We start from the raw sequence: 144179 nt of genomic DNA on the forward strand, positions 1-144179 counted from the left end.
CAGGGAGAATGACATTGCATGTTGTTGTGCCATAATACAAGTACATCCCTTTTATAGGGTACGTCCGAGTTCTTAATTTTACATTACTATATAATTTCAGGCTGGCTCAATAAAATAGATATTGATATTGATCTGAATTTCCTCTATTTGCATTGAATCTGGTAATGAATTGCAAGTTTTCATAAATTGGCTGCTGCATGTTAGGACATAAGGTAAGGAACTATGGGAACATGCCCTTTCACCCCTTCAGCTCCAATTGTGGGTTTTAACCACTTGGATGCCGGGGTCAACCTTGACCCCGGCAACCGAGGGATTCCGCCATGCTACATGTCCCCCCTGATTTTGCTGCAGGGGGTGCTGATATGAATTCTCTGCAGCCTAATGTCTGGCCAATGACCCCTGGTGATAGAAGATGCACCCGCTGTGTACATGACGATCCTGTCCAGAAGTGAGGAAGTCATCCTCTGCATCTGGATGGCTTGGTTTTCTCATAGGGGTATGCTACTGAGGATATGTTTGAAAGTGGTGACCTCCTGGATACCAAGACATTGGTCCAAAATACTGTACTCTCTAGGAGACCCTCATCAAATAGAACGGCCATAGACACCAAGTTCGTACAGGGAAATAGCTGAGTTCACATCTATGTTGGCATCGCCATAGGACACTCTACCTAAAATCGGCATAAAGAAAAGTCCTACAAGAAGGGCGGAAACCCAGCAGAACTCGTTATAGTCTATGGGGTCCATGGGTAACCGCTTTTTAAGCAGAGAGCCTCTCCAACCTAAATGATAGAAACCCCAATGCTAGTGTTTAGGACACACCTTCAGAATTTTAAGAGAATCATGTATTCATGGGGTACCTACTCTTTCTCTATACGTCTTATAGGCCTTACCCATATTATAAGGATGTTCCACCCTTCCCTGACTTTCTCCTTGGATTTTCCCAGAGGTTCAGAAGCCTTAATACTATATTTTTCAAAAATGGCTGCCCAATGCCCACCAACATGGATGGGCATATTGTTCTTCGTAACCAGACATCACCATTATTCTATTCATCAATCTGATTCCCCGAGATATATCACATTATGAAATAACCACACAAATCTTACAAAAAGTTTTAAAAAATTTGTTATGTACGTCATTGAAAAGTACAAAATTTAATCACATTTTCTCAAAATTCCATTAGTAAAACAGGATACAAATCTAAGAGTACCAGACTCTAGTCGTATTTCAAGAGACATATAACAGTCTGTGAGGTTGTAGAGTATTCAGAGTTCAGATTTGGAGTGGAACCTACATGGTGTAAGAGTCGTTTGATATTTTGTAGGTCCATATTATAGGAACTGATGACACCAGGAGATTGGGGGTCCAGCGCTTATTATCCTAGTGTGACCATATATCCCATGTGTTACTCTGGCCATGTTGGGGTGTGTGGAACACTACTCTTTCATGCCCTGGCCATTATTTTATATGATCACTCTCCCTCATAGGTACGTTCTCTTCCGTTATGATTTGTGCTGCCTTTTGGTCAGATCACATTTGGGCATTTGCCACGGTAAGTACCTAGCCATCCAAGACAGAAATTGGCCATACATTTTGGAAAGCGGCCAGTCGAATGCTTGTTTGGCCAACAGCTATGTCTTTCAATGCACCTCAGTTTGGTGGACCTACATGTGTTTGACACCTATGTTAGGGTGTCAACAGTGACATGGCCATGCTGAGTGTCATGACACTGGACGTGCTCATGGACGTGTTTATGGAAAAATCTTTCGATGGTTGGAAGTTCCAACCACTAGCTAATGTTCCACCATATCAGAAATCTTCATAAGCCTTCATTATGCTGAATTTATTGCCAGGCAAATCCAATTTACTGTAGGAGGACCAAGTTGTGATTATTGGAGTGTCCATTGAACCCATTGTGATGGCCCATCAGACTTTGTGAATGTTGGATAAGTACAGGGTACAACTTAGAAGGTCCACCAAGTATGGCCAGTCCATGAAGACTGAACTTAAGGCAAGGAACTCTGGTGGCAACTTTTTTGAGGTCACTAATATTCCTGTATGGATGGTAGGGGTATGTTCCTATGATATGTTCCTTCAAGTTTTGCAAATAGGACTACTCTACGATACCATGAAGGTATGACCCAGGACATACAACATTTTAAAGACACGACTGACCGTTCAATAAACGAAATACAAAAAAGTTATCATTCCAGACGACATAAGAAAAGAAACATGTTTGTGCACAAGGGTCACATGAGTAAACTCTTCACAGGGCTCGTACTGGAAGGGCTGCCAGATGGGTGGTGGCTCCAATGTCTGGTCCATCTACATCCAGTACAGGTCACATGAGGGGGTAGCTGGCGAGGTTGGCAATACCACAGGCATTTCCTCTATCTCTGGCCATTAAGATGTAGCCTTTGTCACCCCAGTCTTCTCCCCAACTGTAAAGAAGAACACACATAGTAGAGATACATATAATGGAGATAACATTAGATCTATAGCAGAGAAACCTTCCCTTCTGCTTATGTCTTCTACAACATGTCCCACCAAGCTCTCCTACACCAACGGCTTCTTTACCTGTTCTTTACAATCCAGTATTTGGCTTTCTTTTGCACACCATACCCAACAGCGAGGACCGCGTGGTTTATATCTTGGGCATCACAATTTGCATCATAGTATACACCTGGATGGGAGAACAGAACATAATAATGGTGGAAACAAATCCATTTTATGGACCCAAATAAAGTCAGTTCCATCCTACTCTATAGGTATCACTACCCAAATATAATATCATTCTTATCAGTACAAGGTATAGAAAGCAGAGGAGGAAAGAAACCTTGTCTCCAGAGATACCTATAGGTGGCACTAGAGACAATATTCTTCTTTCTGGAGGAGAGCTAATTTGCATACCCTTATCCCATGGAGCATTGCCCTATGGAATCCCTAAAGCTAGATCCCCACATCAATACGATCTGTGAGATTCAAAGAGATCACATACCTTTACTGTAAAACTGGAAAGTAGACAGGGTGGCATCGATGCCTACTGACACAGGGCCGACAGTGCCCACTGCCCTCTTTAGTGCCTTCTCGCTTCCTTGCTTCACTTCCTTGTAACTCTTACATTTGGCTGCTCTACCAGCGGTGGTATAGTTACAGTTCTGATCCTATGAGGTAGAAGGTGCAAAGCTCAAACATAATAATGTTACAATGTGTAAAAGCGAGGGTCAGCGCAGTGTGTAGTTAAACTTGTAGTTGGCATTTACTGCCTACCATCCATTCTCCCTTAGACATACATATCATGTTCATTTTGACATAACTTCAGCTGTGTTGGCCTTAGAGAGCTAGAAATTGGACAGAGTCCTGCGAGCCTTGACAGTGTCATTTACTATGTTTTATAGAATGATTTCTAGGGCTCCTGAAAGCTCCATACACTATGTTTTATAGAAAGAGTCGTTGGAGCCCTGATAGTGTCCTACACTATGTTTTATAGATAGGTTCCTAGGTGCCCTGACAGTGTCATACAATATGTTTTATGGATAGGTTCCTAGGAGCCCTGACAGTATTCTACACTATGTTTTATAGATAGAGTCATTGGAGCCAAGACAGTGTCATACACTATGTTTTATAGATAGGTTCCTAGGAGCCCTAAGAGTATTATACACTATGTTTTATAGATAGGTTCCTAGGGGCCCTTACAGTGTTATACACTATGTTTTATAGATAGGTTCCTAGGAGTCCTGACAGTGTTCTACACTATGTTTTATAGATAGGTTCCTAGGAGCCCTGACAGTGTTCTACACTATGTTTTATAGATAGGTTCCTAGGAGCCCTGACAGTGTCATACACTATGTTTTATAGATAGGTTCCTAGGAGTCCTGACAGTGTTCTACACTATGTTTTATAGATAGGTTCCTAGGAGCCCTGACAGTGTTCTACACTATGTTTTATAGATAGGTTCCTAGGAGCCCTGACAGTGTCATACACTATGTTTTATAGATAGGTTCCTAGGAGCCCTGACAGTGTTCTACACTATGTTTTATAGATAGGTTCCTAGGAGCCCTGACAGTGTTCTACACTATATATTATAGATAGGTTCCTAGGAGCCCTGACAGTATTCTACACTATGTTTTATAGATAGGTTCCTAGGAGCCCTGACAGTGTTCTACACTATGTTTTATAGATAGGTTCCTAGGAGCCCTGACAGTATTCTACACTATGTTTTATAGATAGGTTCCGAGGAGCCCTGACAGTGTTCTACACTATGTTTTATAGATAGGTTCCTAGGAGCCCTGACAGTATTCTACACTATGTTTTATAGATAGGTTCCTAGGAGCCCTGACAGTATTCTACACTATGTTTTATAGATAGGTTCCTAGGAGCCCTGACAGTGTTATACACTATGTTTTATAGATAGGTTCCTAGGAGCCCTGACAGTGTTCTACACTATGTTTTATAGATAGGTTCCTAGGAGCCCTGACAGTGTTCTACACTATGTTTTATAGATAGGTTCCTAGGAGCCCTAAGAGTATTATACACTATGTTTTATAGATAGGTTCCTAGGAGCCCTGACAGTGTCATGCAGTAGGTTTTTAGTCAATTTAAGCTCTGGTTTGTACTGAACTTATTCCGCCAAAAACAAATCAAGCATGGAGGTGAGAAGGTACAACAATATGTTGAATCTCTAACAGTACCACAGCTAACCACTTGAGGGGCAAGCAAGCACTTCTGTCCTATCTCCTTCCTTGTAGGATCGGTATAGGGGACATGCTCACATCCCTATAATATAAGAGACAACTTTGGTTGGGCTGATTTTATTGTATGCTCAGCCTTGGCCGGCCTTGTGGATGAATAAACAGAACTCCACAAAGAAACATGTCAAAATCTAGTGAAAGGCTTTTCTTGGGACAATCTAAGTGCTAGTTCACACGGGGGCAAAGAGGTGGATTTTTACAGCGGATTTTGCCTCAAAATCCGCCTCATTACAATAGTGGTCTGTGTAGACTGCTAGCTTTTTTTTTCTGCTAGCAGTTTTTCGCTGCTAGCAGAAAAAAAGAAGCGACATGACCATTCTTCAGGCGTTTTCCGCCTGAAGAAAGCAATAGAAGTGAATGGGAGTCAAACAACGCGCGTTTTTTTTCCACACGTGGAAAAAAACTTGACGCGTTTTTTGTGGCCCATTCCCTTTACGGGAGGGGAAAACCGCCTGGTGTTTTTTGAAGCGTTTTTTACAAAAAAACGCTCCAAAAAAAGCTTCCTAATTAGGAAGCGTTTTTTTGGAGGACCAAATAAGCCACACGTAATTTACGTGTGAACTAGCCCTTAGACCCCATTCACAAGTGAAGGATCTGAGTATAAGCCTCAGATTTCTGCTGTTGTAGCAAAATATGTGTCAGATATGCAAATCTGACAAGTGTGAACTTGACCTCAATTACCCCAGGGTAATATTAGATACTGCAAGTAATCCAAACATGGGAATTCTAATGTAATATGTAATATAGTGAAGACAGCGGTGAAGTGGGAAATACAGGGGAAGTGAGAATAGTGATCAGCAGAAAGACGTGGAACGAGTCATGTGAGAGAACAAAAAAACAACACTTAAAGGGGTTGTACAGGATCATAAAACATGGCTGCTTTCCTCCAAAAACAGTGACACATCTGTCCCCATACTCAGTGTGGTATAGAGGGTCAGACCTTTTCACTTCTATTGAACTGAAATTAGAAACCGTACTAATGTAATCTGCTTACAATATGACTTTTACATACGTTATATCTATTAGCTCTCTTTTATTTATTTCCCCTTCTTATAAAGCATCAACATATTCCACAGTGCTTTACAGACATTGTCATATCTACTATATAAATTAGCCATACAGTGGTGCTGAAAAGCTAGACCCTTTAAGCATATAGATTTGTCTTCAGTGGTCTTGAAAAGCTGATTGACACCCTTATGATTGCTTAAATTTGATACCTCCCCCCTCCCCCCCCCAAAAAAAAAAACCAAATACAAGGGTGAATAATCTGTAGAGACATGTTAGAGCATCCGCCGTACTTACCGTCCCAACATAGGGATAGGCTGCCTCGGAGTCTATGCCTTTATTTTCGACCACATACTCAAAGGCGTTGGTCATGTATCCTCCGCCACATCCATCATTCTTTTTGACGCAATCTACAAGGTTCTGGGGACTGAGGACTACCAGTTTTTTAGTCTTTCTCTTGAGTTGTCCCTCCAAAGCCCCCACGGAGCTAAATGCCCAACATGAGCCACAGGACCCCTGAAGTGGAAGCAAAAAAAATCGTGAATTATATATATTACCATAGAATGCGAAATATTGTATTAAAGGGGTTTTCCACAGAGAGATCTGACTTCCAGCACCACTGCCAATCACCTGATCATCTCTGTACTGTTAGTAGGACTTGTGCTTGGTACTGCAGCTCAGTCCCAAAAAGGAGATACAGGAAGCTGCAGTACCAAACGTAGCCACAAATGTAAGTACGGCGCTGTTTTTGGTAAACTATGCAATCAATCGGCTGATCACCATGAGTAGAAGTAGTCGGACCCCCACCAATCTCATACTGATGGACTTATCCTAACCATAGATCATGAGTTCAGCAGTTCCTGAAGACACCTTTAATGTAAATCAGACTTTTTTTGGTCATACCTGGTTCCTCACTGGTGTGACATAACCTTTTTTCCTATAGTCAATAGAGTCCGGGAGAGCGTCCAACCATTCTCCACCTTCATCATCATCAGTGAAGTTTCTGACTCTGTTTTGAGCTGGAACTTTGAGACCTGTCATTGTTCTTGCGACTTCTTCACTTGTCTTAAAGAGAACGAAATGCAAAATTAATGGGACTGGTTTTATTTTTAGGCGTCCAAAGACCCATTCTTTGTATTCAGTAGAAAGGTAATAGAAGAAATGGGAGAAAGAGCAGGGACTGTGCCTTGATCTGGAGACTGTAGGCAAGTAGGAAAACCAGTTTCCGAGCTACGTAAGTCCAAAAGCCATACATGCCATACCTTCTACCGTACACCATGGCGTCTACGATATCTTATAAACAAGCAATCTCAATATCCTAAACTAAGGGTTCCAGGTGTCCCTTATAGATACATCTCTTCTCAAGAGCATTGGAAGGGATCCCATAAAGGGTAAGGACCCCAATAAGGGCATTAAAGTCCTGCCCTAGGTCCTGGACTGGAGGAACGCTCACTTTTTTGGGATGGAACAAACCAAATTTGCCATGTTTCTTTTTGAAAATTTGTGACGTTCTCAGAACGTTCAGGAGAGCTGGAAAATATGTATGGCCGGGCCATCTGAATGGACTTGCCACCACACTGCTCCTTGGAAATTTTGATACCAACTTACCAATGTCCAAATCCACTAAGAGCCAGTAGATCCAAGAGCCATACAGAGCCTTTGGTGTACACCAGACCTTTAGAATTTATACCTGATCCATTCGTTGCTGATGGCCTTTCGATAAGGAAGTGCCATGAGATCTCCACCTAAGCTCCAATCATGGTAAGAACTTACCATATCTCCTAAGTGGTTCATAGCCAGCGTATAGGTGTGTAGGCCCTGAGAATACTCTATGTTGTGGTTGAGGATTAAGTTGTAGTTCTTCTCCCATATCATGCGTCTCATCACCTCATCAAACTGTAAACGAGAGTAGGATCCAAAAGTAAGCAAACACCCCAAAATCACCATAATTGAGGACATAATAATGGACATTAGGACGAAAACTTGTTGTATTCTTAGGGTGAGTGCATTGGAGGAACCATTATGAGCCATAGAATGATGGATAACTCGGCAGAACCCAACGGGCACCATTATAAGTCAATAGGGTCCATTAAGTGCCATTGGTGTCCAATGTTTGATGGACGTAGTACTGCATTATGGTTATAAACAAAAAACATAATAATACCACCATATTGCGACATAGCAGGGGCTTTCTCAGTGGAGCCAGGAGAAGATAGATGTTACCCCTCCGCCCTATTTTGGTGAAGATTTTTATAGTGTCGTAGCGACTGGAGCAGGAGGAGTCATTGGAGGCATGGCTTGAGAATAAGGGATCCATTATGGTGGAGGGGTACTGATTCATCTCCACTCACTTCGTGGTATTGGCTTTTGGAGACTGGTTTGGTCAACCAGCTTGGTTTTGGAATTCCTGAAGTCAGGGTGCCCAAGATGGAATTAGGTCTCCAATGGTGGTGTCCCTGGGTCAGATGGATTATGGCTATGGGGGTAAATAATCGGAGGCCTTCAGAGGTTTTATGGGACCCCTCCTTTCTGTCATGTTAAATTCAAGCTCACGTTATTTAAATGGTTATTTATTGGAAGCTGCGGAATTTGCAGAATGTTTTTGTGAAGTTAATAAATGGCCGCAGTGGCCTTTCCTCCAATGCTGGCGGTGGTGTCATTATTAAGGTTGGAAGGTCAGGTGTTTATGGCCATATGTAGATACCTTCTAGTTATGTGCCTAGGATTTCTGTTTGCAGAGTGCCCTTATAAATAAAGGCCCTAGGCAACTGCCCAGTTTGGTATGCCCTAAAACCAAACTTGCCCCATGAAAGCTCCGCCCTCTTGTTGTGTTCATAATGGCCTTAGATTATCCATAACACACTGTTACCTTTCCATTGTATTGCTTCTGATAGGTTCTCTTCCATTGCTCCCATTCCGAGTCCAGCGTGTCATCCCAGTACTGGCCAGCGCTCACCAGAGGAAGGGCCAAGAGCACAAGATGGAGGATCATTATACTGCAGGAAGACAAGAGTTACATGTAGGGGGTGTACAGAGTTAGGGATCTGAAAGAATAGACTGTACACCTTGTATTACAATCCTGAAGGACAACTGGTGAGAGGTGATGAAACAGAATGAGGACAGAAGATTAGAAGAGCAGAAGACTGAGCAGATATCATGGGGCTTAAAGGGGGTCTGTCACCTCCCAAACCAATAATAGTGATGTGTGGGAGATGTTAATAGGATGGTAAACATACTTCTGTGGCCACAAACTGGTGAAGCAATACAGAGATAATCATCTGTTAAAGGATAATTCCAAATCAGCTGCAAGTGCACCGGGGGTGGAGCCTGAATTATCATATTTGCTTACTGACAGCTGCAAGTGCTCTGGTTCTACTCTGGAATCACTACACATTGTTTTAGCTGTGATTGACATGTCTTGCCTGTCGGCATCATATTCTGTTTGTAGGTATATCTGGCCCACAAATCCTGCCCCCAGTGCACTTGCAGTCTGATTACAATATCCTTAAAAAGAAGATTACCTCTGTATCGGTATTTTTATGCTCCATCTGAAAACCCGTAAACTGCACTATTATTGGTTTAGATCACATTTTGGAATTGATAGTCCCCCTTTAAGATACTTATGCACATTCAATAGCTGTCACAGGGGGGACTTGTCAGGTTCAGTATACTTTTATGGAGGCCTTCCAGGACCACCCATAGGCATTGTCCTGTACACACAGCAGGAGTGGTGGTACACCTAAAGACCATAATAGGGACCCATAGGTGTACTGTCGGCCATTTTATAGGTATTATCCTGTACACATAGCAGGAGTGGTAGCAGACAGAGTCCCTAAAGGCCACAATAAGGACTCATAGGTTTATTGTCGGCATATTAAGGACTGAATATAGCAAAAATCAATCTTCTCACAAAATCTACGAGGCACACAGAGGTCCAGCCCCTTTATAGGAACTCTATTATGTCTACATGTAAAATAGAGACCTAATATGGCCAAGTGCAAGAACTCTTAAAGGGGATAGCCAGAATTTTTTTTTATTTATAGGCCATATATATCTGATAGGGGCGGCAGCCCCTGCATAGATCAGCTGTGGTCACGTCCAGCACCTGTACTATATATATGGAAGGCAGTTGATTCCACGACCATATAGTGGCCAGGCACCATCACTGCAGCTCCCACTGACTTCAACACAGACCTGCAATACCGGTACCCGGCCACTATACCGGGGACTGAGCTAACTGCTCCAGGATCTGTTCTTTGTATAGTACGGGTGTCGGAAGCAACCCTGAAAAGCTGATCTTGCAGAAACAACTGCGGGACTTCCCTAAGGATAGGCTGTAAGCAAAAAACATCCTGGACAATCTATTTATGGGTCCATACACACAGTCATACAATGGGTCCTTTTTGTATGGAGATATAATAGGATTCCCATAGAGGTTCCTGTATCTCCATATATACAGTAGCCACCGTTGCCTTTACAGCAGCACACAGAGGTTGTGCACACATCTGCTTTGTTCATAGTAAGCCTTCTAGAGTAATATCTTCCCTTCCTCTGCCGCCATATCTTTCTCCACCGTAAAATAACCTCCACCTTACAAGGGATTGAACTGCGTCTTACCTCCCGGAAGATGTCCTTCAGTTTAGGTTAATCTCCCTGGACACCTTCTTGGTTGGCACAGAGAAACCAAAGTGATCTATAATCCCTGCCCTGGTAGTCGCCCGTTCTGAGAACCTCGCAAGGAAGTTTTTTAAGATCCAGAGACCTTTGCTCTTCAGTTGTAGAGAGACGTGAGCGCCTTGCCAGAGGTTCTGCATGAATCAGCGGTCACGAGGAGCGAAGTTGGGGGCTGTCCACAGCTGGTTATACTTATACATCACACACACGCACAAAAAAATCGCCTCTAAATTCCTAAAAGCAGGAACAGGCCTCAGATGATCTGCTGTCCTGGCTTAGCCGGAACGCAAGGACAAAGGAATAACTATTGCTACTTAGTTTAGTTTATCTGTTTCTGGAAAAGCTGGGCACCAATCCAGATGGCTGCACATGTGCTTACTTGTGCGCAACTACAGGCTGCCCAACTACCCATCCACATGCACTTAGGTGACCATTTTCCAGTGCCCACTACATTGATGATCCCCCTCTTCACCTAGCTAAAGGAAGAAGATGCCAGCCATTTTGACAAAGCCAATGGACAAGTCTCATAACAGTCATAGTCATAAGGGTTGCCCATATCGGTGTGCGACCTAGGCTGTCACATCAGCTGAGCTACTTGTAACCACTATGGATTGTATACCACCACTATGAGATTAATATGTGTATATGATACTATACTACTGTATACAGTACATGTACACTATATGTATAGAGGTATTATATCACCATAGTTGTGATGCATTACATTATGTGGCACTGCACACTATATCTTTCTGTGTATGGAGTTATCATCAGTGTTAACATTATTAGGGCTACTGTATGGAAGTGTTATTTGGACAATCTGTGGTACTATTATTTGGGAACCATATCAATAGATAGTATAGAGTAACTTCACCAGCAGAATAGTGAGCGCAGCTCTGGAGTATAATACAGGATATAACTCAGGATCAGTACAGGATAAGTAATGTAATGTATGTACACAGTGACTGTACCAGCAGAATAGTGAGTGCAGCTCTGGAGTATAATACAGGATGTAACTCAGGATCAGTACAGGATAAGTAATGTAATGTATGTACACAGTGACTGTACCAGCAGAATAGTGAGCGCAGCTCTGGAGTATAATACAGGATAAGTAATGTAATGTATGTACACAGTGACTGTACCAGCAGAATAGTGAGCGCAGCTCTGGAGTATAATACAGGATAAGTAATGTAATGTATGTGCACAGTGACTGTACCAGCAGAATAGTGAGCGCAGCTCTGGAGTATAATACAGGATAAGTAATGTAATGTATGTGCACAGTGACTGTACCAGCAGAATAGTGAGCGCAGCTCTGGAGTATAATACAGGATAAGTAATGTAATGTATGTGCACAGTGACTGTACCAGCAGAATAGTGAGTGCAGCTCTGGAGTATAATACAGGATGTAACTCAGGATCAGTACAGCATAAGTAATGTAATGTATGTACACAGTGACTGTACCAGCAGAATAGTGAGTGCAGCTCTGGAGTATAATACAGGATGTAACTCAGGATCAGTACAGCATAAGTAATGTAATGTATGTACACAGTGACTGTACCAGCAGAATAGTGAGTGCAGCTCTGGAGTACAATACAGGATAAGTAATGTAATGTATGTACACAGTGACTGTACCAGCAGAATAGTGAGTGCAGCTCTGGAGTATAATACAGGATGTAACTCAGGATCAGTAAAGTATGTAAACCTATCTACTATTAATTGTACTAGTTAAAGGAGTTTGGCTACGTTTATAAAGCATCTCAGACATCTTCGGGTTTCCTTTCTACTCCATTAACCGTAGAGATGCCAGACTATAATTTGTGTTACTTGTGCATTATACTGTACTGTAAATCTTACCTGGAAACACCTCACAATCTCTGAATACATAATTGTGTAGAATAACCCAAACCGTATAGAAGTGACTTTTTCCTATTCTTGCATAAACCTCCCCCTGTGTACTGTCCTGTAAAAGACTTCTACTACTGGCTGATCTCTCTGGTGCCCAGGACACTGTTACATCTGTGTAGCCCAGGCTGGGATATACAAATTGTACTCTGTGCAATGGAAAATTATTAGACCCATAAAAGGAACAAATCTGCTGGTGTAGTAAGAGGACATACTGTATATAGTTTCGGGATTGGACTTTACACACATATAACTGCGCCTGAGGTAGTCAGATGTCTTATACATACAGGAAAGATATAACAATAAGACAAAGGTTGTAGCTCAAGCCCTGAGCGCAGACGATAGAGTCAGTACCTGGATCGTGAGAATGGCTTCCTCCTCTGCTCTTCTTCTAACAGCGACTGCGTCCTGTAGCGCAGTGTATACAGAGCCCTGTGGGCTGATCCCTTCCAGGAAGTTCAGTCGGGGGAATTCTGAGCAGCTAGAGCGACAAGTTATTACAGTAACACTGATCAGGAGGAGACATGTAATAAACCTGGTGGAGGGCATGAAAATTCCATCAAAACCGTAAGAAGCGGAAGAACCCTTATGTAGCCCCTCATAGACGGTCCCTCATCTCAAGATATGTGTGACGTGTGGATGATATATACACCAAACAGCTATAACCTTAAGAAAGGAGGTGAATAACATGGGTCATTTTCTGCCAATGGCGCCCATAGGGGTGGGATATATTAGGCGTCAAGTGAACGATTACATCTTGACGTCAACTTGGTGGAAGCAGAAAAATTGCCAAGTGTAAGGAACTAAGTGACCTTGACGAGGGCCAAAGTGTGATGACGAAGATTGGGTTAGAGTGTCTCCAGAAAGGCCAGTCCCAGTATCTACCAAAAATGGTCCAGAGAAGGACAACCGGTGAACCTGTAAAGGGTCATGGGTGGCCAATGCATATTGATGCACGTGGAGAAGACTAGTCTCAAGAACTACTATAGCTAAAAAATTTACTGTTGACTATGATAGAAAGGTGTCAGTACAAACATGGCATGGAAGCTTATAGTTTATGGGAATGTGTAGCTGTAGGTAGTTTCAGAGTTCCCATGCTGACCCCAAAGCATCTACGATGGGCACATAGGCAGGAGAATTGGATCGTGAAGCACTGGAAGGATTTGGTGCCTTGCCACACTGTAGAAATTGTTCAGGAATGGTTTGAGGGACGTAGCAAAGAGATCAAGATGGTGACATTCCCTCCCAAAGCCCCAGATCTCAATCCCATTGAGCATTTGTGAAATGTGCTGGAAAAACACGCCACATCCATAGAGGCCTACAGACCAACTGAAGTCAATGTCACCAAGGTCCTTCAGATACCACGGGACACTTTCAGACATCTTATAAGGTCCCCATCATCAGAGCTATACAATGTAGGTAGTCTTAATGTTAGGACTGACGGGTGAATTTTGGTAATATTTGGGCTTTGTTTGTTAGGTTGGCCATATTAAATTGGCAACTGCTTGGTTCATTGTATAGAGTCCCATTTTCTTGTCATTAATGACATTTATGGGTCAATGGGAAATATTTCTACTGGTGGATCACCCATGGGCCCTTGAGCATTGACGTAAAGGTGACCATACATACTAGACAAATGTCGATGGACTGGTCAACCATCTAATGTTCATGAGGGTTTTAGATTCTCTTAAAACAGCAACATTTTGGGAAAAAATGATTAGGCATATTTAACGTACCTGATGTTTTGGTTTCTGCCAAAGTAGTCCAGTGGCAACTTATTTCTGTCTCCCATTCACAATGCAGGTACACTTGGCTGAGTCAAATGTGCAAGTGGAAGTGGAAGTCAGGAGGAATAGCTGTTGGCCAAATATGGTCACCTTAAAGGGAGTCTATCACCAGAACCAGCATATCAACCTAGCCCTGCAGATAGATGGGGTAGGATCTGTGTTTAATCCCTTGTGTATTGGCACCTCCATTGCTGAGATATTCCTGTTTTTCCCAATATGCAAGTGAGCTCTTTGGAGCAATGAGGGTGTCGTCATCGTTCCAAAGAGGTAAGCGGCAACATGTGTGGATCTAGGTTGATATGCCTGTTTCTCATGACAGACTCCCTTCAAAGGCGCATTTCTTCAGTCCACACCTGTTGTAGACAATAGCTAAAAGCAAATCCTGTACGATCTCAATTTTCATTAATGTGCCCCAGTGTTCTGAATCATAGGGAATAATATGACTTTTACCAACTATCCTGAATTTTCTGTAAGGATCGCAGCAAATTCATGGGATTAAGCAAAACCCTACACTAACCAAAAAGGGTGGGTTTTGTTCAAATCACTCCCCTACCTGCTATTCCAGCCTGGTTTGTTGTGGCTGGCCTTAGACATCCCTATTCCATGGGCGTGCAGCAAAATGAGGTGTAGCATTCTGCTAGGTATGAGTACAAGTACCTAGGCTTAGGAGCAGTACGGCTTAGAGTTGGCCTTTCTTTGCTTTCATGGGGACGTTCTTTTTGGTCATATTTCAGATCCACAAACACAGAACACTCAAGTTATCATTTCCTCTTTCTATGCAAATAAAGTTTATTCTCGGTTGCCCGTAAGCCACGATATGAATTAACTCTTTAATATCCAGAAAATAAAATATTACACAATAACTCGTGGTTATGTGATAGACTGCAGATACAAGCTGGAAATTTCCAGCCTGTCGGCCATTCCAGTGGTGAGTTGATATATTCACATCCCCAATATAAAGAGGAAGTTAGTCAAAAAGTTGCGTGTCTTTATGGGATGATTTTATGACACATCTTTCTAGTGGTTCAGGGTTATGTCCGGTCAGGTGAGGGCCATGTCAAATGTTCGTCTTGGGGCTCTGCCATTCCTAGTCATGCCACTGGTCTACTGCCCTAGCTCTGCATCTTGGTAGAGAGTCTTGTTGACGCTGCTTTGGGCAACCAGGACCTATGCCCCACCAGCACAACCTGACCCTAGTACTAAGGGGGTGAGGTTGTGCTACAGAAGACACAAGAACTGCTTCCTCACCAAGAACCTTCAGCTTCACGTAGAACAGTCAAAAGGTTGAAGAATTTCACCACCTTAATTTTCAGACAACTGGATAGACAAAGCCTAGCATGTCAAATTTTTTTGGAACCATCAAAAATATACAAATATCAACCTTTGGTTTTCTTCTGCATGTATTGGTGTGGAATGTTTGGCTTAGCGAGATTGGAAACTCTTCAAGTGGTTAGGCCATGAGCAATGTATATCTTAATACGACGTAATTTATATTAATATCTGATAGCTGGGGGTCCGACCCACCAATCCCAAGCACAAAGGTCCTTATCCCTCATCAGGATGAATGTGGACCCGACTGGTGGTGGACAGCTCACCCATCCACATCAATGGGAAGCCAGAGACAGCTGAAATAAAGAGAGCACAATCCACCCCCAGTCACATCTCCATTTTCCAGGAGCAATAATTTACTTACCCTGTCCTGAGGATGGCTGATGATGGACGGGGGTTCTGGTGAAACACGACCCATGTGTCATGCGATATGAAGTAGCATTCTGCCCCCTCGCCGGGGTGCTCCACCTCATCTTCCATCAATCGCACGGATACTTAATTACCTAGTCTATGGGGGATGGCTTTACTATAGTAATTAATTACCTGTGAGATCGGGAAAGGGGGGGGTGGAGCGACCTGGGGGGCAGGACGCTGCTTTGGATCATAAGACCTAGTGGTCATGACTTCATTGGACCTCCAGGTCTGTCATCATTAATCCCTGGGACTCGGTAGGTAAATTACTACTCTGTGGACAACCCCTTTAAGATAGGTCATTAATATAAGATTGGAAGGGTCCGACACCCAGCACCCCCACCAATCAACTGTTCACACCAATGGCCAAAACTAATGCAAAGCTGGAAGCACAGCGCTGTTCTTTGTGTAGTGGTCACTCCAGGTTACTGTAGTTCTGCTCCTATAGACTTGGCAGACCCCCACCGATCTGATATCGATGACATATTCTAAGGACTGCCGTGTTACCCCAGGTAGCGCTATTATTTCCATGTTGTACTTGAGCCCTGTGTGTTTCCAACTTCCACATTTCGGGAGAGGGTTTTAAGAAACTCCATAAACAAGATCATTTTTCAGACATGTCTTTATAGATATTTGGAGGATTTTCCAAAATTTTATTGTTGCTCCAGTGTCAGAAAATACAACAGGCTGTAAAACATGTACGGTATAGTTTATATAGACAGGATACGGCACTGACGTGACTATCTTGTGTTGTATGAATTAGCTGCTCACATCAATGGGAAACTGGCGAGGTTGGCGATGCCACAGGCGTTCTTCTTTTCACGGGCCATCAGGATGTAGCCCTTATGGCCCCATTTCTCTCCCCAACTAGAAGACAAAAGAACAATAATGGCCATGATGACCATGATGGGTGAAGTTCCACAATGTATACCATGGTGATCCCATAAAGAGAAGTACCCCATTAAATTCTCATGCCTTGTAATAGCCCCCTGACACAGCCATTAGGTTCAAGGAATATATGGAATCGTGATGGTTGCGCCATTCCTAAATCATGCCATGAATGATCATCAGGCTCATGGAGATTTACCGAGAACCAAGACGGTGGTAACTAAATCTCACAACTGTAGGGACTAAGGTAAAAAGTACATATGACTCACCAGAAAAAATGAACCATAAAAAGAGTTTGTACACAATGGCGATATCATTTTATGGGCACTGCTATAAAGTTGCCACTCCCGTGTTGGCACCACTTGAGTCTAGTCACCTGTTTTTGATGATCCAGTGCTTTGTGCCCTGTATATTTCCATAGCCGACAGCCAGGACAGCATGGTTAATGCCCTCGGGGTCACAGTTTTGATCGTAATAAACTCCTGAAATGAGAGTATATATGTGTAAGACAGAGATATAGATGTAGAAGATGGATGGATGGATATTGGATGGATGGATATTGGATGGATGGATGGATGGATATTGGATGGATGGATATTGGATGGATGGATGGATATTGGATGGATGGATATTGGATGGATGGATGGATGGATATTGGATGGATGGATATTAGATAAATAGGAGATGGGGCCATGTTGACCTTTCTTACCTTTACTGTAGAAGTGGAAAGACGGAAGACTGGCATCGATGCTGACGGACACAGGACCCACCTGGGCCACCGCTCTTTTCAGGGCCTTCTCATCTCCTATGGGGATCTCTTTGAACCCCCTGCAGCCGGCAGCTTTACCAGATGGGTTGTAGAGGCAGCCTTCATCCTGGTGGAAGTAAAAATCACATGAAATAAGGTTTCGTCCACATTCGCCACTATGATACTCATGATTTTTTACAGTAATATTTACTCCAATGACCTCATGGATCGCAAAGGAATTTTTCAGATGTCTTCATGTTTTTCAAGACAATAGAGAATGCAAAATATCCCGTCTGCACCACTTTCCCAGTTCCATTGCACTAGTTTTAAGAAGGTCTACTTAGATATTGAAGAACTGGTTGACTTGATCTTGAAAACTCACCTGACCAATATATGGATAAACAGCATCAGAGTCTATGCCATTATTATCCCTCACGTAGCCAAATGCATTGGTCATGTATCCTCCTTGACACCCGTAGTTATCCGTATCACAGTCCACAAGGTTCTGAGGGCTGAGGGAAACCAGCTTTCCCGTCTTCTTCATGAGCTGACCCTCAAGGGCTCCAACGGAGCTGAAAGCCCAACAAGATCCACAGGAACCCTGCAGGAACAAAACAGTATGTCAATGACATGGAAGATGGGGTAAATGTCCACTCTTGGATATAGTCTTTGTCCGCAGTGATGGACATGAGCTCTAGAACAAATATTTTATAGACCGTCCTCCATGTACACCTTCACTTTTCACTTCATCGTAGACTTGTAGACTATCATTGTACACACAGGACATATTACTAATAAAGTCTAATAAGTTATCTGTGAATCCTCCCATAATGATGGGCTCCAAAGCCATCTCCAAATGGGATTGTCTTCAAATGGTCCTACAAGGCCCATTATAAAGTCAGGGCTGGACTGGAGGACTAGTTTGACTCTTCCTAAAATATTGATCCACCCATGCGCGATGCAAGAGAGTCTCTCTTGTCCTCACCACAAAGACATATGGCCTTAAATGAAGAGCACCCTAGGTTGTCCAAGGTCAGACAAAATGGGGAAATGGCAAGAAGTTGTGCAAAATCCCAAAATATGTATTACTTACCTGCTCAATCCCCCTGCTGCTCCAATGCCAGCTCCCTGCTGCTCTCTGTCCATGTTTGTTGGGCATCTGATGATGTCATGTTGACCACATGTGACCGTTGCAGCCAATTGCTGACCTCAAAGGTATATTATTGAGGCCAATGTTGGATTCCAATGGTCAGGTGTTGTCAATGTGACATTACTGCTACAGCTGCCCAACAAACGCCAATGAGGAATCCACAGGTAAGAATTCTTATTTGACTATTTTACACCATCTTCTACTTTTGGCCCAATTTTGTCCAATTTCGCTCACCCCTTTGAAGTATAATGTGACTGGATGTATTAATGATCATTTTACCTGATCTTGTACAGGGGTCACATACCCCTTCTTCCTGTAGTCAATATATTTTGGGATTCGGGCCTTCCAGTCCGGTTCATACGTCATATTAGCGTGATATTGGCGTTTGGAGGGGATTCTTAGTCCAGTCATCGTCTGAACGATTTCTTCACTGGTCTAATATTGGAACGGAATTATAGAGAGAGGTCAAATACAAAGTAAGACGTACTGCAGACATGTCATTTTTCCAATCATTGAAGGGTCTTAGTTCTGAGATATATGTATATCTACATGGCCCACAATGGGTTAAAACATAGAGTCCTCTCAAAATGGAGGCCTGGGGGGTAGCTATATACTGTAACCAGTATTTGGTCATAGACAGAGCCCCTGTTCTCTATTGGGATGAGGTTACAGCCTTTATATAGACCCCAGGCCCAACCCACTATTTACAGACAATACCTGCTACAGACCCAGGCCAGAGACTGCCTCTATCTTATATGGATATGGATACTAGTACAGGCCCTGACACAAAGATTTTCTTATTGGCTCCCTCTGTCATGCTCCACCCCCGAGGATCCTGCATTGGACATAACACAGTATATACAGTCCTATGAAAAAGTTTGGGCACCCCTATTAATCTTAATCATTTTTAGTTCTAAATATTTTGGTGTTTGCAACAGCCATTTCAGTTTGATATATCTAATAACTGATGGACACAGTAATATTTCAGGATTGAAATGAGGTTTATTGTACTAACAGAAAATGCGCAATATGCATTAAACCAAAATTTGACCGGTGCAAAAATATGGGCACCTCAACAGAAAAGTGACATTAATATTTAGTAGATCCTCCTTTTGCAAAGATAACAGCCTCTAGTCGCTTCCTGTAGCTTCTAATCAGTTCCTGGATCCTGGATGAAGGTATTTTGGACCATTTCTTTCTACAAAACAATTCAAGTTCAGTTAAGTTTGATGGTCGCCAAACATGGACAGCCCGCTCTCAAATGATCTGAAAACAAAGATTGTTCAACATAGTTGTTCAGGGGAAGGATACAAAACGTTGTCTCAGAGATTTAACCTGTCAGTTTCCACTGTGAGGAACATAGTAAGGAAATGGAAGACCACAGGGACAGTTCTTGTTAAGCCCAGAAGTGGCAGGCCAAGAAAAATATCAGAAAGGCAGAGAAGAAGAATGGTGAGAACAGTCAAGGACAATCCACAGACCACCTCCAAAGAGCTGCAGCATCATCTTGCTGCAGATGGTGTCACTGTGCATCGGTCAACTATACAGCGCACTTTGCACAAATAGAAGCTGTATGGGAGAGTGATGAGAAAGAAGCCGTTTCTGCACGTACGCCACAAATAGAGTTGCCTGAGGTATGAAAAAGCACATTTGGACAAGGCAGCTTCATTTTGGAAACAAAAATTGAGTTGTTTGGTTATAAAAAAAGGCGTTATGCATGGCGTCCAAAAAGAAACAGCATTCCAAGAAAAACACATGCTGCCCACTGTAAAATTTGGTGGAGGTTCCATCATGCTTTGGGGCTGTGTGGCCAATGCCGGCACCGGGAATCTTGTTAAAGTTGAGGGTCGCATGGATTCCACTCAGTATCAGCAGATTCTTGAGAATAATGTTCAAGAATCAGTGACGAAGTTGAAGTTACGCCGGGGATGGATATTTCAGCAAGACAATGATCCAAAACACCGCTCCAAATCCTCAGGCATTCATGCAGAGGAACAATTACAATGTTCTGGAATGGCCATCCCAGTCCCCAGACCTGAATATCATTGAACATCTGTGGGATGATTTGAAGCGGGCTGTCCATGCTCGGCGACCATCTAACTTAACTGAACTTGAATTGTTTGTCCAAAATACCTTTATCCAGGATCCAGGAACTGATTAAAAGCTACAGGAAGCGACTAGAGGCTGTTATCTTTGCAAAAGGAGGATCTACTAAATATTAATGTCACTTTTCTGTTGAGGTGCCCATACTTTTGCACCGGTCAAATTTTGGTTTAATGCATATTGCGCATTTTCTGTTAGTACAATAAACCTCATTTCAATCCTGAAATATTACTGTGTCCATCAGTTATTAGATATATCAAACTGAAATGGCTGTTGCAAATACCAAAATATTTAGAACTAAAAATGATTAAGATTAATAGGGGTGCCCAAACTTTTTCATAGGACTGTAACTAGCATCTCTCTCTCACAGAATTTCCTCCTCCTACTACATTTCTTATAATCGGAATCCCTATTATCCCATTACATGGTGATACATGGGGGTCACATGGACGATTTCTTACCATATCTCCAAAATGGTTCATGGCCAGATTATACGTGTGCTTCCCCTCAGAATACTCTTGGTTGTGGTTGTTGATGAACTTCAGATTTTTTTCCCAAATGTGACGTCTCGCAATCTCATCCAGCTGGAGACAGAAGAAAGTTTTATAGATACATGACATGATAGTACATGGTAAGCAGGGGCCCCATTACATATTTTGCACTGGCGCCCAGGATCTTTAAGTTAAAGTTACACCTCTATAGGCAACAGTCATTCCAGGTCACTCTCCATTCTGGCCAACTTTATTCATCAGATTTTCTAAATTTAGGAATACACAACATTAAAGTGACCATAAAGATAGAGGGGCACATACCTGACCATTATACTGCTTGCTATGAGTCCTCTTCCACAGCTCCCACTCCGAGTTCAGCTTCTCATCATGATAAAGACTGATGGTCCCCACCAAGGGCAGCACAAGAGCCACAAGACTAAACCAGAACATTGTCCCAGAGCTGAAGGAAACAAACATATATGTAACTGAGAATTCAATTCTGTAAGGCACTGTTCACATCTGTGACAGAGGCTCTATTACCTATATCGCACATTGCTACATTTTTCATTTGACCCCAGCCTTAAATATCTTGGACCTTCCCCAGCACACATGGTCAATGTCATCCATAAAAGTCATCACCAGGAGTGTAGCTATAATGGGTGCAGCAGTAGCAGACACTACACGTAACCCTGAAAGAGCAGCAATGTATCACTATTCTCAATAGTACATGGTAGGTAGGGGTCTGATTATAAATTTTGCATTGGGACCAGGAGGTTCACGTTACACTGGTCATCACAGTGGGAATGTTGACTCCTATGTGCATTGGGCTTTTGGTGAATGTGGAAACCTTAAAACTGTGATGGATCTGTCACACAAGCAGACACTAGAGCAATCCCATGGGTCCCCACTATCTGTAATAGGGTCCATAACATTTGTCTAAGGTTCCTAATGTAGAAGCCCGTTCAGTGCAGAGGTGAACCTATGGTGGCCAGATTATCTTGACTTACGTTTTAGGTGTCTTCCTTTCAGATTCCAGGCTTGTCTGCGTCCATCATCCAGTTTTTATATAGTCCTATATGGGGAAGTTTTAGCGGAAAACCTTGATACAAGAGAACTCGAGATGGCTGACTCAGCACAGAAAAACATCCCATCTCTCCTGACGGCTTCATGAAATATTAACCATTAAGACAAGATGGGGGGAGGTAAGAAAACAAAAAAATGAACACCAAAGGCTTGATATTTAAGATGAATGAACTAGTTAACAATGCCCAAACCCAAAACTGTGGGGTTCACCACCTCCAAACCACCATGATTCCCAGGATAGAGGTTGAGTCAACTTTAATCCATTTCAACTGGCTGCAAGTGTGATTCAGTTATTGCCACCACCTGTTAGGTGCCTCAGGTAAGTAACAGGTGCTGTTAATTACACAAATTAGAGAAGCATCACATGATTTTTCAAACAGTGCCAATACTTTTGTCCACCCCCTTTTTATGTTTGGTGTGGAATTATATCCAATTTGGCTTTTTGACAATTCTTTTTGTGGTTTCCCATTGAAGACAAATTAAATGAAGATAATAATACCAAAGAATTTGTGATTATCTGACAGAATTGCAGGGGTGCCAATACTTTTGGCCAACACTGTACTCATGTTCGTTCACCTCTCCTGGGCTCCCTCAAAGTGTCTGACACTGGCTATGCCTCCTGGGTGATATCAGAGGCCCTGGGGGATCAATGAGGCCTGTGATTGGGCTTTAGAGTTTCCCTTTGGCTTGTGACATCATCCAGGAGGCTGGAAGAGGCCAGAAGAGAAGCCTGAGTGCGAGAGGTGAGGGAAGGTGAGTATAAGTATTTATGACGTTTCCGCACCATCCCTTAATGGAACGCCATTGAAGTCAGTGAGGGACCTGGTGTCATGTCTAGGGCTACAGAGCGATTTTGGCCACCACAACTATCACACAAAGATCGCACTCAGACTACGCTACCTCATGACATAATGAAAGTGACTGATGATGTGTTGCGACTAGAACTCAGGGTACTGTTATGGTGTATTACATCATGTATGTCCAGACATTTGGCATACTAGTGGTGCAAAGTACTTAAAATAGGTTTATAGGAGTATCTTAAAGTGCCTAGGTCCAATGCAAAATCTGCAATGAGGTCCCCACTTACCATGTTCTATCTATATAAATATATATATATATATAATTTTCTCTTCTTTGGGCCTCTCTACAATGGACTTTGCACACCTTGGAGTCAACTAACAAGAAGCCCAAAGCCTGCAATAGGTAGCCCAAATTGCTTCTTTGCCCTCTCTCCTCATTCAACTTGGGCGTACAGACCTGAGTAACAACTAATGGATAGGTATTCTGAATCCAGAACCTCAATATTGCCCTGAGATGACGTCATCCCAGGCCTTTCAGCTGGGCTCCGTTAGGTTTGCAGCATTCTGAGGGTGGACCGATGGACGATGTGCGAGCCAGAGAAAATGGCGGCTGCTCGCTGCTTCGGAGCAATATTGACATGCAGCCTAGCTGTGCGGGGCACGATAAGTTGATCGGGTGTACACAGGCTACACTCCTGAGAAAATGGTGCATATCTACAGCTCTGGAGCGACGCGGACACGTGGCCTGACTCGGCAGGGCACGCCAAGTGGATCAGGTGTGCCAGCTGTGTGAGTAACCCGGGGGACTGTAGTGTTTGGTGCCGGGGGCCGTAGGCGAGGGGATTGGGGTCCAGGGGAGGCGCGCGGGAGGAGGGGGGCCCCTGAAGAGGGGTTTGGGTGTCAGGGGGGCATCCAGGGCCCTAGCGCTAGAGCAGTTTGGGTGGGCCGGAGCCACGTGGGACGGGTGCCGCGAGAGAGGACTTTAGGGGGGGCTGCAGGGGGCGTGTGGGGGGGGGGCTTGGGCGCGGAAGAGGAGTTTGGGGGTGGGCGGTGGGAGCCATCGTGATCGGGGGTGACACAGGAGAGGAATTTGGGAGGGGGTAAAGGGAGGCGCCTGGGAGGTGGGTGTGCAAGCATATCTAGACATATCCCACAGCCAAGATGCAGGTGCAGGCAGATCGTTCCCAACAACGACATGCGACCGAAGTCGCGGGCAAATGCTAGTACTAAATAAATCCTTACCACATGATTGTGCCATATCATATGTGATTTTCAAGGTCCTGGGAAAGCTGAGTTGTATTCCAAGTAATGCTGTATTATACTGAGTACAAAATATACCTAAGTATATACCAAGCACCAAGTTTGTTCCTTAACTTGGCAGATGTATCTTTCAGGGTCCCATGAAAGCTGGATAACATACCGGCCAGTGCTGTAATACAGGCTGGTGCTGAAGCAAAATCTATATATGACACAGCTTTTGCCTTTCAGGAGTCTGGGAAAGCTAGGTGATTTGCACAAAGTAGATGAAAACTGAATAGCCCCACCAGGGGAGTAACCTCAGTCTTGAACTTCAAGGCAAAAAACATGTCAGATTACATCTCTGAGCTATATAGTCATATGGTAACATGAAGCTGCTCGAAATCTTGGCCCTGAAACCTGGACCTGGTGTAAAATAATGATTTAACCCCGGTATTTGGGCATTAACTTCTCCATACTGGGGCCTGGATTATATCCTTCATATTAGGCCTAGTGGGGGCAATCCCCACAATACAGGGGCAGAGTCTGGAAAAGTTGTGTGGTGAGTGCAATAGCAGAGAAGTTGTCACCCAGCTTTCCTTATGTTCACAGGAGATGTTTTGGGATGACTGGGACAAGGGACGTTGATCACATGACATGAATATGGAAGCCGCATGTTCTCCGGCGCTGACTCCGGCATCTGTTTTCCATTGTGGAAACATCACACGATGATCTGTCAGCTGATGGTGAGCAAGATGTGAAGGGGGAGAGCCGAGACACATAAGTTTCCTCTAAATATACAGATGAAGCAGAATTATGTGCAGCAAAATATCTACAGATAGAGATCAGAAGAGGACCCGAATAGCAGACAATGGAACCGCTCCCAAATCCGTGGCGGGTTCCTCTGTGAACGAATCCCTTGGTGGTCTACCACCTGACCGAGCATTTTATCCTCACATTTTAAGGAAGACCTGTCACCTCCCCTGACATCCGTGTCTCAGTAATCATGTTTTCTTACAACTTTCCTTTGTGCCGTTCCTCTATCACTCCTCCTGGAAATGCATCAATAAGTTGAAAATTGGACGTTACCATTCCCTTCATCAAGGAGGTGTCTATGCCCCTACACGGTCTTCCCTGTAGCTCTGATAGGACACTCAGAATGTTTAGGGAATGTCTACCCCAGCTGTCAATTTAGACATAAAACGCCAGGAGGAATAACAGAGGAACACCGCAAAGGAGTTAGAAGAAAAATGCTCCAGAATTGTTATTTCATGGGTAATACAAGTACTGTATGTGCTAAAGCAGATGTCAGGAGAGCGGGCAGGTCCTCTTTAACTGCTTCATGACCAGGCCATTTTCTCTTGTTCATGAGGACACATTTTCACATTTGCATTGACAAAAACAGTGATATCTCGCAATGGAGCAAGTTGGGGTCATCCCTGTAACCATAAAGCATGCATCTAAACAGATCTCTATATACCTTTTTTGTATACAGTACAGGGATCACATGACCACCAGGCCATTTCCTAGGTCAACCTCTGTCGGAATGAGATTCCAGATTGTAAAGAAAATAGAAGTACCAGTGGGGACCACTAGGTGGAGCGGAATACTCAATTTGAGCCACATGTACTAGTATAGTAGAATGTAATAAATATAGAATAGAATAGAATAGAATATAGAATAAAATATAGAATAGAATAGAATATAGAATAGAATATAGAATAGAATAGAATATAGAATATAGAATAGAATATAGAATAGAACAGAACAGAATAGAATAGAATATAGAATAGAATATAGAATAGAATAGAATAGAATATAGAATAGAATATAGAATAGAATATAGAATATAGAATAGAAGATAGAATAGAATATATAATATAGAATAGAATATAGACTAGAATATAGAATAGAATATAGACTAGAATATAGAATTAAATATAGAATAGAATAGAATATAAAATAGAATATAGAATAGAATAGAATATAGAATAGACTATAGAATAGAATATAGAATAGAATAGAATATAGAAAATAGAATATAGAATAGAATATAGAATAGAATATAGAAAATAGAATATAGAATAGAATATAGAATAGAAGATAGAATAGAATATATAATATAGAATAGAATATAGACTAGAATATAGAATAGAATATAGAATAGAATAGAATATAGAATAGAATATAGAATAGAATAGAGTATAGAATAGAATATAGAAAATAGAATATAGAATAGAATATAGAAAATAGAATATAGAATAGAATATAGAATAGAATAGAATATAGAATAGAATGTAGAATAGAATAGAATAGAAAATAGAATATATATATATTACAATATAACTCAGACAAGGATTGACTTCATTTTATTTGATAGTATCTACATATCACAATATAAGTAAATGCAGACACTACTGTATTGTTACACAAATATTAGCAGATGAGACACAAACATAAGAAAACTCAACCAGAAGTATTAAAGGAATTGCCAGAAAATACTCATTTACTACACCCTAAATATCTGACTCCATAAGAAAAGCCTACAGGCTGCATATGTATAGAACTCAATGGGCACTTCAGAATGTGCGACACAATTTGGGAGTTGTCAAGGACCCCTTTTTCTATAAAACCGGCCTTATGATATGGGCTTTAGTAGTCGCACCTCTGTGACAACTTAATGAAGTGTCTTATTTGGGACAACCCCTTAAGTTAGCATAACATAGACTATAACCCATTATACAAAGAGCGTCATTTACTCTCTTCAATATGCAATATGCATCATGCAATACTAAAGTTCACCTGTGGTGTCACTGCAGGGAAAACAAACACTTACTGAAGGATTCTGTTCAAAGCCGATCACTGAAGGTCCTAGCAGCGGGGCGCCCTATCATCACATTATTATTGGGGGACTTTAATAAGAAAAAAACAGGCTAAAGTGAAGAATCCCTAAAGCTTCTACCCAAAAAGAGAGATCAATATCTTATTGAAATCACATTCAGGAATCGTTTTCTTCAGAGAACTGGATAGGAACCATAGTTTGCTATTCCACAGTGGTTGTAATGATTTCTTGCCATTTTTATGTAGCCTTCATCTCCGAAGGACGGTCCCCAGCTGAAAAAACAAAGAAAAAAAAATGGTAAAGCTTGCATTTTTGGATATTTTACATGGCCAGTTTGTCCTGGTGACCAGGTGGGGTCCAATAGCCAGTGGCGTAACTAAAGTCTTGTGGGCCCCGGTGCAATCTTTTTTTTTTTTTTTTTTTTTTTTTAAATGTAGATTGTGGGCCCCACATAGAGCTCACAATGTACATTTTTTACCTATCAGTATGTCTTTGGAACATGGGATGGAAATCCATGCAAACACGGGGAGAACATACAAACTCCTTGCAGATGGTTTTATGCCCTTGATGGGATTTGAACACCAGGACTCCAGTGCTGCAAGGCTGCAGTGCTAACCACTGAACCACTGTGTGGCCCCAGCCCCAGTGCAATCTTTTGTCAGGGGGCCCCTACCTCATCCCTACAGTGAATTCTTGATAGTGATGGTTACAAATTCTAAGGAGTTTGGTGTAATCTGTCGGTCTCCTTGGCTTATGGGCTAGATGGAAGCTGCAATCTCAATACTGATGCCAGGGCTTATGGGCCCCCGGAGGCTCCTGGGCCCGGTGCGACTGCACCGTCTGCACCCCCTCGAGTTATGCCCCTGCCGATACATTGGTGTTATAGTCAATGGTTAAAACTTTTTCTATTATAATATATGTCAGCCTACAAATATGGGTTTACCTGTTTTTAACAAGCCAATACTCTACTCCATCTTCAGCGCCATATCCTACGACAAGCACGGCATGATTGGTCTGAGAGCTGGAGCACAGCGGGTCATAGTATACACCTAGTAATAGAGGAAGAGCTATTATATAAGACTTCCATTGTAGCAAAGCCATTACGGTCCATACTGTTGTGTTTACTCAGTTAGTTATGCCTGGTATTACAATTCCATCCTTTTGGGTATATGCAATACCAGACAAAGCCTATGGACTAAAGGGGCGCTCTTCCTGGATGAAAACCCTTAGAGCAGCAAGCTTGAGGACATATGGTTAGTGGGACAGTATGGACAGATTGTTACTTACAGGTCTTTGGAGCAATGAGGGTATGGCCGCTTACCAACTCCAAACAATGGCAGCACACTTGTTGCCCCAATTGACAATGGAGCAAGTTGAGGTCATCCCTGTAACCATACTGAGCCATGCAGGTAGACAAATCTCTATACCTTTTTTGTATAAGTAAAAGGACCTCCGGCTGGCATCGATGGCCACAGACACGGGACCCACTTTGCCCACCACTTGTTTCAGCTCGTTCTCGTCTCCGTATGGTATTTGTTTGTAGCTGCTAATGCTTGTGGCCTTCTTTGTGGTACTGAAGTGGCACGTTCTGTCCTAGTAAGGAGATGATATGTCCTGTGTTACATCATTCTAGGCCACCACACCTATGACCGATACGCCATCATATAGCATCCATTCATGAGGTCACCTGGCCTTCATACGGGTAAGTGCTCTCCGCTTCTATCCCATTGTCGCTCATGTATCGGTACGCCGCCACCAGGAAACCTCCTACACATCCATTGTTCCCGTATGATCCCGAGCAGTCCACAAGGTTCTGAGCACTCAAGGAGACCAACTTCCCTTTCCTAATTTTCAGCTGGCACTCCAGTGACCCCGTACTGCTGAATGCCCAACTAGAACTACACATACCCTGGGAAAGATGAAAACAAGATATGTAAAGAGGGACAAATTGAAATCTCATTATGCCTCCATAAAGTATAATGGCCCCCATTTCCCCCCACACTGTATAATGGCCCCCATTTCCCCCCACACAATACAATTGCCCTCTTTCGCCCCGTTAGTTAAATAGCTCACTTTTGACCCCCACAGTATAATGTCCCTATATTCCCTCACAAGTATAATGGCGCCCTTTTGTCCCTACACACAGTAGAATGCCCACCTTTTGCCCCCACACAGTTTCATAGCCCTCATTTGTTGCCATGTAGTTTATGCCCCCAAACAATATAATGGCTCGCTTTTAACCCACACAGTGTAATAGCTCCTTATATCCCCACAAATTATAATGACCCCCTTTATCACCCACACAGTATAATAGCTCCTTATGTCCCCACAAATTATAATGACCCCCTTTATCACCCACACAGTTAATAGCTCCATATGTTGCCTCAAAGTTTAATGCCCCCCTTTTGCCTCCCACAGTAGAATAGCACCATGTGCCCCAACAAATTATAATGACCCCTTTTGCACCCACACAGTATAATAGCCCTATATGTCCCCTCCCAGTAAAATGACCTCTATTGCCCCCAGCACAGTATAAAGGCCACTTTAGCATTTACAAAGTTTGTTGGTCCCACACAGTATAATGATCCTATATGTCCACTCTGTTGGCAGGGGCTCCAGGGGACATGAGTTGAGTACAGATTTCGTCATCAATGCTCTTAGGTCCTGGGACTCACCACCCCATCTTTGCTCCAAGACCAACACACATAAGCCTGTGAGCACCAAAGGAAGGAAGTGGAGTCCCAAGAGTTAAGAGTAGTGAGGAATGATGTTCTTCAACCTCAACCTGCAAGTCTTCATAGTGATCAGATACATGGAATACAACATGTACATACCTGATCCTTCACATCTGTCACACAGTTCTGTTTCCTCCAGTCTATGGAGTCGGGTATCTTTGACTTCATCAGACCCTCGGGTAAGCTGGTATCATTGGACTCGGCAATATCTACATGCCTGAACCCAGTCATTGTAGCCAACACCTCCTCACTAGTCTGCAAGACAAATGGAGAAATCCTCTTGAAAGCTCCTGTCAGAAGGAAGCATGGATGGATAGAAACAGGACTGGTCATTGTTAAGTTGCCCCCCTCTATGTCAATGCACAGAACAACATAAGGAATGTTGTGAAATATAGCCTTCATCACCAGTGTTGGACGGTTCCTATTGCCATAACAAAATGATTCTGGGCTTCTACTCCCCAACAAACTTGGAAATAGACCATAGTACCCTTCATAGTTGGGTGTCTTCTACTGCATTCTTATTGTTTTAGAGTCTGGGTCCACCAGAGGATGCTCTGGTAGGCCAGTCCAAGACTGAACTTCACTGCTCATCCATAGTGGACTAGATATTTCCCACCATAATTTTAGGAGGTTCTTGGCAAATTTCTAAGGTCTGAAACTTCTTATTCCCCATACATTTAATCTTCTTACCATATCTCCAAGATGGTTCATGCCAACCTCATAAGGGTGAAGACCTAAAGAATGTTCCAAGTTGTGGACCATGATAAATTTCAGATTGTCCTCCCAGATATTTCGTCTTCTCTGCTCATCCTCCTACAAAGTTCAAGACAATTCGACATCGTAGGCCGATATGCAACCAGTGTATCAAATTGACTTTAACAAGATTCAAGACTTACTTTGTTGTTGTACATTTTCTCATATGTCTTCGTCCATAGGTTCCAATGGCTGTCAAGAAAGGGGTCAGGCTTGCAGTCAACAAGCATCATGGTGGCCACGAGGCCCATGAGATGGACCATAAGGTTGCGCATTGCTTTCTGTAGTTAGAAGAATCCTATACAACGATATGTAAAGGATCACAAAGTAGAATGGAAGATATCTGCCACGAGTCAGGTAGAAGATTCATGTAGATATAGAGGAATAGTATATGAATGTTCTCAAATCTCAAAGACAGATTAGAAGGCCAAATACCTACCTACGTGAGTGGCAGCCAAGAAAAGCCGGTACTTTCCATGGCCTCAAAAGAATGCCAACTTTTTTATACAAGCTGGAAAGGGTGGAGATTTTGGAGAACTTCTACCTTATCTGTCTCGAAACTTTGCGTTCTACGTGCCAATATCTTGAAGAAAATAATCTTAGACGTGACACTTGAGATAGGTCACATTTTAGAGTTGAGACCAGGTAATGAAGTGTGTCGGGGTGAAGAGGCACTCAGACCCTAAGCTACATTATCCGGCATATAATGCTGAGGTTGAAGGCAATATGAATATCTTATTACCACCTATATCACTTATGGACCCCTTTAATGCTGTTGTAGGGCCGGTTAGTGACCTACTTGACATCCTTTTTTGTGGCAAACTGCATTCTTGCCGCCGAGAAAATCAGCCATTAATTTATTAAGCCATTGTTCCCACACTTCCCAGAACACCTATTCATGGCTGTGGTCACCACAATCAATGTATTAGGGGACGGCAGAGGGTGGTGAGATGGCCTCTGGTAACAATGGGTGCTCTTCTCCAGTACAAGTGGCCACAACCTGAGTGCTCTGAACAGCTCACTCGAAAATGGAATAACACTTAACTATTTTGCCAGCGAGACTGCACTTAAGCTAAGATCACTATGTCACTAACCAACTCAAAAACAGCACATAAGTGGGGTAGAAGAGATTTTGGTGTGGTAGACTACCAGTGGTGAACCTAGTGTAACGTCTCTGCCTGTTCGGGTCACTGCACCACCCTCTGCTCGCATGCTGGGGTGCAGGAGTGAGTAGTTCCTTGCTTAGAGTTTTTGGTTGCACTGTGTGAACGCGGCTCTAGTTCTGTAATTGAGTTTCCACCACACCCGTCTTCTGCCCTTGTTTGTCTCTGTGCATTAAGTGGTTAATTCTAGTCTTGCAGTGTGATTGACAGCCTATCCACTTATCAACTCCAGGACAGGTTCTTCCTCCCTATGTATTCTTGGCTCACATTCACATTGGTGCTTGCTATTGCCTTGTGTGTGCTGGCTTTTGTCTTTCTGTTATTTCTCATATTCTGATTCTTGACCTCTGGCTTTCCCTATTGACTACTCTTTTGGATATCGATTTTGACACTGCATTGCTCGACTGTTACTGACCCCTGGCTAGCTGACCTCCCTTGTTGTTGTTTGTATTGTCCGCGTTTTATGTGTCACGTATTTAGGAAGGGACTGTCGTCCAGTTGTCGCCTACTACATAGGATAGGATCGGCAAGCAGGAAGGGACAGTGGGGGGTTTCAGACCAGGGCTCACTGTCTCTTGTGCCCCTTCCTCCAGGGTTTCCTGCAGCTATTGAGAAATTTCTGTCCTAGCAATTCTCTAACACCTAGCCTCTCTGCTGCCTGAGGCGGACGATCAAAAGAGCCCCCCCCCAGGGGGGGTGGTCATCTTTTCATCTCAGGCAGCACGCGGGGGAGGGGGCGGGGTTGGGGGTCCTAGTGGTAAAATTACAATAAATACAATGCAGTAATATTTTGTTCAGTAATTCTCACAGGAGACGCCTTCCCACATTTCCCGTCTCTTCCCTTTGGACCGCCATGACCACTTCTTCCAGCTGTGACTTGACTCTGTAAAGTTTGTAACACAGACATCTTTGGCTCCTCACTTCTCCACGCACCCAACCCCTATATATGTACATATATATATATATATATATATATATATATATATATATACATACATACCTCCCAACCGTCCCGATTTCCGCGGCAGGGACATGAATCTGGGGGCAGAGATGGGGGACATGAAACTGGGGGCAAAGATGGAGGGGGGAACATGAAACTGTGGACAGAGATGGGGGGACATGAATATGGGGGCAGAGATGGGGGACATGAAACTGGGGGCAGATAAAGGGATTATATGAAACTGTGGGAGAGATGGAGGAGGGAATATAATTTACAGATGACTATAGGAGGATTATAATGTGTGGGGGACACATGAAAAATGAAAGAGAATGGGCGTAGTCAACATAAAAGTGGGCGGAGCTCAGTTTGCAGCGGCGCACACGCGCGCAGCATATTTTGTCCCTCTTTCGGCTCTTCAAAAGTTGGGAGGTATGTATATACATGTCCCACAGCAGCCCCTGCAGCCTATATTATGCCCCACAGTGGCACAATAGACTGTGGGGCATAATAGAGGTTACAGGGGCCACAGTGGACCCTTCAAGATTTATTATGCCCCACAATTGCACACCCATGAACTATTATTATACTCAGGGGTCTTTTCAGACCCTGAGTATAATAATCAGAGCCCCAGGGGAGATGAGGGAACATAATAAACACTGTTACTCACCTCTCCGGGATCTGATGTTAATCCTAGCAGGCTTCAGGCTTATATGGTAATGTGTCAGAAGTCACATGGTCTGGGATATTACCATATAGGCCCAAAGCCTGTGCTAGCAGTTACCCATATTATGTTCCCTCACCTCCCCTAAGGTTCCGATTATTATACTCGGGAGTCTGAAAGGACCCCCGAGTATAATAGCGGTAGTGGGATCACAGCCTGGGCTCAGGCCTGCTCACTGCCACCCTCCGTGGCCTATAGTAGAATGGGAAGCAGGGGCAGCAGTGAGCAGGCCCAGGGAGGTAGGTAAATAGGCCGCTACCTGCTGCAGGTAGCGGCCTATTATAAAACAAAAATAACCCAGGTATGTTACTTACTAACCTCGCCGCTGCCGCCTACTCTTCACCCAGCAATAAGATGTCTGCGTCTCAGCGTAGGAGGCGTGATGACTAGAGATGAGCGAACACTATTCGAAACAGCCATTTAGAATAGCACGCTCCCATAGAAATGAATGGACGTAGCCGGCACACGGGGGGTTAAGCGGCCGGCCGCCGGCAAAGTCTGCGTGCCGGCCGCTTCCATTCATTTCTATGGGAGCGTGCTATTCAAAACAGCTGTTTCGAATAGTGTTCGCTCATCTCTAGTGATGACGCCTAGAATACTGATGCAGAGCAACCGCCATCTTTAAAGATTCGGCAACCACTGTAATAGTACGGCAGATGTTGGGAAGATGTTACCAGAACCCAGCATCTTAACCCAGCCTATAGATAGATAGATTAGGGTCGCCTGAACCAAACACTGTTCTCCCCTTGTAAATCACTGCCTCCATTTACAAGATATCACATATATCCATGCAAGATATCTAGTGCACCAAAGAGGCAAGCGGCAACACCCTCATCGCTCCAAAGAGCTAATTTGCATATTGACAAAAAAAAGTATGAGAGTCAACAATTCACAAGGGGACAATAGTGTTTGATTCAGTTGACCATGACCTATCTATCTGAGGCGTTGGGTTGATATGCTGCGTTCTGGTGACAGACTCCCTTTAAGTCTCTGTAGACAAATAAAGTTCATCTCAGTGGTTCTTAACCTTGTTTGAGGTACCGAACCCACTGGTTTCATCTGCACATTCACCGAACCCTTCTTTAGTGATAAATCAAATATGAGTTTTTTTCTAAATTCAAGACATAGGTATATGTTTTTTTTTACTGGTACACAAAATGAACTGTGCATATGGCCTAGAGTTCGATTGAACCCCGGTTAAGAACTAAAGGGAACCTTCCACCACCTCCATCAACTCTAACTATTTTAATCCTTCAATAGTCGCTGCTCCACTGATTCTGGTGCAGTTGGAATTTTTTCTCTAGCCCTCATCATTCCCAAGCAATCCCTTCTATTACTTTTAGCACAACCATACTCTCCTTTGTCATGAAGGCGGTCCTTGGTTGGAGAAGACAGACAGGACCCACCCACTTGACAGCAGAGAGCATAATTGTGCTGAAACTAACTGCATTGATTGCTTGGGAATGGTGAGGGCTAGAGAAAAAAAACCAACTGTGCCAGAATCAGTGGAGTAAAGCCTATTGAATGATACAAAGAGTTGGAGTTGATGGAGGTGGTGAAAAGTCTCCTTTAAAGGGGTCTTCAAAACCCATACTTTTTTTTTTTTTACAAAAAGTAATTGTGACGATTTTCAGGACTGTGGTTTTCGGAATTGAATTATGTGTTGCGGGTACATGAGGTCGCATGAGGTCGGGTAATCAATACAAAACAAGTACAAGTCTGCCAGCTTCCTACTACCAGGCTCTTAAATTCTTTCTGTAAGAGACTCTTGATAAGAAGAGTCACTCATCATAGAGATATCTATCTACAAGGAGCCAGGAATCGTCTAGTGGACTAAATATTTAGAAATCTCCCGAGTGTTCAGTAAAACTTTACCTTAGTTTAACTATTACAACACTGAAATACCCAATGACCCCATCACTATGTATAATACATCTGTAATGTAACTTTATATAGATATAGAACATGACACCAGCCAATATGAAGATTACTGGACATGACAATAATACAATTCTATTGAATTCTATATATACAACAGTGCAATCCCTGCCAAGTCATGTCCGAGGGTGAGGTCATGTCAGGGGTTGTAGTATTCTATGTAGAAATTATAACAGAATGCGATGCCCACACTATGTAACAGATTCATTCTGATTGGTTGTTCTAGGTTAGATCCTTGGGGGTGGAGCTAGACACAATTTTAATTCCCCCCCTGAGTCTATAGGAGGCTGTGATACAACATCAAAACAGAGACTATGTGTATTACATGGGGCTGGTCAGCGGGGATACACTTTATGACGTAGTAGAAAAGTACTTGTGGTTGGAGGACAATACCATCCAATTTATTGCAGAAGAGATGGTTTGTGGGATGCGGTTCCTTCAATACAAAGACGTCATCCACCGAGATCTGAAAACCAACAATGTCCTGCTAACTAGATAAGGACACAATAAAATCACAGATTTCGGACTTGTCCTTGAGAATGTCTTTGGTAAAAGAAGAACCACAGACTATGGTGGAACTCCAGGTTTTGGAGCACCAGAAACGATCCTTGGCCAACCATACGGTGCCGCAATAGACTGGTTTGCTTTTGGGGTCCTAGTGTATATCATGGTCACTGGAGTACTGTAAGCCCTTTCCCTTGATTTTCCCAAACCCCCTTCATGATGTCATTAGGGTTTCCTGAAAACCATCTTTAACCTCTGCCAATCTCTGCTCGGATTTGACCTTTCACCAGACAAGACCTTACCTATTGGATTTGCCCTTACCACTGGCAAAGAAATCTACAGAACGGGAGGTGTCAATCTATTATTAGGCCTAGTGGTCATAATGAAAACTGCAGGATTTCAGAACTTTCTATAAAATATAGATATCAGCAGGAAAAATTAGAAAAAAAATATTGCCCAAAATTCATAAAAAATCTTTTTAACATAACTTTATGTAAAAAATAGATCATTTTCTCTTGACGTATTCCCTTGAAACATTGTAGGCAGACAAAAACTGCTAAATTTATAGAAAAGATAAAAGACTATCAATCACATACAGCGGTGATCTTAGTCTTGCTTCTTCTGCACCATTGCTTGATAAAGGGTCTCCTGACCTGATACATTGCCCTAACTTTGGATAACTTGAAGATAAATTAAAGGGGTTATCCTGTCTGTAAGATTGATTGTCTATTCTTAGGATACTTTAATATTATATTTGCAGAGGCAGGACCCCACAGATCACCAGTACCGGGGAATCCTGTGCTGTACAATCTGTAGTGGTGAGTGTAGGTACTGCAGCACTGCTCCATAGACTTCATTGGGGCAGCTCTGCGGTAACTACACTCGCCACTACAGTTTGTAAGACGAGTGAGCATGCGTGCAATTGCGGTGTCAGAACTATGGTCGTGGGCATGCGCAGTCGGCTCTACTAGTGTCTCACTGGCAGAGCCAACTGCGCAGGCGTCGGAGGTGATGCCGAAGAAAGACGAAGAAAGAAGGGGAGGATCCAGCAGAAGATAGAGGCGTCGCTGGAGTGTGTTCTCGAGCAGCAGTGGGGATGCCCCCTGTTAGAGTCAAATCCTCCATCTTTGTATTTTGTCAGTCATCTTGTAACCTTTCACACATAAACTGTGTAAGTAAGTCGCAGCTGGCTATTTGTATATCTTATCTTCATGGTATATGGAGGTCACTGAGACTCATTTAGCACCAACATGACATCTTATCTCTGTTTCCATGATATATACATATAGACATAGTGAGAGCTGTTAGTTCACACATAAGTGTTTTTGAAACTTTCTTTGTTTAAGGACAAAGTACAAAGTCCATTAAGCTGTAATGATATGCAAAATACATAAGGCCTCAGCCAATAGTCATGTGCCAGGTTTATCTTATAACCAATCATTTTATGCCAACCATGTTATGTTATTAGAATAGTCCAACCTGCTCTTGTCTGTATTGTATTTAAACCACCTTTGTGCACCATTAAATTAGAACTCACTTGATACACCATCAGTTGTGTGTGTGTGGCTTCTCCAGACCTGATAATGGGCGTAATTACTTCAGGCCTGATATTTAATTTGGAACTCAGCAACATACTCTATCATGGGTCCCCAACTCTATCCCCTTAATGTCCCCAACAGAACCTGACGCCCATCGTGGGGCATCGATAATCGTTTAATGTGCAGCCGATAGTGTACTGATCCACTCACCAACCGATTTGGAGACGGGCCCGGAGGACCTCAGATGAATAAAACGGCACTGTAACGGTAAGTCCTTTTCTTGCCAAATAACTAATCTGAGTTCCTACGTGTTCCGGATCCTGTGTGTCGGTGAGTGAAGATTAGTGCTGCATATGTTATAACAATCGATGCCATATTATATAGTGTGCAAGAACCTGAATAGTATGTTGTCTGTAGTGGGGTGGGAAATGTTATACCTCATTCTTTGTCTACTGTCCATGCTGTCATTTGGTTGTTACATCTGTTATAGAGTGTAAAAAGCGGTGCAGAAGAGAGAGTTATTCTTCATCCTTAATCCCTAGAGTTGCGAGAGTGGAAGTACTGAGTGATTGAAAAGTCCTTGTTTTGGACACTAAGGACTGAGTAGAATCTGAGTAAGTACATGCAATGATTCAGGGGTGTTCGATAGAGGGACACAGACAAAATGGAGTCTGTGGAAACCAAATGAGGGTTTTGCCCTGAGCACTACGCCAGAACATGCACATTAGAGATTAGTTCAATGAAAACAGAGTGACTGTTTGGGAGGTCCCACTAGGTGAGTCAAAAGTGACCCTCTATTGTCTTAATTGCCCTAGAGGAGTGGGATGCTCACGGCTGACTGGCCATCAGCTATTATGGGGGAGGGACCCTCTGAGGTAGGGTATACCCCCATATGAACTAATAGGAATGGGAGAGAGAGAAGAAGATGCCGCTCAAGAAAAAAAAAAAAAAGAGCAGGAGTTACCAATGGAGAATAGGCAGGACAGATACAGGGATAGAGGGTAACCAGGAAGTGTTTTAATTGTGGAAACCAGGGACACTTGGCTAGAGATTGCTGGTGTCCTAAGCGAAGGACAAAGGCTTTGAGTGTAAGGAAATGTATAGTGAGCATCCATTGACAGTCCAGCTAAAGGGTTAATGTGCTTGGCACTTAGCATTGTGTTGTTAGTTTGTTGGTTAGTGGAAAGTGGAAACATGATATGTTTTGTGGTGAGGATACTGCAGGTTAAGTGTAGGTATGTGTATACACATATGTGTGTATATAGGCTTGGGGGTGGACATTAAGTTATTTCTAGAATGTCTATAGTGTCCTTTTATTCAGGAAAGGTTTCCCATTTTGAGAATGCTCCTCTCATGGTAATGTTTTTAAAATTGGATAAATGGCATAAATATGAGATCAACATTATTATGTTTATTTTATAGTAATATGCAAATTGGTAAGAAGATGAAGGCAACTATTTACATGTTTTGGTTTGTTTTCTCCTCAATATTTAGCTGTGCAGGAATTATAACTAACTCTGTGCCTATTTGTAGGAATAAGCCGTCCCGAGACGATAAGTGATATCACGGTACAAAATATATGAAAATTTTTATTTTAGTTCAGACAAGTTCTTTTTGATTTAATTGACATTTGTTTTGTTCTGTCTGGAGCTCCAGTGTGACGTTGCATGTTTGTATGGAAGGTTCAGAAAAGTGAATGGGCCCATATATGTGTGTCAGTTATATGTACATGTTACATGTGTCTGCCATGTGTACATGTTCTGTTTGTCCATGTCTGTATTGTTACATTTTCAGTCTCCACAGCGAGCAGATATTGAATGCTGATAACCACAGAGGGTGGTGACAAGTAGATATGAAAGGGAGGCATAAAAGTTCTTTCCATTGTTGAATATATATGTGTGTTCTGGTGTAAATGAGATGTACTTGATATACCATGTACATGTATTATGTACTCAGTGTGTATTGGTGCGTATGTGTATCAATTATATCAGATGGGCTTTACACTTGTAACATAAATATTTGTTATGGGTTTATACTATAATTCCAAGAATGTTAACAATCGGGATTTATTGTGTGAAAAAGTTATTCAGATGTTCCTTCTGATATGGGATTAGGCCCCATAGGGGTAGGCAATACATGTGAACTATCTTGCCACAAGGGGCACAGAACGCCCCTAATATGTACACGCAGGTAAAGATAAATTGCAGTTCTACAAAGTTAAAGTGGTTTCTGGGTCATTGTTTGCGATAAGGTGTTAGATAGCTGTGTAAGTAAATCAGAAGTCACTCACATATCTGCTCTGTAATGGCTGATATATTTTGAGTATTTACTTACCTCAATGAATTTCTGGAGTGTTTAGAAGCTTTAAAGAACTGAATTTACTTGGGATTGTATAAATAAGTCTGCTGGGATATGTAGTACTACAGCTATGACAAGTGTGGGGAGAGTCAGCGCAGCTGCTTCCATGATAAGACACGGTTTACAAAGGGTAATAAATCTTTCATTGGAAACAAAGATGACAATGGCTGGATATCTCAGGCTGCAGTGTGTCTTATCTATGTCTTCTAATGTAAGCTTTGCATTCTGTGCTGCACTACAAGTCCCTTCTAACCTGTTAACAATAGTTTCAGGGGAGGAGTAAGGAGAGTCAGATAACTTAAAATTAATTTTACTTTTGCTGATTTGGTTAATAAATGATGAATCTATTGTTAACTCTGATGAGAATTCTTTTGTTTTAGATGATTCTCGATTTGGGAATGATGGTGGATTCTGCACCAGATATGTCATGGTCACTGAATGTGAGGTAAACCAAGGGTAAAACCAAGCACAAGTAGAACCATTATAGAACTGTATGGGTCTCAGCTCATGAAGTTGAACTAGAAGCCATCACTGAGACAGGGTACAATGTCTGAGGGTAGGTGTTTGATATAGTGGGACTATGGTCCAATCTGGAGAGCGAGAGCTTTCTGTAGGGTTAATGTTAAGCTTAAAAGGATTTCCATGCTGTTCAGGTAGTGATGCTGCCACCCCCACATAGGTGGGTATAGTCAAAAGTCAGGACACACACTAAGGCTGATACGAAGGAAAGTAGAGGTAACTTGTGGGCAGACACTGCCACTAACCCAGTTGCAGAGGCCTAGGGGATATGCCTTACTGAGAAGTGGTCACTATACTCGACCCAAACCCCCCTTTTAGCTCTCTTTTCAGGTTTTACAACACTGAGGCACCAAAAATGGTCCAGGACTACAGTAAAAGAGGATGTACAAGTCCTGATCTCCGGTGGTAAGAGAATATATTTACTGAGTGCATTGTCCCCACAGATGGCATAAAGCAGTGTTTAGAAGTAGCCTTGTGTGACCTGGTGAGCAGAGGATGGGCGGCTGCAGGATTTAACATCACTACAGACACTGCATGGCATGTGTTAAATGCAAAGTAGGCCAAAAAGTGAAAAGTTTCTCAGAGCCAGGCCCAGAGCCCTTGTACCCGTTCCAGAGATTGCAGGTTAACTATATGCAGTTACTAAAGGTGAGACGGTATAAGTACGTGCTTGTGTGTATAGTTATCTATCTTCAGGATGGCCTGGGGCATATCTGGTGAAGAAAGCCATCACAAACGGGGCTGCAGATAGACGGCTACTGAAGAAGTAGTGTGTCACTTGTATTGGTATTTTCTGTAAGGTACCCTCCTGACAGAAGAATTGGCTTTAGCCCATGTCAAACTTTCTTTGGGGGTTGTATTCTTGGCAACTCCTACAGATGTGGTATGGTGTACTGACTGACTATGTGATGTATTGGCAAAAACATTTGACTAATGTATAGTTTTGAGTTTTCTCTCCTTCTCAGATTTTAAGTTAGTGGGCGGGACCTATTCATTTGAACCAAGAGATTGATGGTGATAAAGAGACACGTGAGAAAAACCTTGGAACCAAGATTTGATGGTCCATTCCAAATGCTGATGATAACCAGTACTTCTGTGAAATTTGAAGGAGAGCCTAATTGTATCCATGCTTCATATTGCAAGAAAGTCTCTACACACAAAGCGATGAAGATTCTCCTGATAATGCTGTTACAGATGGTCCTGACGATAAGCCTGCATAGAACATTTAACAATGAAGTGGGACAATAAGTTTCTTAAACATCATATGATTTTGATCGAAGATCTGAATGTGTCAGATTGTAGGATATGTACTCATAACCCCATATTAGCCTAAGTCATGTCATATATAGCTGTTTCTTTGACGCAACAGGAAATGTTTGAGGTATATAGTTAAGGAGATACCACCTCATATTTAGGAACGATACATAGTATAAACAAGTAAATATCAGCAAGTTGTAGTAAAAATCTTATGTTCATTTTGTTTGTTTAATACAAAGCATATACAAAAGGATGAGCAGACCAAGATATAAAAGGCCAGAACTATGATTGAGATTAGGTTAGAATACAGGAACATATGAGGGGAATCTGGTAAAGTCTGGCAGTAGACATTAGGTCACTGAAGTACCTAAATATGAATTCCTGTATTCAACCATCTCAAAATGGGGGAATGTTAGAGTCAAATCCTCCATCTTTGTATTTTGTCAGTCATCTTGTAACCTTTCACACATAAACTGTGTAAGTAAGTCGCAGCTGGCTATTTGTATATCTTATCTTCATGGTATATGGAAGTCACTGAGACTCATTTAGCACCAACATGACATCTTATCTCTGTTTCCATGATATATGCATATAGACATAGTGTGAGCTGCTAGTTCACACATAAGTGTTTTTGAAACTTTCTTTGTTTAAGGACAAAGTACAAAGTCCATTAAGCTGTAATGATATGCAAAATACATAAGGCCTCAGCCAATAGTCATGTGCCAGGTTTATCTTATAACCAATCATTTTATGCCAACCATGTTATGTTATTAGAATAGTCCAACCTGCTCTTGTCTGTATTGTATTTAAACCACCTTTGTGCACCATTAAATTAGAACTCACTTGATACACCATCAGTTGTGTGTGTGTGTGGCTTCTCCAGACCTGATAATGGGCATAATTACTTCAGGCCTGATATTTAATTTGGAACTCAGCAACATACTCTATCATGGGGACCCCTTAATGTCCCCAACACCCCATTCCATTTCCAGCGCTGGGGCCTGCCCCCCTCGCTGCAAGAGAACTAATTTGTATACCGGTAAAAACCGATATTTCTGAGGAACGGCGCAGCGGAACCACGTCTAAAGGTAAGAGACGAATAGCTTTTCTAAAGGCTATTCTGACGTCTTATCCACAAAAAAGGGGTTTTAATGGTAGAATCCCTTTAAGGTCGACTCCCTCCTTCATTACTGTCTGCGACTCATCGTGTCCTCTGCATGCCGATGAGTTGGTGGAGACTGGACTCGCTGCCCTGGACAGTAGGACAGAAAATGTAGGACTGTCTTGCTGTCCAAAGGGGGACCCCGCTACCATAGGGTCCGATGCAAGCGCACCTTTGGCCCTATGATTAAAGCATCCCTGGCCTGGGTGTCAGATCCCACTGATATAATTTTGATGGCCTATCTTTAGCCATCAGTTTTCCAAACCCCATTTATCTTCCAGATAACCCCTTTAAATATTGCACAATCCTTGCAGCAATCTCCTAGGAATGTCTGTCCCTATAGGACTTATACGCTGCCATTCTTATTGCAGATTTTGTGCAGAATTGTTGTTGATTTGGAGCAGATTTCACCCTTTGCAGTGAAAATTGGGAAACCCAATTGACATAATGTAAAATGCTGCTTCATTTGGGGGGTTACATTTGTTTAACCTTCATCCTTTTTGCGTCTGATGTAAATGCTGCAAATCTTCTGCCCATAATACCACAATAAAAACGTATACGCCCTGTGTGAACATACTCCTTGTGAGCACCGTCCTGTTTCTAGTCTCTTGTACCAAGGAGCAATATCAGACAGAGTTTTCTAGCGCCCTCTGCAGGCTATATAGAACATGTACACATCTACCTTCTTCGTTGTAACATTGAACATACAGAACATGGCATAACTAAGAGGGACTTTATTCTGTGGGGGCAGTTGGGGTCGATATTAAACTGTGGGGCCAACTGAATGGGGTGCATTATACTGTGGGGGCAATTGGAGGGGGACACTATACTGTAGGGGAATCTGGACGGAGACATTATACTGTGGGGGCAGCAGGAATAGATAGTAAACTGTAAGGCCAACTGGAGGGGCACATTATACTGTGGGGGCAATTGGAGGAAGACATTATAATGTATGGGCATACTGTGCCAGGGCCACTATATGGGGGGGGGGGGTTGATTATACTGTGTGGCAGCACAAAAACACATGGATGGGAATGGTTGAGATGAAATTGGAAGTGGGTACGGCTGGAGGTGAGTCTCACTACATGTAAAAAAGGAAAATGTTTGTTTTTGTACCGTGTTAGCCAGTGGTTATGAAATATAAAAAAAACCAAAAAAACTTGCAAGCCTTCAGTAGGTGATACCTTTTTTAATGGCTAACTCATAATGAGGGCCGGTGTCAGCGCACGGCATAGTCTGGCAAGTGCTGGGGCCCACAGAGCCTCTGGGGGCCCCCCGGCACTTGCCTGTCCCGATTTCCGTCGGACGCCGATGAGCTGAATACATAGGCGATTAAAGCAAGGAGCTGTGAGCTCAGCTTCTGCTTTAAAGCTGCGGCCCGGCTTGCGTGTGTAGGCGTGATGACGTCATCACATCGCGCCTACACACGCAAGCCGGGCCGCAGCTTTAAAGCAGTAGCTGAGCTCACAGCTCCTGCTTTAATCACCTATGTGATTGGAGTGGGAAAGCGGAGAGAGGAGCGTCGGGGGAGCGATGGAAGGTGAGTTTAAGTGGAACATAATGAAGGGGGCCCATGAAACTGGGGGGCAAATGAAGGGGAGGGGGGAATGGCATGAAACTGGGGACAGAGATGGAGGGGGCCCAATGAAACTGGGGGGCAAATGAAGGGAAGGGGGGAACGGCATGACACTGGGGAAGATGAAGGGGGTGGGGAGAGAACGGCATGAAACTGTGGACAGAGAAGGAGGGGGCCCAATGAAACTGGGGGGCATATGAAGGGGAGGGGAGAACGGCATGACACTGCGGCAGATGGAGGGGTGGAACAGCATGACACTGGAGCAGAGACGGGGGACATGAAACTGTGGGCAGATGAAGGGGGAGAACGTAATGAAACTGGGGACAGATATGGAGGGGGGGACATGAAACTGGGGGCAGAGGACGGGTGTATATGAAACTGGGGGAGAGATGGAGGGGGAGGCATATAATTTACGGGTGACTGTAGGAGGATTATACTGTGTGGGAGCACATGATAAATGAATGAGAATGCATGAAATCAACATAAAAGTTGGTGGAGCCAAATTTGCCGCGGCACGCAGATACTCTCTTTCTACTCTTTAAAAATTGGGAGGTATGGCGTTGGTGACGCCACACTCCTGCGTGACGTCACTCGCTTCATCTGCGACGCACAGTGTCTCGACTCCCCCGCCTCCTTTACAAAGGGGCCCACTGAGGCTCTGTCGCCCAAGGGCCCATAAAAACCTGGAGCCGGCCCTGCTCATAATGATGACAGAATATGACGTTTCGAAGCTCCATCTGGCTTCTTCTTCAGATATATCTAAAAACACTTTCTGCGGGCTGCATATTTATGTATAACTGGACACAGGGATAGGATTTCAGGAGGGAGGGGGGAAGAGGCTTATTACTATATACATATAAAAACAAATAATTCCCAGTTCCCAGTTGCTTTATCTTTATGGCTGTCTTAGTTCAGTGATTTGTATAGAAAGACATGAACCCAAGTGAAAGGTTCATTTCACTATCCAGAGTCTTGAATAGGGTCATGCACTTGTACTCATAAATCAGTCGCTGTTTTCTTGATTTAAGATTCCCTCCTAAAATCAAAATTTTCATATCATTGGTGATATTATGATCTTCCTGGCAGAAATGTTTTGACACGAGAAGGGCTATTCTCTGTTGTTTAATTGTATGGCAATGTGAATTGATTCTCATTCTGAGTTTCTGACCGGTCCCCTGCAGATCTGCTGTACTGAGACAACACGGCTACAGGTAATATCATGTTGGGAGCCATGCTGCTCACTCTCCATACAATGTGCACCACTGCATTACCTAAACACACCAGGTCACTCTGTTCTGCAAGCGAGCAGCATGGTTCCTGGAATTACCATTACTTGTAGCCATACTCTCCTGAAAAAGCTGATCTGCAGAGGTCCTAGCTGTCGGCCCCTGCAGATGTAATATTGATGGCCTATACCATACCTCCCAACCGTCCCGCATTTGGCGTGAAAGTCTTGCTTTCCGATCCCTGTCCCACGGTCCCGCATAGCTCCCTACATGCAGGGCCGCCGATAGGCCAGTACTACTGCTACTGCAGTCAGGGGCCCGGACAAATTTAAAAATGGGGGGGGGCCCGGTTTTGGCCCGCCACCGTGTGCCGGCCCCCTGGTGCCGGCAGCAGTCATTGTATGTCCTGTTTCAACTCAGATCTGCGTCCAGAGGACGCAGATCTGAGTTGAACACATACGCGGCTGAAGCGAGGAGCTGACCTGTGTCAGCTCCTCGCTTCGCCGCTGCCGCCTCTCTCGCTGACATATGCGGCTAAAGCGAGGAGCTGACCTGTGTCAGCTCCTCGCTTCGCCGCTGCCGCCTCTCTCGCTGACACATATGCGGCTGAGCCGGATTCCGCTTCAGCCGCATATGTGTCAGCGTCAGCGAGAGAGGCTCAGGTCCTTGCTTCAGCCGCATATGTGTCAGCGAGAGAGGCGGCGAAGCGAGGAGCTGACACAGGTCAGCTCCTCGCTTCAGCCGCTGAAGCGAGGAGTTGACCTGTGTCAGCTCCTCGCTTCACCGCTGCCGCCGGCTCCCCGGCAGTGTAGACGCGATGTGATGACGTCACATCGCGTCTACAACTGTGCGCCAGTAAGAGAGAGAGGCGCGCAGAGAGCAGCAGGGGAACGAAGGAGAAGGTAAGTGTAATGTGGAACGTGAAACTGGGGGCAGATGAAGGAGAGGACGGCATGACACTGGGGGCAGAGATGGAGGGACATGAATCTGGGGGCAGAGATGGAGGGGACATGAATCTGTGGGCAGAGATGGAGGGGACATGAATCTGGGGGCAGAGATGGAGGGGACATGAATCAGTGGGCAGAGATGTGGGGACATGAATGTGTGGGCAGAAATGGAGGGGACATGAATCTGGGGGCAGAGATGGGGGGACATGAATCTGGGGGCAGAGATGGAGGGGACATGAATCTGGGGCAGAGATGGGGGGACATGAATCTGGGGGCAGAGATGGAGGGGACATTAATCTGGGGGCAGAGATGGGGGGACATGAATCTGGGGGCAGAGATGGAGGAACATGAATCTGGGGGCAGAGATGTGGGGACATGAATCTGTGGGCAGAAATGGAGGGGACATGAATCTGGGGGCAGAGATGGAGGGGACATGAATCTGGGGGCAGATGAAGGGTGTATATGAAGCTGGGGGAGAGACGGAGGGGGGACATATAATTTACGGGTGACTGTAGGAGGCTTATACAGTGTGCGGGCAAATGGAAAATTAATGAGTGGGCGGAGTCAACATAACAGTGGGTGGGGCTAAATTTCCCGCGCGCAAAGCTGGGAGGTATGGGTACAGGGGGCAATGGAAAGATATTAGAGGGTGGACGGGGGGGGGATTGTTGGGACATCGGGTGTGCGGCACTGCGGAGAGGGAACTGGGGCAATAATATATAATATATAAGTTTTTAGCTGGAGAATAATAATGATGTAGGCCGCTATGCTACTAGCATAGCAGCCTGTTTGGGGGTGGGACTTTAACTTTAAAGGAGTGTTCACATTGCGTTTTTGGCCTCCCTTGCCGGGATACGTTGGTAACCAGTCACAATCAGCTCCCCACTTATCCCTGCACGGAGAACTGCAGGCCCCCCTTTTTTTTAATGACCAGTTCTTCGTGCAGGGATAAGTTGACAGCTGATTCTGACTGGTTACCAACGTATCCCGGCAAGGGAGGCCAAAAACGCAATGTGAATAAGCCCTGAGGATTTATTAGGAGGGCTCTTATAGATGGTGTTGGCTCTCTATAGGCGCTGTCACACGTAGCAGATTATACCTGCAAATAGAATCTGATGAAGCCTTGTAATGCTGCTAAATAAAGGGAAATGTAATACAGAATTGGTATGTCACAAAATAAAGTAGTTTTAAAATGGCGGGGGAGGGGGGGGGGGCCCAGACACTTAGGCTGTATGGGGCCCCAAAATTCCTGATGGCGGCCCTGTCTACATGTCCCGCTATGTCTCTTTAATGTTTTACTGAACAATCCTTCCTCCTGCTCTTATAACAGATAAAAGCCTCTGGTGATCGGAGGAACGCTTCACTATGGTTCAAGGGCCTTGTGTGACATCACACGGTTACATGACTAGGTGGGCGTGTCAGTGTCCCGTGCAATGAAGAGATGCGTGTAAGGTACTGAGAAGGGGGGAGAATGTGAGATGCAGGGTGGAGAGAGTGTGTGTGTCTCTGTCTGTTTGTCATTATACTGGGGGCAGAGATGGAGGGGGGAACATGAAACTGGGGGCTGAGATGGAGGGGGGACATGAAACTGGGGGCAGATGAAAGAGGATATGAAACTGGGCAGCAGATGAAGGGGTTATATGAAACTGAGGGAGGGGTGGGAGATAAAACCGGGGGCAGAGATGGAAGAGGGGATGTGAAATGGGGAAGATGAAGGGGGCACTTAAACTGGGGGACATTAATCTGGGACAACTGGAGGGGAGCATTAAACCGTGGGAGTAGCTGGAAGGGGACCTGTCCGCCTCTAGTTGCCCCCAGTGTAATGTCCCACTTCATCTGCCATTAATTTATTGTCCCCCTCCAACTACCCCCACTGCTAATGTCCCCTCCAGCTGCTCCAGTTTCATGTTTAAACTGGGGCACCAGGAGAGGGACAATACTGTGGGGCAGTTGGAAGGGTACATTATAATGTGAGACATATAATGTACGGGTGACTGTAAGAGGATTATACTGTGTGGGGGGAACATGAAAAATGAATGCGAATGGGCGGAGTCAACATAAAAGTGAGCAGGGCTAAATTTGCCACGGCGCGCATTGCGCATAAGCTGCGCAATCAGGCTCTCCAGTTCGGTCATCGTGGCTCCAGAGATAAGGGATGTGGCCTACCTCACTGCTGCGTGACTGGCCCCACGGCGCAAGGAGCATGGGGCTTTATCCCCTCCCCATAGCAACTCCCGCCGGCGGCAAGCTGCTCCCCCTCCTATCCCCAACGACCACCTTCTGCTGACCCCTGCAGGCCGTGTCATGGCGGCCTCGCCCTATGCTGCGCCCTGGTCCGGCCTTTCTATACTGTGGACATCTATGACAGAGCAGGGAGCTGTATTCACTGCTCTTACATAGATCACTGCACAGAAGCCTCCGCAGCAGGACGCAATGTAGTGATGTCATCAAGCCCCGTGCGCAGGACCTGCTGCAGAGTCACAAGTAGGGAGAGGCTTCAGCATCAGGACTCAGCGGGGGAGGTGAGTAAACAACAAAGTCACACAAAAAACATAAATGGAAATCAAATTTATTAACCAATGATGTCTCAGATGTGATCAATCGGATTGAGGTCTGGGGAACGGACAGGCCAGTCCATAGCTTCAATGCCTTCATCTTGCAGGAACTGCTGACAAACTTCAGCCACATGAGGTCTGGCATTGTCCTGCATTAGGAGGAGCCCAGGGCCAATCGCACCAGCATAAGGTCTGAGGATCTCATCTCAGTACCTATTGTCAGTCAGGCTACCTCTGGTTGACCCACTGCCAAACCGGTCGTGCTGAAGGATGTTGCAGGCAGCAGATCGCTCTCCATGGCGTCTCCAGACTCTGTCACATGTGCTCAGTGTGAACCTGCTTTCATCTGGTATTATGTGGCAAGTGCCAAGCGACCTGCACGGGGTTGGGCTGTGAGCACAAACCCCATCTGTGGACGTCGGGCCCTCATACCATCCTCATGGAGTCGGTTTCTAACCATTTGTGCAGAAACATGCAGATTTGTGGCCTGCTGGAGGTCATTTTGCAGGGCTCTGGCAGTGCTCCTCCTGTTCCTCCTTGCACCAAGGCGGAGGTAGCGGTCCTGCTGCGGGGTTGTTGCCCTCTTATGGCCTCCTCCACGTCTCCTGGTGTACTGGCCTGTCTCCTGGTAGCGCCTCCAGCCTGTGGACACTGCGCTGATAGACACAGCTAGCCTTCTTGCTACAGCTCGCATTGATGTGTCCTGGATGAGCTGCACTACATGAGCCACTTGTGTGGGGTGTAGAGTCCCATCTTATGCTACCACAAGTGTTAAAGCACAACCAACATTCAAAAGTGACCAAAACATCATCTCGCCTTCTGGTGTCTGTCTGTCTATGTCTGTCCATCTGTGTACGGCTATGAATGTACATCGATCCATCTCCGTTCATCCGTCTCCATGCATCCCTCTCCATGCATCCCTCTCCATGCATCCCTCTCCATGCATCCCTCTCCATACATCCATCTCTCTGTACATCCATTTCCGTACATCTGTCCATGTCTGATGAAAGTGCTGAATGTGAATGTGAACGTGCAGGTTGTCCGACATAATCCTGTAAAAATAAATAAAAAATTAAAGCCGGCCGTACTAATGAGAGTTGTTGTCTGAATAATAGCTGTGTCATCTGCCCCAGTGTGTGAATCAGGCCTCAGCATTGAGTGAAGAGCTACATACCTGCACCGACCGTCAACTTCAAGATGTCAGGCTCAAATGACACAAGATGGCTCACGTAAAGAACTGTACACATTCCATTGTGACATTATGGAATGTCGGTGATGTCATGTGGCATCTATAATACAGAGATCTGCACCATAAAACAGTCATGTACATGATGACATCACAGATATGTAACAGTGACCACACCCATTTAAAACTACATCAGAGTGCAACATGGAAGAGCTCTGATATATCGTAACACATATAAAGTAGGAGCCCTGATATATCGGGACACATATACAGTGTTGGCCAAAAGTATTGGCACCCCTGCAATTCTGTCAGATAATACTCAGTTTCTTCCAGAAAATGATTGCAATCACAAATTCTTTGGTATTATTATCTTCATTTAATTTGTCTTCAATGGAAAACCACAAAAAGAATTGTCAAAAAGCCAAATTGGATATAAATCCACAGCAAACATAAAAAAGAGGGTGGACAAAAGTATTGGCACTGTTTGAAAAATCATGTGATACTTCTCTAATTTGTGTAATTAACAGCACCTGTTACTTACCTGAGGAACCTAACAGGTGGTGGTAATAACTAAATCACACTTGCAGCCAGTTGAAATGGATTAAAGGTGACTCCACCTCTGTCCTGTGTCCTTGTGTGCACCACATTGAGCATGGAGAAAAGAAAGAAGACCAAAGAACTGTCTGAGGACTTGAGTAGCAAAATTGTGAGGAAGCATGAGCAATCTCAAGGCTACAAGTCCATCTCCAAAGACCTGAATGTTCCTGTGTCTACCGTGCGCAGTGTCATCAAGAAGTGTAAAGCCCATGGCACTGTGGCTAACCTCCCTAGATGTGGACGGAAAAGAAAAATTGACGAGAGATTTCAATGCAAGATTGTGCGGATGGTGGATAAAGAACCTCGACTAACATCCAAACAAGTCCAAGCTGCCCTTCAGTCCGAGGGTACAACAGTGTCACCCCGTACTATCCGTCAGCGTCTGAATGAGAAGGGACAGTATGGTAGGATACCCAGGAAGACCCCACTTATTACCCAGAGACATAAAAAAGCCAGACTGGAGTTTGCCAAAACTTACCTGAGAAAGCCAAAAACGTTTTGGAAGAATGTTCTCTGGTCAGATGAGACAAAAGTAGGAAAAGGCCTCAACTTAGAGTTTACAGGAAAAAAAAAGAGGCCTTCAAAGAAAAGAACACGGCCCCTACAGTCAAACATGGCAGAGGTTCCCTGATGTTTCGGGGTTGCTTTGCTGCCTCTGGCACTGGACTGCTTGACCGTGTACATGGCATTATGAAGTCTGAAGACTACCAACAAATACTGAGGCAGCAGCTGTTTTCCTAATTACATCATGGAAGACAGATTTGCATATTCTTCCCATGATCCTTTGCGAAGTGGAGTGCTAAAGGCTTAATAAGTCTCCACACACCTATATGGTGGTCTCCCCCTAAGGAATGACAATATCCCCTTAACCCTGTCTAAGCCTCTCGCCTCTACCAGGTTATAGTCCTCTCTACATTGAGCTGATGAGATGCAAGTACATCGAAACGGCCGTCCTCGATTGAGAGACTATACCTAGTAATAATCCCAGCGTCATTGCAAAACAAAGGCCTCTTGGAAGGTCGAGCATGATGCAAAAGGGAGCAGCCTTTATTGGGTTATTTCACTGGAGTTCTGTCTTCCTAACTACATCAGAAACAAAAAAACTTTGCAAGTCTTCAGTAGGTGATACCTTTTTTAATGGCTAACTCATAATGATGACAGAATATAACGTTTCGAAGCTGCCTCTGAGCTTCTTCTTCAGATATAACTAAAAACACTCTGTAGAGGCTGCATATTTATGACTGGACACAGGGGTAGGATTACAGGAGGGAGGAGGCTTATTACTATATACTTATAACAACAAACAATCAATTGCCAGATCCCAGGTTCTTATCTTAATGGCTGTCTTAATGATTTGTATAAAAAGACATATTCTGTCATCATTATGAGTTAGCCATTAAAAAGGTATCACCTACTGAAGACGTGCAAAGTTTTTTTGTTTTTTATATTTTATAACCACTGGCTAACACGGTACCAAAACAAACATTTTCCTTTTAACTACATCAGGGAAGACAGGCTTGCACATTCCAGTGAGCGCCCTCTATTGGCTTGCAATACTGAGGCAGCAGCTGTTTTCCTAATTACATCATGGAAGACAGATTTGCATATTCTTCCCATGAACAAATTTTGCAGCATAATGTAGGGCCCAGTGTGAGAAAGCTGGGTCTCCCTCAGAGGTCAGGGCTCTTCCAGCAGGACAATGACCCAAAACACACTTCAGGTCAGCACTAGAAAATGGTGGTGAGAGAAAGCCCTGGAGACTTGTAAAGTGGCAGCAATGAGTCCAGCCCTGAATCCCATAGAACACCTGTGGGGGAGAGATCTCTTGAGGGCAGTTTGGAGAAGGCCCCCTTCACATCTCAGGGGGGACCTGGAGCAGTTTGCCAAAGAAGAATGGTCTAAAATTCCAGCAGAGCCTTGTAAGAAACTCATTGCTGGTTACCGGGAGCGGTTGTGCGCAGTTATTGTGTCTAAAGGTTGTGCTACCAAGTATTAGGCTGAGGGGGCCAATACTTCTGTCCGGCCCATTTTTGGAGTTTTGTGTAAAATGATCGATGATTTGACTTTTTTTTCATTCTCTTTTGTGTTTTTTTCATTGCAAGCAAAATAAATGAAGATATTACCAAAGAGTTTGTGCTTGCAATCATTTTCTGGAAGACACTGAGTATTATCTGACAGAATTGCAGGGGGGCCAATACTTTTAGCCAACACTGTAGCAGGGCTGGGCATGCTGTACATATGCAGACATGTAGGACAGCTGGATATGCAGAGATGTAGCAGAGCTGAGTATGCTGTGCCTAAGCAGAGATGTAGCAAACTTTTTATCCAGTGGACAGAGCTTTCTGCTTCCAGCCCTGTATTGTGTACAGTGAAGTGACTCCATACAGCTGATCGGTCCAGGGGCCGGGTGTCGCACCCCTACTGATCAGGTATTTCTTACCTATCCTGAGGATAGACCATATAACTAATAACAACCCCTTTAATATGCCCCCCACAGGATAGTAGCCCCATTAATTAACATTAGCGGTCACCGTGTTACCCTAGAACGGCTAACCGTATACATGTCCACGTGCACAATTCTGTTGCGTGACCACACGGCGGACATAGCTGACCTAATACAGCACATTTATAAGGTATAATATAACTTTATTTTATAAAACTGTTTAACCCCTTTAAGTATTGGAGCGACCAACACAGTATGTCACATTAACTAGAAGATGTTGGGGGGGTTTTATTTCTAAATAAACTTTATTTATACACAGCTCACAGCAGCACAGGCTGCATGTGGGCGTGCCTCATAATTTAACCACACCTCCTTCGTAAACATATCAAATTCCATCTATCTGGTTGCCACGCCCCTATCACGGTGGCTCCGCCCCTGTATGAAAAGCGCGGACTTTTCTTCCCTCTCGCCCCTCCCACTTTTCCTCACGCCGCCTTCTCGTTGTGTTCACGCTGCACTCTGACGTCACTTCCCCCAGCAGCCAGTGAGAAGATTCGGTTCCGGAGGGAGACTTCCGGCCCGTCACCCCGGCAACCGGAGATAGGAAAAGAAGTACCGGGAAGAGAACGGAAACGGGAGGACGAAGGTAGAGCGTGACTTGTGCGGCTGCCGGTGCGGTGACCGCCCGTGTGACTGGCTGCTCTCACAATGCACTGGCACGTGTGTGCACCCTGGCCATCATTCACTGTGTGCGGTGCTGCTCCTGTACCGTGCGCGTTTCTGCAGATGTAGCATTAACCCCTTAATTCGCGTACAGTAGGATCCAGGTTATTGCACGGGCTTAAATAGGGTATAAAACGGGCAAATTTTAAGGATTCCAGATTATTTTGCAGGGTCCTGCGTGAAGCAAGCTCTGGGCTGACCACTTCTGGGCGCCGGGTGTAAAGGGGTACTCCGAATTTAGGGGGAGCGATAGAAAACGTGAATTGCGCTGATATGTTTTGCAATATGATGGCGCTATACCAGTAAGCCACCCAACAATCATACAACGTGTCCTCTCTGCCCGGGACGTGGAGGCCGTCATGTGACCACGTCATCCAATGGCCGCTGTAGGACCAAGCGTCACCGCGGTCCACAGCCATTGGATAATGCGGTCATGTGACGTCCTTATGGACGAGGCGCACACATAAGAAATCCAAGACTGGGGCAACAGGGTGGCTCAGTGGTTAGCACTGCAGCACTGGAGTCCTGGGTTCGAATCCCGCCAGGAATAACATCTGCAAGGAGTTTGTATGTTCTCCCCGTGTTTGTGTGGATTTCCTCCCGTTCTGCAAAGACCTACTGATAGGGGGAAAATGTACATTGTGATTCCTATATGGGGCTCACCATCTACAGAAAAATATAAAAATCCAAGGCTGACTGCTGCAGATGTGATGCACATATAGCGTGTGCCGATTCTGTTCTGCAGGGCGATGTCACATCCACATCTGTATTAGGTAACACAGTGAGGACCGGATCACATCTACATTCAGCTTTCTGTTCGGGAAGACCCCATGAACGGAAACCTATACGCATAAAAAAGCGGAAACCCGCAGACCCCATAGACTATAATGGGGTCCGTGTGGTTTCCGCACGAAACCTGCAGAGAGGAAAGTCTTGCAAGAAGCAGTTTCGTGCAGAAGCCCATTATAGTCTATGGGGTCTGCGTGGGGTAACCGCTTTTTTATGCGTATAGGTTTCCATTCGGGGGATCCCTAAGTGGACTCCCCGAACAGGAACCCAGCCTGAAAATAGTGGACACACACAGACCCCTTGACTGTAATAGGGTCTGTCTGGTGTCCGTTTTCTTTAACTAAAATCGCCGCTTTAGCTTGCGTCAGTTTTTCAACAGGTGATCTATGGTGGACACTGTGTAAATGTGAACATAGCCTTAGCTGCATTGTCATTCATTGAAGGTGATCCTCATATTTTTCCTGCAGATTAAAGGGTTTCTCTGGGCAAAAAAACTAGCTGAGGGCGGGTCCACACCAGCGCCCGGTCTCCGCTTTGCAGGTTTCCGTCTTCTGCCCGAGAAGCTGCGCAGGAGACGGATACCGGCAGTCAGTTTTCAAACCCATTCATTTGAATGGGTGTGCAAAGTGGCCGCCCGTGAGCGTCTTCTGGTCTCTGCGGTGAAACCGTTTTTTTTTAACCGGACACAAAGTTAGACATGCAGGACTTTGTGTCCGGTTTAAAAAAAACAGTTTCGCTGCGGAGAGCAGAAGACACTCACGGGCGGACACTGGCTGCCGGGTTTCCGTCTCCTGTCAGCAGAAGACGGAAACCTCAAAACGGAGATTAGGCGCAGGTGTGAGCGGTTTATGGTCTCCGCAGCGAAACCTTTTTTTTTTTTTTTACTCGGACATGCAGGACTTTGTGTCCAGTTATAAAAACCCGGTTTCACTGTGGAGGCCACAAAACGCTCATGGGCGGAACCGGTCTGCCGGGTTTCTGTCTCCTATCGGCAGAAGACAGAAACTGAAAGCGGAGACCGTGGCGCAGATGCGAACCCGCCCTCACTCTCTGTCCGTTTCTTTTGTTGGACACAAGAACGTAGTACACCATGTTTTGTGGCCGTCCAAAAAAGCAGACAGAACCGGATCGGTTTATGTGTATGGCTACAGAGGTTGGATGGCGACTATGGCCGTGACTAAAGATGGCGGGTCGCTCTGAGGTTCCTTCACTGATAGTAGTGGATGAAGTGGAATCCAAATCTCTACTTTGCTATCCAGGACACGTGACTTGTATCTTATTTCCTGATGAATGTGATAAAGATTGCAGAAATCCCTTTCACCTTCATAGGACGCAGACTGTTAGAGGAGCTGCCTGTTCCTAAATCAATAGGTTATCATGTATATGGTCTGTCCGGGTCTGTGTAGTGCATGCAGCACCGCTCTTATACAAGTAATAGACGTGATGTAGCAGCCCCGTACACTGTATAGCGGTGGTTTTGTTAAACTGCAGCACTGCCACAATATTACGTGAGTAGGAGCGATGCTGTACATGGTACCCGGAATCTGCTAGTACAGATGATATGTGTGGGCTCTGGGTATCCGACCCAACGGATCCCGTACTGATGGCCTATCCTGTTGTAAAAACACAGAAAAGTCGCGGGAGACTTCTACTGAATCCTTGCGCCCTGTGACAGAAATCAAACAGGTTTGTATTTTCTGTGGTGCAGTGTACATGAGATTTTCTGCTGCACACTCCCGTCACACGGCGTAGATTGCTGGTTAGTGAATGGAGTAGATGCAATAAGATCCGGAACTGTTTAATCCTTTGTGACAACACATTAGTCCCAAATGCAGCTCTATTCACTAAGGTTACTGGAGGAACTATAGGGCGACCCGCCATCTGTGGTCATGTGATGGAGTTGGAAACAAACGGCAGGATTCAGGAGGACTTGGTGGTTTGGCCTCCCAATTCCACAGCCCAGGTCACGGGAGTAGCGGCCACAGTCATTGTGTAGCCCTGGCCTAAAACTCTTCGCCCCATGCATGTGAATAGGGTTTCTGCAATCTGGGTACATACATCAGAAACATATAAAAGCGTACTCCGGAGGCTGCTGTCGTGAGGCGGACGCCGGGGCTGAATCATCCGCAAAATCCGCCTGATAAAGGGCAGCTCGCTTCTTTTTTCCATGAGCCAAACATACCGCTCACGGAAGAAAGGAAGCTAGCGGTCTCCATAGACCTCTATTGTGAGGGGGCGGATTCTGAGTTGGATTCGGCCTCAGAATCCGCCTCCTCTTGTCCCGTGTGAACGACCCCTTACTTACTACTTAGACAATACTACAACCTAACACACTGAGGGCTGCTGGGCTGAGCAGAGTCAAGACAGCGCCACCTACTGGATCCACATCATAGCCACTTTTTAAGCCCTCCATTCTAGCATCAGCCATGAGCATTGCCTTAGTCGTGGTTCACACTTCACAATCGGTTCCATGTAACTACTACTTCCAGCTTGTGTCTGCAGATATTGCGTATGGCTGTCTGGGCATCCTGAGGCTTGTAGTTTCACAATAGCCAGCGGCTATTGTTTCACACTACAGCTGGTGGGCTGGGGGCCTGTCGGACCCCTGCCTGCATTTAATCAATCAATTATCTAGCCTGGAAAACCCCTTTAAATGATAAAGGGACAGGAGACCAATCCCCCCCCCCTCCAAGGGACAGGAGACCAATCCCCCCCCCCTCCAAGGGACAGGAGAACAATCCCCCCCCCCTCCAGTGGTCCTTTATTAGTCCCAGGTAAGTCCTGTACTGTGTAACCTGCAGAGTATTGCGGCCCCCTCTAATACTACATATATACCAGGGCACTAATGCTGCAGCTCTCCACCATATCCGGCTATTCTCCTGGGTTTCAACCAGTTTCCCGGCTGATCAGCGTCACTATGGGTGTTGTGCAGCTGCTTCTCTCCTGTCTGACCTGAATACATGGCTAGATGCAGATTCTGGCTCACTGCTCTCCTATCCAATGTCCGTTCCCAGTCACTGACCATTGTTCTGACTACCTGGCACCCCCTGCAGGGGGAGATACGGTATAACACAGCGCCCACTCATGGATAAGCTACCATATAGTATTTTAACCCTTTAGGCATACAGGGTAGTTTAGGTGTTAGGGCTCAGTGCGTTTTTTTTTTTTTTTTTTTTCACTTTTTCTCTGAGCGGTTTGTTCCTGCTTGCGGATAAAAGAAGCGAGCTGCCCTTTCTTCAGGCGGATTCCACGGCGATTTAGCCGCAGCGTCCGCCTCGTGACACCACCCTCCGGACTAGGCCCGTTCATTTGGGCCTAATCCAAGCGGAAAGGCGCGACGGAATATGTTCACGTGGAATCCCGTGTGATCTAGCCCTTAGAGTCTTGTTTTGGAGGCTTTTTTTGTAGTTTTTATTGGTACCATTTTCTGGTATGAACATATTTTTGCTCACTTTTTATTTAGGGGGGGGGGGTTGGGGTGAGATTAATTTGTGCATTGTGGAAATGTAGATTTTTATTTTTTTACAAGGTTCTCTGTACTGGATAAATAACTTTAGTTTAGACTCCGACTTGGCGATGTCTAATACGTGTACAAATTTTTTTTATATCAAAGAGGATCATTCACGTCCTCACAGATATGCGGTATTATATCCCGCTACAATACCAACACTGCGCTGAAATCAGCGCACTGCCAAGTTTTCCGGTACGAGCCCCGCGGCTGGAGAAATTGGTGCCGTTAATTTCGGCACCGATATCTTCCCACTGTCAGAAGGGGGGCCTTTCAGCTCAGCCGCCCGTCTGACAGGGGGGAGATATCGGTGCGGGAATTAACGCTAATATCCATATACCAATATCTCCAGCACCGGAACGCGTATTGAGTATGCTGACACTGCTGTGTTGGCTTTGTAGCAGTATGTAATACCGCACATCTATGAGGGCGTGAACGGTCATGTAACTGCATTCACTAACATTAGGGAAGGGGTCGCAGGGAGATCATTGGCTCATTGACAGGAGTTGCCGTGTCGTCCTAATCTAATACCCAGAGGCGTATATAGCGCCTGCTACAGGTCTGCACTGTTTAGCACAGAGCGTGAAGGGGTTAAAGGGGTGGTCCAGCCAAATTTTCTGCAAACAGCCTCTAATGGTATAAAATACCTAAAACCAAAATTACCAGACTCCCTGCCAGTCTCTGCTCGTCCTCCTGACATGTGATCGCTGTAGTGAGATTTGGTCAGCACGCTGGCCTGTGATTGGCCGCAGCGGTCACATGTCACTGAAGCCAGGTGACCAGAGATGGCTGGAGGACGGGGTAAGCCTCTGCAGGGACCCATCTGTTATTTATAGCTTTGGAGGCTAGACAACCCCTTTAACCCTTGTGTAACCTGATCCCATGTACCCTGAGCCCTTATCTGTGAGATAGGATTTTTTTTTTGCCCCCCTGAAGGTTTTTTTTTTCATGCTCCAGAAATCCTACCCCATGACACTTTTGCAGCAGATGCCGCTTTCCAGCTTCTCTTAGCCTGGGCGTTTCTTCTGACTAGGTCACACAAGCTCTATTGTGCAAGAGTGCACCCTCCCCCCACCTCTCGCCCGGATGGGACCACGTGGTTTAGGAAGGTTTTTAGAATTTTTTATTTTTTTGTCCTGTGCTGCCTTGTACTTGACAGCAGGATTTCAGCTGACGGGAAACATAAAGCAGGCAGGCAGGTGGGGGATGGGGAGCTTCAATAAGGAGGAGCCAGAGAAGCAAAGCAGGCAGCCAAGAGCGGTGTGGTCGTGTTACTGCAGCTGCTGCAAGGACTGGGCCTGTGGCAGCCATGAGACTAGCCGACCGCTTCCCCTGTCCACGTCCTGAGACTTGTGGTACATAGCCCTAAGTATCTGCAATCTCGTGGCCCGGATCCAAGCCGCGTGTCCTGGTGCCAAATGGACCCTCAGAACGCCTGTACGTACTGATACCGCATAAAGGCTATGTTCACACCATCTCCTAAAAGGATAGACCTCTGGTATACTCCTGCACAGCTTGTCAGTTGTGTGGTGTGAGCAGAGCCTAAGCACATCCTCCTCTGTGTGGGTGGGGATCTAAATAATGCAGCCTGCAGGGGGCAGGAGCGCTTTGTGTATTGATGGTTATGCAATGGCTTTATAGTTGTGGGGACATGACCTCTTGGCCTCGGTCCCCAGAATGAAGGGGTCACAGGGCTAAATCTGTGTTCCTAGTTTGGACCAGGGCACCGTCGGGTAGGGGGATGGCAGCACAACCCCTTTCTAATGAGTATGACCATGCAGGTAGGTGGCAGGGAACCGTAGTTGAGCCAGCAGTGCGTAACTAAAGCTGAACCCCATATATTCTTATGATTGGTGGGGGTCTCAGAGGTCGGACCCCTATCAATAGATGGCATGTCCCAGCAATGCACCCTGAGCTTACAACAAAGGGTATTCTTAATATCTCCTCCCTTAAAGGGGTTGGGCCACAGATCCTAGTTATCCTTATTATTATTATTATTGTTTATTTATATAGCACCATTAATTCTATTGCTAGGACATGCCATCTATTGATAGGGGTCCGACCTCTGAGACCCCCACCAATCACAAGAATATATGGGGTGCAGCTTTAGTTACGCACTGCTGGCTCAACTACGGTTCCCTGCCACCTACCTGCATGGTCATGGGATCCTTAGCCTAGAGGATAAATTAGTGACCCCTCAGTCCCCCACTTATCTTGAGATTTTAATTGACAAGTGGCAGAAGCCCCCCTTTCCCCCGGAGGAGCACCAGCTACCTTTTGCACTCCCATTGAATTTTAAGCAGGGTCATGTCTCTGTCCGATAGAGCGTTCGGCCACTTTTTTCCTGAACCTTCTCTAGCTTTTTGGCTATGAGGCTGCTGGTTGCAGAAGGAGCCGCCCTCCCCCCTCCTCCACTGTGTATTCAGCAATAGAGCAGGCACGCCAAGCCTTTCCCTTTACTAAATCCCTGCCCTTTATCTGCAGGCTAAAAGTGGAAGCGATCAGGAATTGACAAACACTGGAGCCGTATATTGTCAGTCATGTAGTGCGGCCTCATAGTATGTATTACTAGCATATGCCCGCGACTTCGTCTCCGGGTTGGTGTTGGCGCTGAGCCGCTTATATTTATCCAATTGCTGTTGTGGATGATCCGCCTGCTCCCGTGTCTCAGCTCTGCTACATTTCTGCATAGGTGCAGCATACCCAGCTGTATGTACACCTCTGCATATGGAGAGCGTACTCAGCTGTGCTACAGCGTGCTTAAGCTCTGCTACATCTGGCCATTTGGATTATAGGGGTGTTCTTATGTCAGTGTCTGAGCAGCTTCTGTGTTATAAAGGGCTGAATGGATGTTGCTGAAATGTGCCAAAGTTTGATCAGCCTGCTCCTGCGTCTCGGCTCTGCTACATTGCTGCATATGTGTAGGATACCCAGCTGTATGTACATGTTTGCATATGCAGAGCCTATAGAGGTGTGCTACAGCGCTGCGTAAGCTCTGCTACATCGGACAATTGTGATTACCGGGGTTTGGTTATGTGACTGTGTGAGCAATGTTACAAAGGGCTGAACGGATGTTGCTGAAATGTGCCAAAGTTCTCCCCCCTCCCCCATCAGAGGCAGAACAACACATTCCCCGTCGTACTCACTGAAACTCTACACCCAATATACTCCTCTTGCCCACACACAGCCTGCATGTTCTGTAGTCTGATCTTCCATGAGACTCCATTTTCATCAGCTTTCACACTGTCCAGCTTCATCCTATATAGCTCCGCCCACAAATTATTGTGTAGCTGCGCCCACTGCCTAGCATGATCCTATCCGAGAATGGCTCAAGGACCTGTGATGATGTCATCACAGGTCCTTTAGTGTTGTGTGAACCTAAATTCCTTCACTGCGGTCGTGTAGTGACGTCATTTACCGGGATAAAAAGTAGCCTATGTTTTAATCGGGGTTCCTATCTATGTATGTGGCAAATTTCATGCAAATCCGTTCAGCCGTTTTTGCGTGATTGAGGAACAAACCTCCAAACCCACAAACTTTCACATTTATAATATTAGGTAGGATAGGTAGGATTAGGTAGTTTATAATATTAGGTAGGATAGGATAGTAGGATTATTAGGATATAGGCGCTACACTCTATTAAAGATGACCCCTGACACATTATTACAGGATGTCCTTCTGTTCTATTGGGAACTTGCCATAGATCTGTGAAGGTTACTCATTTTGTTTTCTCTGTTTTAGCCATGGATGACCCAGAGATGGCAGAGCTGGAGAGCATGGTGGTGGAGGAGCTGGGGATATCCATGAAGGAGCTTCGTGAATTCATAGACCGAGAGGTGGAGAAGAACGAGTTGGTGAAGCAGAAGAAAGCCCAACTACTGGAACTGGAGAAGCTGGTGAAGCAGAAGGAAGAAGAGGTGGCCAATGTGGACAGTCTGTATGACAATGCTACAAGGTGAGGGCCATGTCATTGGCACACCCCACATCCCCTCCACTCAGCCCTTCCGCTTCACAGGCCAGTGGGGTCACGTTCGTTCATCACATGACCTGTTTGCGGTCACTGTCATTTAATGGGATCCTATCATTGGATACCCTTTTTTTCTCCATAACACGTGGAATAGCCTTAAGAAAGGCTATTCTTCTCCTATCTTTAGATGTCTTCTCCGCGCCGCCGTTCGGTAGAAATCCTGGTTTTCTTCGGTATGCAAATGAGTTCTCTCGCAGCACTGGGGGCGGTCCCTAGCGCTCAAACAGCACTGGAGGTGTCCCCAATGCTGCAGCGACGCCTCTTAACATCTTCTGGAACGCCCTCTCCCTGTGTCGTCTTCCGTCCTGGGTTTCAATCTTCTAGGCCTTGGGCATAGCTGACTCCTCCTTCCAATAATCTTAACTTTATTTTTCGGTTCACAGAGCCCTATGTGGGTTTATTTTGTATGGGACAAATTGTACTTGTTAATGGTACCATTCAATATTCCATACCATGTATTGGGGGAAAATTCAAAAACGGGCGGGAAACATTATCTCATTGGATTTTGTTTTTACGGCATTCGCTATTTAGTAAAATTGACGTTTCTTATGTTCTTTGGGTTGACACGATCACATCGATACCAAATTGATATAGTTGCCGTGTTTTAATAACTTGTTATGGCGCATGCCCTAGACCACCAGAAAGTCTTGCATTAACCCCTTCATTGCCCCGAGACCATTCTGCATGCCGTCATGAACTGCCAGGGAAACTGACATTAGTTCAGTTGCTGCACTAGATCTACCCCCATGGATACTTCTTCTGCAAGCCCATTATAATCTGTGGAGTCCACGGGTACGTGAACTCTACTGTGAACCCAGCGTAAGACGGGATCGGACCTGGTGATCTTGCAGGTTGTTGTCCCTGGCAATATCTTTGCTTCAAGATCTAGTTTGTGACCGGTCTTTCTATTTTCAGGGCCCTTGATGATTGCGAGGTGTTGGTGAAAACACTGTATAAAGAGATGGGCATCACGTACAAAGAGAGCAGCTCGGACGACGAATCCTCAAAGCCAGTGGAGGTCATTGAGATTCCGGATGAGGATGATGATGAGGTGCTGAGCGTGGGATCAGGTCAGTGGAGTCATCTTACATAAAGAGATTGCTTGGTGGCACATCACTTGGATGCCCTATCTGCAGAGGGCAGACTGCTGTAACTCTCATCAAGTGTTGCCTTCTGTTGAGCGTTCCTCCACTTTTTCTAGGGAGCCTCATGGATGTCCTTCTGATCAACGGACTGCTGCCGATATGAGCTGGCACCAGAGGCATTGGCATGGAGCTTTCCTAGCAGCACTGCCTCTTCTTTTTGTCAATGGTCACAGTATTATATCTTAGCGACCAATAGAAAGGCATATCATCCTGTCAGATATGTTGTAGTACGTGTTTCCTCACCCTTATTATCCGTATCGTCCGGTCAAGAGATAACCAAGGTCTTCTGTCATATTTGCAAAATATTACAACTGAACTTTCAGTCATATTGGTTGTCACTTTTGCAGCAGCTTTTCAGCGGTTGTGCTATTAACCACTTCCATACCAGATCCTTTACCCCCCTTCCAGACCAGGCACATTTTCAGGTTTTAGCCATGTTCCAGTTTAACTGCAAATTCTTTTTCTATTACTTTGCCAACCTATATGTATTTGGTCTCCTTTTTCTCGGAACATAATGGGCTTTCAAGTTTTATAACAAAATAAGTGATAAATTTAATCTTTTTAGAAAAAACCAGAAGGAAACGGGTAAAAAATGTGTAAAAAAAATGCTTTTTCTACATTTATACACATGATAGCCTCAAAAAAAAAAAAAAATGTAATAAATATATAGATTCTAAAATATATTTTCTTATTTCTGCTGTTTGTATTAATACCACATTTGAGTATTTTCTCCATTATTTGGGCCTACAGCAGAGCCTGCAATGAATGGTGTGCAAACCGCTGCGTTTCTGCATCCTAAGGCCCTTGTGATCGCTGTGACTGGCTGTCACAGTGATCACACACCCACACAGGCTGGTCTCCGGGATAATCTCTGAGGTCTCCGCTGTCTATTGACAGTGGAGACTTCGGAGCTGTGTGCAAGGGGGTGGAGAGAAGGAGGGGGAGGTGCAGAGGAGCGTAATCTACTCATGCACCATACGATGTGATCGCTGTGACGGGCTGTCACAGCGATCGTATGCCTAGAAACCACACAGGCTGGTCTCTGGGCAAAGCTATCAGGTTTCCACTGTCAATAGACAGCGGGACCTCATAGCAAAGTATAGGAGGGGTTGGAGGCACAGCAACTGCAATCTGATGATGTGCCGACTGTCTTTGTGATCGCTGTGACGGTGTGTCACAGGGATCACATACCTGGAGACCACACAGAGTGGTCCCTGGGTGAAGCTCTGAGGTCTCCACTGTCTACTGACAGCGGGACTTCATAGCTCAGTACGATGGGGGAGGCGCAGTAGAGCAAGTTCTGCTGGACGTACAGGTACGTCCTGGCAGAACTAGGCAACCACCTTCCGGATGTATATAGTCTATGGACGGTCCGGAAGTGGTTAAGGACACTTATCCTCTATCCTGTGGATAGGGGACAAGTGTCCAATCGCGGGGTGGGGGGGATATGATTACCAGGTCCCCCTGCGATCCAGAAAATGGTGATCGAAAGTTCCCCTGAGATTGAAGCGCCAATTCCTCTTTACCCGCAGCCCCATAGAAGTGGCCAGTCACAGAAGCGTTCTGATTACAAGGGGGATTTAGGGATCCCCAGTGATCAGACACCTATAATATCAGCACAACCCCTTTAAAGGGATTCTACCACTAAAACGCTGTTTTTTTTTCTGCTTTAGATGTCAAAATAGCCTTTAGAAAGGCTATTCATTTCTTACCTTTAGACGTGGGCTCCGCCACGCCGTTTCTTAGAAATACCGGTTTTTACCGGTATGCTAATGAGTTCTCCGCAGCAATGAGGGCGGGCCCCAGCGCTCAAACGGCAATGGGGGCGTCCCCACTGTTGCCCGAGACCCTCTCTCCAGCAACGCCTTCTTCTTCACCTACATCTTCCTCTTCTCTGTTGTCTTCCTTCTTCGTCAAATCTGACTCCTGCGCAGTTGGCTCTACCAGTGAGACACTGGTAGAGCCGACTGTGCATGCTGGTCGGCGGCCATATTTTCGAGGCCGCAAGACTAAGCAGGCGTCAGAGCTGACGAAGAAGGAAGACGACAGAGAAGGGGAGGATGCAGGTGAAGAAGAAGGCGTCGCTGGAATGAGGGTCTTGGGCAGCAGTGGGGACGCCCCATCGCTGTTTGAGCGCTGGGGCCCGCCCTCATTGCTGCGGAGATATCATTAGCATACCGGTATTTCTAAGGAACGGCGCAGCGTAGATCACGTCTAAAGGTAAGAGACGAATAGCCTTTCTAAAGGCTATTCTGACGTGTAAAGCAGAAAAAACTGCATTTTAGTGTTAGAATCCCTTTAAGTTACGGCAGAAAGTGTCAGCTTCATTAGTTAATGACTTGCTTTTGCCAATGTGATGGGGTATGGTGGCCTGAAGGGACTATAGCTCCGGGAATGTGCGTGTTTTTTTAGTTTTTCTCCCTCTTTTGTTAGAGATTAGTGAAAGTGTTTTTATTTTGTTCCTACAGATGACGGCATTAGTAAGACGCCAAAAGAAAAACATATGGTGAGTCCATGGCTTTGTACGGGGGATAGTGGCAGTGTGTCCCATTCATCCAAACGCGTCCTGCAGGAACGATCCCATTCATAGTTATGGGAAGGATTCTCAGTTGCAAAACTTTCTGCAGACCAAACAAGACCAATGCATGTTTTTGTTTTTTTTTTGTAAAAGAAAATGTCTGTTTCCAATCTTTGTAGTTAAAAGACGCAATGGTTGCCATGAAGAAATGTAAGCAAGATGTGCAAAACCTGGTGGATATCATTCAGAAGAAGGCAGGTATGTGGGATTCACTCTCTAATATTATCTTTATGTAGACGTGCCTAGTTGTTAGGAAGAAGGGGATCCACTTTAGAATAGAAAAGGCCTATACTTAGGACTGATGGGACCCCCGCAGAGCTTATCTTATATATCATATATCACCATCATATTCTGCAGCCCTTTACAGAGAGATATCCTTTTCCTTGTCTTTTTCCTCACAGAAGGACCTCATACTCGATTTTCTTCTCACCCCTCATCACCTACCAGTTCTTTGGGTGGGACCAACCAGGCAGGGACAAACAATGATGTCAACAAAGATGGAGATCTGGTTGTGGGTATGCGTATTCTGGGTAAGAAGAGGACCAAAACCTGGCACAAAGGAACCCTCATCTCCATCCAGATGGTCGGTGAGTGACAGAGATGGGAAGGATTATTATAGTCCTTTGTGGGTTTAGATGGGGGTCTGCATTGTTATGTTCTATATTGGGGGGAGATGAAAGTTCTGCCATGTTGGATTTCAATATCCTTTTCTGTCACAGGCTTATTACCCTCTTCCCATTAAGAACATCCCTAATCCCCAATCGTTCATGGGGAATGTGTCTGTATATCATCTTTTTACACGTAATGTCTTCCCCTTCGCAGGAACAGGAAAAAAATACAAAGTTAAATTCGACAACAAGGGGAAGAGCCTTCTGTCTGGGAACCACATAGCCTACGACTACCACCCTATGCCAGAAAAGCTGTTTGTAGGGAGCAGAGTGGTGGCCAAGTACAAGGATGGTAACCAGGTGTGGCTGTATGCCGGAATTGTGGCGGAACCCCCCAGCAACAAGAATAAGATGAGGTAATCGGCTGACATTCATTTTATGGTTTTCTGTGGCTTCGGCATCAATAGAAGTACGTGGGTACTGCCCATATCCTGAGAGGGCCTCCGCTTACCACGTGTTATTGGGAATACTGATGTCTTCTCTTCAGCTGCAGGACTACAGATGGCAGCCGCTGTTACTATTAGATTAACAATTAAGTGCAAATATATCTATTGGGGAGAATCTGTCTGTGTATTGAGAGCAAATGTCTATTTATTGGACCTTGGTCTGAGTCTGTCTTGTATGTCTGCTTTTACATGATGATAAGAAGCAAACTCTTGTGTCTTAGGTTCCTCATATTCTTCGATGATGGCTATGCGTCATACGTCACACAGTCAGAACTTTACCCTGTCTGCAGACCACGTGAGTATTCATATTATATCTCCTGGGTACATTGGATTCATATTCTATCTCCTGGGTACGGCTTGCATTGGATATGTCTCAGTCTGAAAGTACTTCCTAAGGAGTCTGGAAATGCTTTCACAAATACAGAACTTAAAGGGGTTGTCCGGGGAATGGTAATTAACTTACTCGTCCCGGGTTATTGCAGCTAATGAACTCTGGTTCTGGCTACGTCATGACCCACAGGTCGTGATCTGAAGCAGCCTTCAGCCTCCAGGGTCACTGTACCCATTCCTGCACAGAGGGCAGAGCAATACTGAAGGCTGCTTTGGATCACATGACCTGGGGTCATGATATGGCCGGAACCCCCAAACCCATTGGCTGCAATAACCCAGGACAGGTAAGTCAATTAACAATCCACGGACGACCCTTTTAAAGGAAGTCTGTCTACAATAAATAAACCTAACTTCTGCACCTTGGTTCTACAGTTTCCAAATATCCCTCAGCTTTAGAGGCCCATTTTCATTTTAATAGGGTTTTATTCATATGGAAATAAGGGAAATCTAGAGCCGAAAATGAAGCACACGTAAGTAAAGCACTTTCCCCCTCATTTTCATAAGAATAAACCATATGAAAATGAACAGAAGGATTTGTACCCAAGGTACTGTTTACTTGGAGAGGGTGAAAGGTCACACATAGTAGGTAGGTAGGTAGGAGAGTGCACACAGAAGGGTAAGAGGGTGAGATCCCACCCCCATGTTATCAATGTCTCCAGAGATAAGCAGAGGTTCCACAAGGGCTGTACCGGTGTCTATTGAGGGTATAGGAGTGAATCTGTGCTACTTGAAGAACTTGTAAAGGCAGGTACCTTCCGGATATACAGACCTCACATCCGGCTTGTATTCTTAGAAGGGATATCCACACATGTGAAAAGCCTAAACTTAGTTTTAGACTATATAGCCAAAAGTCTGATGAAGAAATGGTAGCCCTTTTAAGGTGTCACCTGTGGATAAGAGGGGAGAGCACGGAAGTGGGGATTATAAGAACATCCATTGATAACTAAAGATTCCGATTCTGACCGCTATGTTCTTCCACACTCCTTAAAGTTTCCAAAACCTGGGAAGACATTGAAGATGTGTCGTGTCGAGACTTCATCGAGGAGTATGTCACTGCCTACCCCAATCGCCCCATGGTTCTACTCAAGAGCGGTCAGCTGATCAAGACCGAATGGGAGGGGACCTGGTGGAAGTCCAAGGTGGAGGAAGTAGATGGGAGCCTGGTGAAGATTTTGTTTCTGGTAAGGAAATACGTCATTGGCTTTCATAGTGGTATCTTTATGTTCATATCTCTTTCATTAACTAACATACTAAATATTATGTATTTATTAGTCATTATTACAATAACGCAGACACCTATCCATAATAGCTTACACTCTACAGGAGAGAGGACCCTCCCCATAGTGGCTTACACTGCACAAGGGACAAGGAAGAGACAGGTCTTACACTCTACAGGAACAAGAACCCTGCCCCTAAGAGCTTACACTCTACAGGAACGAGAACCCTGCCCCTAAGAGCTTACACTCTACAGGAACAAGAACCCTGCCCCTAAGAGCTTACACTCTACAGGAACGAGAACCCTGCCCCTAAGAGCTTACACTCTACAGGAACGAGAACCCTGTCCCTAAGAGCTTACACTCTACAGGAACGAGAACCCTGCTTCTAAGAGCTTACACTCTACAGGAACAAGAACCCTGCCCCTAAGAGCTTACACTCTACAGGAACGAGAACCCTGCCCCTAAGAGCTTACACTCTACAGGAACGAGAACCCTGTCCCTAAGAGCTTACACTCTACAGGAACGAGAACCCTGCCCCTAAGAGCTTACACTCTACAGGAACGAGAACCCTGCCCCTAAGAGCTTACACTCTACAGGAACGAGAACCCTGCTCCTAAGAGCTTACACTCTACAGGAACGAGAACCCTGCCCCTAAGCGCTTACACTGTACAGGAACGAGAACCCTGCTCCTAAGCGCTTACACTCTACAGGAACGAGAACCCCGCTTCTAAGAGCTTACACTCTACAGGAACGAGAACCCTGCCCCTAAGCGCTTACACTCTACAGGAACGAGAACCCTGCCCCTAAGCGCTTACACTCTACAGGAACGAGAACCCTGCTTCTAAGAGCTTACACTCTACAGGAACAAGAACCCTGCTCCTAAGAGCTTACACTCTACAGGAACGAGAACCCTGCCCCTAAGCGCTTACACTCTACAGGAACGAGAACCCTGCCCCTAAGAGCTTACACTCTACAGGAACGAGAACCCTGCTTCTAAGAGCTTACACTCTACAGGAACAAGAACCCTGCCCCTAAGCGCTTACACTCTACAGGAACGAGAACCCTGCCCCTAAGAGCTTACACTCTACAGGAACGAGAACCCTGCCCCTAAGAACTTACACTCTACAGGAACGAGAACCCTGCTCCTAAGAGCTTACACTCTACAGGAACGAGAACCCTGCCCCTAAGAGCTTACACTACAGGAACGAGAACCCTGCCCCTAAGAGCTTACACTACAGGAACGAGAACCCTGCCCCTAAGAGCTTACACTCTACAGGAACGAGAACCCTGCCCCTAAGAGCTTACACTCTACAGGAACGAGAACCCTGCTCCTAAGAGCTTACACTCTACAGGAACGAGAACCCTGCCCCTAAGAGCTTACACTACAGGAACGAGAACCCTGCCCCTAAGAGCTTACACCAGGGGTCCTCAAACTGCGGCCCGTGGGCCCCATGCGGCCCGCCAAGCACTTCTGTCTGGCCCCGCCGACAACGCCGGCAGGCATGCATTTATAATGAAGCTCCTGGGGAGCTTGGGCCAGGCCATGGAGCGCACTTCACTTTACCTATTGGAGGGCACCGCTCCTGATATCTGTGCGACCTGCTCAGCCTCCGGCCCACTGTTTGAAAAGTTTGAGGACCCCTGGCTTACACTCTACAGGAACGAGAACCCTGCCCCTAAGAGCTTACACTCTACAGGAACGAGAACCCTGCTCCTAAGAGCTTACACTCTACAGGAACGAGAACCCTGCTTCTAAGAGCTTACACTCTACAGGAACGAGAACCCTGCCCCTAAGCGCTTACACTCTACAGGAACGAGAACCCTGCCCCTAAGAGCTTACACTCTACAGGAACGAGAACCCTGCTCCTAAGAGCTTACACTCTACAGGAGGCAGGACCTAGTTCATGAGCTTACACTCCACAGCACCATCCACATAAGGGCTTACACTCTATAGGACCTGGTCTATGAGAGCTTACAGGATACAGGACCCTCCACATAAGAGCTTACCCTCTCCAGGACCCAATCTGTAAAAGCTTAGACTCTATAGAAGACAGGACCCTGCCCATAAGAGCTGATACTTAACCTATTTATAGCTCTCGCCATTGTCTTTACATTGCAGGATGATAAGCGATGTGAGTGGATCTATCGAGGGTCCACCCGTCTGGAGCCCATGTTCAGCATGAAGACGTCCACGGCTTCTACTCAAGAGAAAAAACAAGCAGGACAACAGAGAACGCGCCCCAACGTGGGTGAGTATTTCCCAGATTATTCTAAGTTGTGTTTTTCTGTTATTACTATGTATAGTTAATGTCTTCTATCCTTCTCTATGTGTCCAGGTGCGGTGCGGAGTAGAGGGCCGGTAGTACAGTACACACATGACCTTACTGGGAGCGAGTCTCCATTTAAGCCTATGGAGCCATCCTCTCCTCAGTCAATCCCATCACCACAGCTAATTGACACAGAGTAAGTCTGGCCCATAGAAATCTTTCAGTACGATCTTGGTGATAGGCTAAAGAGGCATCATGTGATCTCCATATGCTCTCTACTAGAAACTTTCAGCAAGATCCATCTTAGCTTGCCCTTTTTAATTGGTAAGAAAGTGCCATTAACACGACCCAGTCCGTATTACTATTATAACTCCTTGCTCTCCATTTATGCTTTACGTTTATATAAGAGTCAGCCAGCTATATGACTCCTTTGTGTTTCTGATTTCAGCTCTGACAGCCAGCAGGCGCAGTCTAAGAAGCAAGTGGCTAAGAAAAGTACATCATTCCGTCCTGGATCTGTGGGTTCTGGACAGTCCTCCCCGATCCCCATTGAGCCAGTCACTGGACAACGCCCCATTCTTCCAAACCAACCCAACCAGCAACCCCATCAGACCTTTCAGCCCATCCAACCCATGCAAACTATTCAGACTATCCAAGCAATACAGACGTTTCCAGCTATACAGACCATTCAGTCAATGCAACCCAATCAGACCATCCAAACCATACAACTGGCGCAACCCAATAGGTGAGTTTAATATTAATTTGGCTTGCTCTTGACAACCTAAGAATTGTTGTTTAGACACAAGTAGTTGCAATATGGAAGTAAGTAAGCTATACTGCGTAATAGGACTACAGTGAATTTTTGTAGTCTATAACTATGGAGATACACAGATCTGCATTTGGGCTCTTTGTTTGCTAGTTTACAGTTATTCCTGGCTGGATTACACTTAAAGGGATCCTATCATTTAAACTAATTTTTTTTCCCACTAAGACGTAGGACTAGCCTTAAGAAAGGCTATTTTTCTCCTACAATACTGTGTAAGCGGCCATTTTCTTGTGGCCGGCAGGCATGCGCAGTCGGCTTTGCCCGAGGCCTAGAAGCTTGAAGCCAACCCCCGGAAGAAGATGCGTCAAGACCCTGTTCTTGAAGAAGATGAAGGCGGCACTGGAGAGTTCTCTCGCAGGGTTGGGGACGCCCCCAGTGCTGCGAGAGAAGTCATTTGCATATCGTCGAAAAACGGGACATCTAACGGTAGGAGAAGAATAGCCTTTCTTAAGGCTATTCGTACGCGTTAGGGACAAAAAATTTGATCCCTTTAAAAGAACCAGTAGTAGTTATAATGGAAAGGGGAGTGTATCCATTATAAATACTGCTGGTTCATTTAAATGTAATTCTGCCAGCAGTAACTGTAAACTAGCAAACAAATAGCCCAAGTGACCATAATATAGGAAAGCCAGGGGCACTGGACTTAAAACCCAGGTTATAAGGCAGAAAGAAATGAAGCAGGAAAGAAAAAATTCTGAGCACAATAAGGAAACCTACTTGTTGTCTGTGACTAACACCCCATCAGCAATTACACAAGCAGCTAGTAACAATTGTGTAGAAATACATAGTAAATAGAGATGAGCGAGCACTATTCGAAACGGCCGTTTCGAATAGCATGCACCCATAGGAATGAATGGATGTAGCCGGCACGCAGGGGGTTCCATTCATTCCTATGGGTGCGTGCTATTCGAATAGTGCTCGCTCATCTCTAATAGTAAACTCTCCTAACATTGTAGAAGCTGCATAATTCTCTCAGTGCCTGCTTGTACAAGCAAGGAAGCTCTGTGCAGATGTGTACAGACTGTGAGGAGAGACCAGCCCCTCCTCATTGCATTCACTGTGTGAAGTAACCGGCTCCTCCTTCCTCCATTCATTGTCAACTAGTCTTGATTTTGATGATAACTAAGGACAGAACTTCCTTAGTGACAGGGAGTGAACAGCAAATTACTTACAAGGGAGACACCTAGTGGCAGCAATCTTAGGGAGGTTTTTCAGGCAGAAAACTGCAACATGTTTCAATGAAGTGCATTACAATTTGGTCCAGAATCACATGATCTATTAAATGAGTGCACATTTATGGTTACGCTAGTAATAGATTGTTATAGGACAGTGGTTGGAAAGTCATTAATCTTTGTATGCTCCCCCTCTCTCTACAGGTTTCTTACCACTAATCCTATTATCATCCAGACAAATCCAATGCCTCCAGAGATAAATTACCGGGCCCCTATGGACAAGCTCTTCTACCTACCTCACACGTGCAACTACAACTGCTTATCACGTACCCGTGCCATCTCCCACAGGGGCAAGAACCCCCTGCTAATCCCCCTGCTCTACGATTTCCGGCGTATGACCGCAAGGAGGCGCGTCAACCGCAAGATGGGATTCCATGTTATCTACAAAGCACCGTGCGGGCTAAGCCTGCGTACCATGCCAGAAATAGAACGGTTCCTCTTTGAGAGTTCCTGTGACAAACTGTTTTTAGAAATGTTCTGCCTTGACCCCTACGTATTGGTGGACCGTAAGTTCCAGCCTCAGAAGCCCTTTTATTATATCCCGGACATAACCTACGGCAAGGAAGATGTGCCGCTATCTTGTGTGAACGAGATAGACAGGACACCCCCTCCACAGGTAGACTACAGCAAGGAGCGTATACCCGGCAGGGGGGTCTTTATTAACACTGGCTTGGACTTCCTGGTGGGATGTGACTGCACGGATGGATGCCGGGACAGGTACGGAGCACAGGTTGTAACTAGACATCTACAGTACATATAGTATAACCTATGGAGTATACCATACTGTGCAAAAGTTTTAGGCAGGAAAACCGCTGCGCAGTAAGAAAGCTTTCAGAAATGGGTTAATATTTTTTTCTGTCCATTAATAAAATGAATTGAAGGCAGAAAAGAGAACTGTAAATCCCATTAATATATGGCGTGACCTTTGTCCTCTGGAAGTGATGATACGGCTCCCACAGAACCCTGATCTCAGCATTGTCCAGTCTGTTTTGGATTACATGAAGAGACAGACGGATTGGAGCAGGCCTGCATCCACAGAAGATCTGTGCTTAGTCCTCCAAGATGGTGAGAACAACTTCCCCTCCCTGCCAAGTTCCCTTAAAAACTGAATGTAAGTACCAAGAAGAACTGATAGAAAGCAAAGGGTAAAGGTCACACCGAATATTGATGGGATTTACATTTCTCTTTTCTTCATCTGCTTCATTTTGTGAATTGACAAAACTAAACTATTATATCTATAATATTATAACTATGATACTTCTATATCTGAAAGCAGATCGACAACCATTGTTTTCAGCAGCTAATAGATAGAGAATGGAGCAGGAAGCAGACAGCGCTGTTCTCTGTGTAGTGGCTGGACCTGGTACTGCAGATCTGATTCCATTCATTTGCTAAGCTGCAGTGACTCACTTCCACCACTACCCAGAGAACAGCGCTGACTGCTTCCTGCTGTATATTGGTTGTCGAGAACAGCCCATTGTTGGGGGTGCCGGGTGTCAGACAGCCACAGATATGATGTTAGTGACTTATCTTTAGGATAGGTGATCTATTTCTTAGCATAAAAATCCAATTTAAAGAGATCACATGTGACAAACCCTGTTAGATAGCACTAACTTGTGCGCGTATCCCTGAAGCGAAACCTAAATGGGGAAGGGTATGTGCCCAGTTTCATGGTTTCATCCCACTCCTGGTTTTTGTATTCAATCACTAATACAAACTACTGACCAAAATACTGCCATGTGAAAACAGAGAAACCAGCTCCTCCTTCCTCCATTGTCAACAGGTCTTGATTTTGATGATAGCTAAGGACAGAACTTCTTTAGTGACAGGGAGCAAAAAGCCAATTGCCTACAAGGGAGACAGCTAGTGGTTACAAGGAATGAAAGGGTGGATTTACCTTCATTCATGTTGCCTTTAGAAGGTGTATGTCGGGTTGTGTGTGCTATTTAAAGGGAATGTTATGGGATTTGTCGCTTAGATCTGGGGCTGTAGTTGGCATTAAAAAAAAAAAATCCTTTTTTTTGTTTCAGGTCCAAATGTGCTTGTCATCAGCTGACTATTGACGCCACTCGCTGCACCCCTGGGGCGCAGGTAAACACATCAGCAGGGTATACTCACAAGAGACTGGAGGAATGTCTGCCTACTGGGTAAGGATTGGGATACGTACTGGAGGCCTCCAGCCAGTGAGATGGTGTAGAGATGTGTTTGGCAGATGTCACCTGTCACCAAGTCCCCTCATATCTTCATGGTCAGTGTGCAGGCTGAGGTGTCCACTGTCATGGAGCTACATAAGCCATGCTCTATAGTTTATGGAATTGAACGGAGTATCAACACCCCCTTGGGCTCCACACTTATGGGCCGCACTGCTCTGTTTCTTTACTTATAGGGGATGTTTAGATTGTTTAGTCCTGGTGAATACAGTAGGTCCCGGGCGCTGTATTCCTTGCATGCTATATGGTTTTCTCTGTTCTGTCCCATTCAGCATGGAGTTTAGAGATGAGCGAGTACTATTCGAAACGGCCGGCATGCAGGGAATGAATGGAAGCGGCCGGCACGCAGACTTTGCCGGCGGCTGGCCGCTTCACCCCCCTGAATAGTACTCGCTCATCTCTAATGGAGTTTTATCACCCCCATAGCTGTGAGAGCATACCTGGACAACTCATTTTAAAGGGATTTTTGCGTATTTATGACCTCACAAGCACTGTGTTTTTTTTACCTGTGTCATATTTACCAGTCACATGGTCCTAAAGCAACTAGGTCCCATTTACGTGAGTGTGGTTACACTACCAAGCACAGTCCCTATGCAATATATATGGTATTCAGGTGATGAAAGCTGCAACTTCAACTAGCTGATCTGTGGTGGTCCCTGGTGTTAAAACCCTACTAATCACATATCGTCACATATCGTAGAGCATTGGTGTAGAAGTCTCAGAAAACCCCTTTAAACCCCTTTTGTTTTAATGCCTGAACATTCGGGGGAAGTAATAAACAAATAATACATAGCTGACCCCGATGCACCGGTGCGTTCCAGTGCTTCTACTCCGCCGTTTTCTCAAAGTGAAGCTGTTCACTGACTGTGACGTCACGGATGGCTTCTGCTAAAGAAACTGATGGGCCTCAGCAGTCATGTGGCCACTTAATCCAATCAGCGGTGCAGTGGCCTGCGGTGAAGTCCTCCGCTGTATGGCTCATAATGAAGAATGATGTGAAGGTCCACAGGAGGTCTATTAGCATAAATGTGGTAAATGTACCCATTTTAATGTATGTTCTCCATTTTAGGGTTTATGAATGTAACCGGAGATGTAAGTGCAGCATGAACATGTGCAATAACCGCCTGGTACAGCACGGCCTCCAGGTTCGGCTCCAACTTTTCAAGACCCAGAACAAAGGCTGGGGGATCCGCTGTCTGGACGATATAGCAAAAGGCTCCTTCGTATGTATATATGCAGGTATGTGCTACCTGTGCCCTATATATACCAGGTATTGCAGTGCTGGTATACTGTACTTGTTTCCTTACTGCCTTCTTGTGAATGGCAGGCAAAGAATGACACTTTGACACCGTTCTTGGCTCAGCGGGGGTGAATAGGTAAGGTGTTCAGGCCAAGTAGGTTCTGATTTACGTCCGAGTACCTTTGTCCTCCATTGACTTCAGTGGGGATTACATTTCTGTTGGATGGATCAGACATGTGCCATATTCCACGGAACAGAGTATCAGTACCTCCCCCTTCTTGGCCGTGTGCCTCAAGGTGGTGGTCCAGTTATCTGCATCATCTATATGATCTTCTCACAGGTGCCAAGGCTGTGAGAAGATAATTTTCTCTAGAGTACCCCTTTAATCCTTTAGTGGCTACAGTAAACCTGCCCGTTGCCCTTATCCTGGGATTCTTGGTGTTGAGCTATTTTATTGTACATGTGATGGTTTTCACTATCGCTCACTTCGCTCCCACACAGGTAAAATCCTGACAGATGACTTTGCAGACAAGGAAGGTCTAGAGATGGGCGATGAGTATTTCGCTAACCTGGACCACATAGAAAGCGTGGAAAACTATAAAGAGGGATATGAAAGTGACGTCAAGTCGTCTTCTGACAGCAGCGGTGTAGACCTCAAGGAGGAAGAAGAAGAAAACAGTGCTAGTGACGACCAGGAGGAGTCCAATGATGACAGTTCGGATGACAACTTTGGAAAGAATGAGGACATTACCACCAGCTCGGTGTGGCGGAGCTATGCCACGCGCAGGCAAACCAGGGGGCAGAAGGAAAATGGAACGTCAGAGACTGCCTCTAAAGACTCTGCTATAGCTAGACAGAACAGCCAAGAGGAGAGCACGGCGGACTGCAAGCTGCCAGAGGAGACCTCGAAAAATAAGGTGGCTTCTTGGCTGAGCTCTAACACTATGACAGACACATTCATGGACTCTGATAGTCGGTCATCACTCAGAATGGGAGATGCGTCTGATGCGGAGAAACTGCCAAAGAAGGAGGAGCATGGAAAGGTAAGGAAGGTCTTGTGTTGTGTGAGGTCCTTGTGTCAGAATTGACACTGTTGCCCATTACCATCTGGCCAACTTTCAGTAATTCTTTTATGATTTAGAGCACTGTTTCCCGAACTGTGGATAATTGCTAGCAATATTAGTATTTCATAGTCCTGCAAAATCGATGCTTTCGGTCACATGCCGCTCCCCAGGGCTGCTTGGTAGAGTGGTAAGTGTATATGAAGAGTGGAGGTAACAGAGCTGTGTGTGTGTGGGTTGAGGATGTAGCAGGGCTTAGTGTGTAAGAAATTTAAATTTATCAAAGCTGAGTGTGAGAGGGGGGAATGTGAATGTATTAGTGTGGAGATAAAGTGAATTCAGCATGGCTGCGTGTACGGGGACATAAATGTGGCAGAGGTGAGTGAATGGAGGGAACGTGCTGTATGAAAGGAGAGAAAATGAAGATAACAGATTTGTAGTAGTTTGGGGAAGGAGGGGGTTGTATGTAGCACAGCTGAGTGTGAATGTAACACAGCTGAGAATGTGATGGGAAATGTGAATGTAACACAGCTGAGAATGTGATGGGAAATGTGAATGTAACACAGCTGAGAATGTGATGGGAAATGTGAATGTAACACAGCTGAGAATGTGAAGGGAAAAGTGAATGTAGCACAGCTGAGAATGTGATGGGAAATGTGAATGTAACACAGCTGAGAATGTGATGGGAAATGTGAATGTAACACAGCTGAGAATGTGATGGGAAATGTGAATGTAACACAGCTGAGAATGTGATGGGAAATGTGAATGTAACACAGCTGAGAATGTGAAGGGAATTGTGAATGTAGCACAGCTGAGAATGTGATGGGAAAAGTGAATGTAGCACAGCTGAGAATGTGATGAGAAATGTGACAGCTGAGTGTGAGGTGGAGTGTGGATGTACAGAGGAGTGTGGGGAGAAAGTTGAATGTAGCAATGCTTAGTGTGGAGAAAAAGGGGATGATATCGGAGCTGTGTGTGTGAGGACATAGGGCAGCAAAATTAGGCATATAGAGTGAACAGGCTGTATACAGGGAGAGAAAAATGAAAGTAGCAGAATTGTAGGAGTAAGGAGGTAGCAGAGCTGTGTGTGCAGGAAGGAAAACTTGGGAACAGTAGTGCTGTGTGTGTAGAGTGGGAAAACATGGAGGTAGCACAGCTGTCAGGAATGATTTATTTCTGAAGTATTTCATAAGTGGTGGTCCAAAATCCAACCCCCACAAGAAGCAGCTATTTGGCCAATACCTATGCAGGGCACGGAGCCTTCTGCTTCTGGCTCCATGCATTGTATAGTACACAGGCGGGACAATGACCCCGACTCCCAACCAGCAATTGGTGCTAGCTGCCAGATAGTTTGTCTATTCTAAGAATTGGCTATAAGTAAAGCCAGCAACAGCGATGTGTCAGTGATTGTCAGCAGCAGTCACATGTATACAGCCTAGTACAGAATGGTGGGGACTGCCTGAGCATTGGGATAGGACAGGGCAGCAATGGTTAGCTGTGAATCTATATATGCATGTGCTGTAAGTGAGATATCCTTGCAGTGCTGGAGTCCTGGGTTCGATTCCCCCCAGGAACAACATCTACAAGGAGTTTGTATGTTCTCCCCGTGTCTGCATAGATTTCCTCCCATTCTACAAAGACATACTGATAGGAAAAAAATGTACATTGTGATCCCTATATGGGGCTCACAATCTACATTTTAGAAAAAAAAAGAAAACGGGATGTCTCAGAATATTATTTGGCTTGGTGGCCAGAGGCAGAACTGCTGGAATTCTTTAAAAAATATATAAATGGGAAATTACTGAATATACTCGAGTATAAGCCGACCTTTTCAGCACATTTTTCATGCGGCTTATACACAAGTCAGGGTCCACGGAGCACAGAAAACTGGAAGTGGGAGGTCCTTTAGTGCTACTGCTCTGTGATTGGCTTGTCATGAGGTGACTGTGATGTCATCAAAGGTCCTGTAGCCACTGGTATGTAACATCTGCAGATAAGGTTGAGTCTAAATCCTAGTAGCTCCGCCCACACCAGAGTCCGATCACATGGTCATGACGTCATCAGAGGTCCTTTAGCACACTAGGATTTAGCATCTCCCCTGCAGATGAGTGGCCAGGATTCATTGTGTCTTATGGAAGATGTCTGTTGTATGGAGGAGAGGAAGCTGCAGTAACGTGACACACACAGGGACCTTCCTTTAGTTACTCTGTCTAGTAATGTCAGGCATTTGGGGTTATTAATTTAGTTTCAGTAACTCCATGTGCCTCACATTAATAACAGTTAACCCCATCATGTCCCTCATATTAACCCCTGTGTGCCTCATATAAGGGTCACTAATATGGGAGACACATGAGGGGACTAATGAAGGACTTTAATTATCAAGATACCTAATTATTACCTCCATATGTCCCACATATCAGTAACTCTTATGTGAGGCACACAGGGGGTTAATGTGAGGGACATGATGGGGTTAACTGCTATTACTATTAGAGATGAGCGAACAGTGTTCTATCGAACACATGTTCGATCGGATATCAGGGTGTTCGCCATGTTCGAATCGAATCGAACACCACGTGGTAAAGTGCGCCAAAATTCGATTCCCCTCCCACCTTCCCTGGCGCCTTTTTTGCACCAATAACAGCGCAGGGGAGGTGGGACAGGAACTACGACACTGGGGGCATTGAAAAAAATTGGAAAAAGTCATTGGCTGCCGAAATCAGGTGACCTCCATTTTAGACGAATAGTGGATTTCAAATCCGGGTCATATGAGAATGTGAACTTTGTGACTATGAGACAGGGATAGCTGTACAGGCAGGGATAGCTAGGGATAACCTTTATTTAGGGGGGAATGTTATTAAAAATAACTTTTTGGGGCTCTATCGGGTGTGTAATTGTGATTTTTATGAGATAAACTTTTTCCCATAGGGATGCATTGGCCAGCGCTGATTGGCCGAATTCCGTACTCTGGCCAATCAGTGCTGGCCAATGCATTCTATTAGCTTGATGAAGCAGAGTGTGCACAAGGGTTCAAGCGCACCCTCGGCTCTGATGTAGCAGAGCCGAGGCTGCACAAGGGTTCAAGCGCACCCTCGGCTCTGATGTAGGAGAGCCGAGGGTGCACTTGAACCCTTGTGCACCCTCAGCTCTGCTACATCAGAGCCGAGGGTGCGCTTGAACCCTTGTGCACACTCTGCTTCATCAAGCTAATAGAATGCATTGGCCAGCGCTGATTGGCCAATGTATTCTATTAGCCTGATGAAGTAGAGCTGAATGTGTGTGCTAAGCACACACATTCAGCTCTACTTCATCGGGCTAATAGAATGCATTGGCCAGCGCTGATTGGCCAGAGTACGGAACTCGACCAATCAGCGCTGGCTCTGCTGGAGGAGGCGGAGTCTAAGATCGCTCCACACCAGTCTCCATTCAGGTCCGACCTTAGACTCCGCCTCCTCCGGCAGAGCCAGCGCTGATTGGCCGAAGGCTGGCCAATGCATTCCTATGCGAATGCAGAGACTTAGCAGTGCTGAGTCAGTTTTGCTCAACTACACATCTGATGCACACTCGGCACTGCTACATCAGATGTAGCAATCTGATGTAGCAGAGCCGAGGGTGCACTAGAACCCCTGTGCAAACTCAGTTCACGCTAATAGAATGCATTGGCCAGCGCTGATTGGCCAATGCATTCTATTAGCCCGATGAAGTAGAGCTGAATGTGTGTGCTAAGCACACACATTCAGCACTGCTTCATCACGCCAATACAATGCATTAGCCAGTGCTGATTGGCCAGAGTACGGAATTCGGCCAATCAGCGCTGGCTCTGCTGGAGGAGGCGGAGTCTAAGGTCGGACCTGAATGGAGACTGGTGTGGAGCGATCTTAGACTCCGCCTCCTCCAGCAGAGCCAGCGCTGATTGGTCGAGTTCCGTACTCTGGCCAATCAGCGCTGGCCAATGCATTCTATTAGCCCGATGAAGTAGAGCTGAATGTGTGTGCTTAGCACACACATTCAGCTCTACTTCATCAGGCTAATAGAATACATTGGCCAATCAGCGCTGGCCAATGCATTCTATTAGCTTGATGAAGCAGAGTGTGCACAAGGGTTCAAGCGCACCCTCGGCTCTGATGTAGCAGAGCTGAGGGTGCACAAGGGTTCAAGTGCACCCTCGGCTCTCCTACATCAGAGCCGAGGGTGCGCTTGAACCCTTGTGCAGCCTCGGCTCTGCTACATCAGAGCCGAGGGTGCGCTTGAACCCTTGTGCACACTCTGCTTCATCAAGCTAATAGAATGCATTGGCCAGCACTGATTGGCCAGAGTACGGAATTCGGCCAATCAGCGCTGGCCAATGCATTCTATTAGCCCGATGAAGTAGAGCTGAATGTGTGTGCTAAGCACACACATTCAGCACTGCTTCATCACGCCAATACAATGCATTAGCCAGTGCTGATTGGCCAGAGTACGGAATTCGGCCAATCAGCGCTGGCTCTGCTGGAGGAGGCGGAGTCTAAGATCGCTCCACACCAGTCTCCATTCAGGTCCGACCTTAGACTCCGCCTCCTCCAGCAGAGCCAGCGCTGATTGGCCGAATTCCGTACTCTGGCCAATCAGCACTGGCTAATGCATTGTATTGGCTTGATGAAGCAGTGCTGAATGTGTGTGCTTAGCACACACATTCAGCTCTACTTCATCGGGCTAATAGAATGCATTGGCCAATCAGCGCTGGCCAATGCATTCTATTAGCGTGAACTGAGTTTGCACAGGGGTTCTAGTGCACCCTCGGCTCTGCTACATCAGATTGCTACATCTGATGTAGCAGTGCCGAGTGTGCATCAGATGTGTAGTTGAGCAAAACTGACTCAGCACTGCTAAGTCTGCATTCGCATAGGAATGCATTGGCCAGCCTTCGGCCAATCAGCGCTGGCTCTGCCGGAGGAGGCGGAGTCTAAGGTCGGACCTGAATGGAGACTGGTGTGGAGCGATCTTAGACTCCGCCTCCTCCAGCAGAGCCAGCGCTGATTGGCCAGAGTACGGAACTCGACCAATCAGCACTGGCCAATGCATTTCTATGGGGAAAAGTTAGCTTGCGAAAATCGCAAACTGACAGGGATTTCCATGAAATAAAGTGACTTTTATGCCCCCAGACATGCTTCCCCTGCTGTCCCAGTGTCATTCCAGGGTGTTGGTATCATTTCCTGGGGTGTCATAGTGGACTTGGTGACCCTCCAGACACGAATTTGGGTTTCCCCCTTAACGAGTTTATGTTCCCCATAGACTATAATGGGGTTCGAAACCCATTCGAACACTCGAACAGTGAGCGGCTGTTCGAATCGAATTTCGAACCTCGAACATTTTAGTGTTCGCTCATCTCTAATTACTATGATCCCCATGGAGTTACTGAGTTGTAATGCACATGACCAGACTATTTATCTGCAATGATGGATTCTCCCCCTCGGCTTATACTCAAGTCAAGTTTTCCCAGTTTTTTTATGGTAAAATTAGGGGTCTCAGCTTATATTCCGGTCGGCTTAAGTCATTTTCTGGCGATACATTCTCTTTAAAATAAAATAAAATCTTAAGATGAGGTAAATCCAACACAAGATTACACATCAGATTCCACCATTGCATTATTTGTTCGACGAAAATGAAGCCAAAAATGGAAAAGTATGAAAAATTAAGGGGGTGTTCGCACGTAGGAATTTGACGCTGGATTTTCTCTGCTTGTCCAACACCGATGAGGATTTTGATGCTGAATTTGGAGTGGAATTTGGATATACTGCGGCAATGGAAACGGTGTATTTTCCGCCCCCCATTCATTTCAGTGGGAGTTCTCCGGTAGAATCCATCTGAAGAAAGGAGGATTTTTTTTTTCCTGCGAGCTGAAAAAAATTAACTTCTCCCATTGTAATGAATGTGAGGCAGATTTCAGGTGGAATTTGAGGTGCATTCTGCCTCAAAAATCAGCATCAAGTTCCTACTGTTGTGCTTGGGATCAATGTCCTGACAACCCTTCCCTACAAGCCATACTTGTTCATTCTTTTTCGAATTCTACCATGAGCGTTTAGCATAGTCACTGAGGACTATAGAACCTGGGATGCGGCTTGGGGGGGGTTACAATTTTTCTGAGACTTGAGATGAATTTGCTGCAATGTCCAATCCTGGGAAGACTGTGAACTGTCCTGAATGTTTTCAACTTTTTGGGGGTTTTCTTTTGTAGATTGTCAGCCCCATATAGGGATCACAATGTACATTTTTTTTTTCCTATCAGTATGTCTTTGTAAAATGGGAGGAAATCCACACAAACACGGGGAGAACATACTAACTCCTTGCAGATGTTGTTCTTGGTGGGATTTGATCCCAGGACTCCAGCACGGCAAGGCTACAGTGCTAACCACCGAGCCACCGCGGAATGTTTTCCATTTGTGAATCATCTTTCTTACTATAGAATGGTTTGTAACCCTTCCCAGATTGATGGGCAACAACCATTGTTACACTAAGATCGATCATTGCTGATGTCTTTCCTCCTGCCCTGAACGCTCCAGACCAGTAAACTGCCAGAACATCTGCTGTTATATAGGGGTCATTCAATACATCAGGGGCATTTGACTAGCATCACCTGGCTACTACTTACCCCTTGGTATAGGTGCAATAATTTTATGACACACAGCTTTTGTGTTTTTTGCCCTATTTTTTGTGCCATAAATGGTGACCCTCTGTAGGTCGTCATGTGGTGGTGTTCCTCAGAGGTTGGATTCACCGTATGTACTTGAGTTTAAGCCGAACTTTTCAGCACAGTTTTTGTGCTGAAAAAGCCCCCCTCGGCTTATACTCGAGTCAAGCAAAAATATATAATTTTTTTTTTTTTTTATTTATTTATTTTTTTTTTTTTTTTTTTTTGGGGGGGGGGGGGGGGGTCTATGACCAGCTGCAATAGTAATGTATAGAATCTCCCATAAAATAGTGAAAGAAAAAAAAGCTTTAAAAAAATAATAAATGTTGTAAATCCCTCCTTTCCCTAGAATACATATAAAAGTAGAAAATGACTGTGACACACAAACACATTAGGTCTCCCTGTGTCTGACAGTGCCCGGTCTACTGAATATAGGGGATCTGCAGTGCTCCTGCTCCATCGGGAAGGGGTTAATAGGAGCACTGCAGATACCCTATAGTCAGCCAGGCCGAATTCCAAGTGGGGGAAAGAAAAACCAGTCCTCAGAGAAGGGCCAGACAGACAACCAAAACACCCCCTCCCCCTCCCCTTCCCCAGCATCTACTTCACCCAAAAACTCCGACCATTTTAATTTTTTAAATTTTCCAGTAGCTGCTGCATTTCCCCCCTCGGCTTATACTCGAGTCAATAAGTTTTCCCAGTTTTTTGTGGTAAAATTAGGGGTCTCGGCTTATATTCGGGTCGGCTTATACTTGAGTATATACGGTACCTAGTTTTAAGACCTTTTACGGACCAGATCTTTATTACGTCCCGATACGTAAACCCATGGAGTTGAAAGAGGACGCGCTTTGTTTTTGCCGCGACTATATCTTTGATCGTACCATGTATTGCTATCATTGACCTGTAATGACATTGGCGAACATCAGAAATCAGATGAATGCTGCTCCTTAGTGCGGGTGCCCAAACACAAGGGGGTGCCATTATTTTCCTTTTAGGTAATACAGTTCTGAAACCTCTTTTCTAAGCGCTGCACATTGTGCTGTTATCCCTCCTGGCAGTAGGAATTGTTATCATGCCCATTGTCAATAGGGGGCGTCCCTACAGTCTATCGACACCAATTGGGCAGGGACACATCGCATTACACAGCCCTAACAATAGCTGCATGTTCTGTAAAGTCACTATCCTGACAGGAGGGTAGGTGCTAGAATGGAGGGAGGACGTGGTATGTCGTGGATCCAGTAGGTGGCGCTGCCATTCCATTTCTGCTGTCACAGTCGAGCACACATGTGACCATCGACATGTGGGCTAGCATTCACCTGCACATGGCTACTGCTCTCTGAGCATATGTTATAGGATTTTTCAGCATTTTGGGGTGAGGGTCTTATCTCAGGGTTTATATACTGTTATATATAGTATACTTCAGTTTTAACATCCCTCTTCTTTTCTGCCGTCATTCAGGACACAGATGAAGCGGCCAAGCCTGCGGGGTACGTACACGAGCCGTATCCTAATACGTAGTAGTAATGCAGCCATGTTTCTTATATCCTACTCTTACATGATGTCTTTGGGCTACAGGCACGGAGAAAGTAACAGGTTATACGGTTACAACCCGTCCCCAGCGCAACCTCAGGGGATCAAGAGGCCGATCAGCAAAACCTCTATGCACCAGAACAGGCGCCAGTCCAACAACACACAGACCCACGATGTAAGCTTGCGCAGAGACCCGCACACAGTGACGCGACGAATGTTCGCAGGGATGTGCGCTTAAACCTTCTGTCTCATTGTCTTCCTCAGGAGGTCCTGACGTTATCCAGCAGCTCCGAGAGCGATGGCGGAAGCAAGAAACCCGCGGCCCAGACAAACGCCAACGATAGCGACGACATTCAGACCATCTCATCCGGCTCCGATGTGGATGAGGATAAGAAGAACGTCACTTTCCGCACAGGTCCAGGTCTGTTTGGTGGGTTGCGGCCAGTAAAGCCGTCAGGGCTTCTCTGACAAGTGTCCGAATATAAAAGCTGAGACTCACCAGAATAGTACCGGACTGGATTAAAGGGGTTGTCCAGGATCAGAAGAGAACTGACACGGATGACCTATATCTAGGATATAGGAACCGTTGCCGATCAGTTACTTTGGCTGCCCTGCTCCTATTTAAGCAGTGCTGCAGTATACGAAGCTGTATTCAATTGAATAGCAGCCGCCAGAAGCCGTATATATATAAGGTACGCAGCTTCTGGCGGCTACATGAGCTGATCGGTGTGGGGTTTGGGTTTCAGCCCCTGACTGATCTGATAAGGATGATCTATCATATGGATAAATCATCAATATCAATTACGGTATCTTCACATCCTGGACAACCCGTTAAACCTCTTCCTTACTCCAGGGCCACACATGGTTGGTTAACTATCTTGAAATCATTGTGGTAAACCCACTGCGATATATGGTAAGGGTCTGACACCCGAGACCCTCACCGATCAGCTGTTTGATAGTGCTGCGGCCATGGTGGCCTCATCCTCTTCACTTCTATCGGATGAGGCTGTAATGACATGGCACGGCCACTATGAACCTGACGGCATGCAACGTAAACCACAAGTGCCACAGTTTCATCAAAACAGCTGATCAGCAGAGGTCCCAAGACATCAGAGGGTTTGTAGAGGACATGAACCCCATGACACATACCCAGTGGACCTGCCATATAATACATAAATACAGCGTTTCTCTCTGTACAAGGTGGGATTCACTGAGGGATCAGCCATTAAACCTATTTGTGTCAGTGAACTGTGTGGTGAAGTCGTCTAATTCATGTCTGTGCAGGCGGGCCGTTGGTGAAGAGACAAGTGGCGGTAAAATCCACCAGAGGATTCGCCTTAAAATCCACTTACGGTATCACAGTAAAGCCTAACATGACATCAGGGGACGGAGGAGTCGGGCGTAGGAACACCCGTCAGTTTTACGACGGCGAGGAATCCTGTTACATCATCGACGCCAAATTGGAAGGAAACTTGGGTCGATACCTAAACGTAAGTTGCTGATATGTTACAGTTAGATTGCATGCTGTAGAGGATTGGGCCACTCATTGGGGGAGGGGAAGGGTCACAGGGTATCATTTAGACCAGGGGTAGGGAACGTACGGCTCTCCAGCTGTTGCAAAACTACAACTCCCAGCATGCATACTGGCTCTGCTGTTCTGGGAACTCCCATGGAAGTGAATGGAGCATGCTGGGAGTTGTAGTTTCACAGCAGCTGGAGAGCCGAAGGTTCCCTACCCCTGATTTAGACTGATGTAACACACGGCTTGATAACGATCTGGGTTTAGAGGGATTGTCTGGGATTTCCAGAAACCTAGAGGAAGTGATGTTCGCCCACAGATAGGAGATCAGTCCTAAACCCCCAGACAACCATGTCTGCAAAGTGGATGGAAAAACCTAATAATCCTGACGCATCCCGACCCGAGGACTCATCCGGCTCTTGTTTGTCCCATTCCAGCACAGCTGCAGTCCTAACCTGTTTGTCCAGAACGTCTTTGTGGACACCCACGACCTGCGCTTTCCCTGGGTGGCTTTCTTCGCCAGCAAGTAAGTAATCTGCTTAACATTCCTCTACTTTCCCAGTGTAACGGCGGTCATGTTTTTGTGTGATATAGCAGGTAGTGATACATATACATGCACCGCGTACAGCCGCGCACACCACCAGCAATGCTTATATCACGGTATTCACCGCCGCTTATGTCACAGTATCTTAGCTGGTTCTCACGGCGCTCAGGTTGTATGCTTCTCCACTTTCTCCATTGGTGCCAAGCTGCTTAACTGTGCAGGTGGGAACATCCATATCTTATATTACGGAGAGTCACACACGCTCACACTTTACATAGTGACTGCTGATGGATTAGGATAATAAAACAAAGAGTAAGATTTTGCATTTAACAAGGGCCCAGACCTCTTCCCTAATGTGACACCCATCTTTCTGTAGAGCCAAAGGCCAGATCTTCAGCACCGCCTCCAGCGAATACCTGAAATGCATGAATATTAACCCTGCAGTGTCACCCGCCTGAGCTATTAGGTCCAGGAAAGGGGGTCTGTAGGAACTGGCACGGACTCTGCTCCGTCTCAAATGTGTGTCATAGAAACCGATAAAACTGGGGAGCACTGCAGAGATCTGACACCTGCTATTGTCCAAACTGACTGAACTCTGGCTAGTGTACATTGGGTCCATGCTGGAGAATAGGCAGTGTAAGCCTGACACCCGTAGGCGTAGTTCACACAGGGCTAGGGACTGCATATTTTGTGCTTCCCACGTCAGAATAGGACCAAAATGCTTCTTCTGCGATTGTCACGGCTTCTCCCTCTGGTGTAGGCCCAAAAGGTACCACAACCCCCTCCCACATGTTCTATCAAGCCATTTGCTGCATGAACCATGAGAGTTAATATTGCCATAGATTTAGGCGACCGTGTTGAATTTCAGCGCTGCAGTGAAGTACCTAACCCCTTGTCTCGCTGTTCTCTGTAAACTTCCTTAGGCTTTTGTTCTTCAGCTCTGCTATATATATATCTGGACTGATAAGAGTTAATGTATGGTGTACAGGACCTGCACCTCGGATTTATATATAACTCCTCTTCTTGTGTCCCGGCAGGAGGATACGGGCTGGCACCGAGCTGACCTGGGATTATAACTACGAGGTGGGCAGCGTGGAGGGCAAGAAGCTTCTGTGCTGCTGCGGATCCACAGAATGCAGGGGGCGCCTGCTGTAACTCCATCCTGCCAAATATCCAATCCTGGTGCTGAAAACACGTCTCCTCTCTTGACTCCACGTCACAGCAAGTGTTTCCCCTTCCTCCATTACTGCCCCCACCACCTCGGCCGAGCTTCCTCCTGGGGTGGTGGAGGGGCAAACCTTAGTCTTTATTTGTAGAATTACGTTTGGTATATTTTGTTTTTCATGTCCAAATAATAAAAGCTTAGAGTTTATTTGGGGCCTCATCTGGATCGGTAGACTGGGAGAGGTCTGATATTCAGGACCCCCGTCTGTGGGTAGTAAGTGCACCTCTTACTCGCTGGGATCCAGAATGTCCGGGCGTAACACTGCAACCGTGTAATGACTTCTCCATGCTGGCCTGGTTCTCTTCATTGGTCACATGATCGTAGATCAGAAAACTTACAGGTCTGCTCCACACAGGCGCTGGCATAGAAGTCACATGACTAGACAGTACGAACTCCCCTGCTCAGCCATTACTGGAAGCTGCCAAGTGCGGTTTAGTTCTGGATACTGATGGCACCTCGCCTGTATCTATGATCTGCCATAGACTATGGCGGCATGCTAAGGACTCCACAGCACAGAAGGGGCGGTGACATACGGTAAAGCCTGTCGCATGGGCTCCATGTAGACATAAGTGTGATTACCAAGAGTCACCACTAGAGGGCGCTTACTGCATGCCATTGTACTACAGCACTGTACAGACATTGGCATCACTCACCGATCTAAGGAGGGCTCACAAGCGAGGCTGCTTATCAGGATGTCTTCATAGGAAGACACCCCAACGCCAGGAGAACACACAGACTCCATGTACGGGTTGTCCTTGGTCAGGTTCGATAACCAGCTCTGTAAAGCAATAGTGCTGCTCACTGTATCCCCTCACCCAGATGTTACAACTCGTATTATGTCTATAATTCCCATACTTACATACCTAGGATACTGCTAGTTCAGCACTTTCAGCCTGGGTGCTATTATATAGTCACTAGAAAGCAGACAGTGTATTGAATATCCCCTCCGACAATACAAGGCTATGGAAGAGAATAGTCAGGGGATGTTCCTCACAGCACAGAGATGACGCTAAGGCCCAGCATTCTGACAGTGGAGAGAGATCTGTGCTGAAACTAACATCTCTGCCACCTGGGTACATACCAGGAAAGTTGACAGTGCCCTGAATTCTGCTCACCATCAGCTTTCTGGCAGTACATAGAACAAGTGATCTCAGAGGATATGTAAGGTCCTCTTTAAAGGGATCCTATCATTCAGATGACATTTTTTTCTAAGTACCACATCGGAATAGCCTTAAGAAAGGCTATTCTCCTACCTTTTGTTGTCTTCTCCGTGCCACCGTTCACCTACAATAACAGTTCTTGTCGGTATGTAAGTTAGCTCTCGCAGCAGTGGGGGTGTTCCCAATGCTGCGAGAGAACTCTCTCCAGCACCGCCTCCTCTTCTTCAGCAGTGTCATCTTTAGCCTATTCTTCCGGCGGTGGCTTGTAACTTCTAAGGCCTCCGGCCTTGGGCAGAGCAGACTGTGCATGCCCATGGGCCATGAGAAAAAGGCTGCTTGCATAGTATTGTAAGCGGCCATTTTCTTGGGGCCTGTGGGCATGTGCAGTCTGCTCTGCCCGAGGCCTAGAAGTAAGAAGACACCGCCGGAAGAAGAGAATGAAGAGGCCGTTCCTGATGAAGATGGAGGCGGCACTGGAGAGAGTTCTCTCGCAGCATTGGGGCTGCCCCCAGTGCTGCAAGAGAACTAATTTGCATGCCGAGAGAAACCGGGATTGTAGTCGAACGGCGGCCCAGTGAAGAAGACAAGAAAAGGTAGGAGACGAATAACCTTTCTTAGAGGACCTTTCACCAATTTGGGCACAGGTAGTTCTATATACTGCTGGAAAGCTGACAGTGTGCTGAATTCAGCGCATTGTCGGCTTTCCCGATCTGTGCCCCAGGTAAAGGGCTATCGGTCCCGGGAACCGTAGCGCTTTACAGTCAGAAGGGCGTTTCTGACAGTCAGTCAGGTACGTCCTTCTACAAAGCAGCACCTATCGCGCTGAACAGTGTGATCCTTGGGGTTCCAGGAGCTACAGTGAGAATGCAGCAGAAGTAATAGGAGCGGCTCAGCAGCCCTATCCACTGTCCATCATAATGGCATTTCTGGGGAATTACCGTTGCACTCCTATCACTTGCAAACACCACCCCTTCACTAGCAGCTTCTGGTACCTGCAGCCTACAGTCATGGCCAAAAGTTTTGAGAATGATACAAATATTAATTTTTACAAAGTCTACTGCTTCAGTTTTTCTAATGGCAATTTGCATATACTCCAGAATGTTATAAAGAGGGATCAGCTTAACAGCATTTACTTGCAAAGTCAATATTTGCCTAGAAAATGAACTTTATCCCCCAAAACACATTTCAACATCATTGCAGCCCTGCCTTAAAAGGACCAGCTAACATCGCTTCAGTGATTGCTCCATTAACACAGGTGTGGGTGTTGATGAGGACAGGGCTAGAGATCAATCTGTCATGAGTAAGAATGACACCACTGGACACTTTAACAGGAGGCTGGTGCTTGGCATCATTGTTTCTCTTCTGTTAACCATGGTTCTCTCTAAAGAAACACGCGCAGTCATCATTGCACTGCACAAAAATGGCCTAACGGGGAAGAGTATCGCAGATAGAAAGATTGCAGCTCAGTCAACAATCTATCGCATCATCAAGATTTCAAGGAGAGAGGTTCCATTGTTGGCAAAAAGGCTCCAGGGCGCCCAAGAAAGACCAGCAAGCGCCAGGACCATCTCTTAAAAGTGTTTCAGCTACAGAATCGGGCTACCAGCAGTGCAGAGCTTGCTCAGGAATGGCAGCAGGCAGGTGTGAGTGCATCTGCACGCACTGTGAGGCGGAGACTCTTGGAACAAGGCCTGGTCTCAAGGAGGGCAGCAAAGAAGCCACTTCTCTCCAGAAAAAACATCAGGGACAGACTGATATTCTGCAAAAGGTACAGGGAGTGCTGAGGACTGGGGTAAAGTCATTTTCTCTGATGAATCCCCTTTTCGATTGTTTGGGACATCTGGAAAACAGCTTATTTGGAGAAGACGAGGTGAGCGCTACCACCAGTCTTGTCTCATGCCAACTGTAAAGCATCCTGAAACCATTCATGTGTGGGGTTGCTTCTCAGCCAAGGGAATCGGCTCTCTCACAGTCTTGCCTAAAAACACAGCCATGAATAAAGAATGGTACCAGAATGTCCTCCAAGATCAACTTCACCCAACCGTCCAAGAGCAGTTTGGCGATCAACAATGCCTTTTCCAGCATGATGGAGCACCTTGCCATAAAGCAAAGGTGATAACTAAATGGCTCAGGGAACAAAACAGAGATTTTGGGTCCATGGCCTGGAAACTCCCCAGATCTTAATCCCATTGAGAACTTGTGGTCAATTATCAAGAGACGGGTGGACAAACAAAATCCTACCAATTCTGACAAAATGCAAGCATTGATTGTGCAAGAATGGAGTGCTATCAGTCAGGATTTGGTCCAGAAGTTGATTGAGAGCATGCCAGGGAGAATTGCAGAGGTCCTGAAGAAGAAGGGTCAACATTGCAAATATTGCAACGCTGCATTAACTCATTCTAACTGTCAATATAAGCTTTTGTTACTCATAATATGATTGCAATTCTATTTCTGTATGTGATAAAAACATCTGACAAACACACGTAAGAACCAGAGGGCAGCAGATCATGTGAAAATAGAAGATTTGTGTCATTCTCAAAACTTTTGGCCATGACTGTACTACAACAGCTGATCTGTGCAGGGTCCACTATGTAAAGTTGATTTGGGGGCCTGAAAATCCCTTTAAGTTATGGAGTCGCAGCCCATCCTAGATAATGAGATGACATCACTAAGTTCTTTACACAAATATTTATTACATTGCAATTTATTAGTTGACTAGAAAGATGGCCGCCAGCAGTGTAGAGAGGCTAGCCGGCGATATGTAATAAAAAGATAATGGAATCGGAGATACCTCAAGGGATAAAAATAACATACATCTGTATGAATAGGGACACGGTGGGCTCAAGGCAACGTTTGGCTCCAATTGGCAACAAGGCTACAGAAATCATAAACTAGTACAATAAATACATCTGCTATCCAGATACCATAGAGAGTGGTTGGCGATCACCCATTGAGGAGATTGTGCAGTATTCACATTGATTGTCGTCGTGTCCAAGATGGCGGATCACAAGTTCTAAGCGCAGACAGTGGTTCAACCCACAGAGCTGGGCATCAAAACTCAGGACCGTGTGACAACGAGAAGGGCAAGGCCCCGGATCCAGGTCATACAACTCTCATTCTCCAGTCCGAACGCCAAGAAAGGCGAGAAGAAAGTCATCTCTGGAATGTACAGCGGGGGAAGATGGGCCGCAAATGGCGGTCCGGCGAGCAGCAGGCACTATTGGCTTCATATATTTGTAGGGAGTCGGGAACGTGGAGACGTCTGAAGAAATTTCTAGTTTGTTTTATACAAGGTAAAAAAAAATAAATTGTCCGGTGGAGAAGGCTCCACCCATGAGGAACGTCTCTGAGATGTTGGCAAGGTAGGATTCAGTAGTGTGAAGGCGAGGTGTGGCCGCGGGTCTACTCCGGGGTCAATCTGCTTTGTGGTGGTTGTTGTTTTGCAATGAGTGGCCGTTAGACACTGCCCCGTTCTTGGTGGGCTCCTCGTCTTCCTCATCCGGTATGTCGGTCTCGTCTTTGTCGCTCCTTTCGTCTTGTTCCAGCTGGGGGAAGAGTTTAAAGAGATTACAAACTAAGTGAAAAGTTGCATCACCTACCATCAACATGCCCCTGTGTATACGGTATATACTTCCTATGTTGCACTCCAGAGCTTTTAGTTTCGGTTTCGCTATTGCTCATGTGACTGTTGGGTCATAGCTGTGCACATAGGGGCGGTAATAAACTAGTTGGTGTGTTTACACCCCAACTGGCCCGTGTATACAGCAGCGAGCCCAGGAAAAACTCAGGATGAGTCCTATACATGGAGGCCTACAGATAGCATCTCCCGTTAACCTGTAAACTACCAAACATCTCTCAAAGAAAAATGTAAAAACTTTCTTACCTTGCCCGTAAGAAATTTGTGGGCCATGCCGAGGATGAGATAAGCCCAAAATAAGTGCAGACACTGCAGTACCCACAGCATGGCATTGAAGAAGTAGTAGCCAAAGAAAGGCGCGTACGTTTGCACAGGGTAAACCCAGGTACAATGTAGGATCCTGCAGAAAAGTAAAAAAAAAAAAAAAAAAAATACTATTAACATCTTTCACATAAAATAAGGTGAAGCCGCAAGTTGTCAGGACCTGCTGACAACCCTCACGACTGTGACCAGAGTCAGGAGGTTTCTGATTGTATATACTCATGGCAAGCAACAAGTTAACACTTAGGATGTGACTAGAGCATTGGCATGCATGCTTGGACACCACTCCATTGACTTCTACGGGACTGACTGGAATTACTATAGAAGTCAATGGAGTGGTGAACAAACCTACGCACCACTGCTCTACTCATATGGTGGAATAGGGGGCGCTCATTCTCGTGCACCATTACCAGAAGGGAAAGAGGATGATCCTTGTGATGATGAAGACGAAGGCAAACACTATGAACAGGTTGTTGCAGGTCTCCTTCCAGCCGGCGTAGTTGAACATTTTTGCAGACTGAAAAAGTGGAGAAAGAAACTCTCATTTGTCTTAAAAGAACATTTGGGAGGGGCGTGGCAAGTGTCTTAACCAATCAAAGCTCTCCTCAATGCTCCACCCAGTTGTATGCCAGGCACATAGCTGCCATTCTTAGTACCTAACACAATGGACCCTGGATATGAATCATATGGTCAATAGACAGGAACCCCAGGAGAGTTACCCTGATGCACCCAGTGGGACTCTTTGGTGGAGTTCCCCTTTTAAAAAAAAAGTCCATAGGGATATAATGACGAGCTCACCTCCAGGAAGAAGTCAGAGGAGTCGTGAATGACCAGTACCAAAGTCCCCACACGGATGTAGTTGGCACACCACGAGAAGCTGATCAGTATGATGGTGGCCACATGGTGGATGATCTGCTCCTTAAAGTCCTGGAAGAACAACCTCATTAGTACAGAGCTTATACTCCATTCACATCCAGAGCTGCATTCAGAATTCTGCTAGCTTGTGTCATCTCACTGCTGCCCTCTAGTGGTTTTACTTTCAAGCCTGCACTACATCAGTAGGTCATCCGCTATTGAGGATCTGCAAACAAACGTTATGATCCCCTTGTGTGTGCCACAAATAAAGACAAGAATAAGAACTGCTCCATAATGTCTGCCACCCGGAAATCGATCAGTAAAAAGTACGGCTTTGTCGACAGGGCCATAGATAGGTCTGTATACCATCAGCCATGGTGGCCAATATACAGAAAATAACTATGGTGGTGTGCACGGGACCTCATACTTTAGGTTTTATACAGAAGAACAGTGCATCATGGGAGGTCAGCCAGGGAGCACCAGCACGACTTTAATGTTTTAGGTGACAAACTGCAGAATCTCAGTGGCAGCCTCCATAAAAGATGTCATACAGTGATTTCTGCAAAGGATCAACACCTACCTTCCGCTTGACGTCAAATGCCACTCTGAAGAGTAGAGACCAGTAAAAGCCCAGTGAGATCATGTAATACCAGTACTGGCATGGCAGCATAGTCTGGAGGAGAAGAGAAAAAGGGGTTAACAGTATATACTAGTTCTCAGCTTCTTAACCTGGAGTATATAAAAGTATACAGCTATTATAATACTGCCCCATATACAAGAATATAACTACTATAATACTGCTCCTATGTACAAGAATATAACTACTATAATACAGCTCCTATGTACAAGAGTATAACTACTATAATACTACCTCTATGTACAAGAATATAACTACTATAATACTGCTCCTATGTATAAGAATATAACTACTATAATACTACTCCTATGTACAAGAATATAACTACTATAATACTGCTCCTATGTACAAGAATATAACTACTATAATACTGCCTCCTATGTACAAGAATATAACTACTATAATACTACTCCTATGTACAAGAATATAACTACTATAATACTGCCTCCTATGTACAAGAATATAACTACTATAATACTGCCTCCTATGTACAAGAATATAACTACTATAATACTACTCCTATGTACAAGAATATAACTACTATAATACTACTCCTATATACAAGAATATAACTACTATAATACTACTCCTATGTACAAGAATATAACTACTATAATACTACCTCTATGTACAAGAATATAACTACTATAATACTACTCCTATGTACAAGAATATAACTACTATAATACTGCCTCCTATGTACAAGAATATAACTACTATAATACTGCCTCCTATGTACAAGAATATAACTACTATAATACTACTCCTATGTACAAGAATATAACTACTATAATACTACTCCTATATACAAGAATATAACTACTATAATACTACTCCTATGTACAAGAATATAACTACTATAATACTACCTCTATGTACAAGAATATAACTACTATAATACTACTCCTATGTACAAGAATATAACTACTATAATACTACCTCCTATGTACAAGAATATAACTACTATAATACTACTCCTATGTACAAGAATATAACTACTATAATACTACTCCTATGTACAAGAATATAACTACTATAATACTGGTCCTATGTACAAGAATATAACTACTATAATACTGCTCCTATGTACAAGAATATAACTACTATAATACTACCTCTATGTACAAGAATATAACTACTATAATACTACCCCTATGTACAAGAATATAACTACTATAATACTACCTCCTATGTACAAGAATATAACTACTATAATACTACTCCTATGTACAAGAATATAACTACTATAATACTACTCCTATGTACAAGAATATAACTACTATAATGCTACCTCTATGTACAAGAATATAACTACTATAATACTACCTCTATGTACAAGAATATAACTACTATAATACTGCTCCTATGTACAAGAATATAACTATTATAATACTACCTCCTATGTACAAGAATATAACTACTATAATACTACTCCTATGTACAAGAATATAACTACTATAATACTGCTCATATGTACAAGAATATAACTACTATAATACTACTCCTATGTACAAGACTATAACTACTATAATACTACTCCTATGTACAAGAATATAACTACTATAATACTACCTCCTATGTATAAGAATATAACTACTATAATACTGCCTCCTATGTACAAGAATATAACTACTATAATACTACCTCCTATGTACAAGAATATAACTACTATAATACTACTCCTATGTACAAGAATATAACTACTATAATACTGCTCCTATGTACATGAATATAACTACTATAATACTGCTCCTATGTACAAGAATATAACTACTATAATACTGCTCCTATGTACAAGAATATAACTACTATAATACTACCCCCTATGTACAAGAATATATCTACTATAATACTACTCCTATGTACAAGAATATAACTACTATAATACTGCTCCTATGTACAAGAATATAACTACTATAATACTGCTCCTATGTACAAGAATATAACTACTATAATACTGCTCCTATGTACAAGAATGTAACTACTATAATACTGCTCCTATGTACAAGAATGTAACTACTATAATACTGCTCCTATGTACAAGAATATAACTACTATAATACTGCTCCTATGTACAAGAATATAACTACTATAATACTACCTCCTATATATAAGAATATAACTACTATAATACTAGTCCTATGTACAAGAATATAACTACTATAATACTAGTCCTATGTACAAGAATATAACTACTATAATACTACTCCTATGTACAAGAATATAACTACTATAATACTGCTCCTATATACAAGAATATAACTACTATAATACTGCTCCTATGTACAAGAATATAACTACTATAATACTGCTCCTATGTACAAGAATATAACTATTATAATACTGCTCCTATGTACAAGAATATAACTACTATAATACTACCTCCTATGTACAAGAATATATCTACTATAATACTACTCCTATGTACAAGAATATAACTACTATAATACTGCTCCTATGTACAAGAATATAACTAAATTACTAAATTACTAAATAACTAAATACTGTACCTAAAAAAAAAAAAAAAAAAAATACTACCACTGTAACACGTGTATTATGATGGTATAACTACTCCCCTCATTACTATGTGACATTTACCTGTTTAGGGAAATCTTTCCAAACCTCTCGGAGATCATTAAACCAGGGTTTCTGTATAGAATATGGGAATTAAAAAAAAAAAATTAAATTAAATACTCGTGTCTGATGATAATGAGGGACAGTTATTAAAGGGTTAATGTTTGATCACTGATCTGAAGACACGGACCACAAAAACCACATGATTTTAAAGGGATACTCACGTCTACGAGGACGGCCACGCCAGCAATGAAAGCAACAAGATAATAGATGAATCGCCAACTGTGAAGAAAAGGCAGACATCTGATTGGCTGAGGGTTACAACATAAGATAACGCTCCAAATTTCTTAAAGGGGAATCGCACTTTTAACCATTGTTTCATTTGCCGGTTAACAGAAGTGGGACCGCATGGAGGGCCCAAACTCCTTGCGTGTGGATCGCCATCTTTGGTTTTTATCATTATTATTACCACCCGGTTTTTAATACCCCGCATTAGAATTATGACCCCTACTGGTTGCTAAGAAAATTGCAGGGTAGCTACTATACTGCTAGATTCATTTGCTGTAATTACCCTGTATAACGTTATAGGGCGGCGCTATAGAGTCGTCATGAGCTTCATTCAGTGCTCATACCTGGCTTCCCGAAACTTCTTTTGTAAGCTCGGCCTGTCCTGGTTTCTCCTCCGCCTGAACCATCGCTCCACCTGGCGTACAGTAAATTTACTTGCCCTTGACAAGTTTTCCAGTTCACTCTGAAGAAAGAATAGGAGTTTAAGGATTTCTACCCAAACATTATTCCTGTGTAGAGGTCAGAGGTGGAGGGTCAGACCCACATGGTAACACTTCCTGTCAGGACGCCACATTTTACTTTCGTTATCCCACACAATATCAACATATGATGGATCCAATGTGTATGGTGATTGAATACCACACAATGATATGGCTAGACTACCAGAGCACAAGACTGGAAGTGTTGTCATGGGGGCGGAATAGTTGGGCCGTCAGATATTAACCAATATCTGGATTTTACTAGAGCCCAGGCTAGTAATATCAAAGGGGCTGTGCAGGACTTCAACAACATGGCTGCCTTCTTCTCAGGAAGTGACATCATGGTCACATGACCATGCTGCAGCTCACTCTCATTCATTTAAATGGGACAGCGACGTGGCATGGCCATGTGACCAAGAGACACGTCATTTCGGAAGAAGAAGAAGAAAGCAGCCATGGTTTCGAGTCCTGAGCAACCCCTTTAAGGAGTTCCAGTGAGGTCATGACCTAGGGTGGTGACATCATACCTGTTTAGGATTTTTACAGCTTTTGTAGAAGGTCTCCAGCACCGGATTATGTGCCGCCCGCAGCTTCACTTTGTCTTTCACCCCCAGTACCTTGGCGAGCGGGGAGGCCACGTGACTGCAGGACACAAGAGGAAAATCCACATGTAAAACACGGGTAGGATTACGTGTACGAGCCATCGGCCCGGGTGAGAAATGAAGAACATGGCGGCGCTCGCGAGAGTCGCCGACACGCAGCCTTACTTAGGACACCAGCGGACAGGCAGCCGCGCCAGGACACCATTGGCTGCACATGTTGCACGAACATTGGTTGCGAATGGCGCACCGAGGAGCACCCAAGGGGGGCAGGGTCATGTGGACAAGAGGAGACCAGGGGCCTGCAGGTCGGCAGACCGTGCAGGGAAGGGAGAAGTCCGCAGGAGGGGGTGGGGGGGAGCACCGTGGGAGGTATGTGTGCAGTGGGGCCAAGGGAGCAGGGGTCAAGGGGGGGGCAAGGTAGACGGTACGGGTGGAGCTGCAGGATGGGGATGGGGGCTGTGGTTGCGGCGGGAGAGGGTGGCACAGAAAAGAAATGCAGGGTCAGGCTGCGCCGTCGTGGGAAAGGGGGGTGCCACGGGAGTGGCCACCGTGGCGGATCCCAACCAACATCAATTGAATAAATGTGCGCGGCTCAACGCCAACCCGCGGACGAAGTCGCGGGCAGGTGCCAGTTAGACAATATCAGTGTGCAGGGATATACCAAACTTGTTGATTTTTAAAAAATTTCCAGGAGGAGTAACAGAGGAACACCACAACAACGCGTTACAAGAGAAGGTGCTGCACAATTGTTATGTGACGAATTCAAGGATTCACCAAAACAGACATATGAGTGGATTAGGAGCTGCCCGAGTCATCTACATCTAGAAGAAGTGGTTGCCCAGGATCAGGATTTTTGTGCCATTGCAAGTCCGGACAAGCCAATGTTTAATAATGAAATAAGACACCTTTAAAATGGATCAGGGTGTGGGAGCGAGTCCCGGGATCTACTAAGGAGGAGATAAAATGCAAGACGAGTTCTATATATTAGTTTTGGAAGTTTGAGATTTTATCATGACGATCGATAACTCAAGGGGACAACTAGTGGTCAAGTATGGAACTGCGACTTGTTAAAAAATGATTAAATTGACACATTCCCAACCCAACCTTCACACGGTGCGTTCCAATTCCTGGAGAATCCCTTTAATGAAATGGTTATGAGATAACATACAGACGTGCCAGGCTCTTACAGCACCGTTGGCCACTAGATGGTGTTGCTTGAATACAGAATAGCGCCATCTGGTGATGAATAGTAGACGCCAATATACTTACATTTCAAAGATGTACCGGACTATAAGGAAGAGGAAGGCAAGAGGGATGGAGATGTACAGGTCTGATGCTTTGGCGTACACGCGGCCTTCCCGATCTTCAAGGTCGGCCCAGGTCAGGTTCGAGGGTAGCCATAGCCGGTGCCACCAGAAGTAGTCGTAAGCAGTCTGCAGCATCCTGCGGGAGGAAGAGACAGAGACATTACAAAAGAAACAAGATCCATACAGAGTCATTTGCATTTTGTGTGGCGCCTCCTGCAGGTGCATTTTCAATTTGCATATCAAAGGGCTGGATGCAACTGTAACACACTGTCAGCTGTGAGTAGTCGTGTGTTAGAGATGTGGTCATCACATGACATCATTCACACACATCGCCTTAAGGAAGGGTCGTGTATGAACACATCCTACGATTCCAGCCTCTCCGAAAAGACTGACGCCCTCAGATAGAGATGTCTGGACATGTATCAGTGCCCCAACAGGTCAGTCGGGTCTCACCCCGCTCCCATCTGGTGCACCATCTCCTTGGCACATGGTGCGGGGCGGATGACAAGTGATTTGTCTGTGATCTGTCTCCAAATAAATCTATGCAAAGCTTCTGCCCAATATAAAAATAGGACAAAGTGACTTCATCGGGATTTGATGTCAGAAACGTCGTGTACCCCCAGGGTCAGATGTCCGGCGTTGACAGCATTTAGTGATGTGCTTTACAGAAGTCTGCGGTCTATGAGAGAGGTTTCTAGACATGTTCTGGGGGGTAGATAAGCCGTGACCATCTATAGTCAGTAGTGGTTGTAATGAGGGCTCAGTTTGGTAATCTATAGAGGTGTTATCTTCTATTGTGACCTTGTAAACTGTTTAACTGCTGCAAAGGAAACTTTACAGATTTGTCACATGGCGGTCTATTATTAGGCTTAGTGGCCAGAGTGAAAATTGCAGGACATAGAACTTACAGGAGACCGGTTGTATTCCATCTTTTACATTTTGTATATTATAGCAACGTGCCCGCCCCTTTAACGCAAATGAAACAAGACCTACGACTCCCTACAGTCAGGAGGTTTCTTAGACCTTGCTTTGTCGAAGCCAAGAAAAAGCACAGGAATGGGTTAAACACACAGAATCATAAAAAAAAGTAACCCGGCACCTGCGAGTCCTTGTTGGTTTAACCCTTTGTAACACCAAAATTTGACAACACGGAGCTCACCTTTAAGGGACGACGCTTTCTGAGCTGCAGCACAGGACGGACTGCCCTAGATGCCTGTGTTGCAGCAGCCTACGGATGCCCTCCAGCATGACGACGCCTATACCGCCACCGTGTAACCCTATACAGGTTCCACAACCATTAGCAAACACGCAACTTATCAAAAGACTCGCTGCGTCTGAGCGTTGCCATACAGCGCGGCTTTGTGTTCTGTACTGGGATAAACTGTTACCTGGTGACCGCCGCTCTGTGCACCCCCCTCCCCAACCAGGGACGTAATCTAGTGTGAAATCTAAGAGGATCCTATTCATCTCTACAGTCCTGAGTGACAACCACTAACTGCTGCCACCTGATCGGTGGCAATCCAGGCGCAGAGGCCCCTCCATGATCACCAAAACAAGGGTATGGTAAATGGAGTCATAAAGCCCCTCCCTGTCCGAGTCACTGAATCCATGAAACAGAATGAACAAAAGCAACGGGTCCTACAGTCACCCCCATTAAAAAAAATAATTAAAAAAAAAAAAAATCACGTGATCGCCCATCATACTGATTTCACCGAATGTAATTGCTCTGCAGCAGCCACTACTGGACAAATGTAGTATTGCATTATAACCATAGATGAATCAGGAAAGGAGAGCAGGTATCCCCTTCTCCATAACGCCCATGTGACCTTAATAATGAAGACTGGTGCAAGAAATTGTAGAAGGATACAGAGGACTCCCTTGTTAGCGCCCCCCCCCCATAGCGCAGGACCTGCTAAGCATAAGATCATCACCATTTGCCTTTTGTGCCATTGTCAGCACTATTGGTTATTGTTTATTTCGGTCATTGCCCCAGGCGGCAGCAAAGGGTGAGCTGTACATCTACTGTGTACTGCCAGGAAGCAGGACTAGTCTGAGACAGGTTAAGCCTCAGCAGGCACAAGGATTAATGGGTTAATTATTAAATCAAACTTAATCATAGGGTCGTGCCCTCCAAAATGGCAGTAGCAACTTGCTACCAAGAGACTTAAAGAGGACCTTTCACCAACTAAAACGCTTTGCATCCTTCAGTAGGCACTGCTCCACTGATTCCATCACAGTTGGAATTTTTTCTCTAGCCCCCACCATTCCCGAGTAATCATTGCTGATCGTTTCAGCACAATTATGTTGTCTGCTGGCAGGTGGGCCGTCCTAAACCGAAGCAGAAATACAGGGACGGCCCACCTGACAGCAGACAACATAAACTGTGTTGAAACTATCAGCAATGATTACTCAGGAACGGTGAGGGCTAGAGAAAAAATTCCAACTGTGCTGGAATCAGTGGAGTGATGCCTATTGAAGAATGCGAAGAGGTGGGTTGGTGGGAGTGGTGAATGGTCCTGGTTCTGATTGTGGGCACCCAACACACCCTACTGTGTGTCCCTCAGGCCCTGTTTGTGTCCACCATGATCTCTTCTTGCTGGCTGTAAATGGAGAAGTTCTTGTTTACATACAAAGGCTTAAAACCTTCAGATCTAATGATTTTCACGGCTGAGGTTTTGCTACAATTGTATCAAGTCTAGTCAAATGGGCACCACAAGTTCCAGTCACATCTGCACCAGTTTCCATTGGACTCCTTTGCAATGCCTATCTAAAATTGGCAGACAAATTCTGTACGGAGAACTTATTCCTCTTCTGGTTTCAGTTTTAAAGCCACAACCACTTGGTGAAGACCATTATGGACAACGGGGCGCGTCCGGCCCCACTGCGGGCAACGGGGCGCGTCCGGCCCCACTGCGGGCAACGGGGCGCGTCCGGCCCCACTGCGGGCAACGGGGCGCGTCCGGCCCCACTGCGGGCAACGGGGCGCGTCCGGCCCCACTGCCATCCATAGAGAACAATGCGAGGCAAACAGGACAAGCCAGAATCAATGTCACTAAACTCCATGTGAACATACACCAACAAGTGAACAAATTTTACCTTCCTATCTCTACCATCAAAGCAGCGGTTTACACAAAAACACAAAACTAGACACTAAAGTACACAGGACTGGCGGAAATGTAACGCACTCACATACCAGGCCCATGTAGCAGCAATGGACCCGCTAAAAACCAGCAAAGGGCAGAAAACACCAGTCGGCTTTCTTAATTTTTTTGCTGAAGTCCTGGTGGTGCGCAAGACGACACCTCATTGACAGCCACATTCTGCGCTATGAAAAGAAATGGGCTTCACTGAAATTTTAAAGGGACACCCCAGACTGTATTAAAGTGATACTCCGGCATTCTCTTTTTAGCCATGCAGTGTAGTCCTCGAGGTAGACTCAGAATCTGTTATTGCCAGTCATGCCACCAAGTCTAGTATCCCGCCACCAAGTCTAGTACCGGTTCCTGTAAAACACTAATGCTATATACCTGCAGAACCTGGAGTGCCCCTTTAATCTTCCCCAATGTTACTTTTCTTGGAATTCTTATTGCAATGGCCGCCTTCAGTCTGGTAAGGTGTCGACCATACATAGAAGGGAAGAAATCTATAAAGCGTCTCCCTACCTGCAGGCAGCAGAAGAGAAAGGTTAATGAATTGATGGCGGCGGGGGAGGCTTTCCAGCAGATGTGACATCCCCATAGAGCCCCTCATTACACAGAATACAATGTTTCTGTCCGATGTGCCAGGTGCAGCCCATTAATTAATGCGCGCAGTGCTGCAAGCGAGCCTCAGGGGAGCGCCACACAATATGCTGATGCCAGGGGGACGCAATTTATTACCTCAGTCACGATAGCTCTGCTGCAACATGCTGAATGCTGTATGTTATAAGAGAGATGCCCAAAGGCCGTTGCAACATGTACATTGTTCGGGGGTGACAACCAACGTGGCTGCCATCAAGCTCTTGAATGGTCTCTAAAATCTAGCTGGGCAAACCATAAGGGCCAAGGTATTCAAAACCAGGAACAGACAAGGCATTTACATGTTCAGACACATTTCAGGTCTAAACAGCCATAAGGGACTTGGGGCTTGATGTAAAGTAGTCCAGAAGCAAACAATCACGGTTCAGGTTTCCTTTCATGCCAATAGTCCACTCCATCCATCTTATATTCACAGGGGTCCAAGAAGCTGAGATCTGGAGAGATGTTTGACTGGATTCCTAAATTGTATAATGGTTACCAGCTCCCAGTTGTTAAAGGAGATATCATCCCGGACGAGCCCCCAAGATTAATCCTTAGCATAAAAATTATTGACAAATACCACATTGGGACAACTAGTAGGCTTTAGCATTTCCACAGAGTCTTCAGTGTAGTAACAGAAGTCACCTATAAAAGAGGTAAATTAAAAAAGGGGGGGGGGGAGGGTTCTTTGCTTAGAGGAATACCAACTTGTTAGATGGAAAAAAATAAAAAACAAAACAGCACCGAGCTGTATATGGTGAAGTATTGTAAAGTTGAGGGTGTAGTAGCAAAAGTTTGATGTACTCTCACCTGATGAAGTTGTGAGGAATTCACAACTACCGTAAGTGCCTGGAGACCAATTCTAGGGGGTTCCTCCCTATATGTGATTAAGCGGCTGGGTCCTATTCACCAATGGTGTGGAAGATATATATAGGGACTTGTTAGATGGGTCCTTTGACAAACAGACCACAAAGAGTGCTCCTGTTGGAACACTTAGTCAATAAAGTTGTATGAGGACTTGTTTTTTGCAGGACAAGCTGTACGTTCTCTTGAGGTTCACATAAATAAAGTTTGGAAAAATTATAATTTTAAACTTAATAGGTCACTGGTCTAGCAGGCAGGCCAGAGAGCTGTGGTCAGGTCCCCAGATACCATGGTAAATCATGTCACTGTTGCAGGGCCAACAGAAGATGGAGGAGTCCCCTTTAGCTTTAAAACTCCTTACATGTCATTGTCGCCATTCACCCCAGTATCTAAGGAGTTAACCGCTCGCATCCAGCACACTCACCCAGTCTGTACTTTCAGAGGGGAGCGCCAGCGCCGCTATCCCAGGGGGATCCACGATATGCCTTTTTATGTCCTAATGGATAGTGGCACATCCATTAGGGCGCAAGAAAGCGGCGGTGTAATGGGAAGCACTTAACTCACAATTCCCCCGTAGGATACATGATAATAGGTTTTCTAAATTGGACGATCCCTTAAAAGTCACCTGACCATGGTCCTCTGTTATTAGCAAGGGCACAGACTAGGCTCTCACTTTGGAGTGCCACAGATATCCTCCTAAAGCCCACTCCAGTGGTTGCAAGACCCCCGTCACAATCTGTTACAGGGGAGTAACATGAAGATCTGGGTTCCCAGTGCAAAATCTGTGTCATGCACCCAAATGATAATGCTCTGGGCCTGTGTGTGACTGCACCCCTTGAAGTTACCGGAGAATAGCGCCAAAAGGTGTATTTACAAGTACTATTACGTAAAAAACAGACGTGCTGTACAGTCAGATCAGAAAGGGTTAATAGAGACAGGCGTGCACGGTGACATTTGCGAACTGTATCTATATGTGCAGGCCAGAGTATATTGTGCAATGGCGTGGTATCAGTGTGTGACACGCCGCTCACTCTCTGATTCACCACTACAGCGAGTTTCCTGAATAGCACAACCCTGACAGCTCTGACGTCACGGCAGTCTCATGACCTGAGGGCGCTCCGAGCAGACAGACAATGTACCGAGGTCACAGCTCCATTATACACGCCATTCACACCATGTAAACGTTGAACAAGACCATGCGTAGGCGGAACCGTACAGAACCCAACGGACCCATTAACTATATGGTGTCCGCTCTTTTAAAAATTGAAAAGATTCGAACTTGCAGCACTTTCTTGAAGAATACTATGACACAGATGTCAACGTAGCCTTAGTCTAAAATCCAAGGTAAGATTTAAAGGGAACAAGTCATTTAAACACAATTTTTTCTCCCTACCACTTCGGAATAGCCTTAAGAAAGGCTATTCGTCTCCTACCTTTAGAAGTCTTCTTCGGGTCGCCGTTCGCTTGCAATCCTGGTTTTCGCCGGTATGAAATGAGTTCTCTCGCAGCACTGGAGGCGTCCCCAGTGCTGCCAGAGAACTCTCTCCATCTTCGTCAGGAACATCATCTTCCAGTGTCTTCTTCCGGCGCGGGCTTTGAAACTTGTAGTCCTCGGGACTTGAGCAGAGCCGTCTGCGCATGCCCACAGGCCACAAGAAAATGGCCGCTTACTTACTGTGTAAGCGACCACTTTTCTTGCCCGTGGACATGCACAGTCGGCTCTGCCCAAGGCCTATAAGTTTCAAAGCCTGTTCCGGAAGAAGACACAGGAAGATAACGAAGATGGAGGTGGCGCTGGAGAGAGTTCTCTGGCAGCACTGGGGACGCTTCCAGTGCCGCGAGAGAACTCATTTGCATACTGGCAAAAATCGGTATTTCAAACGAACGGCGAGCCGAAGAAGACTTCTAAAGGTAGGAGACGAATAACCTTTCTTAAGGCTATTCCGACGTGATAGGGAGAGAAAAAATTGTGTTTAAATGATAGGATCCCTTTAAAGGGATATTGTAAAGTCTTGGATATGGTAGAACCTCTGGGATCATGGTCGTAATAGACAATGAAGGTTCATGGCTGAGAAAATGGAGGGTTCGGTAGACTTTAAAAGGGTGTCAACCTCTAGAAACCACACAGATCCCAGTCAACTGAGGGGAACCAAACTGTGTGGGACACCATACAAGAATCCACGCGGTGGCCCCTTCATCCTCAGTATCGGGGGATGTCCTACTGTTAGTAAAGGCATATTCTAGGAATTAAATGGAAACGCCCCTTTAATGAATACTGTGGGCTACTTCACCCCCCCGCCACAACATTCTACTTCCGCTGATCATCACTATGCCATGATGAAACCCCATACTAGGGAACAGGAGTATACTAGGGAACAAGAGTAGGCAGCCATTTTTTCTCATGGCCCCGGGTTTCCCCTTTAACACCGACGCGGTCACAATGACAGCTGGATTCAGTGTGAGCGGTCATTGTCTAAGGACTCCGAGGAATAAGAAGGGTCCCATTGTTCCTATATTCCCAAGTGTGCCACTTGTCAGTACAACCCACGACGTCTTAAAGGGACACCAAACTGTGCAATTCAATATCGTCTATTGTTCTCCTTTATCAGCCGTATGACGTTGACTATAGGATTCCTCACTGGGAAATCATTCACATAAGAGTGACTGACACCGGCAGCTATAAAAGCTACTGGATTTAAAGGGATATGTTAGTCACAGCGAGTTACCCCCTATCTAAAAGGATAGGAGGCAACTTGTTGACCACTGGTGGACTGACCATTGATCACAAGATGGATGGAGCGGCTGGTTGTCCCTTACGTGACGGGACTGCCGGGGATAGCCGAAATACAACACTTAACTTTGGATAGGGGATAACTTTCTATGACTGGAACGCCCCTTTAAGGTTACAAGCCCTTTAAAGGGCCACAACAAACAATGAGGAACCTTAACGCAGCTTGACTGGATTTTTGCTGAGGAATCCCAAGATATGATCGAAACTGGTTTTATTATGACAGACCACAAAGACGACCCAGAGTAGTCACCGACCAGCCGCAGTATGTGTTGCGCACTGTCTAACGGTGACTGTAAAGGCCGCCATACACATGAGATTAATGTAGAGGGTCTTAACTCGGACTGTGGGGTAAGAAGGAGCAGAAGTCGGCTTCAAGGCCATTCCAATGAACAATTACTATGGGGAATAATGAATGTGGAGTTCCCCTTTAAGTACCTCTCTACATTAGAGATCCCAGCAGTACCGGTGTGTACAGATATTTCGGCCTCCGGCTGGTGGAAATTTCCAGTGGCTGTGTATAGTTACACACGGTCAGGTCGCAACGTGGGGACACTTCAAAAAGATACAGTGAGTGTATTTGCCTATGAATACAGGACGGCATGTAAATATTGGGCCGTGTACAGACACCGCACTTCCCTACAATCCCCTTATGCCTATTTACCTAACAGAGACTATCAGTCCCGACAATGCAAATGTTTACCGGGGCGTTAACCCCTGGGTGGCTTGATAAAACGTGAAAATAAACGAATAGACCAAAGTGGGAGCAACTTATGACTGTAAGATTGGGTATACAGCGCCACCATGGTGCAGGTTCTGTACATTGAAGCGCGTGGTCATGTGACTAAACACCATATGGCCACTTTATTAGAGACGGGATAGGCGCTCTCCTCTATGTACATTAGGCGCGTGGTCGTAGGATGTGGCAGTGACGGCGGATAAGTCTTCAGCGATCTGAGTGACTTTGGTCATCGGTCCTTGACTAGTCAGACCTAGTACTTCATGTACTGCCCCCTTGTGGGGTTTCCTAGTACAGGGGTTGTGGAGAGTATACTAAAAATGGCGGATTTGAGGAAAACCATCCAGTGGATGTCAGAGGGGGAGGTCAAAAATTGAAGTCGAATACAACACCGGTGACCAACTAACTTGGGATAGATTTACTAGGACTGGCATATCGAACGCCAGCCTTAAATACGCAGGGACGAATGATTTAGGACAAACTACGCCAAGCTAACGCAAGTTATAATGAATATATTACATATATTTTATACAAAAGCCTTTTGGTATATACACTTCTCGAAACGTGAGGCGAAGCAGCAGAAACTCTTCTCCATCCTGACAGGTTGGAATGTAATGTGCCCCATAGTAAATTAATAACCACATGCAAGGTCATCCCACAGACTCCCGGTATACGGAGCGGGGAGGGGGGGGGGTCTCTCGACACGCAGGGTTTCTGTCTATTATGGTAGCCATTATGCTTGAATCAGTTAGACAACCCATTACTAAACACAGCGCTACACCCGTCCGTGTTTGTGACTGGTATTGCAGCTCCTCTCCATTGACGTGAATAGGGGTAAACTGCAATACCGCACATAACCTGAGTAAAGGTGTGGTGCTGGCTAAGGAAAGGAATAGCCATGTTGACCAATCCAGGCAGAATCTACCACTAATTCCACCCCGATTGTTGAAAACATAAGCGTCCTGCTCCATCTTGTCCGAGGCTCGAGACAAGATGAGGCCCCTTCATCTGGAGGGGGGGGGGTCTTGGCATTCTGCCTCAAATTCCTCTTCAGGGGACTTAAGAAGAACCACATAAGTAAAAGAAGAAGTTATCTTAAAGGGGATGCCCAGGATTAGAAAATAATGGTTGCTTTCTACCCGAAACAGCACCACAGCTGTCCACAGGTTGTGACTGGTACTGCAGTCCAGTCCTAGTCACTTCAAAGGAACTGAGTCGCAATACCAGACCGGACCCTTGGACAGGATAGGCGCAGTCTTCAGGATAGTGCCTCACTTTATATAATCGCCAGGACAAGCAACCTAGCGTATAAGCCTATGGCAAATCCATACCATTATGGCCTCCATACCACCGCTGCCGATATAACAGGCTCAATCCGCAATAGCTTTCCAAGGAGGCACCGGGAGAACATCACAAACCACTAGAGAAAACAATGGCCGCAGAGGAAGCAATGTGCTAAACACACATGAAAAGCCGGCTCTCGTCTACATCCTGCCATTCACACGTCACGTGGCCCGTCATTGACCGCAACAGTAGCCAAAGCCATCCCAGGAGGCCAAAGTGCAAGTGGTGCACCTGACGTAGACAGGAATCTAGTTACTGACATTCCAGTAGTCGCTCACAGGTGTGTACAGGGCCTGGGAAAACAAGAAAACACATAGCTGTATAGGACACCGAGGTGAACCTGTACGGACAGAATCGGGAACCGCACGAGTAGAAGAACCAGAAGACGCCTCAGAGAAGATCTTACAATTCCTAGAGGAACCAGAAGAGGACAGCGCCACCAACAGGGAACTGCAACTCTGCTCCCTCCCTATCCACTGGCTGGACCAGCTGATCTGTGGCGGTCCAACACCAGGACACCACACAGATCATATACCGATACCCTATCGCAGAAAACCCCTTAAAGGGGTTGTCCCATCACAAGGATCCTATCTATACTACTAGTTTATGTGGATTTAAGACTTTTCCTAAATGCATTGCTTTATCAAAACTGCTTTGTTTGGCCGCTATCTTAATTTATTCACTTCATTGTTTACACTCCGTTTCTATGGCCCTTGGGATTATCTGCTCATTTGTCAAGTGATGTAGCTGCCTGCTCTCAGGGGGGGGGGGGGGGAGGGGGGGGGAGCTCTGAGCTGTGTCTGATAAGTAGCGGAGCTTCTCAGATAGGGGAGGTGAGAGCTCTGGGATTTCTGAGCTCTTATCAGTCGGTTTAATTGAATTTGGCTGATAAGGGCTGAGATAAGGAGTGCGTTACCTCTGTATGTAATGCAAGCTGACTCAAATCCAGCTCTGCTACATCAGCTTCACACTGTGGTAATTCATTTACAACCAATCCCGTGCAAATGAAACCCCGCCCACCAATGTGCCGAGAAAAGCAGGAAGTGAAGAGAGCACAACAGCCTGCAGGTTAGTGAACAAGCGTCATGGGAATACTCCTTTAAAAAGTCGGACATTGACTTAAAGGGGAGTGGTCCAAAAGAGCCAGCTTTGGTCTTCCAACATGAGTAATCACTTGCATCCATCTCAGACAAATGCTAATACTTTTGGCCACCACTTCCTAGAGTCTAGCGTTGGAGTCTCCATGACACTTGATGGACCTCATTCTAGTTAATAGGATCTGATAGGCTCCGTATGTGACCACTGTTGTAGCGGTGCACCTGTCCATTATTCCAGTCCTCCGATGGGCCTGGTCAATGGGTAGGCTGATGCTAGTGTGAACCTAACGTAACCCTACAAGTAGTCGGGCCATTTACAGTAGTATTTCTGAGACGTCTACCGAGAAGGGGCTGTAGTGCTGATCCCGTGTAGTGTCATGAGCACCCATGAGGGTAAGTATCCGTATCCGCCTCGAAATCCTGACCAAAAAGACGGCGACATCCACCTGAAGACACCCCCTCCCGACTAGGTTCATTCATTTGGGCCTAATCCGGAGCAGAGTGCGTGACTGGATGCTGGTGCACTGCACCGGCATCCAGTTGCAGCTACCCGTATTTTGGACCGGAACCTGAGGCGGCCTCCGACTCAGGTTCGAGTCCAAAAAACCCCGTGTGAACTTACTCTTAGGTTTTGTGGCTCTACACCAGTGCAGTGCCCAATTTATTCTCAAAATTGGTGAGGATCCCAGAGGCCAGACCCGCACCAATCAGAGCGATGGCACGTCCTGGCAGTAGACCCTCACAATATGGGATGGAAATACCCCATTAATATCTCTACTATAGTGTAATGGGGTGGGGGCACTTAGGATAATGTGAATATCCGTTGCTGTTCCATCATCCTGTATGCATAGGTTCACATGTTCAGGTTTTCAGATGTTGCTTTTGAAGCCAAAAATCAGGTGGATCATAAACCACTCCTGGTTTCAGTTTCAAGAACTGCATCGAAAACCCAGAAAGTGTGAACCCACCCTAACAACAATGGTGCAATAGCCGAAACGATCACGTCCTTCAAACGTTCCAGAAGGTTAAAGCAATGATACCAGGCTAGGGAATTATTTCCTAATAGAGTGGAAATTTTTCCTCTGGGTGCAATAAGGTCACTTATGGCTGATAGCTGATCTCTGCCACATTGCATCACCTAAGGTCTAACGTGGCGTCCCGTGGGGAAAAAACGCAACGCATTATGGTTCAACCCGCAGTGTTTTTGACAGAAGGTTCGCAGACTTTCTGCTTCGATTATACCTATAGGGAAACCGCTGACGTTTCTGTAGGTGTAACGGACATGCTATGATTTCTAAATGCTACAACGGTTTTGGAAATCGCCACGTTTTGGCGCGTATTTTAAGGCATAGTTAGATGATAGCGGAGTCCACATGTTATGGTCATGGCTCGCCCCCCCAAAAAATTAAAAAAAATAAATGACCTTAACCCTTTACAGCACTATTTATTGGGAATTACACCACCACAGACGCTCTCTCCTTTATAACATACAGGTCTCGTCACCGCTAGGCCTCAGTTTACCTCACAAATTTTGGCAAGACAATTATTTTTATAGATCTGAGTGATACAGGAGTCATGTATCCATCAACGTCATGTAGGGTAGAGTACGTATGTAAAAACGGATTTTTAATAGCTTCATTTTTTTTTTGCCAAGGTCTCGATTCAATTACTCGAAGTTACAAGTCCAAAGCCTGAGGCTGCACTACTGAGAGATTCCAAGACTAGGTTGTCTGATCTTTGACGGGTGCCGAAAGGTCACAGACCATGCGTGGCTCCAAAGTGTCAAATAATTCACCAAAAATAGAAAAAATTACAACGGGAAGATTTATTATGACTTATACACCAGTTTTGTTTTTCGCAATTTTCTTTAGATTTGCGCAGGCTTAGCCAATTTCCCGAGAAAATGGGAAAATAAAAAGCGTTGCAGCCCAGTGAAGGTTTCGCCTCGTCATAAGTGAGGCGCACGCCCTGCTGGCTCTGAGGCGATGAAGACGGGCTGGTCTTCATAAATCTGCCCTAATATCTTCATACGGTCTAGGCTTGAATCTATGCAAGGCCCCTCGTAGCGATCCACAGCCAAAAGTGATGAGAGACGTCTATTTGGTCAGGATTTTGAGGCAGATACGGCCTCAAAATCCTGACCAAAAAACCCTGTCTGAACTTACCCTTACATTACGTGGGACTTTGGCCTAAAGGGGTTTTAAGGGACATTTCATTTGAGGTCCTATACTTATCAATATCAGATTGGTGGGGGAGGGGCAACATCCGACACCCATCTAACCGAACAGGCCTCAGCACTCTGGCAAGCACCACATGTTGATCAATTTATATTAATTAAAAAAAATTGTTTCGAGTCAGCACAAATCAGCTGACGATCCGCCAAAAGAGGGGTCGATCACGCCAAACACTGATTTATGGCCAGCTGGCGGATGAACAATCCCAGAGATTTTATTTAACTGATCATCAAAAAAAGTCTGCCAGCTGATAAAAGGCTTCAAGCGAAGGTCAGACGCAGAAAAACTTAGCGAAAAAAATTAGCGAAATAACTGCAGAAAAACGCTTGTGTTTTTGACCGCATTTTAAGATAGGTGTTCAAATGAAGATCAGCTGTTTACAGAGACTGCACTACTGCGGTGAAAAATGTATTCTCTGCACTGAAAACACAACAGAGCTCCATATATATTGCATGTATACATACATAATTCACTTGAATGGGATTGAGCTGCTCACTGGCCATGTGATGAATGAATGGGACTGAGCTGCTCACTGGCCATGTGATGAATGAATGGGACTGAGCTGCTCACTGGCCATGTGATGAATGAATGGGACTGAGCTGCTCACTGGCCATGTGATGAATAAATAGGACTGAGCTGCTCACTGGCCATATGATCAATGATTCGGACTGAGCTGCTCACTGGCCATGTGATCAATGATTGGGACTGAGCTGCCCACTGGCCATGTGATCAATGATTGGGACTGAGCTGCTCAATGGCCATGGGATGAATAAATAGGACTGAGCTGCTCACTGGCCATGTGATGAATGATTGGGACTGAGCTGCTCACTGGCCATGTGATGAATAAATAGTTCTGAGCTGCTCACTGGCCATATGATCAATGATTGGGACTGAGCTGCTCACTGGCCGTGTGATGAATAAATAGGACTGAGCTGCTCACTGGCCATGTGATCAATGATTGGGACTGAGCTACTCACTGGCCATGTGATGAATGAATGGGACAGAGCTGCTCACTGGCCATGTGATCAATGATTGGGACTGAGCTGCCCCCCCCCCCCCCCCCCCGCCAATATTTGATCAATGACCTATCGTAAAGATAAAAACCCATTAAAGTGATAGCCTATTTTAAAAGCAGGTCCATGTAGGACATTAAACCACCCACAGGTCCATATGGACTAGGGGTAAGTGTCCTAAATAGCCCACTCCGAGGACTGACTCCGAGGCTATTTGGGACAATAAACCACTGGACCATAAGGACCTGTGGGTGGCTAAAGCTTTATTGACAGGACAGTGAATAACGGACGTCACACGGCAGCATTAATTTCCATGCAAGTGAATGGGGGCTACTGACGCGACCGTTATATTGTTGTAACAGTCCCTCAAAATATAAGTCGTTCTATTTTTGTCCATTTTCATGGATCTCTTAATACACTCAAATGTATGAGAATCTGTAAAAACGGGTGAAAGAAGGCTGTGGAAAAAATGAACGTTTTGCAGCTTGCTTGTCTGAATGTAGCCTGAAGATAAGATCACACGGAAGAAGGTGAAAAAAAATTTGAAACTTCTGCCTCAAATTCCTCTCCATTTTCCCAGTGATGTAACTTTTACTTGCCGATTAAGCCCAATCACCGGAGGGTCTCTCGTCGGTCTTGCCTTGGATTCTGTGGCCGACTCAGTCGCAAGGTCGAGCGAGATGCTGCTGAAGTCTCTACCTCCCATTAAAGGGATCCGATCATTAAAACTCATTTTTTTCTGCCTAACACGTAGGAATAGCCTTAAGAAAGGCTATTCTTCTTCTACCTTTAGATGTCTTCTCCGCGCCGCCGTTCCGTAGAAATCTCGGTTTTCGTCGGTTTGCAAATGAGTTCTCTCGCAGCACTGGGGGCGTCCCCAATGCTGCAAGAGAACTCTACAGCGCTGCCTCTATCTTCTTCAGGAACGGGTCTTCTTTTAGTCTTCTTCCGGGGGTTGGCTTCAAACTTCTAGGCCTTGGGCAAAGCCGACTGCGCATGCCCAATAACAGTATTGTAAGCGGACATTTTCTTGCGCAGTCGGCTGCCCGAGGCCTAGACGTTTAAGCCAACCCCCGGACGAAGACCCGTTCCTGAAGAAGTAGAGGCGTCGCTGGAGATTTCTCTTGCAGCATTGGGGACGCCCCCAGTGCTGCGAGAGAACTCATTTGCAAACCGATGAAAACCGGGATTTCTACGGAACAGCGGTGCGGAGAAGACATCTAAAGGTAGGAGACGAATAGCCTTTCTTAAAGCTATTCTTACATGTTAGGCAGGAAAAAAATGAGTTTTAATGATAGGACCCCTTTAAACACAGTGTGCAGTAGATGGGTGGAATTCATTCCTGTGAACTAAAGCTCGGTTCACACCTACGTTCAAGTTTCCGCTCAGGGACCCCCCGAACGGAAACCTATCTGCATTAAAAAAAAAAGAAGTTACCTAAGGAAACCTGTGGTGTCATAGACTATAATGGGGTCCGTGTGGTTTCTACACGAAAAATGCGGAGAGAAAAGTGCTGCAAATTTCATGTGGATAGAGGAACGGAATTGCCTGAACGCAGATGTGAACAGGGCCTTACCTTTGAGGTCCCAAATAGTCCTGCAAGGATCCCTTTAGGCCATCAATTTTCAACCAGAAGGTAACCTCTTTAAGTTGGGGATACACGGCGCAGAAGGTGACGCTAGAGTCGCACTGTCATTAGTCCCCATGCGGACCATTGGGAGGGCCTCTGCTAACAAAAAGTGGTTACCCTTGGACACCAGTCACTATTCCACGGAAAGTGGATTGGCAGATTTTGGTGCCGAGAGTGAGGCGGGAAGCCGCGTCACAATAGGGCCAAAATGGGCCCACCACGACTGTTGTGGCTTCCGACAGTCGCAGCTTCCCCCTCCGGAGTAGGCTCAAATGAATGGGCCTAGTCCGGAGGGTGCTGTCGCTCACGGAAAAAAGTAAGCTGGCGTAGACCTCCATTGTGAGGGAGCGGATTATGACGTGGATTCAGCGCCATTATCCGCCCCCTCTTGCCTAATGGTGTCTTCCGTTTTCCTCCTCTCTGCCGATTCTAGATGGAATCTACAGCGGAGTCTCCAATGCGAATCTGAACCTAGCCTTAGTCGCCCCAACTCGCCAGCAGCTGACCCCTTCTAACCTACAGTAGTGACGCCGTGGAGGAGATTTATACAAACCTTACCCATACGCTGCGACCAAAATCAAAGCAGCCTCCTCGCTGTCGGTTCTAAACCCTCAGCAAGTCAACCATGGCTACCAGTTTCTATTTGGGCTCCTTTTTTACGCCGCCATGGCCGCAGAACACAGTATGGATTTCCTCTATCTAAGGGCCTATTCACACGGAGTAAACGGGCGCGCAATGCGCCGCGTTTACGGGACGTTTGCGCTGCACATTGCGTGCCGCGTTTACTCCGTGTGAATAGGCCCTAAATGTTCACGTCTCACTCTCCCGACATGACACCATGTACCTTCACTTTCTCAGGGACCCCCCGCCGCTTATAACCTTCAAGAGGAAACCCACCGAAATCCAAACATTCCAGCCGGAGCTCCCCCTCAGCCAGGACATACCTCACCGCTGATATTTTACCTCCTACCCCTTCCTCAACCCTACAGAACAGGCGTCCATGTCTAGTCGGCCATAGACGTGTTTTATATAAATGGCGCCGTATCTTTTATACTAGCACTTTGTATTTGCAACCTCCGTGACTACCAGGGGGTCCGATAACAGTCAAGAAGGAAATCGACCATGATATAGCGCCATAAATATACTACGTGATACTTGGTTGCGAATATTTTCCGAAACAAGGACTGAACGCCATGATAGGATGAGCGCACGGGTTACGGGTATATTCACACAGCAAGATCGCACGCAGGAGATGTTACTGCAGCATGGTCAGCACATGCCGTGTGTGAACAGACCCCTACGCCAACCCCTTTAAGATCCCGCCCTGCCATAAACCGTATCACAGACTACGAGATTAGGATCACCCTTCGTAGCGGCGCTGTCAGACTACAGAGGGCCACAGTAATACGCAGACAGTAATGGCAGGTGGTTTCCATGTGGAGTTCGGCATGAAAACGTACCAATATATATGGAAGAAGACTTGGAGGCGCACTTCGGCCACAGCAACCAATCAAATCACTGCTTACAGTCTTCAAACAGAGACAGAGAAATAACAACTTGGATCTGATTGGTTGGTACGGGCAACAGCACTTTAAAGAACAGGTGGCCCTAGCAGCCAATCAGCTAACAGATGTTATAGCTGTGGCGCGGGTGACCGGGTATAAGCTGTCTTGTGATTGGATGCTACGGGCAACTTCAGAGCCGCTCTCAGTCTCGGGGGTCTATAGACAGTGCAGGCACTACAGATCCCAGCGCGCCCTACAACAGTCAGGACAACAAATGGGAAGTAAGGGACATAAGCGGCACTTACCTGTCCGGGGAGAAGGGGAGAGCTCTGTGCCGGGACTAAGTCCAAGGTGTGGGGTAGACGCGAGCTCTGGTCACCGCTCTCCCCGGGAGTTCACTTCTTCTGACGTTGCCTTTCACCCCACCCCTGACTGCAAATCCTATGAGAGGAAGGGCCGGCTACTCCTCTTCCTCCCCGCCAGTCCACTCCTCCTCCTCCTCCCGCCTTCACTCACAGGACTCAACAGGCGACTCCTGAAGAGACGGAGAAGACACCTGACACCCCCGAACCTGCAGCCCCCTGTGCACACACAGCCGGCACCGCAGCCTATTAACCCCTTCAGTGCTGAGCCGTATACAACCATTCTGACCAAGTTTTCATTTACACGTAACTCTGTGGGTGCGTTTTAACATGAATTCATAGACACGAGGTCACACAGCGGCTTCATTCATGTCAGTGAGTGCGATTTCTGGTGGCAAAAAAGTCAAAAATTGACTTTTTTTTTTTTGCAATAGTCGGGATGCAACTTTTATCTATCTATCTATCTATCTCCTATCTATCTCTTATCTATCTATCTATCTATCTCTCTCCTATCTATCTATCTCCTATCTATCTATCTATCTATCTATATCCTATCTATCTATCTCCTATCTATCTCCTATCTATCTATCTATATCCTATCTATCTATCTCCTATCCATCTATCTATCTCCTATCTATCTATCTCCTATCTATATATCTATCTATCATCTATCTATCTATCTATCATCTATCTATCTCCTATCCATCTATCTATCTATCATCTATCTATCTATCTATCTATCTATCTCCTATCTATCTCTTATCTATCTATCTATCTCTCTCCTATCTATCTCCTATCTATCTATCTATCTATCTCTCTCCTATCTATCTATCTCCTATCTATCTATCTATCTCCTATCTATCTATCTCTTATCTTTCTATCTATCTCCTTTCTATCTATCTATATCTATCTATCTATATCTCTCTATCATCTATCTCCTATCTATCTCCTTTCTATCTATCTCTTATCTATCTATCTATCTATCTATCTATCTATCTCCTATCTATTTATCTATCTCTTATCTATCTATCTCTTATCTTTCTATCTATCTCCTTTCTATCTATCTCCTTTCTATCTATCTCCTTTCTATCTATCTCCTATCTATCTATCTATCTCCTATCCATCTATCTATCTCCTATCTATCTATCATCTATCTATCTCCTATCCATCTATCTATCTATCTATCTATCTATCTATCTCCTATCTATCTATCTCCTATCTATCTATCTATCTATCTATCTATCTATCTATCTATCTCCTATCTATCTATCTATCTATCTCCTATCTATCTATCTCCTATCTATCTATCTATCTATCTATCTATCTATCTATCTATCTATCATCTATCTATCTCCTATCCATCTATCTATCTATCTATCTATCTCTCTATCTATCTCCTATCTATCTATCTCCTATCTATCTATCTATCTATCTATCTCCTATCTCTCTATCTATCTCCTATCTATCTATTTATCTATCTAACTTCTATCTATCTATCTATCTCCTATCTCTCTATCTATCTATCTCCTATCTATCTATCTATCTATCTATCTATCTATCTATCTATCTATCTCCTATCTATCTATCTATCTATCTGTCACATATCTATCTATCTATCTCATCTATATCTATCTATGTGTATGATGACACTCTGTCCCAGTATTCACACTACCATTGTAATATAGCCATGCATTGCTACAGACCACATTTGTGTTTTCACAGACCCTGTATGGATTTAGAAGAAAACCGCTCCGTGTTCCACCATCTGAAATCAGAGGTGCAGCATAAACCCCTATGGTGAGGTTAGTATTAGAGATGAGCGAACACTAAAATGTTCGAGGTTCGAAATTCGATTCGAACAGCCGCTCACTGTTCGAGTGTTCGAACGGGTTTCGAACCCCATTATAGTCTATGGGGAACATATACTCGTTAAGGGGGAAACCCAAATCCGTGTCTGGAGGGTCACCAAGTCCACTATGACACCCCAGGAAATGATGCCAACACCCTGGAATGACACTGGGACAGCAGGGGAAGCATGTCTGGGGGCATAAAAGTCACTTTATTTCATGGAAATCCCTGTCAGCTTGCGATTTTCGCAAGCTAACTTTTCCCCATAGGAATGCATTGGACAGCGCTGATTGGCCAGAGTACGGAATTCGACCAATCAGCGCTGGCTCTGCTGGAGGAGGCGGAGTCTAAGATCGCTCCACACCAGTCTCCATTCAGGTCCGACCTTAGACTCCGCCTCCTCTGGCAGAGCCAGCGCTGATTGGCCGAAGGCTGGCCAATGCATTCCTGCATGGACCTGAATGGAATGTGCACACTCGGCTCTGCTATATCAGATGGGCTGACCGGCACACGGTGTAGTTGAGCAGAACTGGCTCAGCACTGCTAAGTCTGCATTCCCATAGGAATGCATTGGCCAGCCTTCAGCCAATCTCCGGCTCTCCCAGAGGAGGCGGAGTCTAAGGTCGGACCTGAATGGAGACTGGTGTGGAACGATCTTAGACTCCGCCTCCTCCAGCAGCGCCAGCGCTGATTGGTCGAGTTTCGTACTCTGGCCAATCAGCGCTGTCCAATGCATTCCTATGGGAAAAAGTTTATGTCACAAAAATCACAATTACACACCCGATAGAGCCCCAAAAAGTTATTTTTAATAACATTCCTACCTAAATAAAGGTTATCCCTGCCTGTACAGCTATCCCTGTCTCTTAGTCACAAAGTTCACATTCTCATATGACCCGGATTTGAAATCCACTATTCGTCTAAAATGGAGGTCACCTGATTTCAGCAGCCAATGACTTTTTCCGATTTTTTTTTGATGCCTCTGGTGTCGTAGTTCCTCTCCCACCTCCCCTGCGCTGTTATTGGTGCAAAAAAAGCGCCAGGGAAGGTGGGAGGGGAATCAAATTTTTTTGGAGTTTGCCACGTGATGTTCGATTCGAATCAAACAGCCTGATATCCGATCGAACATGTGTTCGATAGAACACTGTTCACTCATCTGTAGTGAGTATAGAAGAGACCTGCATAAGGACATGTACAAGGGTGCTGTCTCTTTAATATGCAGGTGTTTGACTCCTTCCAGTGTAAGGCTGGGTTTTATCCCAGGTATTGACAAGCACGCCCTTATTCACAAACACATAATGTGTGAAATGCTATAAAAGAAAAAAATAGGCCTGGCACCGCTCCTGGGCGCACACACAATGCCAAGGGATTAACCTAGAAGACTTTCTCACAGGCCTTTAGTGAGAGCAAATTACCCAGTAATGTATAAGTGTGACATCAGAGTATCCGCCGCCGCACTGCAAGCAGGACTTTTCTCTCCGCATGATTCATGTGGAGAACACACGGGCCGCATTATAGTCTACGGGGTCTGTGTGGTGTCTTACCGCTAACCGCTTTTTAATGCGTTTGGTATTCTGTTCGGGGGGTCCTCAAACGGATTCCCCGAATGCAGATGTGAACCAGCCCCTGTATCCTATTAATGACGCAAAAACCGCTCAACCGATTTGGCTCAAATTTTCGACAAACATAGTTCCTAGGCAGGATTGAACGATAGGCTACTTTTCGTCACAATAGCAGACATATGTTTTTGCCAGGACCCCCACAAATCCACAACTCATACCACCAGCTCTGCAATCCCACACACTTTTTAGCATAGCAAGCCACTAACTCCCTATTGCCCTCTCGGGCCTAGCTCCTAACGCCAGGCAGGGGAGGAGGCCGGGGTGGGTGCAAAGGGGGGTTGGAAAGGGGACGCAATGACACCTAGATGGGCGAACGGATTTGGCTGAAATTGCGCACATACATACCTTGGGTCCCGGATTGAACTATAGGCTACATGGAATTCCCATACACCACCGCAATTCCCTCCCGTGACCGGTGCTTTTCACTTTTGAATTCGCTGCAGGACCTGGGATGACGTCATCCCAGCCCCATCAGCAGCTCACCTGGATGGGTGCCGCTTCTCTATGTGGGCGGAGCTATCGGCCGGCGTCCACAAGAACATGGCGGCTCTCAGAGCGTCCAGAACCAGTGCCCGTACTCTGGGGCAGCGAGAAGTGCGTACGCTGCCCCGCCTGTGTGGGCTTACCACAGGACCGCAGTGCTCTTCCGCGGCCGGACAGGGGGTCGCCTGCTCGGCGGTCTGGAACGCCGGTTCGGCCTGCTGTCCCTTGGCGGCTGCAGACTCTGCATGTCCGTCGGGGATGTCGCCGATGTCTGCTCAGGGCTATCTACAGTGTCATTTGGCCACAGGAGAAGGGTTGTGACAACAGGCGAGTTAGGGGACTTTGAGAAGGGAGAGGGGTGGGGTGTTGAGAGTGAGGAGGTTGCCGGTCCAGTGGGGGACGCGGGAATGGGGGGGCCTGGGCAGGTAAATCCGGGTTCCCTGGAAGGGGGACAGGGCTGCCACAGCGCCCACAGATGGAATGGGGGCACATGTCTTGCCGCGGGAGGGGGGCCCTCATAGACACCTCCATAACATCGGGAGCCCTGGGTTTGGTGAGGCCGTGGGCACAGGTTGATGGGGGGGAAAGGTGACACAGGGTCTGGGGGGGGGGGGGGTCACTGGGTAGGTAAGACATAAGACAGGGAAGAGGCATGGGGTGGTGGGAAAAAGGGGGCACGGGTAGAGATGAGCGAGTACTGTTCGGATCAGCCGATCCGAACAGCACGCTCGCATAGAAATTAATGGACGTAGCCGGCACGCGGGGGGTTAAGCTGCCGGCCATCGTCAAAGTGGAAGTACTAGGTGCTTCCATACATTTCTATGGAGCGTGCTGTTCGGATCGGCTGATCCGAACAGTACTCGCTCATCTCTAGGCACGGGGTAGGTAACACAGGGGAAGGGGGCATGGGGTTGGAGGGGGAAGGGGACACGGGGCTAGGGGGAAAAGGGGCACGGGGTAGGAGAAAGAAGCGAGCACATGAGGGAGTGGATAGGAAAAAAGGGGGTTGGCGGGCGCCAGGGGGGAGATGAGGAAAAGGGAGCCGCTGTGGACACAAGGCAAAGGAAGAAGCCTGTGCGGCGCTACAGGTGGGTCGCACAGGGGGTCAGGGTACTGCTAGTATTAGATAGTAATACTATACATAGGAGACTCCTGGTCTGAACAAGACCCCATAACTTTGCTATTTTTCAACATCTGAATATCCTGAGTAGGAATGTTAATGGTGGAGGCAGACATAGCAAGGGCATGTACTTTGTGACTGCCGATCACTTACTATAGATTACTTCTAGCAATCACTGGCCTGCTATGGTCTGGTCACCTGGAGCAGCTCCTTTAAGACTGGCACACGTAGGAGAATGGCTCCAGTGTCTGGTAGCAGAGTCAGTGAAGCAATAGGTGATTAGATTTAGTTCTGGGCTGCCAGTTCAGAGTCCAGTAATGCAGGCACGGCAGGAGGCAGGCAGCACAGGAGCAGGGATCAGGATCACACCAGCAAAACAACACAGACTCAGGGCCAAGAAGCTGGTAGAGATTAACAGCAGTCAAGGAAATAACAGGCCGAGGACTGGTCTAGACAGCGGCAGGACCAAGACGTGGCTGTCAGTCCCTGACATCAATGTAGGAAGAACAATTAAGGACCGTCCTTCAATCAAGGAAAGGAGACCGCGCTCGCCCAAGAACCAACAAAATTTTATTATCACAGCACAACGCGTTTCGAGCTATAATGCTCTTTTTCAAGTGCATAGAATTCACCTTAAAACACAAAAAACAAAAATAAAAGACTAAAACATAAAAGCCCCCCCAGGAGCTACATAACTTAATCCAATGACATAATAGCATACAGCACAGACATTTGTGCTGTTTAAAACATCACAACTACATATAAAATTAATAGGTCAAAAACAAATAAAATTATAAAATTAAATCAATGTAGGAAGAAGATAACGTCCTCATATAACACAACTAAAGTGTTGGACTCGCCCACCAGAGCAACAGAGGATCCCTTGATGGGCCCAGGTTATAACACATTAAGGGTAAGTTTAGATGGGGTTTTTTGGATTGGAACCTGCCTCAGGTTTCGGTCCAAAAGACGAATAGCCGCGACTGAATGCCGATGCAGTGCACTGGTATCCAGTCACGCACTCCGCTCTGGATTAGGCCCAATGAATGGGCCTAGTCGGGAGGAGGGAGTGTCTTCAGGCCGAATCACGAGGCGAAACGGCCTGAAGAATGAGCATCTCGCTTCTTTTTCCAGGAGCCAGAACAAGCCGGCTCCCATTGACTTCAATGGGAGCTGTCTATTTGGTCAGGATTTTGAGGCAAATATGGCCTCAAAATCCTGACCAAAAATCTCTGTGTGAACTTACCTTAATGGTCCTGCATTTGAAGGGTACTGTGGTCTGTTTCCTAGGGGTTGTTGGAGACTGGACCCCAGAATCATTTTATCTGGTGAGCCTATGGAACCTGAGTCCGACACTGGAGGAACAGCTGTCATCTGTCAGCCACTTTTTTCATCGGTAGCCAAGATGGAGGCAAAACGGATGGAGACGTAAGTACATAGCAGCCTAGATGGAGATACTGGGCCAAGAAGATAGAGAGTGAAGTCAAGGAAACCAGCAGTGACTCATGGCCACACACCGCCAGTTATTTTTCTGTATGATTTAGCTTTTCGACCCAAAAGGAGTAGAGTCCGTACCAGGCACAGAGGATGCCATGATAATAACATTGGAATGAAACATTTAAAGCAGAACTCTCATCTTATAAAAGGATGACTGGATATTGCTAGGATGGGATAGAAATTTATGGGACTGGATAACTAAAGTATTAGGGTAAGTTCACACGTAGTTTTTGGTCAGGGTTTTTAGGCCGTATTTGCCTCAAAAAGATAGCTCCCATTGAAATCAATGGGAGCAACTCAGGTCCCGGAAAAAAGAAGCGGGGTGCTCGCGATTCAGCCTGAAGACACTCCCTCCTCCAGACTAGGCCTATTCCTTGGGCCTAATCCAGAGCGGAGTGCGCGGCTGGTGCAGTGCACCGGCTTTCAGTTGCGGCTACCCAGATTTTGGTCCGGAACCTGAGGCCGCCTTAGGATAGGTTATCAATATGTAATCAGTGGGGGTCCGACACATGGGGTCCCCGCCAATAAGGTGTTTGCTTCTTCCATGTACTGATGATGTCACATTCATCTGCCACATTGTACATCAGCAGCTCAGGCCCATTCAAGTGAATATGGGCCACTGTGATATGTACGGCACTGCAGCGCTCACCCAAACAATGTGGCCTCTTCAACCAGGTGACTGGGGGTCCCAGTAGTCAGACCCTCACCAGTCACATATTCGTCATCTATCCTAAAGATAGGTCATCAATATAGAAGTCCTGTAAGTCAGTTGCAATACCATACACAACCTGTGAACAGGTGTGGTGCTGTTCCAAGTCTGAATACCTCCCTGTTACCCATACACCCCCTTGGGATTACATAACGCTCATATATACAGCTACTGCATAGCATATCAGCAGCAGATGCCGGCACTATATTTGCTTGTATCACTATTCCTTAAAGTTTTGGGACCCCAGGCAGTAATTCCAGTAAGCAGATTATGCAGAATTACTTATGCTAATGAAATACGTTAGAATGGAGATATTTATCTCCAGATTAACCTTGCCGTAGTTTTCCAGAATAGTCACCCTCCAGGTAACACATGCAGAGGTATGTGACAGTGATATATAACTGTATATGGAAAGGACCCCCAGCAAAGGGTGAAATCCACACCAAGATTTGCCTCCAAATCCCACCTGCAGATTTTACTCTCATTCATTGCAGATTGTCCTGAAAGGAAATAGCCACCACTAGGGGGAGCCGTACATAGTCATGTGGGTATGTATTGACAGTGTGGGTGGATATGACTCATGATAAGACCGATGGCGGCATCACAGAGGGATGGGGCCCACGTGGAACAAGTATTTCTAACCTGACAGGAAGCAGAGTAAGCTTCTCAGGGTCGTAACAAAGTTTTTGGCTCTGGTTTCAGTGATGTTGACAATCAGGAAGGAGAGATGATTCAGCGTCCCAATACCAACAAGGATGTGTTACATATTACAGCTGGTAGAGATGTAAGCAAACATAGATTACATAAAAATAACCGCATTACTCATCTGGCCTAAGGAGGTTATAATCCCGACACAACTGTCTTAACCCCTTCACGCTTTATCACGTACATGCACGTGGGAGAATGTTGTTACTTACTGTATCTCCACGTGCATGTACGTGATGGTGATCGCAGGGATCTGTGCGATCACCATGGGAGCCCGACTGTATCTAACAGCCAGGCTCCCACTGTAACAGTTGTACCGATCCCCGCTGTTTAACCCTTAAGATCCCGCGATCAATAGAGATTGCAGCATCTTAGGGGTTTGTCACAGAATCTGAATGCCGCCGGCGGCATCAGGAGCGGGTGTTAGCTGTATCTAACAGCTATCACCCTGCTGCTTAACCCCCCATCGGAGCTGAGCTCCGATAGGGGGGGGTTATCCCTTGGATGCCGCCGTCAAACATGACGACGGCATCCAAAGGGTTCTGTTATGTTGCTGCCGGTACCCCTTGTGGCAAGATCGGGGGTGCCAGCATCTATAAATTGCAGCCTGGGGTCTGGCCAATGACCCCAGGCTGCTAAGACCCCCAAATATCTGGTTGATCCTGCCTGCGATGGAGGAAGTTAGCCTATGCATCTGCATAGACTCACTTCCTCTATAGACTTGCAATACAAGTATATTGCAAGTCTATAGTATAGAACCAGCGATCCTCTCTGATCGCTGGTTCTAGTGTCCTTATAGGACAAATAAAAAATGTAAAAAAAATAAAAAAAAGTGACTATAAAATAAAAAGTTATATAGCCATAAAGCCCCAAAAATTCCCTTTTCCTATATAAAATGAATTATATAAATATATATATATATATAAATAAAAACAATACATGTTTGGTATCATCGCGTCCGTAACAACCTTTACAATAAAACTGAAACAATATTTAACCTGCATGGTGAACGTCAGGAAGAAAAATGGGAAGAAAAAAAAAACGCCGGAAATAAAGATTTTTTTGCACATTTTGCCTTACAAAAAATGCTATAAAAGTGATCAAAAACTCATACACACCCCCAAAACAGTAGCAATGAAAAGCACAGGTTGTCCCATAAAAAATAAGCCCTCAACTAAGGGTACATTCACACTGAGTAACGCCGGGCATGTATGAGAGCCGTACACGCCGGCGTTACAGCAGGGCTGCCGAACACTTCCCATTCACTTCAATGGGAGCGCTCATAAACGCCGCTGTTACGAGCGCTCCCATTGAAGTGAATGGGAAGTGTTCGGCAGTATGCCGTAATGCCGGCGTGTACGGCTCTCATACACGCCCGGCGTTACGTAGTCTGCATGCACCCTAACTCTGTAAACCGAAAAATAAAAACATTACACATCTCAGAAGATGGCGATGCAAAAATCATTGATTTATGTCCCCAAATGTGTTTTTTCTCTGCAGAATTAGTATCGCATGAAAAAAACAATATGAATAAGGTATCGCCGTAACCATACTGACCCACAGAATAAGAGTCACATGTTAGTTATACTGTACGCTGCACTGCAAAAAAATGAAAAGGTAAAAAGCAATACCAGAATTGCTGTTTTGGTTTTTTTTGTTATCCACCAAGAAAGAGTTAATAAAATTTATTCTATAAGTTGTAGACACCCGAAAATGGTGTCATTATAAAATACATCTCATCCCGCAAACAACAAGCCCTTATATGGCCACGTCACCAGAAAATTATAGCATCTAGCAATGTGAAGACAAAAATCCTCCAAAATCACCAAATCATTAGAACACAACTGGCTGCGGCAGGAAGGGAATATATAAGCTGTGTGAGCGAGTATCAGCGGACACCCCAGATTTACAGTTTACAATCATAGGAGTTACTGGGGCATAGTAGGGAATGTGGTGTTTGCAATGTCCTCCGCACCGCTTATATATTCCCTCTTCGCCATCCGCTGTGCAGTCACATCTGGGATACTAATACTCATTACACCCCCTGATAAATTCTTTGAGGGGTGCAGTTTTCCAAATGATGTCACTCCTTTGAGGAATCCACTTTTCTAGTACCTTACAGGCTCTACAAACATGACATGGCGTCCAGATACAAAACATCTCAATCTGTACTCCGAAAGTTGCATCGCGCTCCTTCCCTTCTGCGCCCTGCTGTGTGCCCAAACTGCAGTTTATGCCACATGTATGACACATGTATGACACTGGTGTACCCGGGATACCGTACGTAATGCCATATGTGGTATAAAGTGATATTAGGGCACATACATGACACTGGTGCACCCCAGATAACGTACGTAATGTCTTATGTGGTATAAAATGGTGTTTGGGCACAGAAGTGATATTTTGGAGCACAGAATTAGATGGTTTGGGTTTTGGACGTCATACCACTTTTGCTGAAATCTGAAATGCCAGTAAGGTGGAATCTCCTGACATGTAACTCCATTTTGGAAACTACACCCCTGAAGTGTACCCCAGGGTAAAGAGATAATTTTTATCCCCCAAGTGTTGCATTCATTTATTTTCCAGAAATGAATACACAGATGACGGTGATTAAATTTTTGCAGGAATACATGATTCTATTGGGTAATATGTTGTTTGACAAAGAGGGGCACAAAATGCTACCTTTAAACACACGAATTCTAACTAGCATAAAATATAACTTTTATTTTGATCAGCTAAAAATAATATAGCCAGGGCTATTAAAACAAACAAATAACAAACACACCAGCAGGCGTGATTAGGACAACTCCCAATACACTCTTTCAGTATGTGTCCCCACAGACTGCTGGCGCAATTATATTGATTTAAATGAGCATCCAGGGAATAGTAAACTAACTCTCTGGCACATGCTAGTAAACACCACTTTATAGGTTCAAGAATAAGAGGTTGTTACTCTAGCTGCTGCCGTAGCTGTATAGGATAATCATCCCCCCATTACCCTGCTCTGATATCTTGCATGACAAGGGGTGTGCGGCGATTAGATACTTCCTACAGAGTAGGAGAACTCAGCTAACAGACCATGGCGAGTTTATTTTGGAGCTCCTAGAATTCGTGCTGACTAGAAACTACTTTACGTTTGACGGGCGCTTCTTCCACCAGCAGCGGGGGACCGCTATGGGGAGCTCTGCAGCCCCGACTTATGCTAATTTATTTTTGGGCTGGTGGGAGGAGCGCCTCGTCTTTACAGAAGAGCACGAACAATGGACTCCATATATCTCGCTCTGGCTACGTTATATTGATGACGTGCTGATTCTGTGGACAGGTACAGTGGAGAGCTTTAACACTTTTGTGGAAAAGTTGAATGATAATGACATCAACATGAGATTCACCTCGACTATAGACCCGGTCACCATCACCTTTCTAGACATCACTGTCACAGTCGACGAATCTGGCAAGTTGAAAACCAACCTATTTCGTAAAGATACAGCGACCAATTCTCTCCTCAGGTGGGATAGTTATCACCCAGCACCCCTGAGGAGAGGCATACCCAAGGGACAGTTTCTGCGCGTTCGCAGGAATTGTTTGGACTTGGAGGACTTTGAAGAAAAATCAGAAGAATTAGGAGCCAGATTTAGGCAACGAGGTTACCCTAACCCATTACTACTCAAAGCAAGAAAAGATGCAAAGAGTAGAGATAGAACAGAACTACTTACACCAAAACAACGTTCGATTAGTGACAATAAAATTGTCAGATTAATAGGCAATTATGACCGGGGATATAAGAATGTACTGGATATCTTAAGATCATATTGGGACATTCTCACAATGGATTCAGAGGTTAGACCCCTTGTGAGTGAAAGACCTAGTGTCACGTACAGGAGAGGCAGGAACCTACGTGACCTATTGATACATAGCCATCTTAGACCTGCTGCACCTGAGAAAACGTGGTTAAATCGCAGTATTCCACACGGCACATTCAAGTGTGGTACATGTAAGGCATGTGAACACATACAGAAAGGGAATCAAGTACTGTGCGTAACGACTAACATCCATTATGATACGAGACAATTTATCAACTGCCGGACGGCAGGAGTGATCTACTGTGTCACATGTCCGTGTCCACTCAACTATGTCGGAAAGACCCGACGTGAGTTCAAAAAGAGAGTGTTGGAACATATTGGTTATATCAACAGGAAAGAGGATAAAACTTTATCGAACCACGTGTGGCAGTATCATGGTGGCAACCCTGAAACTTTGAAGTTTCAGGGTATTGAACATGTACCCGAACCCACAAGGGGAGGTGACTGGGATCGCCTTTTGTTACAACACGAGGCGAGGTGGATCTTTAAATTCCAATGTGTAAGACCAAAAGGTCTTAACGATCAAATTTCCTTTGCCCCATTTATTTGAGACTAAATAGACAGTAGGGCTGGATATACTCCACTAATTTTGATATCTTCTCTAACCTATAAAAACCCAGGAAATAGGAACAATGAGGGAAAGGCATGTCTTGAGGCACTTGTCCCTCTTAGTACACTATGGTAAGGATAGGGTTAACTCCATATTAAGTCCTTTCACTATAGCTCCTCTCAGTACACTATGGTAGGGATAGGGTTAACTCCATATTAAGTCCTTTCACTATAGCTCCTCTCAGTACACTATGGTAGGGATAGGGTTAACTCCATATTAAGTCCTTTTACCGTAGCAGTAATCTTGTAAATGATTAGATTAAACATTTTTTATTTTTTATTCGCATCGATAGTGTACTGAAGTGATGATGGGACTGATTCTCAGAAATGTCCCCCTATCATGGTTCCTTTTGAACTTCCGCTAAATGAATATGTATGCTAGGCGGGTATTTTTACCCGTCAATAAACGCAGGGTATTGCCCACTTTTCAGACCTATCTATATGCTACACGATCTTTTTCACCTGCCAATAAATGCAGGGAGTTGTGTGTTTGCGTATTAATGGCAATAAAGAGTTTTGGTGTGGAGCGATTCATTCCCAATATCTGTCAGATATGATATATACCTACCTTCGGGTTCCTCTTCCATAGACAGTAACAGCGCTGTTTATTTTGGACGCTTCGGAGGCAAACATACGCCCACAGAAGGAGGAGCTATCCTCCGCACGGAGACTCTGCAATCTGATTGGCGGAGACCCGAATGATGTCGAGGGGGCGTATCCTTAGAAGCAGTCTGGGCTCTATTTAAACCCCAGCGCTGCAGCAGTCAGCGTCAGACACTCCGTACCGGCTCCCACCATCAGGGACCGGGAAATGCGGTTTTAACCGCAACTACATCTTTATTATTTTTTTGATTTACATCCTCTCCTGATGATAAGTTTAACTTTGAAACGCGTTGAGAGATTTTATTATGCGCATCTTAAACCTGGATACCTGTAGTTTATTTTGAACAGGCAGGGACATAGTGAAAGAGCATAAATGTCAGTAAATTACTAAGACCAGCATTTGGTATGCACACTTAATCTGTAAAAAAGCCGCACCTAGCTTACATAGGGTGGCATGTGTGTAAGTGTGCATGAGTGTCAATAGGCTCCAGGGCTCTATGCAAGATATCAGAGCAGGGTAATGGGGGGATGATTATCCTATACAGCTACGGCAGCAGCTAGAGTAACAACCTCTTATTCTTGAACCTATAAAGTGGTGTTTACTAGCATGTGCCAGAGAGTTAGTTTACTATTCCCTGGATGCTCATTTAAATCAATATAATTGCGCCAGCAGTCTGTGGGGACACATACTGAAAGAGTGTATTGGGAGTTGTCCTAATCACGCCTGCTGGTGTGTTTGTTATTTGTTTGTTTTAATAGCCCTGGCTATATTATTTTTAGCTGATCAAAATAAAAGTTATATTTTATGCTAGTTAGAATTCGGGTAATATGTTGTGCCAGGTCTGATGAATGCTCCAAATACTGTTGTGCCCGGGATCCCTGCTTAACAGTTTTTGGAATTTGTGTCTCTGCTGATGCAAGTTGGGCGCAACAAATCAGGTACTGGAATGGCAGATCTCTGGAAAAATTTCAAAAGTCACTTTTCATTATCAACTGCGCATTCATTTCTGGAAATTAAGTGAATGCAACGCTCAACGGTTATAAATGCTCGCTACCCTATTTGATAAATCCTTTAAGGGTGTAGTTTCCAAAATGGGGTCACAAGTCTTCGGATTCCACTTGACTGGCAATTCAGGGGCTCTGCAAAAGTGGCATGACGTCCAAAAAACAAACTGTACTCCAAAAACCAAAATATCGCTCCTTCCCTTCTGTGCCCAAACAGCCGTTTCTACCCACATATGGCATTAAGTCCGTTATCCGGGGTACACCAGTGTCATACATGTGGGCATACACTGCCATTTGGGTACACAGCAGGGCGCAGATGTGAAGGAGCTCTATGTGCTTTTGGACCGCAGATTTAGTTGGTTTTCGGACGCCATGCCACATTTGCAGATACCCTAAAATTGCCCCTACAAAATGGGGTCACTACTTGGGGAATGCCAATTTATTGCCACTTCCAGGGATCTGCAAAAACAACATGGCGCCCAGAAAGTCCCTCTAAATCTATATCCAAAAGCTAAAAAGAGCAGTGCTCCTTCCCTTCTGAGCCCTGTTGTGTGCCCAAGCAGCAGTGTACACCCACATATATAACTTTTTTGTCCCTCGGGATGGCCCACTTAATAGTTTTAGGAGTGCAGGGCTCTGATGACACAAAGTGGGTGCAACGTATTGGGCACCGAAATGGCAGATTTCTTTTTTTAAAAAAATTCAATTTTCAATTTGTATATTAATTTTTCGGAAGCACTCTTAGGCTCAAAATGATAATACCTCTTGAGAAATTCCTTGAGGAGTGTAGGTTTCTAAAATGGGGTCACTTTTGGGGGGTTACCATTGTATTGGAATTTTAGGGGCTCTGCAAATGCGACTATTCCAGCAAAATCTGCCACCAAAATTCAAACAGCGCTCTTTCCATTCTGAAGCCCACCATGCTCCCATACAGAAGTTTACAACCTCATATGGGGCATTGTTGTGTTCAGGAGAAATTGTGTAACAAACTGTGGGGGGCTTTTTCTTCTTTAACCCCTTATAAAAATTAAAAATATGGCGCTAAATGGACGGTTTATTGGAAAAAAAAAGTCATTTTTCATTTTTATGTCCCAATGCTAATAGAATCTGTTAAACAGCTGTAAGGTCAAAACACTCACTATACCCCATGAGAAATTCCATAAGGGGTGTAGTTTACAAAATGGGGTCACTTTTTGGGGGTTTCCATTGTCTTGGAACTTTAGGAGCTCTGCAAATGTGACATGGCACCTGAAAACTATTCCAGCAAAATCTACCCTGCGAAACCCAAATGGCGCTCGTTCCATTCTGAGCCCCGCCATGTTCCCATACAGCAGTTTACAACCAGAAATTGGGCATTTCTGTGTTCAGGGGAAATTGTGTAACAAACTTTAGGGAAGTTTTTCTCCTTTATCCTCTTGTGAAAATGAAAAATTTGGAGCTAAATTGATGTTTTATTGGTTAAAAAGTAATTTTTCATTTTTATGTCCCAATGTTACTAAAATCTGTGAAACAGCTGTAGAGTCAAAATGCTCACTCTATCCCTAGATAAATTCTATGAGGGGTGTAGTTTCCAAAATGGGGTCACTTTTAGGCGGTTTCCGCTATGTTGGTACTCTAGGGGTTCTGCAAATGCCATGGTGCCTGAAAACCACTCCAGCAAAATCTGCCATCCAAAACCCAAATAGCGCCCTGTCCATTGTGAGCCCCGCCATGTTCCCATACAGCAGATTATGACCACATAGGGGGTATTGCCGCGTTCAGGAGAAATTGTTTAACATCTCAAACCAAGATGTGACAGAGATTCTTAAAAATTCACATGGTTTCTCACCTTGTACCAAACTTCAGGAAATGCATTTTAAAACACTTGCCAGATGGCACAGAACTCCGGCTTGGATGAAAGCCAGAGGTCTATTAGAAGTAGATAAATACTGGAGATGCTCTTCCCCCAACTGTTCCTCGTTACATATCTGGTAGAATTGCCCTAAGATTAGACCATTCTGGTCAGCAATCCAGAACAAGATTCACGCCATAACCTCCAAGAGGATAATCTTGACCCCCTCTTTAGTCTTCCTTTCTCTCCCTCAAACTAGTTTCACACCAAAGAAAAATGACCTGCCGACCTTAATGCTAGAAGTAGCTAAATCTCTCATACCCTTACAGTGGATGAACCCAGACCCCCCTGACATCTCTCACTGGATCGAAAAGGTTCATCAACTATCCAGATTTGAAGAACTATTGAACTGGTCCAAAGGCTGTCACGCAAAATTCTTGAAAATCTGGTCACCCTGGCTCAAATTCCACAACACCTCTTTAAGTTCTGATGGTTAACTCTATATCCTTTCATAAACCTTAACTGCATCCCTATACACCCTACTCCCCGACATTTTTATTTATTTATTTATTTATTTATTTTTCCTACCCACCAGGTATTACATTGCCCCAGACTTACAATATTATATAGCTCTGTTAAAGCCTACTTAGATTCCTCTTCGTTCTATTCGTAGCACTTATGGCTTTCATTGTTAATGTTATTACTGTTATATGACATATGTTTCAATTAATCTGATTTTAGAATGTATAATTTAAGTACATGATTCCTTAGAAAATTTACCTACTGTATATTATTTCTATGTATTGGAATTGTTTGTACCTTCAAAATGTAAAAATCTTTAATAAAAATGAGATTTACAAAAAAAAAAAAAAATTGTTTAACAAACTGTGGGGGGCTTTTTCTCCTTTTGAAAATGAAAACTTTGGGGATAAAGTGAAATTTCCGTAATTTTTCATTTACACATCCCAAGGTTAGTAAAATCTGTGAAATGGCTATAGGGTCTAAATGCTCACTATACCCCTTGATGAACTCTGTGAGGGGTGTAGTTTCCAAAATGGGGTCACTTCTGGGGGTTTCCATTGTTTTGGTCCTCTAAGGGCTCTGCAAATGAGACATGGCACCTGAAAACTATTCCAGCAAAATCTTCTACCCCCAGTGTTGCTCCTTCCCTTCCATGTGCTGCCATGTCCCCAAAAATCAGTTTACACCCACATGTGGGATACTTCTATGCCTGGGAGAAATTGCATAATAAACAGTGAGATACGTTTTCTCCTTTAACCCTTTGTGAATGTGTTAATTTTAGGTCTAAATAAATGTATTAGTGAAAAAAAAATGAAATGTCTAAATTTCATCTCCTTCCTTTTTTTTAAATTCCTGTGAAATGCTTAAAGGGTTAATAAACTTCCCAAACATTGTTTTGAAGTATTTGAGGGGTTCATTATTGAAAATGGGGGGGGGTTCTAATATATAGGCCTTTATAATCTCCGTCAGAACTGAAGAGGTCCCTAAAAAATTAGTTTGGAGAATTTTCTTGTAAATCTGGAAAATCGCTGTTACCCTTGTAAGCCTTGTGACGTCCAAAATCAATTAAAGGACAATTAAAAGATGACGCCGATATAAAGCAGAGATATGGGAGATAATATTTATCCATGTATTTGGTTAATATGACTATCTGAAAGCCAGAGCATTTCACATTTTGAAAATTGCAATTTTTAAAAAATTTCCATCAAATTTCCTATTTATTTTTTTTTAAATAAAAACAAAAATAATGATTTGTGTATTCCACTGACATGAAGTACAATGTGTCACGAAAAAACAATCTCAAAATCACTTGTGTAACAAGATAAAGGCGCTCTGATAAAATTATAATGGCTGTCCCCATAGTTATATTGGCCACAAGGACACAGCAACAATGAGTAAAGAATAGATGCACAAGCAGCCACAAGAAAGTCTGACAGTGACTGTCAGGGCTTCAACATAGCAACCGTCTAAAATTAGTAATATCGCTGTGCAAAAAGACATTTACAGCCAGATATACCGGCCTCCACATTGCTGCATCAATAATAAAGGGCGGAGAAAAATTGCAAATGCAGACAAACATATCTTAATGACTCCTACAACTCCTGACGAAGCCTGCCTATGTGCAGGTGAAACGCGCGTCGGGCGTTTCCTTTCTTGTTGGTAGGTAAGATGGCAACACTATTGTTATACCACCTAGGAGAGATACTGGGTTCCTGGCTTTATCACACTGCTGTTTATGGTTAGGTGCAGCCTGCACCATACATTATTATATATTGTTGTTCTTATCCAGGACCATTCCTACTTCATGTAACTGTTATTGGCCATCTGTTTTCTACCTACTACTGGCTAGTTAGTACTATGTAGTTTCGTCTACCCCCACTTGCTTATAGCAATAGAATTGTATTATGTAATTGTCTCTCATATATGTCATGTGATTCTACTGTTTTAGTAGGTATTAATAAAATTTATTATGTTTTATTAATCAATTGTGTAGTAGTTTTGTACTGTTGGACATGATTGTATACCCACACATAAGTTTACATTTTTGCCTCTTTTATGTGTTATATACTACAAGAGGGGTCAGAGAGAAGAGGCCCCCAGTCTCTATTAACACCCTAGGATCCTCACAGTGGCATAATTAGGAATGGCGGGGCCCCCCGACCGACACAAAAGACCTCGACTGACCCCCCCCATTCCTGCGCACTCTATTATGCTCCATGGTGGCCCCTGCACACAGTATTATCCCCCATAGTGACCCCTGCACACAGTATTATGCCCCATAGTGGCCCCTGCACACAGTATTATGCCCCATAGTGGCCCCTGCACACAGTATTATCCCCCATAGTGGCCCCTGCACACAGTATTATGTCCCATAGTGGCCCCTGCACACAGTATTATCCCCCATAGTGGCCCCTGCACACAGTATTATCCCCCATAGTGGCCCCTGCACACAGTATTATGCCCCATAATGGCTCCTGCACACAGTATTATGCCCCATAGTGGCCCCTGCACACAGTATTATGCCCCATAGTGACCCCTACACACAGTATTATCCCCCATAGTGGCCCCTGCACACAGTATTATGCCCCATAGTGTCCCCTGCACACAGTATTATGCCCCATAGTGGCCCCTGCACACAGTATTATGCCCCATAGTGGCCCCTGCACACAGTATTATCCCCCATAGTGGCCCCTGCACACAGTATTATGCCCCATAGTGGCCCCTGCACACAGTATTATGCCCCATAGTGGCCCCTGCACACAGTATTATCCCCCATAGTGGCCCCTGCACACAGTATTATGCCCCATAGTGGCCCCTGCACACAGTATTATCCCCCATAGTGGCCCCTGCACACAGTATTATCCCCCATAGTGGCCCCTGCACACAGTATTATCCCCCATAGTGGTCCCTGCACACAGTATTATGTCCCATAGTGGCCCCTGCACACAGTATTATCCCCCATAGTGGCCCCTGCACACAGTATTATCCCCCATAGTGGTCCCTGCACACAGTATTATCCCCCATAGTGGCCCCTGCACACAGTATTATGCCCCACTGTGGACACCCATGAACAATTATTATACTTTGGAGTCTTTCAGAACTCAGAGTATAATAATCAGAGACCAGGGGGGAGATACAAACATAAAAAACACTGTCACTTATCTATCCCCGGCTCCACTGCAGTCCTCAGTGGTGTCGGCCATCTTCAATGACGTACGGACGTCACATGACCCGGTCAAGTGACGTCAGGGACGTCACACAACTAGGCCCGAAGCCTGTATGGAGCGCGTAGAGGTAAACAACAATGTTTTTATGTTCTCTTACCTCCTCCAGGATTCCGATCTGAAAAGACCCCAGAGTATAATAGTGTTTGTAGGGTCCGTGGTGTCACTTACCGATCTCGGCCCCTGCCAGGATCGGTAATTAAATAGGACCCGTTACCGGCTGGAGTAACTCCAGCCAGTAACGGCCTATTAAGAAATTTAAAAAAACGCAGCGGTAGCGGCTGTCGCCGGGCCCCTATTATCCCGGGCCCTGTGACAGCCGTTACCCCAGTAGTTACGCCACTGCTAGTCATCATTTGTCAGGGGCATTGCATCTAGATGTGAGGATCCTAGGGTGTTAATAGAGACTGGGGGCCTCTTCTCTCTGACCCCTCTTGTAGTATCTATTGGTACCTATAGATATTTTTTTATATAGCTACACAATTAGGAGTAGGACGTTGGCATACTATACATATAACTGTATGCTAACTATATTCACAAGGGTTAGGAGTTGTAGGCGTCATTAAGGTATTTTTGTCCACACTTGCAAATTTTTCTCCGCCCTTTAGTATTGATGCAGCAATTTTGAGGCCGGTATATCAGGCTGTAAATATCTTTTTGCACAGCGATATGGCTAATTTTAGACCAACTACCGGTAATTGCCATATTGTGTACATTCGAGGTGTAACAATAACAAACGGCTTTACTCAACCTCCTTTACCTCTACGGGGCCTCCTTATGGCGTCCAATGTCATGACGCTCAACGCGCCCCATGTGACAGCTGAGGCATGCCAAAATGACAGACCTCAGCAGTGACCCCAGGTAAAGAAGAGGACCAAGAGAGCGCTGGACACCATGAGCACAAGAGGTGAGGGAACGTGAATATGAATGGGGTTTTTTTGGGGGGGGGGGAATTTGGTTCGAATCTGGTTCGATCATCTCAATCCTGGAAAACCCCTTTTATGGTAAGGATACAGAGGATACTATAGGTTAGTCCTATAAATAATAGATAGTCCTATTTTCAGTGCCAAATCATTGGCATGTCCAGAACAGTGGATAGGATAGGATATCCCCAGGATTGGTCATCGGTAAGTGATTTGTCGGGGTCCAGCCTGAAACTGATAGGGTAAGTTCTTATATACAGCATGCACTGAGCCGGATCCGCACACCACACACTGTAATGGGGTCCGCTGGGTATTTGTCGGGTCTACCGTCTTTATACTGGAACCATCGAAAAGAAAAGTCTTCCGTGCAGTCCTTGCAATACCGGAAACACAGGTGTGGCACTGTTTTTGGAAGAAAGCCGCCATGTTTTTGTAATCCAGAATTCGGGAGGGTGAAGAAGGAAGGAGAGGAGATTAAAGGAATAATTTAAGCATATGATATGGGATTATTATTCCACCCTTTGTATAAAGAAACAAGAGACTTTCCCAGTGTTGTCAGTTTCCTAATAAGGATTTCAGGGAAAGCTACAATTACATGGCGGTAATTATAGTACAGGATGCAGCGCGGTGTAGCAGAGCCGTGTAGTGCTCCATTACAGAGAACATTGTAATTACCTGCAGCCTGCAACGTGTCATTAGGTGGCAGGCAGAGTAAATACATTAGCAACGCTATCTCTAATGACATCGCACGACCTGGAGGACTCTGCTGGCCCACTGCTTTATAGAAGTAAGGAGGGGCAGGGGTAGAAGATGACCCAACAGGGGAAATGTTTGTAAAGAACACCCCTCCTCCCTAACACCTTTGTGAAACGAAGAAAAAGTGAGCTAAACTGGTTTTCGTGTACCGTGCCAGTGATGGACGTAGTGACATCAACCAGATGGGGATCCAAGGGCTGTTTACCGGAACTGGGCAAGAACAAAACATGGACGAATCTGTAAACCAACACAAGAGCGGAAGCTTGGGCTATTCTGGGCTTTAGCCACATGGCCAATGTAGCGGGAATCTCCTCCTTGCTTGGACAAGACTTGCATTAGCCAAATCCCACCGACCACTCGTTGGTATCTCTCTACTCTCTGTAGTCCGGCTCCTCCTCACTTGGCTTCGTCACCCACAGGGGTTCTCTGTCAGCCTCGATCCTCAACTTCTTTGAGTGCGCCAACAGAAGGGGGTTTTACTTCCTGGGTGCTTTGCCTACCTAGGACACTCACGTTTGCCACGCCATCCGTTTCGGTAGGGCCAGCACTCTCTGGCGTTCCAGAGTTAGCTACACTCCACTTTACAATCTCCTGGATTTCACGGGCCCTATGGTGAGTGGACCATGTGCTGGCCATATTTCCTGGACTGAACTCAACTTTATGAACTGAGGTCATTGCATCAAAGTTAGTTATGGTGCATTGGGCTCCCAAATGGCCAAAAAAGTGCTACTGTAGCAAACTGTCCAATTGGCCCATGCACACCACCGAGCATGCATCCGAGTTGGAGGAAGAGTTTATCTCGGAATGCAGTCATATGACACTCAGAGTATTCCGTGATGAATTCACGTCTATGAGGCATCCAGATCCATTCTGTTCCAATATGACAGATGATTATGGAGCTGACCCTCTTTACTTCGTGTTATCGGAAAAGATCCAGAAGCCCCATAGACCATTGATCATGGGCAGAAGGAGGCAAATAAGTGAAGACACGGGCGCTTTTCTTATATAAAGTATATTACAAAGTTTGTTCCCTTCACCTGAACTATGGATTTATGGAAAAACAAATAAAAGTTTAGGGCCTGGTCGTAAAAGGAATACGTGATCTTCTGTGTTATGCCTGGTGCAGGGCCTGAAGGGACGGTGGCTTCTGTCTTTGGTGTTGTGTGCACTCCTCTGTAACACTTCACCCCTCATGTCCTGTTCTAGACATAACATTTACTATCACTCGCTTCTCAACTAAAGGGGCTGTCCTAGATTTTCTTAGGCTGGATTCACACGGGGTTTTTTGGACCAGATTTTGACACGGGAAGTCATCTCAGAATCCGGTTCAAAAAGCGCCTCCCGCGGATAGCCATGACTGTCGCAGATTCCGTCCCGGATTAGGCCGAAATGAATGAGCCTAGTAGGCAGGGAGTGTCGTGCCGCAGACATGCCCTTTCTTCAGAAATTGTACGGCTCCCATCAGGGGTGAACCTAGTCTTTTAGTCTTTGTACCGCCGGAGGTGGACGTCAGAAAGCGGGGGGCGGAGCGGAGGGGTGGAGCCGAACGGAGGGGGGCGGAGCAGGCAGGGAGAGGGCCTGCTCTCTGCTAAGCGTGAGGGGCAGCCGCTGGAGCAGCGCTGCGTCCACAGGGCCGCCCCAATCCACCGATCGGTGACGTTAAGCCAGTCCAGGACAACTTGTCCTGGAATGGCTTAGGACAGCAAAAATGCCGCCCCTCGGAGCCCCGGCATAGTGCCGCCTGAAGCGGTCGCTTCAGGTTGCCTCATGAGAGGTGCGGCGCTGGCTCCCATTGAAGTCAATGGGAGGCGTATTTTTAAGCCGGATTTTGACGCGGATTCCACGTTAGTAGACCGAGCGTTTTCAGGCGCGGGGATCTATAATATGTTTATGTTTAATTACTTTTGGAAAAAGAGGTTATTTAAATTTTTTTCTTTTAATATTTAAAAAAAAACTTTTTGGAAATATTTATTAGCCTAGGGGGCTTGAACCTGCAATCCCATAGACTGCAATACAACTGTACACAACTTTCCACTGTCAGAAAGGAGAACATTAACCCCCCCCCCCCCCCCAAAAAAAAAAAAAAAAAAAAAAAATAGCAGTTGGCCAGCAGCGTATAGTCAAGGAAGGATTCTATGGTGGAGGTTGGGGCACAAAACAGGTCATGGCTTCTATGTGTGGGGCACTGACAGGGGATGGGAATGGTGTCCATAGACATGTTGTGAACAAATCGTCATGGCCGACTGCGCCCAAGTAGTGAAGGATAAAGAAATGTAAATATGCTTGGATGGGACATAGCTGACAATTTTGAGGACAAGTTGTGCAGGGTTGGCCCAGGTTGAGCTTTTGCACCGTGACCCATGAGCCTTTAGTTATGCCCCTGGTCTAGTATACATGCCTGACATTGTAAAGGACTAGCTGGAGGACATATAGCCTATCTATAACATGCATACTTGGTTGTCAGTGACTCCACCATTTGCTTACATTGCTATAGTTCCTGGAAACTGAGTGCACATAACTTGTCAGTGACATGTGAGGGCTCCATCATCTTTCTCAGGACCTGCCCGTCATCTGATGGCATGACTGAATCTCTGCTGTAACTCTGTGTTGTAATAGGTCAGAAATATATGACTAACAGGGGACCGATACCCAAGCCGGGCTGCTGTATGGAGACGCTTCTTGCACCCGTCCAGTAAACAACACAAAGTGAAAGCAGAAAGCTCCATCCCCTGTATAGTAACCCAGCGCCTTCACTGCAGACTCCCATAGTGCCAGGCCGCTAGACAATGGACGCAGCTTTCTGCTACCGTACCCCTATTGTACAGGACACAGGGGCGCATCTTCCATGAGGCGATGACCTCAGGCGGAACCTCATGGAATATACTGAGGGGGGCATTTTTAAAGAAAAAAATCAGCCGCTACTTCACCTCTCTGCTGCCTGAGGCGAACTATGGACAGGCACCCTGCCACCAAAAAAAAAGAATGGGAGGAAATCCATGGAAGCACGGGGAGAACATACAAACTCCTTGCAGATGTTGTTCCTGGCAGGATTCGAATCCAGGACTCCAGCGCTGCAAGGCTGCAGTGCTAACCACTGAGCCACCGTGTTGCCCCCAGTATACGACCCCTTTTATACACCCCACACAGTATATGACCCCCCTTTTAAATATAAGGCTATATTGCTGCAAAATGAGCTTTATTTCAAAACCAAAACCTTGTGTTGGTGACGCCGAGTTGACCACACAATGTGAATATACCCTCAAACAACCGCAAGTGCCAATCACTACATAAGAGGAAGGAGGCAGCGGCTGCTATTACATGACCCCTGACTCACTGGATTGTATTATTTGTAGTAACCACAAGACACTTGCAAAACATCAAATGCAAAAGAAAATTTTGCTCCCTGTAACGTGTGGTCTACCACACTGGGTTACATGCCATAGAGAGGCGGCCATTAAACAGGATATGGAAGGGTGTATTTTTCTTCAAGAAACAGCGCTACATTCATTAGGAGGTTGTATCTGGTACTGCAGCTTATCCCATTAACCCCTTAGGCCCCACGTTGCGAAAAAAAAATGCAGCTCGGAGGTGGCGGTGATAAAAAGGTGATAAAAAAAAAACAACATACTCGCCTGTCCCTGGTACCCCGGTGTCTCCCATTGATTCGGTCCTGCAGCTCGGCTGCGTTCTCTTGCTGGAAGTTCTCGCTAGCTGTGACGTCTATTATTAGGCTTAGTCGCCAGAGTGAAAATTCCAGATCGTAATACTTTTACTTAAAGGGGTATTCCCATAATTGTGTGCTCTCTTCACTTCCTGGATTTCTCGGCACATTGGTGGGCGGGGTTTCACTTGCTCTGCTATCTGCTATGTTTGCAGTCAGTAATGAGGGATTGCCGGTAAATGCATTACTAAAGTATGAAGCTGATTTAGAGGCTGATGTAGCAGAGCTGGATTTGAGTCAGCTTGCATTACATGCAGAGGTACCGGACTCCCTATCTCAGCCCTTATCAGCCAAATTCAATTAAACCGGCTGATAAGTGGAAGAGCTGAAGATAGACAGCACAGTAATCCCAGAGCTCTCACCTCCCCCCTGCCCTATCTGAGGATGCTTGTTATGGGACAACTCCTTTAAATATAGATGGTGGTGACATGGAAAATTAAAAAGCAAAACCGTCAAAAATTGATTTAAAAATAGGTTTCACAGAAAAACTTGGGCCATTTTGGTGACACATTCCCTTTAAAGGGTTGACTTCCGGTGTAGACTCCTGCTATTCTGTCCTCACACCTCAGGGATCCATACCGGCATCTGAAGAGAGAACATTGTGGCCTCTGCTCGATGTCTTGTAACTGACTTTACTTATTTTAGATAACCATCAGGCTTGAGGAGACTCAACAACAAATTCTGTGGACGCCCCTATTGCCCCCTACTCATATGTAATACACCTGTTACCCAGCAGGGGGTGACCATAAGTATAGGGAAAGCAAATGCTAGAATATGAATTTTGCGCTTTGCCCTGAGGCATC

At 45.2% G+C, this 144179-nt stretch overlaps 5 protein-coding genes across 10 annotated transcripts; 1 reads left to right on the forward strand and 4 right to left on the reverse strand.

Moving 5' to 3' along the window:
• Window positions 1-1139: 1139 nt before the first annotated feature.
• On the reverse strand, window positions 1140-12742 carry LOC142214244 (cathepsin K-like). 2 transcript variants are annotated; one of them, XM_075283115.1, is made up of 8 exons: window positions 12689-12742; window positions 8628-8754; window positions 7532-7654; window positions 6662-6823; window positions 6056-6274; window positions 3001-3166; window positions 2580-2685; window positions 1140-2443 (listed from the first exon to the last, which is right to left on the reverse strand). In XM_075283115.1, exons 2-8 carry the CDS (start codon window positions 8748-8750, stop codon window positions 2344-2346), a joined length of 999 nt encoding a protein of 332 aa, XP_075139216.1. In that variant the 5' UTR covers window positions 8751-8754; window positions 12689-12742; the 3' UTR covers window positions 1140-2343. The 2 variants fall into 2 exon arrangements, with proteins under 2 accessions (XP_075139216.1, XP_075139215.1); XM_075283114.1 differs by lacking the exon at window positions 12689-12742 and adding an exon at window positions 10376-10521.
• Window positions 12743-16628: 3886 nt separating this feature from the next.
• On the reverse strand, window positions 16629-21691 carry LOC142214245 (cathepsin K-like). The gene is made up of 7 exons (XM_075283116.1): window positions 21563-21691; window positions 21212-21334; window positions 18927-19082; window positions 17880-18098; window positions 17459-17624; window positions 17126-17231; window positions 16629-16728 (listed from the first exon to the last, which is right to left on the reverse strand). Exons 1-7 carry the CDS (start codon window positions 21689-21691, stop codon window positions 16629-16631), a joined length of 999 nt encoding a protein of 332 aa, XP_075139217.1.
• A 5683-nt stretch (window positions 21692-27374) lies between these two features.
• On the reverse strand, window positions 27375-30965 carry LOC142212991 (cathepsin S-like). 2 transcript variants are annotated; one of them, XM_075281133.1, is made up of 7 exons: window positions 30834-30965; window positions 30628-30747; window positions 30037-30192; window positions 28890-29111; window positions 28630-28795; window positions 28146-28251; window positions 27375-27474 (listed from the first exon to the last, which is right to left on the reverse strand). In XM_075281133.1, the coding sequence occupies exons 1-7, from the start codon at window positions 30963-30965 to the stop codon at window positions 27375-27377; spliced, it is 1002 nt and encodes a 333-aa protein (XP_075137234.1). The 2 variants fall into 2 exon arrangements, with proteins under 2 accessions (XP_075137234.1, XP_075137236.1); XM_075281135.1 differs by having other exon boundaries at window positions 30628-30750; window positions 30834-30945.
• A 22863-nt stretch (window positions 30966-53828) lies between these two features.
• Window positions 53829-89236, forward strand: SETDB1 (SET domain bifurcated histone lysine methyltransferase 1). Of its 4 annotated transcripts, none has more exons than XM_075283120.1 (22): window positions 53829-53966; window positions 62082-62295; window positions 63283-63437; window positions 65981-66018; window positions 66210-66288; window positions 66492-66677; window positions 66913-67114; window positions 67426-67499; window positions 68585-68775; window positions 70931-71060; window positions 71148-71274; window positions 71527-71823; window positions 73281-73853; window positions 75167-75283; window positions 76416-76585; window positions 77088-77629; window positions 85770-85798; window positions 85887-86016; window positions 86106-86262; window positions 87126-87331; window positions 87798-87886; window positions 88942-89235. In XM_075283120.1, the coding sequence occupies exons 2-22, from the start codon at window positions 62084-62086 to the stop codon at window positions 89057-89059; spliced, it is 3822 nt and encodes a 1273-aa protein (XP_075139221.1). In that variant the 5' UTR covers window positions 53829-53966; window positions 62082-62083; the 3' UTR covers window positions 89060-89235. The 4 variants fall into 4 exon arrangements, with proteins under 4 accessions (XP_075139221.1, XP_075139218.1, XP_075139220.1 ...); XM_075283117.1 differs by lacking the exon at window positions 53829-53966 and adding an exon at window positions 59644-59777 and having other exon boundaries at window positions 88942-89236; XM_075283119.1 differs by lacking the exon at window positions 53829-53966 and adding an exon at window positions 59644-59777 and having other exon boundaries at window positions 86109-86262; window positions 88942-89236.
• A 3736-nt stretch (window positions 89237-92972) lies between these two features.
• CERS2 (ceramide synthase 2) lies at window positions 92973-118379 on the reverse strand. The gene is made up of 11 exons (XM_075283151.1): window positions 118285-118379; window positions 100952-101125; window positions 99608-99722; window positions 98946-99064; window positions 98538-98595; window positions 98338-98388; window positions 95683-95775; window positions 95046-95174; window positions 94658-94764; window positions 94173-94326; window positions 92973-93834 (listed from the first exon to the last, which is right to left on the reverse strand). Exons 2-11 carry the CDS (start codon window positions 101122-101124, stop codon window positions 93703-93705), a joined length of 1131 nt encoding a protein of 376 aa, XP_075139252.1. The 5' UTR covers window position 101125; window positions 118285-118379; the 3' UTR covers window positions 92973-93702.
• Window positions 118380-144179: the final 25800 nt, after the last annotated feature.

Source organism: Leptodactylus fuscus, chromosome 7 (assembly GCF_031893055.1).
Source record: "Leptodactylus fuscus isolate aLepFus1 chromosome 7, aLepFus1.hap2, whole genome shotgun sequence".
NCBI classification, from domain to species: Eukaryota; Metazoa; Chordata; class Amphibia; order Anura; family Leptodactylidae; genus Leptodactylus; species Leptodactylus fuscus.

Excerpts from the sequence above, each read along its gene's own strand:
- LOC142212991 (XM_075281133.1), bottom strand. The coding sequence starts at position 30,965 with ATGCGCAACCTTATGGTCCATCTCATGGGCCTCGTGGCCACCATGATG. Across the intron at positions 28,796-28,889 it reads CTTACCCGTATGAAGGCCAG|GACAGAACGTGCCACTTCAG; the intron begins GTGACCTCATGA and ends TCTCCTTACTAG. Across the intron at positions 28,252-28,629 it reads CTTTTACTTATACAAAAAAG|GTGTATACTATGACCCGCTG; the intron begins GTATAGAGATTT and ends CTCTATTACTAG.
- LOC142214244 (XM_075283115.1), bottom strand. The coding sequence starts at position 8,750 with ATGATCCTCCATCTTGTGCTCTTGGCCCTTCCTCTGGTGAGCGCTGGC. Across the intron at positions 6,275-6,661 it reads TCACACCAGTGAGGAACCAG|GGGTCCTGTGGCTCATGTTG; the intron begins GTATGACCAAAA and ends CTTCCACTTCAG. Across the intron at positions 2,444-2,579 it reads TACTGGATTGTAAAGAACAG|TTGGGGAGAAGACTGGGGTG; the intron begins GTAAAGAAGCCG and ends TCTTCTTTACAG.
- LOC142214245 (XM_075283116.1), bottom strand. The coding sequence starts at position 21,691 with ATGTTCTGGTTTAGTCTTGTGGCTCTTGTGCTGCCCTTGGTGGGGACC. Across the intron at positions 17,625-17,879 it reads TTTATCCATATATTGGTCAG|GATGAAGGCTGCCTCTACAA; the intron begins GTGAGTTTTCAA and ends TACTTCCACCAG. Across the intron at positions 16,729-17,125 it reads CACTGGATCATCAAAAACAG|TTGGGGAGAGAAATGGGGCC; the intron begins GTGACTAGACTC and ends TTTGTCTTCTAG.
- CERS2 (XM_075283151.1), bottom strand. The coding sequence starts at position 101,124 with ATGCTGCAGACTGCTTACGACTACTTCTGGTGGCACCGGCTATGGCTA. Across the intron at positions 99,723-100,951 it reads GTCCGGTACATCTTTGAAAT|TCACGTGGCCTCCCCGCTCG; the intron begins GTAAGTATATTG and ends TGTGTCCTGCAG. Across the intron at positions 94,765-95,045 it reads CCTCTGACTTCTTCCTGGAG|TCTGCAAAAATGTTCAACTA; the intron begins GTGAGCTCGTCA and ends CCACTTTTTCAG.
- SETDB1 (XM_075283117.1), top strand. Across the intron at positions 71,824-73,280 it reads CAACTGGCGCAACCCAATAG|GTTTCTTACCACTAATCCTA; the intron begins GTGAGTTTAATA and ends CTCTCTCTACAG. Across the intron at positions 77,630-85,769 it reads AGAAGGAGGAGCATGGAAAG|GACACAGATGAAGCGGCCAA; the intron begins GTAAGGAAGGTC and ends GCCGTCATTCAG.